Genomic DNA, 144,179 nt, shown 5'->3' with positions numbered 1-144,179 from the left:
TTATAATATCGAATGTAGGGCTTTAGCACAACTCATACTTACTTTTTTGGCAAGCAGAGAGCTGCTGCTGTAGTTGCACCACCAGACGGGTATTCAAGAGATGTAGGGTTAGCCACACGTTTCCTGTGTGACTTCGTATAAATTGCTTAATCTCTGTTTCTCAACTCCTCATCCATGAAACAGAATTATTTCCTTGTGCCACAGGAATGTGTATTAAAACACATGTATTAATGAGCAGGTACAATGGTGACACAAACTATATAAAATGGCACTTAGGAAAATGTCAGTATTGATTGAAACTAACAGTGAAAGCTCTCTGTATTCATACCTGTAATTTATTCCTAACTTCAGCCCACTCTACAATTTCTGCAGACCTATGCTAATACCCCACTGGTAAACTTTTTCATTTTCTGCTTAATTCCCTAGAGAACATTGCAAAAGTACAGTGTTTATCTAGATAGTATTCTATCAGAATAATGTTTTTACTATTTATTTCAACATGTTGTGGCTAAAATACATGAAAAAAATTCTAAGTAGAGGATCATCAAAGACTGTTTACTTGAGAAATGAAGTATCATATGAGGAAATAATCCCACAAAATTTTGTCTCCTTCAACAGTCTTTGCCAGTGATAAAAATACTGTTGAAAATTTGTCCAATGTGAATTCAGATATGTTAGAGATGAAACTGTAGGTAATTTGATAGGTAGAAAGCATGTAAATAGATTATAGCACTGCCTACTTTAGGACCTTTGATTAAAAAATGCTCTGGTTACGTCTTGAATATATTGGAGCAATTCTTTTCATGGCGGGTAAGGGAAATGGGGAGGCGAAGAGTGAGGGATGATGTAAGATTGCACAATTGCTCCACGTGGAGTGAATCTGCTCTAGCACTGAGGAACTGTTTGAGGAAGCTGGGAAAAGGAGAAGGGTGTGTCTGGTGAAACCGTGTCTCTCAGAGCCATAACCACATGTTTAAAATAGCATTGAAAAAATACACTCTGGACCATCTTTGTTGTTTTTGAGTGCAGTAAGCTTTCTACACAACTCCTTTAAAACAAGCATGCATACAGAGGGAAAAATAGGAGCCATCAGTGGCATAAAGCATGTCCTTAATTTCCAGACTCCTCTCAGTTCTAGGCACAAAGGAGCTCTCAAAGCCAAGAGTCTATGTAGTTATTGTCTAACTGAAGTATCCTCTCTAGTGATGTACAGTGACAGAAAATGTTTATTATTGATTCCATAGAAAATGAAAGAACAGACAAACAGGGAAAATACTCATTCTCATTCATAATAAAAAGAAATGTGTAGGCTTATGCATCATGAGTATAGATAGGTCACAGTCAGGAGGAACATAGTATTCTGGTAAAATAAGTTTCCACTTTATTTTTATTGAAGAAAAATATTTCATTTAGGCAGGGCAAGAGATTTTTCAGTGCTAAAGAAAAAACAAAGAAAGCCATACAACTAAAAGCAGTAACTTTGCTAAAGGTTTCTTTCTAAACAGTTATTTAAAGGGAGGGGAAGTAGACATGGAACTACCACAATCACAGCTACCATTTGAATTTGACAAAATGCTTCAGGAAACAGTAAAATGACAGAATGAAAACAAAAGATCCATCTCAAAACAGGTCAAAAGGCCCTTATGTCACTTCATGCTAGCCCCTATTTCAAAATGGTTCCGAAGGCCCTTTCCAGAGGGCAGCAGGCTGAGTTAGTTCTGAGTAGCCATGCAAGAAACTTCTTTTCTACTTGCATAGCTGCTTCTTTTTTTGTTTTGATTTAAACTGAGAGGTGATACCAAGGCACGTACCCTGACATGACACCAGGATTTGAGGTTTTCATTGCATGGAGTCAGTGCAGTTGTTTGATCAGTTACTAAGATAAATGGAGTCCTGAATAAACAGGTACAAGACAGCACATCAAACAACCGAAAAATATTTTCATGCTTTGTCTCAATGTTGTAGATCTTTCTGTATTGGATATGGTATTCGCATCCTTAAAATGGCTAGGAGAGGGCCTGTCTGAGTCCTCTTACTGAGATCTCACAGACTATCAGTCATTTACATTCTCGACTGGACTCATCAGCCTTATTGCAGATATTTGCTCTCTCCTGAACGCTGGCTCAGGGTCATATGAGCAAGTCATTCCCTGAAAAGCTGCTCTTTTGTCAAGGTCTGTAAAGCAAAATTTACAGAATCACATAATCACAGAATGGTTGAGGTTGGAAGGGATCTCCAGAGGTCAGCTGGTCCAACCCCTCTGCTCAAGCAGGGCTACGTAGGGCCAGTTGCCCAGGACCATGCCCAGATGGCTGTTGAATATCTCCAAGGATAGAGACTCCACAACCTCCCTGGGCAACCTGTGCTGGTGCTTAGTCACCCTCACAGTGAAACAGTGTTTCCTGACATTCAGAGGGTTTGTGATTGATTGTGCCTGTTGCCTCTAGTCCTGTCAGTGGGCAGCACTGAAAAGAGCCTGGCTTCATCCTCTTTGCACGCTCCCTTCAGATATTTATATACATTGATGAGATCCCCCTGAGCCTTCTCTTCTCCATGCTGAACAGTCCCAGCTCTCTCAGCCTTTCCTCGTAGGAGAGATGCTCCAGTCCCTTCATCAAATTCATGGTCCTTCACTAGACTCTCTCCAGTAGAGGTTTTACAATAAACCTCCTCATAATTGGCCAAGCTGAGGAAGGACTGTATTTATTTCTTGCTTTCCAAGAAAGAAGCATTGGCCAACACCAGCCTTGTCTAAGAAAGTGTCATAACTTTGTTTGTATAATGTATGGCGCTCTCTCAATCTCCTGCCTTCCAGCTTTGCACACTCGGGGATCTTTTGTAGAAGAAAAATGATCTAATTTCAGAGCTGAATGGACTTCATTGTGATCAAATAATCTTTTCTGAACTTTCAAATATTTTGGCAAACTTAATTTGGCTAATTGACCTTGCTTTCATCTGAGGCACTGGCATCCCGCATAGCAGCAGGGGTAGGCCCCAGTTTTGTCCTCCCGTGCCGGGGTGGCTCGTGATGTGTGCCTGCTGTGCAGTGCCGGGGCACACGCAGGGAGAGGCACCTTCCCACCCTGCCCTTCCCACCCGCGGCACAAACACCTGTGGCTCTGCCACTCGCTGCCCGGGGTTCGCGGGCACCATACGCGTGCAGCTGTTTGAGAACTGCTCTGTTGTCTGATACCCACTCCCTTTCACCCCTGGGGAAAAGGCAGCAGGTCAGGTGCAGCCTCTTCCTCTGACTGTCCTGGGCCACATCTCTACAACACCATGGGGAACAGTGCAGCACGCTCCAGGTGAGAGTCAAGCAAGTGGGCAGGACCAGGTCTGGGCGGTTACTGCTTCGGATCCCCAGAGCAGTTCTGCTGCATTTGTGCACTGTTGGGTCAAAGCTATTAAGCACAGGTTTCAGTTGGAGATGTGAAAGACTGCGATAAGCTCCTGGAAAAAATGTAAAATCTCCTTCACATGAGGTTTATAATGACAAGTTAAAAATGACCTGTCAGGAAAGTGTATGGATACCTGATCCTGCACCAGTGCTGGGCAGTTTCAGGTCCAAGTTTTTTCCACCCTGCTGTTTCTACAATACTTAGCTAAGAGCTTCCTTTCTCCACTGGGAATCAGTTCTTAGGTTGAAATTCTCCAGCCACAGCTTCCTTATTGCACAGCCATGCATAGGCCAGTTGAACCTGAATAAAATCACGTCCAGCACTAGTGCTTCTAGTTACTTCCGACTTGTCTCATATGGGCAGCACATCAGGATGGCATCATGCCCCCAGGCTCATGCAGCAGTCCCAGCCCACCAACACCACCTCGGCGATGTTGCTTGAGCCTACACTCTCCTTCTCATACAGAGAATCACCTTAAAGAGACCATTTCACCCCTCTTGCACCTGTTTCACATTTGCCTTGATTTATTGATCACACATCAAAGTGCAGGAAGGAAATATTTTCATACTACTTTGTAATCTTTTCATGTCACCTTGTAAGTTTCTATGTGTATTGATGTGTTATTCCAGAAAACATAGGTCTTGTTGGGGAGCTCACAACTATTTCTGGCCTGGTAAACAGATAAGAATATTGCAGGAGGGAGAGTCTACCAGATGCTCCAGAACACTTCAAAGATTGATTGCAAATATTTTTTTTGTTTAGATTGAGCTGACTTTAGATTAATTAGAACTGCTGTTAATAAACAGTGAATGACTTTATGCTGAATGTTGCTGCCAATTACTTCATTTAACTGCGCTCACAGTGAGAGTATTAAAAAGAGATCTTATGGGAATCATTACATTCCCTCACTGTGAAAGGATTTCTTCTTGTTTATCTTATATACTCTTACTGCCAGTTCAGGCATTCAGCTTCTAAAAAGTTCCCCATCACTTTCTTGGCCTGACACTGCCAATTCTCAACCACTGTCACCACCTTATTACCCAAAATGTGTACAAAGGCTGCCATTCAGATCTCTAGAACGCTGCCTTTTTATTAATTAACTGTAATATTACAGTTACTACTACAATACTATTGCAGTAGTCCCAGTGTGTATCATGACAGTAACATTTCTGATATGCAAATATAAATAAATTAATATCACAGCCTAAAGTGGTTACAGCGTTTCCTTATGACCCCCTGGTTAGGACCCAAACCCTGGGGCAATGATACCTGTATTCTCACACTCATGCCGGCTCTGCTGTCTTGGGCCTGTCTTCAAACATCTGGGTCCTTCAGTTTCATCATTTGTGAAACAGAGACAATGATACCTTTGTGGACCTTCTTTATAATGTTTGTGAAAAGCTTTGAAATACTGGGTTTAAAAGATGCTAGCAAAAGGCAAAGTAAAGTTAGGAGCTTTGTTTGTTTGATTGTGTCTTACCTAGAATCTATGTCATCAGCAGGTTCAACTCTAAATGGCCTGGTGTCAGGGGAAGAAAAAACCCAGACTGTAGGCATGATAAAAGATTAGAAACAGAAGATGTCTAAAACAGGCTTGCCATCCGGCATTCACCAGGCTTTTGTTTAGCTGTCCCAGAGATCTGCTAGACTCATCCCCAGGGTAGCTGGACTCAGGGAAACCCGAGCCCTTCCTGCCCATACTCCAACCTGGCCAGCTGTGAGCCAGCTGTGGTCTGCAAGCCAGGTAACTGTGTCCAAGCTGAGATACCCTGTGTTAGCACAGGTCAGGGCTTTCAGGTCAGAGCTTGGCCATATTCAGTTAGCTCAAAGGACTCTTGGACTCCTACACCAGCACAAATATACCTGGCAATATTCAGTATATTCCCCATCTCCAGACAGGTATGGTTATTGTTAAACCTCTCACTGTAATAATTTTGCGTCTCACAAATACTAGGTCCCTATTCACCTCTGTTCACAAACTCGCTTCCCCACAGTCCTTGTTCTTTAGGAAAGGGAGTTACAGGTTGCTGCATCAGAAGGGACTCACAGGTTGCTGCATCAGAAGGGACTCATGGATTCTCAACAGAGCAGACAAAAATGTATTTTGCCTCCCTGTGGATGAGAGGTCAGACTCTTTCTGTGATTGGAGAGGAGGGCAAAAGGCAGAGGTAAGACAAAGACTGAGGGGAGAGCCCTCATTGCTCATCCTGCTGTTGGAAGAGGCCCTAAGCTCAACAACTCCTGCCCTCCTGCTCATCCCTGCCAAAGACCATGGTGACAAGCCAAGGAGCAGGACCTCCAACAGACCAAGCAAGCTGCAGAGCCTTTTTGCTGCCACTAGACATCTGCCACCCTTGATAATGCTCTGCTTTGCCTATGCCGGCAGCTGGCCCCAACTGAAGCCTACCTCTACAAACGGCACTAACCGTCTCCAGTGCCCCCCCAGCTCTCGTCGTGAGTGTGGGCCCTGGGGCACTGGCAGCCGTGGCTGTGGGAGTACAGGAGCTGCTGTTGTCCTTGTGGTCTAAACCTTTGTCTCTGACAGGACTTAATGCCAACTTCATCTGAGAAGGGCTTTAGAAAATCTGTGCAAGCAATTAGGGGATGAACCGCCTCCAAGGAAACTTTCTCTCTAACCCTTATTAGTAGTTAGAGGTTGGCCACAAAGCAAGTAGCTTTACATTCTCAGACTTGCAGACACCATTATGATGGATGCCCCGACAGGAGCCAATTCAAAACAGATACACGGCACTTTGTTCGGTAACGTGGGTGCACTGGTTCGCGTGAGGTACTAGCGCTGCAACTCTGTACTGGATTGACGTGGCTTTATCTTTTCTAAACAGTGGTCTTTAAGAGATTAAAAAAAGAATTTTTTTTTTAATCTAAAGCCAAAATAACTTGATTTTGACAAGACTTCAAATTGCCCTGAAACCAAAACCAGACAATCTATGAACATTTAAAAATGAAATCTGTTGTGAAAACTCATTTATTTTTAGGGGGTTTAAAAATATTATTATTGACATCTCATGCAGTAGTGTAGCAATGCTGTCTCACAGGACACGTAATGTTGTACAATACCTTCAATATTCTATGAGCTGATTCTCATGTTTTATTTTATATATGGACAGCTGCATCTTAGTCAAGGCAGAAACTCTAATTATTTTATGGATTGGGAGGTCTTCCGTTTGTACTGTGACACATTTTTTACAGAATATTTCAACAGAATTTCCATTCCACAGGAAGTTTCAGACTGTTTTCATTCCGAAGGAGAGCAATTTGCAAAGTGACAATATTTTCCATGACATGGAAATGCCAGCTTTTAACTCATTCCTGTCCCAAAGCAAGGAACTGTGTGGGTAACTCCTTCCATCTCACTGCCAGCTCTACTGCCAATCCTGTCACTTCCTGCATTACTTACTGTTGCTTTTCAGCTCAGGATTTATGTCTCCAAGGTTAGCAGGTGATTCTGAGTACACAGCTAGGAAGAAGATTTCATGAAATGAGCGTGCCATTTTTTTAGAGGTGTCTCTCTTCAGATCAGAATCACACTCTAAAGCCAAAGTCACAGCCCCAGATTAAATATATATTGTGCGTGACCAAGCCCTGCATCTTCCAGATTATAAGAGTTATTATGACCTGGTCTTGAAGGGAATTGGGTCCTGAGTTGTGCAACTATTTTGCAGATCCTTTTATTTGCATGAATAGCTTCATCTGTAATCATACATGCACCATATGCAAAGTCCTGTTTGCAATTCACATAAATTATTAATTCACAGCTTAAGCTGCACATTTCCTCTATTAGTCACATTTCTTAGAGGCTTCTCATTACTGCAGCATATGGAAGTCCTCTTTCCCTATGGTGCTGTGCAGTGATTAATTGTGGGAATCAAAAGGTATGTAAAAGACATAATTTAGGACCAAACTCAACATAGAAATTTCCCTAGCACAAACCTCAAGCAAGCAGTACAGTTACTAAAAGTTTATATTACTGCAAGCTTTTTCAATGTTTGAAGACAATGTGTTCTCAGCTTGTCCAATACCAAATGGACAACAGGAGTTTGAGAACTGTTTGTAGGGATTAATGACTAGCTGGGAGGAGCTGATGGCTCAAACACAGTTGAGGGCCATTAATCGTGGACAGTCATTAATTCTCAGGCAACACCCAGTGTCAGAGTTGTTACTGTTATGAATTGTTGTTTAAAATCATGTGTATGAATGTTTTTAGGGTTAGGTAGTTATAGTCAGCACGTATGGGGTATTTCTAGAAAATTAACGCTTTGTATGTATGTTAGGCAGATTGCTTATGTCAGCTCTCCCCATGGCTCTCATTTGCTAATCTAATTTATTTTGGATGATGGATTGTGGTTTATGTTCTTATACACTCCCAGTACAGGACATTTAAGTCACATCTATTGATTTTTCAACAGCTTCCCTGTCCGTTTGTGTGTGTCCCCGCCTTTTAAGACAGTGTATTGCAGAAGACAAACTCCATGTTGACATGACTTGTAAAAACCAAAGGAAAGAATTTTAGGTAAATCACAAATGAAAGGGAAAACCTCCCAGGATGTTGCAGGTTATGTGAATAGGCAAGAAAAGGACAAAGGAAGGTAGAGGAAACTGCTGACAACAGCCATACTTGCAAGGTATTTTTAAGTCAATTGCAAACATGCAGACACATGCCTGTTGGACATGCTGCAAACTTTTCCAAGATGGGTACAGGACTGGTAAAAATGTGCAAGTTCAAAGAACTATGAGAAGCTCAGGAAAATGATGCTGGCATACGAACTAGTTTTCTTATCAGGCCTCCAGTTAAAACCTTGCCAATGATAACCTATATCTGTTTTTATGGGTTGTATGAAATGAAGATGTAGTTTCAGTCCCATTCTCGAAAAGGCCTATTTGCATCACATAAGTCATCATCAGAGAAGATGTTAATATGACTTCCTTGTTGGGGAAGCCAAGACCTAAAGGACTATGGAAAGTGAAGCTTCCTTTTCCTATTAAAGTTGTTTTCTCCAAGTTGACTTGGAAAGATATTGGTAGCGAAACACAAAAAATATTCCTATCCTATGTATGTCTCCCAGGTGTCTCAGCATGCCTAGTTAACACCAAGTGCAATATCCATTTTTAACGGTCATTTTAAGGAAAGAAAAATCTATTGTTTTTTTGAATATGACTACTAAAGCCAGCAAGCAGACATATAAAACAGAGAGCACATGAGCAGCTGCAGATGTAATCCAGGCAGCCAAAAGACTAGTGCAAGCATATTATTCTAGACCTCAAAGCCTGCCAGAGGACATCCATCCTCTCCGCTCCTCCCTTTCAAAACCCCCTTTGCCATCTTGCGGATCTGTTTATTTTCCCTACAAATCCCTGGGTTCTGATGGGATTTCCTGAAATAAGAAAATAAAACCCAAGGTACTGGTGGGAGGACTTAGAAGCCCTATTGAGACCAAGGTTCTGCAAGAACATACCAGTCTCCAATATGAGCTTGTTACTAATCTTGCTTCACATTGTGCTGTCTCTGAGGACAGAACATTTTAGAAGCATTAGATTGCTCTGCAGGGAGAACTTTTATCTTATGCACATGGAAAACAGAAGGGGTCAGGGAAAGAAGTAAGGAAAGTTTAATTCTCAGATAAAACTGGGTACTCAAGTCACCCTTATAAAGCATAGAGACATCCATGCAAATTTGAGAGTTGTGTATTTCCATGATAAGGAACCTGCCTCATCTGCAGATGCAGCAGTGTGTTTTATGCACACCTGTTTGACTGCACAACAGCTTAGATTCTTGATCTTGCAATGAACTCTTCATAAGCAGGTCCCTGTGCGTAGGTGCTTATTTTTTGATAATGTAGCCTCTAAGTCTCTCTTCAGAATAGTTTTAAGGTTTCCATGAACTTTGCTCAAAAATGTGCCAAAAGACTTCCAAGTAACAAACATGCTTTTGCAATTTACTGAAACTTTCCCCTTGTGTTCCAGAGAAGCAACCTCCCCATTACTCACCAGAGAGAGACATGAGCCAAGGAGGAAGGAAAGGGAATCAGCTAGTAAAAACAGGCAATTCCCTTCTTTAGTGTCTACACTTAGTCATTAAATAAAAAATAGAAGTGAAATCCAAACTTTTTTTTCCAAATAGGTCATTGCCTCAGTGAAGACTGAATAGATGAAGACTATTTGTATCTTGGTTTTGATCAGAACTTTTTGTAATCAGTTGCTTTTTCAAAACAATACTGCTGCACTTCATACTGTAGCAGGGGCTGTTGTGCATCTGAGGTACTCTGCATCCTTCCAAAGGAATGCAGTCTCCCAAGTATATCTTTTTACACTTCTTTAAATGACTAGTGAACTATATTACCCAATAAGCAAGAGGGTTGGGGTATTTTTGCCAGATACTAATTTTACTTGGAAAAAATTGAGTCAAGGCCAAGGCACAAAGTTCAGATCTAAATCAAATTCACTTTCCACTAAAGTTAGAGTGTGTTGCAGCCTGAGATTTCCAACTGACTCTTCTTAAAAATGGACTTTTACAAACTTGCAGTCTTGAGCTTGCTTGGGTTCTAGGCTTGGTTCAATTGGGAATTGTAAAATTAGTTTTTGCAAGCTATGATGTCACGTGGAAGGACAAGCACAGGAGATCATAATGTCCCTTCTAGCCTTAAGAATGTGGCAATCAAGTAGAAGTTGAATTTTCAAAGGAAAATGTCAGTTGACACACAATGAAATGGTAATTCCTGTTCATTTCATGCTACAATGTATTCAACGCCTGAGAGTGATATTCAAACCTTACTTCCTGCAAGACAGTACTGTACTTAGTAACATACTGTGTAGTATGAGTTGTACACTTGTAAATCATGAATCCCCCCTGCAATTTTTCAAGAGTAGTCAGTGGTAGGTAGCAAAAACCAAGCACATGACTCCTTTTTCTTGAGTGTCCTGGTTTCAGCTGGGATAGAGTTAATTTTCTTCCTAGTAGCTGGTATAGTGTTATGTTTTGGATTTAGTATGAGAAGAATGTTGATAACACACTGATGTTTTCAGTTGTTGCTAAGTCGTATTTATCCTAAGTCAAGGACTTTTCAGCTTCTCATGCCCAGCCAGCAAGAAGGCTGGAGGGACACAACAAGCTGGGAGGGGACACAGCCAGGACAGCTGACCCAAACCGGCCAAAGGAATATTCCATACCATATGACATCATGCCCAGTATATAAACTGGGGGGAGTTGGCCGGGAGGGGCGGATCGCTGCTTGGGCACTAACTGGGCATCAGTCGGCGAGTGGTGAGCAATTGCATTGTGCATCACTTGTTTTGTACATTCTGATTTTTTATTATTATTATTATTATTGTCATTTTTATTATTATTATTACCATTATTATTATTTTCTTCCTTTCTGTCCTACTAAACTGTCTTTATCTCAACCCACAAGATTTATTTTTTTTTTATTCTCTCCCCCATCCCACTGGGTGGGGGGAGTGAGTGAGCAGCTGCGTGGTGCTTAGTTGCCGGCTGGGGTTAAACCACAACATTGAGTTATTCTCTGAAACCTTTCTCCACAAGATCACTGGAAGGATTTTTGGGGGGTACCTCCTATATACTTGCTACATCTAAGTGTAGAAATCCATAAAATAATCAGTGTTACATTGTCAGGGAAGCGTTCTTTCCATGCATCCTGGCCAGAGCAAATTCTGAAAGGCTTTCTGGTGCCAAAGCAGTTGAGTTAAATTAAAAAATGGCTATATTTAGCTGTCCCTCCAGATTTCAGTTTCTGAGTATCATTTGGCTACAGATGAAGGTGCAGAAGGACTCACAATCATGGGTCAAGTTATCATAAATCAGCTGAGCCCCAGGAAATACCTGGCTGTACACTTTTAATTTGGCCAAACACAGGATAGTATGGCTTAGTTTAGCCATCTTTCCCTGTAGGCAAAGCTACATCAAATTGCCTTACATTTTCCATGGGCTAAAAGCATTCACACTGAATTTACCGTGTCTCAGTTGACAGATGGTAACTTATTAAACATCAGTATGCTGATGAAGATTTTGAGCCCACAAGATTTCTGAGGCTTTGAAAAGAAAAATTTCTAAAGTATGCTACACAACTTCCACCTACACTGCTAGCTATACATTTGCAAATGCTTTGTGGGTCTAAGGTGCCATATTTGCAAAGCCAGGCAGACGTGGCACTTCAGCCCCTCTCTCTCCTCCCTCCTGCTCTCACAAATTATCATCCTATTGAAACAAGCAGGCTATTTGGCACAGTTGTAAGTGTGGTTACGTAACAAAGCCAAAAAAAGCAGCCCTCACAAATCCAAACCACAGACAAAGTCCAGTTTTAGAAGATAATATGTACAGTAGTGACAATGAGAATTATGCCATAAGAAGGAACAACTCTCTGACTCCATTGCTCACAATAATTACGTTTAAAGGTTTATATGTAAATATTCCAAAATACAATAAAAATCGAGTATAATAGTCAGGATGGCATCTTCCATTCATTTTTTTTTTCCCGCACCTACAAGCCGACATTGGAGTTAAGCAAACTAGTTTGTACTAGGCATTCCTTCACTAATGTAAGAGCTGTCTCTGGAAGCAGTACTAACAGCATTCCCTGTTTAAATATACAAAAAGGTGATGGAAGAAGGAAAAGGAAGAAAGGATGTAGGCTTTAGAACTAGTGTGTCTTGAACTTCTTCTGGAAGAGTCAAAAAAGTGCACCTATAGAGTCTTAAGTCTTTGCTGGCCCAGAATACCATTTGACTCCTTTCTGAGGCACACATATTTTAGAGGCAGATGCACAGCCACATTCCTCTGCTTGCGGGTACTGAGTAACAAGTGTTTGCAGATTTTTGGTAGGTGAAACATTATTTTTCTCACATCATTTGGGAAATGCTTCTCATTAGTGTCTTTTCCAGCAGTTTGAAATGAGTCATAAAAGAACTGGTTGTCAGATAAGCTTCCTACACGAGGCTCCCGAAGTATGTATCCTCCAGTGGAACTTGACAATCAGCTAGAGGTTCTTCACTGTTTATATTTGTTTTGTAACTTTGCATTATCATCATTAATGAGGCCAAGAATGAAAATGAAAAGCTATGATGTGCTTTGTTAATGGGAAGTAGAACAAGAACGACATGGCTTTGGCTAAGCTTGAATAGAACAGTAGTTGAGAATACAATCGGTGAAAAGAACAAGAACTTTCAGATGCTGTAAATTGTGATATTCACAGGCTTAACAAAGTGCCACACGTGTCTTGAGGCTCTGGCCCTATTATGTGTATTTATTTTTTAGTCCCAATGATTAATGTAGGAAAAAATGCGCAGCTACCATTTTATAAAATACTTGATGGAACTGGAATTGATTATGAATGACGAGAAACAGAAATGAATTTCAGACATTCCAGAAATAGAGTCACAGCTCTCATTTAAAAAAACAAAACAAAACAAAACAACTAAGAAAAAAAACCCCAACAAATAAAGCAACCCACTCCCCCAAACCTAAAGCTAAGTTGTAGTATATGAAGCACAAGAACTAATTCCTTATTATTACACTAACAGTTGTCTTAGATATGTTGGCAGGTTGAGTGTTGGGTAAGGACTAGCCAGCCTTGTCCAGGACACAATTTCTGATGTTTCTTGAGTCTACAGAACTCTTTGTGTGTGAGAACAATTCACAGAATGAACAAATAGAAAATAGAGGGTGGCTGCATAGCCATTTTAGACCAGAGTCTTCTACTGGACAGGAGATCAATAGGAAAGTAATATATGCAAGGTTTTCACTGAAAGTGGTCAAACAGAGAAAGCACACTAACTGAACAAGGTACATGCCCTACAGATCTTATGCATAGGATTGAACACTTAGGAATGGCTGATGGAGTGAAATCAACATACCACTTTTCTGGTTTGATCAGGACATTATGAAGCCCAAGTTCCTCCTTTCACCACTGCTCTCTCAGTGCTTTGGAGCTTTCTCACCAAACAGGTCTGCTTCTAAAAAGAACCTCCTCTCTGGAAAGTTCAGTCACCTTAGGAGAACAGAAATACTCATTCATTAATGCCTTAACGAGCAGCCCAACTGCCTGATGTTAATTGTCATCAACATGTAAATTCCAAACTGCCCACACTGATAGGAAGTTCATCATGGTTCAGAGATGGCTCAAGACCAATGAATCAGACAGACAGAAATCACTCTTTAAAAAGTGTAGCACAATTACAACCAGAATAGTTAGTTCACTACGCAAAACAGCTCATCAAGCCAGGCAGTTTAATTAAGGTGTTAGACTGAAGCCCTGGAATCTGTGAAGAATCATCAATATACAGGATGGGTAAGATCAAGTAAACCCCCATAGGAAAAAATGCTCCATCTTTCAACAGATACCATTACCTGTTTCATCACTTCTGGATGAGCCCATCCCATATCCATATGGCAAAGCTCAAGAAAAGTGGTAAAACATTAGAGCCATAAACAATGAAACAGTTCTGTGGCTTTCTGTATTGGTGCAGAAGAAGTTTGCCTGCCAAAGATGGAAATAGCCAGTGCCTCAGTTGAAGAGATTCACCTATCAAGCTCCTTGAAAAATAAGTAGTTTTTCCACTCCTCAGGAAGGAAACACTATCCCCTGAAGATCTCTGCAATTGCCATCTCATTTCTGGGCAAAACTATTAAAAACGCAGTAACCAGAAAGTGCCAACAGCATACAACTGCCAGCTTTCTGGAGGCCTCGCAGTCAGGGTTCACATCAGGACACAGAATAGAGACTGTCTTTATTGCCACTCAGGCTACCACTAACATAGAGAAAAACCTGATACTCCCATATAGAGCCATATGCAGAGGTGCAATGAGCCACGAAGGTGCAGTGACCCTGCCTCTGGTACCTGCAATGTCTTGTTTGAAGCAGAGCTCAGAATGATATGTAATTGTATCTTCTGTCCAGGCCTTCACCTGCAGGTTCACACATGTTATCCTTTTTCTTTAATAGCTACACAAGATAGCTGGTGGATACTCCAAGGTGGCAGAGGCATAGCTGGTAACACTGCAAGGACACTTACTCTCAACAACTGTATCTATTACTATTATTGAAAAGACAGAACACCTACATGAATTCAGCTCTTTGATAAAGCATGGCTGGCTGGCTCAACCTGAACTTAGGCGAGACTGAGTCGGTGTTGGTCAGACTGGGGAAAATGCTTTGAACTGCCTGAAAATACTCCCGAAACCTTCGGAGTTGAACTATCACAGTCATGTGGTGAACCAGGGCATTGACTGACGCCCTGCTAGGTGTGGATGACCGGAGAGCATCTCTTCCCTCCTTTGTTCTGCTGGAAAACTTGTTCCTTACTCCTTAGTGAAGATCAACCCATGCCTTGGTCAGATCCACATTTAGGCAGCTCCATTTGCTGTAGCTAAACAACTTTTAAGCATTAACAGACTTCCTCTGTCCTCTTTCTCATGGACTCAGACCACCATGTCATGATGCCCTTCCAGAAGTTTTGGAAGCTGGTTTGAAAACTTGTTCCTAATCTTTAAAGCAGTTGATGGACTAAACCCCAGAAACTAAAATGAATTCTGATCAACAAGCCTCTGCAGCTGCTTTATCCTCTGGGACAACACAATCACAATGCAGCAAAGCCTTCCACCACATCATGGCCCTTGTCTCAAATAAAACCCAAACAACTTTCCTGCCCTGCAAAGAACTTTACCTAAGCACTTTTTTAAAAATGAATATGGGCAATGTACCAGAAACAACATGAAATCTACTAGGCATTTAGCTAATTTTTAGAGATAGCATTTACACATTGTGGTGATAGACAGTGATACTGATCCCATAAATAGATAAGTTCAATATTGAGGAGGAATAAAAACAGGAACATAGGCAGTCAGATGAAAGAGTGATCATCACTAGAATAGGAAGATAAACAAGGGAGAAATTGAAGGAAAAGGAAGGCTTTTTTTACTCTTGTGGAAAGAAGGTGGTTAAGAACAGAAAGGAAGAAGCACAAGCTTATGAAGATGGGTTTCTCAGCTGAGTACCCTAAATACTGCTCAATTTCGTGGTGGATATAATGAAATTTAACGTTTCCTAGTTTTGGATAGTACCCTATCGCTTTTAACATGGACCATCCTAAGAATAAAAATACAAGAGTAACAGCCTGTGTATATGGGCCAGAGTGAATGGGACATTTTTGTGCCGTTTTGGTGATACAGAATAGCTGGAATGGACCTTGAATGTGTCTCCATGATTTGACAACCTGGAATCTAAACTGGCTTTTCCCCTTTTCCTTCTATTTTCTTTTAAACAGTCCCCTAACAGTTCTGAAGAGGTACTCCTCTTGCATTCTGTATACTAATCACCATTTGTGTGCTCCTCAGAATTAAGCATTGACTTCATTGCGTGGAAAGTCTTTAAAAAAATGTGGAGGTGTGTGTGTGGGAAGTCATTTCCAAGTGACATTCCAAGCCCCTCCTTCTCCCTGGCTCTGAGGAGTAATTACTCAGCTGGAAAATGAAACAACGCTGCTATTTTAGTGTGGCTTAGGACCTTGGGCCTGGTTTCATGTTTCAGATTAATGCTTTCTGTGCCTTTTGGAAATTCAGAATAGCAGAAAAGCCACCCTTCAGAGAGAGCTGCATCCTATAGATGCAAGGCATTCTGGAGACATATATGACTTGCTGCCCCTTTCCTATTTTGCTCTGTCCCATTGAGACACATAGCTATTTTCCCTCCCACTTGAATGAACTTCTAACCTGCATCTACAAAGCCACATCTGTTCTTCCTGACCCTCTGTCCCAGGTCTCTGGTTGCTCTGTGATGAACACTTAGTATACTTTATTGCAACATACTAATAAAGCAAAACAGTCTAATACTAATAAAGCAAAACAAATGAAACCAAACTGTTTAAAAATGAAATACCAACATGAGCCACTTCAAGTCAACTGAAAAATCTAGTCTTATGATATCTTATCATCCTACCTAATTCTAGTCCTAGTAGGACATGGCTGGCTAGAATCCCAGATCTTTAAAAAAGGAGCTGAAATGCTTTCTTCAGCATATTCTTTAGTATTTCAGTGAGCAATGCGTAAGTGTTTCAGTTATGGTTCTACCATTTCTTATATTCCAGTGTGGTGGTCAGTCCAAGAACATGGACACACCAGGGCAGTGGTGAGATGCCACGCGAGGAGAACTTTGACGTAACCTATCGGTCCGAGGAACAAATCGAAGCAAGGTACCCCTTTACAGAAACAAGACGGTCTGAGACCAAAGTTTGGAAACTAAGAACGATTTCCAGATTGTGAGAATAAAGTAAAGAATAAAAGCTTCCAAAAGCAATATGATCAAGGAATTATCAACAGCTAAGGAAAAAATTATTAGAACACTGACTCAGTAACTTGTCTTTCCAATATAATAACAAATCAGAATGAAATAAACTATGAACTCTGTGAATATCTGTGTCCTCATTTCCACACCTTTAAAGGATTACGGAAAGAAATAGATATCATTTTAATAGTGTTCTATAGTCTATCTGCTCCTTTATTTGTATATTCTAGAAATGGTTTAACATTTAACACAGGAATTGCCAGATCCACTCAGACACAAGGTCCATTTAGAGCAGAACACTTCCATTTAAGTGTCCAGCAGGAAATGTTTCAGCAAAGGGCACAAGAAGCCATACACACACACACAAAAAAAAAGCAGCCAGATGTAATATATTTTGTAGCCTTACTTTCCACCTCAGCTCTCCATACACTCTCTTCTTCATCACTTAATATAAGACAAGGGTCCTTTTCAAAAGTCTGCATGCTCTTCAATGTACCAACAGTAACAATCCATACTGCTATAAATTCTTTCAGCAAAAGTAAGACAGTTTATTAATAAAGCATGAGAAGAATGAATTCCCAAAGCTGTGGGTAGGACATTCACCTATAAATCCCACATACATGGTTGCCAGCAGTAACAGTTCATAGTAACTAGACTGTGCAGCATCAGATCCCACCGTCTGCCCTCTGCTGAGAATATTATTGACCAGGTGATTGTCTCTGTTTGTGAAGTCTGGGAATGTTTTCAATAGTGCAAAAGCAGACACACAGACACACCTCAGGTCTACCATATGTGTAGAACAAATACCTGGTTGATGCTGTAAAGTTCAGAGCTCTTAAAAATTCTGGCAACATGCATTTCACTTCTGCTTTACTAAGGTAAGCATACATTTTATAGGGAAAGTACAAAAGTGAAATCTCACTGCTTCAAATAATTCCTTCATACTTCAAGAATTCTAATAATTCAAAATGATTAATTGATCTCTAAAAGGCTGCCTAGAGATGATCACAGAGACTCCTACAAAGCTTTGCATATTGTCACATTCTTCCTCCTGGTGATAAGATATCCAGAGGTGGAAACTGCCATCCCTTAGCTCCTTAACAGTGAACAGAAATCAGTCTCCAAAAAACAAATTATCACTCTCTTTTCCTTATGAAAATCCATGATAACTAACTCACAGCGATAATAGGACTAGTTCGCCATGCAAAGTACCTAAACACCTCCCCATTCTTTTTGATGTCTCGCATCCAAGTTGCTCTTTCAAATGCTCCAAACAATTCAGCCCTATCTGAGAGCAATCATAAGAGAAAGTGAAAAGCTGTGCTTCCTCAGGTGAACTTTAATTTTTCCTCCCACAGGTGCCACAAGGGTCTTCTTGTTCTTTGAATGACGTAGGACACCAATGCCACCCAAGTGGTGCCATCACTTCCTCCTATGTGTTGCTCAGTCTCCACAGGTACTGCATAAAAACTTGCTTCAACCACAGCTATCTTGCAAGAACTTCAGCAGGAACTTCTTCTCTCAACACTGAACTTGAGGTTTAGCCTTTGTTTAGTGAAAAAACTCCGGAAATATTATTACTTTCTGTCTACCTCCAGAAAATGGTGGGACTTGGAACTTTATTATATTTCCTGAAGTCTTCTGGGACCTACCATAAATTGCTGCTTCAGGGAGCTGTTCCAAGAACTACAAACTAGGTTTCTAGAGAATAATGCAATATAGTGGCAAAGTGACCGGCGCAGGGACATAAAGTACAGGGACAGCTGAATAAAGATGGCTGTTGTTCACTATTGTTCCTTATACTAATAGTATGAGTTCAAATCTCTAGCCAAAGCCACTACAGTTAATAGGTTTCTTTTTCAACACAAATAAGTTCACTTAGGGAGAGAATATATAAATAGTTTCTATCAAGCACGGAACTTTCCTCCAGAAAAAAATCACTTCCTTCCTTGAAGCCATGAGAGATTTCATGAGATTTTCCAATCCCAAGCCCTAGCCTAGCAAGCTAAGAAACACACAAATCCTTAGAAAAAATATAACAGGAGGCATCAAGTTACATAATTATTTAAGAAAACACTTAAATAAAAGTTGAGAGTATTAGGGACAATTTCGTAATAACTTGGTCACTTAACTATAGCTTTTGACTCAACACCTTTCATTTCATATTTTCTTTGTTTTCCACATTGTGCCAGCAAAATGATTTTTATTCAAGATCACTGAAATTGGAGACAATTTCTGCTGCAGCATGTGAAAAAGAAGGAAATAAATCCTGATCTTCAGTTTCTGAATGATGGGGCAACATTTTAAACACTTCCTGTTTGGGCCCTGCATGCCCAAATTGTTTCTCTGGCATTTTGGCTAACACAGGTGAATGAAACAGCCTGAGGAATCCAAGCCTGAAGTTTTCTAACCCCAACCAAATGTTACAGCCAGTAGAAGGTCTGGATCCTAAAAACTGAGCTTCATCCAAAACAAGTTTAGGGATTGAAAAAAAAAATCTATTGAAACTTTTCACAGAAAGTTTTAAAACAAAATCCAACAAAAGATTTCCAATTGAGTTTTGTTTGTTTTTTTGCTCGCTTCACCCTGCTATGGAATGTAGCAAGTTCAGTAGAGTTATGGGGATGTTCCTTCCTTTACTATTTTCATGTCTATTGTTTCACTTACTTAACAAACTTCCTTCCAATTGGGAAACTTAGGGAGAAACAAAGCATCATGATTGTGGTGCCCTTAAGAGTCATGAATTGGTAGAGCAGGAAATAAGCTCTTTGTATGTGAAGATAGCTGGACATAAAATTTTGTGGTACTCTTTCTTAAAAGGAGGAAAAAATGAAGAATATAAAAACAACTGTTTGCCCCTTATTTTTAAATGAAAATTCATTTCATGTCAAGCCCCATGATGGAATTGCAACAGCATTCTAATATTTAGTTTTAATTAGCTTTCTATTTTTTCACCTGCTGTATTCACTGCTCTGTCAGAGCTGGTGTGTGTGAGTTTTTCTTGCACAGCACTTGCAAGAACTTGGACATCGTGGCTGAAGACATTTGAGGATCAGGACAGATTTTACCTTTTAAAAGTGAAGTGGTAGAAGCTAGGACAGTGCTATCTACCAGAGCAGGGCCCATTCACCTGTGGAACTGACAGATTTCCAGTGTGTTGGGGTAATTCCCTGATTAATTTCCTAACAATTGCTTTGTCTGCATTTCTCCCATATTTGTGTCACTTCCTTCTTCTGTCACCTGTATGTCCTTCCCCTCTTTGCTGCCTTTTCTTTGTCTTTCTTTACCATCCCTTTGGTTTCAGATGGGTATTCCTCACTCTTTATCAGTGCACTTCCTTCAATACAAGGAACTTTACTGGTGCCAGCATTAGTTATTTGTGTTTAAAACACCTACAGAAAAAAAGTATTTAATAGAGTTTCTCCCTTTGTGCTGATTGTGAAATGCAAAATATTCCTCCTGAGCAACACAGCCCAAGGTCTCAGTACTACCGCTTTTTCATATCCATCTCAATTCCTTGCTGCAGGAATTCTACCTAAAAATTTATTAATCCCTTGCTTGTGTCTTCTTATTTCTCTCCAAAAAAGGAAATAACCTATTTCAAGAGACCAAAGATTCCTCACCGCCCAGGAGTCATGACAAATTCAGCCCTGGGGAGGAGCAGTAGCTCCACGTTAGCCAAAGTATACACTGAAATGCTGTTCTGGTGCTTATGGTTTCCAAAGAAGTGTCATGTGGCAAAGATGTCACTTGGTACTTGATAGTTTAATCAAACCCTCAGGGGTAGCAGACATTAATTATCTTGTAGTCCAAAAACATTATTCCCTTTCCAAAGTGACATCATTTCAATATGACAAATGCATCTCCTTTCACTTTTCTGACTGGAAAGCTAACACCAAATAATTCATCAACAGTATCATTTTTTCTTTAACAGCATTGTTGCTCGGGTGGAAAACATTGCACAAACGAAGAATATTGCCATGAGCATGGTGGCAAAAGTCAGGCCTCTGAAATAGATTGAAGCCTCTTCCATCGTGCCATCTTTTCCTTAGTGGCTGTTAAGCAGCAGGTTATTCTCAGTTCCTGTTTACCTGTTGGAAACTAACCTTGGTGTTGGGATCCTTTTACCCATTTACAGATGTTTACTTCTCTGTGAGGTGACTTTTCAGGTGCCAAGTGCTTGACGTTCTCCTTGGGTTTCCATTTAGAAGCGCTCTGCTGAGGCATAAACTTACTCCAGTTCGCAGGGAGACTTTAATTCAAATGGGCATAAACATTTTGATTATAGTCAGAAGGCCAGGCTGGTGCTGAGGTTTTGCACTCACCTTTAACAAACGGTTTTGTTTACTGCCTGGCCAGATGATAATTTTGTCTGGCTACACCCAAGAGACATCAGCATTTCTAAAGCATCTCTAGCTATCCAGGAAAAAAGCCAGACTCTAGCAGTCACCCTCTTCTGGCAGAAGCATTAAAAACTGGTATTTGATTAAGTTTCAGGTTTATGACTTGGAGAAGGCACTCGGGGGAGGTTTCGGCATGGAGCAGGGAGGTGCGTTCATCCACAGGCCCATGGCCTGCACATGCTGCTGCCGGCAGGGCTCCTGCGCAGGGTGGTGCTGGCGACAGAAAGCCAAAGTGGCCCTCAGGGCCCTGCCAGCCCCCGCCAGGGCTCCCCCACCCTGCCTAGGGCCCAGGACCCCATTTCATTATCGCCTGGGGCCATCAGTCACTGCCCACAGCAGTGCCAGTCTCCAGTTCCCCACAGCCATGCCCTGCCCGGCCATGGGCCCCACATCCTGGCCCGGCCTCAGCCTGTCCCTAGGAAGGTGCCTGATGCCCGGAGCTGGGGCTGCCCCAGTGCCCCCCAGCTGCCTGCTCCTGGCTGGGGCGGTGGGACGGACCCTGGCTGCCAGGCCCAGCAGCAGTAAGCAGTACCACAATCAGCGGTATCCAAAAGGGAGGCTCTTGCCAGCAGCCCGTCAGGCAACAAAAGCATCCTGGCACCATTTTAGCTGAGGAAAACAGAAGGAGCTCTTGGAGCTGCTGTAAAGCGGCAACAGCTACCAGCATGGCTTTCATTTATTTCTGTAAATGTCCTTACACGCAGCAATTCCTATGCAAGTGGTACATTTCATTGCAGACAGTTCCGTTTTTGCTTTTAGCTGGAAATTTGTTGGATGGTAAGAGTGATTTCAGAGTGGCTGGTGAACTATGGTTTGCTGGAAATGGCCGTTCCAGTGGTCATGGTCCACCACGCCTGGGCCAGCACCCCTGCACGAGATCAGCAGGTGTCATCCCAGTGGAGACCCTGCAATAAAGGGTCCATTTGGGAATAATGCCTCTTGGGATGACTGTCCCCTTGACATGTAGTGAGACTGTGAGAGAACGTCTGACTCCCAAGAGCAACGCAAAGCTGTTACACACACTCCTCTGGAAAGCTGGGCCCTTAGCAAGCACACAGGCGTTTAAAGCAGGTGCAAGAGTGGGCTTAGATGATATTTACAGATGGCTGTGCATAGAGCAGGGAGGCAAGCAAGGCACAGCACCCGCTCCCAAGGAGTACTGCAGCTTCTGGCAGGGGTGTGCAGACTCCGCACGGTTCCTCAGTGGGATGCTTGGGAAGAAGAAACAAAGCGTGAGACAGAGGAAGCAGGAGACACAACAGAGAGAGTGACTCTTAGTCATAAAGCTAGCAAGGAGTGAATGAAAGCAGGGTGGAAATGACGGATTTTTGTCCTGACGTACGAACATAGGGATTTCCCCCTTTCAGGTGGAAGTGAGAGCTCGGCCACGCACAGTCAGATATTGGCATACAGTTTCATATCCCCCAGGTTCACCCCCTCATACGAGCATGCTTTGTACCACAGACCTGTGTGGCTCTCTGGCACATTCGCTTTTCTCCACATGGCTGGCAGATAATGTAATACCATGGGTGCCACTTACTTTCACAGTGTCTTAGTCCCCTGCCTTTCTGAGTGATGGTAGAGAGTCATGGTGAGAAGAAAGGGCAAATACCATGAATCGGAGCCTTCTCCAGCAATTCTGCTTTGCATGTCAGCTCAGAAGGGTTGGAAGAGGATTTCCTCTCCTGCACGGTGCCATTTTCTCCTCATCCATATCTGAAGGTTTGTCTTAAGTTGCAATCCTATGATCTCATGACATGCAGTTTTACTTTCACTTGTGCCTTATTGTTCAATACTGCAAACACGATCTTGTTCACCTGACCTGCATACATGACATCATTTAGCTCTACTGGACTTCTAACTCAAGCCTGTGCCATCTGTGGCATAAACAGGCTACTTCCATGTGCTACTTAATTGCCCACTAAAATTCCTGTCTAGGAAGCCACTACACTGACTCACACAGGGTTTATTTACAAGGTACATTGCAGGCAGATGTTTCGGCACTCAGGGCCGACTGGAAGCTGTGTAGCCATGTTAGAGAAGCGTTAAGCCACAGCTGCAAGTTTATGAGTTGGGCTCCGCACCCTGCTAGCTACAGTCACAGCTCAGAGTACAAGCAGAGGGAGCTCATATCTGCTGGTGAGTGACCGCATAGCTATAGATATAGGTATAAGGAAGTGAATAATAATAAGAAAAGCCACATACAAAAATTTGCTGGAATGAAGACGCCTGTTATGTTTTACTTTGTTGAAGAGTATAAAGTTCAAAGATGGCAACTTTAACTTTATGAAATCCAGCAATGAGGAAGTAAACATGTATCACCATAATAAGGTTATTAATCATAGCTGGATCGAAGGTTCTGTTTAAAATGAACAGGATTAGGTAATAAAGACTATCTGTGGAAAGTGAAACATCACAAAGAAGCAATCAAATGGGTTATCAAAATAATTGATTTTTGGATGACAGATTGATCTGCATTAGTGGGGTAGAAAAGTGTTTTTTGACAGTAGCACCTGTAGGTCAAAACAGTCAGAAGTTTATCCTCTGTTTTATGAGACTGAGTCAAATTATGCACAACAAGCCTCAGATATGGAGAAAAATCCAGTGTCAGAGGATACCAGGGCAAAATATCCTCTGAGCCCTCAGAGCCTTCCTGGCTATTGCCATGCTCAGTCCTCAGAGCATCACTGGTGGTTCATCTTCCTCCACCCTTCTTCCCCCTCATGCTTCCCAGCATTTGGTGCTGTCATTACTGATTAGGGTACGTTTAATGTTCAAGTGACCTAAGTTACTCCTTCATGGCTGGTAGCCACCTCCTCCCCACCCTCAGCTAAGATGTAATACTTTACAACAGATGAAAAGCGTGTATGTATCGTCTGGACTATGAGATTTACTTATACCCTTCCAGAGATGTTTCAAGGTGAGCTATTTTACTTTACCCTGAAGTCGAACAGGAGCATGCATTTAGATACAGGCTTATCTCATCCTGTCTTAGGGAAAAGAACAGAGGGATAGCAGAACAGAAGACTAATGTGTGCACCATCTTACCTGTGCTTGGCACTGCCATAAGATTTAACTAGTCCTAAACTTTTCAAATCCCTCATCACCTGGAAGAGGAAGTGCAGTCTGCCTTCCTTCCATGTCCTGACTCTGCCTTGTAGCTTCAAGGCTGATGCTTTTAAATCTTAAAGTGCTTTTCTCTTAATTTTCTTCCCCAGGGTCTCCCTCCCCTTGCAGGCTTACCTGTAATGCACATCAGGAAGTGGTGGTAAGCCCACAAGTCTCAATACTTGAATTACTAGCCAAGCATCAGCGAATATCTGCCTACACACAACTACACATCTGCAGGAAGGAAGGGGTAAAACCATCTTAGACTGAAATCACAACCTGCCCAGCTGTAGCTCACAGTGTGGAGTAAGTAAAAAGGCAAAAGGTACATATAACTTGCCAAAAAAAGTCTCTGTCTTACCACTTAGTTGTACATGGCAACTAAGGGAGCCCATACATGGTAAAAATCATTTTAATGTGACAAGGGAGCTTTAATATAGTGTACTGTCTTTATATTTACCTATGTACTTGAAGCATATGCATCTGGAATGGTTCCACATTTTCAGTGTATAAAATCTAATTTTATGTTTACTAGTCAACAGAAGTCAAATTAATTCAGTGTCCTGCATCAACATCATACTTTGATAATCAAATTACATATTTAACACTAGCCCATAGAATATGAGCTCTGACAGGTCCTGATCCAGCCTGCTCTCTCAGCCCCCAGTGAAGTCCACAGTCTCATTCAGTCTTGGATTAGACTTGAAGAACTGCACGTAGCAAAATGGTGCGTGCAGAGAGAGGGCAGGAGAGCTGCAGCCTGCACACTGGACTGTGTTGTGAGAGTAGCTAAGGACTTCCCAGGCACAATGTCGAAATGCCCTGAAGGTGTTATAAAGTGATACCATGTTAAGTAAGGCCACTAAACGGGTTTCATCCATTTTGACAGTCTCAGTTCTCCACAGCTAGAGGGAAGGAAACAAAGCATCGTAGGCATAGAACAGATCTCTAGGCACCATCCAATCTATTTGCCCACCTTATCACTTCTTCTAGTTTTTAACACAGGCTTAGAAATTTATATTATTTCTTTCTTCTTTATTGTATTTGAAGATTTACATCCCTTTTCAATTTGGTCATTTGTCATAGGTACATTTTGGGTTCCTATCCTCTTAAAAGCAAAATAAAACAACAAATCACATATCCTAAGCGTTGTTCAATCCCTCCTGGGGTCAAGCAGTCTCGCAGAGCAAGCTATTGCACAGGGAGGACTATGTGATGTGCAGACTCCATCTGCCCCTGAAGTGTGTGTGCAGCACCGGGCCAGCAGCGTGCTGAGCCGCGGCTCCGTTCCATGGAGACACTTTCCACGTTTATTGCTCTTGATTAGAAAAACATTCCAAATTTTAGAATTGACATTTAAGACTGAATGAAGTTCCAGTTTGGTTTTATCAGGGCAAACTTTAAAATAGATTGTCTATTAGCCTTTGTTACTATATTTCTTTTATGAGTGTGAGTGGGAAGAGCATTAAGGAAGGCCATAAATCAGATGCATACTTCTGGTGAGTGCAGGAAATCCTTTAACCTTTATGTTTCATAGAAATAGGAATAAATGTGGATTTATTCATATTGTCTACATTTTCCGAAACATCACCCGAGGAGGCATTTCCAGAAGCAAAATGATCAGAAGAAGAAAACAAAGACAACAAAAAAAACCCCCCGAAAACACAGTGGTGCCTAAAGCACCAATTAAAAGCCATTGCCTCCTACTCATATAAGACAGAAGAAGAGACCAAAAAACCCCAGCATTTTTATTTTCTTTTGTTTTGGGGGGTTGGGATGGGGGATAAAGAAACACCATGGTACTGAGACTTGAGACAATTCTCTTAACACCGATAGCGTGCAAGCATGTCCATCGGAAAATAATCTGCCCTTAGTGCCTAACTCCCAGCAGAAAACTTGGCTGCTTGCCAAAATGTAAATATCCCTTTATGTACACAGAAAATCATTTTCAGCAAACCCAGAGCTGGTCTAGCAGGATGGGAGATTCTGAGCAGTGCACCATCCATATATTCTTATTGGAATGGGTTAAAAGGCACTCACAGCAGCACGTTATGGATGACACCAGTGAGAATTTAAGGATGCAGCATAATGGTAAAGCAATTAATAAGAGCAGTTGCTAACAGTTGCACAACAGAGGAGTGTTTTAGAATTCCTGTGCTCTTTAACAATAATGTGGAGAGATGCTGTGAAAGGGGGGAAAAAAAAGCCTGGCATGAAAGGGACATTCCTTCAGTTCCTCTCAAAAGTTTGAAAAACCTCTGGATAGGAAAATACTATTGAGCAGCCAATTCTTTCCACATTTGGCTAAGTCCAATGCCCAAAATACACAGAACACTACTTCACTTTGAAAGGATTGCAATACTCCTATCTGAGTCATCTGAAAGCAAATAAAATGAGACCTAAACAAATAAACCTAATTGTGCATGGAAACAAATCCAGCTCTCCAGCTTGGCCATGGCTTTGTTTTTGTTAGTTTAAAGCCTGCATATGCAGTTTTAGTGGCATCAGGAGTTATACAAATATTGACAACAAATTGCCAAATGTTGTTTTTTTCCCCTCAGTGCACAGTGTGAAGAAGCTGGGGCAATGCTTCTAGGAACCTTCTCTAGTGCACTGAACCAAATCACAGCTTGATGGGATCCGCTCCAGCCTCTTCTCTGAAGGGTAGACACTAATGAGATTGAGCTTGTTGATTGTTATTGTCAAAGACTTATTTTTCACTCGTGAACTCTGCTGAACACAAACCCAGGCTTTCGAAACGTAGCTCAAATGTTTGCACCATAGCCAGGGCATTGTCACATGCTCTGTCCTCCACCCTGTGATTTGTTGCTAGTTTATGTCATCCTTAACCTGCTTCTGGTGGTTCGGCCAGGAGAGAAACAAATAACGATGACAAGTGAGAAAACCAAGCTGCTCTCTGACATCCTTCCTTTTAGATGCTATTGCCACTTGCTGGTTGTGGAGAAGGGGCAGTTGCTTTGAGATAGAAATCGCTCATGAAATCCTGCTGTCATCTGTCAAAGGTAGATTTCGATCAAGTTGGTCTGAATTCTTAGCAGCTCACAAGGAGAAATGAGAATATGTCAAATCTTGATCTGTTGCAAGCCAAAGTTAGCAAAAATATATTTACATTTGACTTTTAAATGAAGCCCAGACTTTCCTCTCACACAGAGCCAATGAAACAACACATTTTCTTCTTCTTTGCCTCACATTCACAAGACACCTACAACTTTTATTATTCTAGCTGGCTGGATAACAATGTTTCCATTTTGCAAAAAAATAATCTTTTAATCCCAGGTTAAAAAAAAAAAAAAATAAAAAGAAAGAAAAATTTTAGAATTGAACGAAGACCCTGAGAGTTTTCACACAAAGAAACCACAGAAATCAGACTCATGCACCCTCCTCAAAAGCCCAATGGTTAAAACACTTATCTACGATACTGGAGAGATGAATCCATATTCCTATTTTTTCTAATTCATCCTGAGAACTTAAAACTTGGTCCTGTACATCTCACAGATCACCCAAGGACCAGGTTATTGACACCCTGCAATGAACTTCTCTCTCTTATCAAAAATTGCATGCGAAAGTGTTTCATCACAAATACTGAATTTCCATGAAACTTTTTAGGTTTTAGTTTTAATATCTCCAGCAAAAAAAGTTCTTGACTAATTGTACATCTCTTAGCTTTCACTATTATAACATCCACTCTTCAGTTTTTATAGCATTCTATGCTCAGTATATTCAGGAATACCTCAGTATATTCAGTAAGACATATGCAGAAGCATCTACATAGGCTTTCTGTATTGCATTTCTTATCATGGTGCAAGTGTCCCTAAGCACTTGCATAGTAAAGGGTGAATCATTAAATCGGTGGAGGAAGGCACAGTGGAAAGGCATGAGAACTTGTGGGTTTGTGAGAAAGTGGAGGAAAAGAGATCCTCTCTATTTCACTAACTCTGGACCTTCATAAAAAAAACCAACACAATGCTTGGGACTGTTCGTGCTGTGAGCAAACACTGAAATATGACAAGGCATCAAGGCATGTTGCGTTACATGATATTCAGGCAGCTGCTGTGATGGCAGTTTCAATCCACCAACTGGTGCAACGAAACAAATCTGAAATGTAAAAGCTAGATTTCCACCAAAATATTTCATTAATATTACATGCATGTAAGTCAGGGAACTCAGACTACTAATCCCCACAGCTACACTAAGTCAGCCCTGGAGGACAAAGCAACAACGCAGCTGCACAGACAGGGTCTCAGAAGGTATTCTAGGTTTCAGTTTGCTGACTGGAGCGTGCAAAATTTCTCTAACAATGTTTTGTTAGTGTATTTTCTTTGAAATTTGTTAGAGGGGAAAATACCTGTTGCTTTTCTGTGGAATGCAAGTATGAAATGACTGCACACCAACATAAAAAGATAGCCAGATATAGCCAAATTTGTATGAACACCTACTAGTGGAAAGTCCCACCCTGTGCAACAGACCTCAGCAACATGCTTTAGGTCAGAGGAGGAGAAGAGAGCTGAATCTTCTTCCATCCTTGATTGCAAAGTGGGCACCAACGAGCTTCCATAGCATATGCCACCCTTGAAACCTGGCCTGCACTAAAAACAGTGCCATCCCTCTCTGAAGCCCCACCAGCCAGTCTGTCAGCACAGGGGTGGGTTGCCATAAGCCCTCGCAAGAGGTGCAGACCCATTGCGCACAGCACCAGAGCCTTGCTTGCCCCGTCTCAGCTGAAATACCCTGCAGGTCCCACAGCATGGGGGAAGGAGAATGACCTGTCACCAAAAGTCACCACCAAGGCAGGAGAACGACATACTTCCTAGTGAAATAAGAGAGCAAGCAGGAGGGTAGGTTTTGTCTGATTTAGCAAAGCACCTTCTCTTCATGGAGAGATCCGTTCAAGCCACTTTCAAATTTCCAGAGATAAAAGCAACAGGGAATGAGGAGAAGTAGAAAGGAAAGCGGCATCTGAAGCTGTCCATAAAACAGGGCAATGTATGTCTGGATAACAGATTACCGGACGTAAAGGGCACCTCACCAGCCTACTCTCTCCCCACCTCTTCTGTCTGTCTCTCTTTTTCTCACACACTCACCCACTCTTCCTTGGGCTGGGCGCCTTCTTGAGCCCTGAAGCAAGTCAATTAAAAGCAAAATAAAAACTATAAATATCACACATAGGAAGGAGACTGCCCTCCCAACGCTGACAGCTGCTGCTGCCAACCTGAACTGCGCAGGAGCACCGAGTGTCATCCCTCCTGACCCTCCCTCCCACCGGCTCCCTCACCCGACAGCTCCCAAGATGTGGAGATGTCGGTCTCCCACCGCAGCATACAAACTCCCCCTGAGCATGACAAGGCAAACTGTCATTTTCCACCCTGGCAGCCGTTGTGGGTGGTCATGTTGGTGTCTGCTCGCATTTGCGCGGTATTGGACGCTGTGGAGCGTACAAACTGTTCCATATGGCACGTGGAGGGAAACATCCCGTGCAGAGAGCGCCATGCTAGCAATACGTTCCAAAGCTGCATTTAGCAGTCCTGTTACTGTATAGAGCCCCTGGTCTGTATTCGACTTGGCACGTCTGAATTATAAGGATAAATGAGAAAAATCATACTTCTCAGTTCATGAAAACACAGGAAGAGTGGCTACTAGCAAGTCTGTGCACTTTACCTCGGGGTTTCTGCCTGTCACCCTTCTGCTTGGTATTTGCCATATGTTTAACTGTTTCTTACAGTCTTCATTGTTCTGTTTAAATAGCTTTTACTCCTTCCTCTTAACTTTCTAGGCCACCTACCTGTTTAATATCTGATCTTCCCATGCTAATTATTTGACTGCTATTTCTGAGACACTTTGTCAAGTTATTTACCTTGCTGAAGTGACATAAGTTCTTCCCCCCCCATCCGCCCCCTGTCTGTCTGGTTTCCCCCCTCTAGTCTGGCTGAAGTGACAAACTCTCTCCCCTAGCCAAACATTTGTTTTTACAAGGTATTTTTATACCATCACCTCTTCCCTGCATCTCCCCCGCCTACCCACCACAAACATATGCTGTGGTGGGAGGACATTCTGGTTTCACATCATTTGCAATGTTAAGGTGACAAATTTCCCCTCCTTCAAGTCTTTTTTTTTTTTTTCAAGATCTGGTTTCTAAAATGCAAATGGCAAAGGGCTAGTTTCTCTTTGCCTTTTTTACCCTGTGCATGGAGACGTCCTTCTTTGCTTAGAAGAAATCAGTGGAAGAGAAAGCAAAACCCACTTGATTTATGTTATTTGAAACCTATTTATGCTATAAAAAGATTCAAAAATATACAGAAAGAATATTGTCTAGGTTGATGGATTCCTTTTATTCATGCCAAGGAAGACAGGAATGATGAGGATTTCCAAGAAAGTAGGCAAATGTAACCACCCTACTGACTTCATTAGTCTATCACAGTCTGTTTTTCCCTGTATTAAAATGCACATGCAGTCACATTCACACAGTAAAAACAACCTCAAGTGCTCTAAGCATCAGGCTTGGAACCATGAAAAACATGACTGTGGCCTTCATCATACCCAATTAGGGGTACATGTACTCAGCAGTGATTCTGGTGTGGTGGAGAAATGCCTAAGCCACCTTTAAATGAGGCAGGAACAATCTAGTTAAAACAGCACAAAGCCTAAATTGGGCTCGGCCACTCTAAATATTTACCCTACTCTGAGCTAGACGTTGCAGGGGCATGCATACTACCACGGCTGGAGAACTTCCAGTACCTACATTCACCACTGCAAAGCTAGGTCTGATGTGCTAAACATCCTGGTCATTCTAGCAGCATACACGCACGGAATGGGCCAAATTAAGACTGTTTATAAAAAGACTGAGTTTACATGGCAGGATGACTGAAAAATGCTTTTTATACGGAGACTGTATCTATTCAGCACACACCATTAGATTTTTTGAAGCAGGATAAATTCTAACGCCCTGTCCCTCGACCAAACTGAATATTGTTCCAGGATGTCAGCTGCATTTTAATTCCCATTTTATGCAGAAATTTTAGTGCAACACAAGACAACCAAAAAAAGTATGCACCAATAATGCATCTTTGTTAATTTAATCTTGTGATTTTGTCTCATATAAGAAGGGCAAAGAAAGATAAATTTGAAAAACAGGGTGGGTCAACTCACTGCCAGCAGCGGGGGAACAAAAAGGGAAAGTACTAAACAGTGAAGTTTATTTACACTGTGCGGCAACAGGCTCCAGAGAAAAAATTATTAGCAGAATGAGCCACTCACAGCACATGCAAGGCTTCCCTCATATCAAACAGATACGGCTGTCACTGTGGGCAGCGAAGGAGCAGAGAGAACGAAAGAGAGAGGAAAAAACCCTCTCCACAGACTGGAAACATTTCGTAGTTAAGGGACTCAGAGCAGAACGTGGGTAGTGCCTTTTGTTTCACTTTGGTTCTAGCAAGGTCATTTGGGGGAAATATCCACAGAAAACCACCAGGAGCGAGCTGAGCAAAGGAGGAGAAGGGAACAATGTGAGTTTCTCAGTAAAAAAGTACACAAGTTGGAAGGACATGAGCTGTTTGTCCATTCCAAGAATTTTCAGATTGCCCCCTTTTGCATGTTGTGGAAAAGTGAGTAGAGGACAACCAGACCATCGCAGAGGAGCCATCCACCACAATTATCTGGGGATACATCGGAGAGGAAGAGCCATCCCCCAATCATTCTGGAGCTATCAGTCTCCAGGGCTCTGTTGGAAACCGTTCAGGGCAGTGCAGTTCTGCTGGCTCCTAACTCATCACCTAACCCCTGGCACATACCCAGAACGAGGTGATATTTATGTGGCAGCACATTCTTTACTAGAAAAACAATATGAAATCCCTGCATTAACACCCTGCTGTTGGCTAAAGATACAGTCCTCTTCCGTATGCCACTGAAGACTAACAAGTGACCTCTGGATCTCAAAATAAGCACCCAAAGAAGTATCTGTTGGTCCATGAGGAAAATATGCACGCACATGAAGAGACTGCTTCTCTCCCTTCTAGCTCACTGGACATTTCCCTGTATTAGACATTAGCTGAACATTCACTCAGCAGGTAGACATGGCACAACCTAGCCTGAACCTATTTTCACTAGTGATAATCTACTCAGTATTTCACTTTTTACATTTCCGTCCCCTCAGATGAAGCAGTAGAAAAGAGATGTATCTTGGTGACTTGCCTTTTGTCTTCAGTCCAGGTCTTAGATTTTTTTGCTCCTAAAAATAGGACAAATGTATCTTCACACTAAAGTGACTGCAGCTCACGTGCACCTACCTGAGTTAGCCATGCGGTGGCCTGCTTAGGTCCTGTTCCCAATGTAGCTGCGTCAGCATGAGCTCAGCACCAGCTGCAGAAACCATCTATGCAGGTAAGGAAACACTCGGCCAAGTAGCCATAGTAGTACCAAACTCAGTGTAGGCTATCTGGATGGCAGTATCCAAAACAGGCAGTAAAAAGCCGGCTCAAATATGTCTGCAAACACTGGCATTAGCCTACCTTTGTTAACGCTTTCAAAATGTTCAGAGATTTTGGGTGAAAGATGCTGCATCAGCACAAAAGCATTCCCGCAGCAGTAAACACACTTGGCTGGACCACTGCCTTTTCTTGAGCTCTGATTTGCTTCAAGTAAATACAGTCATTTATTGCATGTTTCACCTTCTTGTGGAACATCTGCTGTCTGTGAGGAGCCAAATAGCAGACAGACTCTCAGTCCTCCTGAGATACCTCTGGCTAACAGCACGCATAGCTTTCCTCAGAGGCCAGCATGTCACTGAACAGTTGGCTTACTATAAACCACCGCATGCTGTAGGTGTTTCCAGCTGCCTCATGCTGCATTTGTGTCACAACCCATGTTCCTGAGGAGCCTGTGCAGTCTGAGCCATGCTTTATACCTACCCCAGGGGCAGTATGTTTCTTATAAAGCAGTTCTTTCCATCCACAAAGCAGAAAATTAAGAGAAAAATCACTGGCTCTTGAGGGAAGGTCAGGAGTAGAGTGTGAAAGTAGGGGGGCTGAGAGCTAGTAACACTGCTCAGCTTATTAGAATGTCTCTCCGGGAACAGGGAAGGATATGAAGAAAATAAGTAGAGGAAGACCATGAGGATAGAGGTGAAGTCAGAGGATGCCGGATGGTCAAGACACACACAATGAACAAAATGCAAACGCTGGCTGAAAATGCACTGAGGAATTTAAATTTCATTCAAAACATAGTGAGCCAATGAAAACATTCAAAGGCAAAGGTAGGTATGGCAGGAGCCAAAGGAATTTTTGCTGTAGAACTGGCAGTAGACTGAATGGAAAGTAAAGAAAGCAGGACTGCGGCAGGCTGTAGGGATCTGGCTGCGAGAAGCCCAATCTGAGTCAGGCTGCTGACCGTGGAGGAGGCAGTGTTAGAGATGAAGTCTGAGGGCATCACAAGTCTGCAAAAGAGGGAGAGGCTGGGGCAACCTTTGAGTGACATGAGGAAAAGGTAACACAAATTGCTCCTCCAAAATATGGAATAGGTTAAGGTAATGCTTAGATTCTGTATAATGTACTTTAGGAGAAGGTGAGCCAGACTCTTACCAGTTTAGACGTCTGTAGAGTCTGGTTACTTTCACTGTCTGCAAAGGAGCTGCTCTCAGTTTACACCAGCTTAAACCTTGTCCCCCTCTGTACTCAGTATTACCCATCTTAGTTTTAACCACCTAATGGCTTCAAGCAAGAGCACAAAGTCATGCTAATCCAGCCAGGAATTCCTCCATGCTCCCTCCCACCTAGAGAAGTTTTGGATATCACAAACAGATAATGGCAGATGGTGGCACATAGACCCCTGTGCTAAACTAGTTAAAGCACAGCAGCTGAGGCTCTCCCTACATATCTGAGAAGGTAGGCTCACATCTGTTCCTCCGTTTCAGTTTTTGAACATTTGAGGAGAAAGAGGTGGTTTTTGTTGGGTTTGGGTTTTTTTTTTAAATCTTTAGCCAAGCTGTTTTCTTTTATATTAACATGTTGTATTTGCCTGGCCTATTCAGTTTAATACAGATACAGGTTTCTTCACCACTCCACCCAACTTGGAAGCTTGCCCCACTCTAAAATAAAACAGGATAGATATATCATTACCTTTTATTCAAGGCTGAACAGTGGGAGCTGCTTCCACAAGGGCAAGATACACCCAACTAGCCAAACAATGATATCTTGTCTATGGGACAAGCAGAAGCTCCCCACCGTCACTGGGCTCTACACCTGCGGAGGCTCCTGTCTCACGCAAGGCCAACTTCACTGGAGTTGTTTGCCTCAGCATGAGGCAGCAAATGGTTCTTGCACCTGCACCACATTGCCTGCAAGAACACAACCAGCTCCAGGACTCACACTACCAAGCTGAGCTCCAAGGAGTAGGGACAAAGCAGAGCACACTTAGGGAGCTAATGTGTAGAAGAACATGCAGAAGTGTGAGTGTGGCTAAAGGGAAACTGAGGACTCTACGTTCCTATGTGTTAAAGAAAAAGCTGTTACTACTTATAACAGGCAGTATTCAGGGACTGACTGACTTTGAGAGTCAGCCTCCCTTTGGATAAGTACATCACATGAAGTGTGAACAGGAAGCCAGAAGCGTGGGCAGAAAGCAACTATGGCCGGCAACTATGGTCACTCATGTAGCCTGTACAAGTCTGGTGCATCGATAAATGTATAAAAGTGACAACAGCTTTTGGAGGAGAGAATTGGAGAAGATGACCCAAAGGCAGATAAGGTGATCTTGTCATTGGTACACTCTACAGGCACATGGAAGACTACGAGGGACTAAAATTTGGATCCTTTGCCTTCCCATGAGTGTTGTAAACACCAAACTATTGGCTAGTTTTGGGGAGTGAACACTCATTCCCATATCTTCGCACAACAAAACCTTCAAAAAATTTGTTTGCATCCCTGTGTAAAGAAAGGAATATCATTTTAAATCTCAGAATTTCAAGGAACAGAACAATTGTTTACGACACATGTTTGTAAAGAAAATAGTCCAGTTGCGTCAAAGTACGTAATTTACCCTTACAGTACAAAGGTAAAGAGCCTTCAAACTAGACTGTTGAACTAAGAGCCAACAAGGGCTACATTTTAACCTTGCATTCAGAAAGATCTTGACCATAAGGAGGCTCACTTGCCCCATCTACTGGTCAACGGGAAGACTGGAGTTACACTACAATTAAAAGCATTACCACCCAGGCCCCGATTCAGTCGAATTCTCAAGTTCTCATTTCTAACTTTAAACAGAGGTGACGTGCCATTGACAGTAGCATTTCAGTAAGCACATAAGTGCTTTGCCGAACTGGAGCCTGAGGCTGATTGTTTAGCATGGCAGGAATAGCGTAATGACTTCTTTAGGACCAAAGAGAAAAATGCATTATTTTCAAAGAAAATACTAGGACAGCCTGTTCAGTAACACTGGCTTGTTAACCATGAAAAATTAAATAAATATGCATTCTTTTGTTCTGAAGTGGGCTAAGGTCATTTAATACTATAAAATAGCAGCCTGCAGAACCCTTGGCACAAAGCAGCCATATGCATTGCAGCTCAGTAGGGTCATCACAAGGTTACCATGGCTTCTTAGGGATTTTTTTTTTTTATAAGTATTTGTTTACTAAATAGCAAGTCAGATTCCCTAAAGGCCTGTTGAACTTATATTTTCCATCACTGCATGCAGTGCATCCATCCTTCCGAAGTAGGTCTGTTCCTTCAGGGAACAGGCTGGAGTCTAGAGTGAAAATGTGAAGTCTGGGTTGACTTGAAGAGACCTTTTACCCTACCCCAGGTAGAGACTTCTTGGATTTCTCGCTTGGAGCACAAGCCTCACTCTCGTCCATGTTCTTTGAGGGCAGCACCTGCTCTCATACTGTAACATCCCTTGGCTCCACGACCTCCCACGCTGGTTGCAGGTCCAATCAGATGTGCCTAGAGAGAAGCTGCAGCCAACAGAAAGGCCACCACAAAGCCTGGCAGCAAGATGCCCACCGGGTAACCGAATATACCTGCAAGCTGATTCACCATGAGATCTTACATCCAGTCATGCTCTCTCCACGTGGCCCCAGCAAGCCTATGACAGTTTGCTTAGGCAGATACTCAGTATGCAAGTAACTACATTTCCTGCAGGACACACAAGTCTCCTGCTGGCTCTTGAAAAGTCTAAGCAGAGACAGGACTAAACTATCAGCATGTCTGTCTAGGCCCAGGCATGAAAGTTCAGAGAGGAGTTATTGTCACACCACAACAGAGAATGATGAACCATCATTGATGAACCATCATTCTCAGCAAGCAGAGCCCAACATTGTCTTCAGGAAGCACAGGTGGCAAAGCCCAAGTGCGACCATCTGTCTTAAGGAGCTATGACTCTAGTTACCCAGCAAACTCTGTGAGAATAAACCGGCCACAGCAGGGAAGAGACTGTAAAGGAGGAGGAGGAGGAGGAACAGCATCCCCACTGAGGCTCATTCATCTCAGGTGATAAACCTGAGAAGCAATTCTGACTACTTTAAAATGTATCATTTCTATAGCAGGCAAGGAAAGAAATCATTGGCAGTAGATCTAGACTTCCTGGTAAACCAAGTGATGTGTTGTACATGAGAGTTCATACAGCACATGCACTACTCTGAAGATCATGACGAAAGGTTTGCTTAGCCTCCGCCCAGAAGTATATTTTGGGCTGAGTTACTTGTCTTAAGGGTATAGTCAAATGTTTCTGAAATCATTAAGAGTCCAAGACTTTATAATGGAAAAAACAATGGACAATAATGTCTCGGAACAAATGCTTGCACAACCTCACAACTGCAGTGTAAGCTGGGATCCAGCATTTCTAGCTGACATTCCTAGAGAGGTCACAAAAATGGCCAAGAGATTTCTCAGATGAAGTATGTAATAGCTACCTCAGTTACCCAGAGACTGGGGTAGAAGAAACACTGTCAGTGTCCAGAAGTGTCTGCAAGGAAAGTCCACTGAAGACAGGCCCTGAGGGCTACCTCCAAGCATCACAAACCTGCTGGGAGATTGCCCACAGGCACGCAACCACCTGGCATACTTGCACTAGACAGCAGGGGAAGCAAACAGCGGACAGCTAAGGTGTCACCCAGGACGGTGCACAGAAATGTGAACTATGTATGGGCAGTGCCCAGAACCGCTTGCAGTGTAAGCTGAATTCCTTGAGGGCAGGTGCTTTGGGAGTCCTGTAGCTAAGCACACCTGGCTTCCTCAGTAATTCCTCAGCTGCGTGGGACCAGGAGCACAACTTAAGGGTATTTCAATTCTTCAACCTATAAAATACTGAGTGGTGGAAGAGGGGCCAGAACTTACAGGTGAAAACAGCCAGAAAACAGGTGCCAGCTGTGCCTGGGCTTGTGAATTCATGCACAACTCCCCACACGTGAAGACCCACCCAGAGAAATGTACCTCCCAACAGCTCAGGCTTCCTCCCTCCTGTGAGGATGCACGGCGCTTAGCTCCCCAAGCAGCCACTCCCAGAGCAAAAGCTTCAACCCTGTTGTGCTGGGGGGACCCACTGAGAGCAGCTGGTCGGGTGGAAGCTGCTGGAAAAGGAGCTGTAACAGGCAGTTGTGAAAGAGGCGACCCTGCTGAAGAAAGATGCAGAAAGGATGCCAGCCCAGTTTTACTAGCCACGGAGTAGTATCGCTCTCAAAAGCAGCCTCCACAGACAAGAGTCAGACTTTATTAATTCTCTAGTCCCTCACAGCAGACACCTTTGCCAGGCCAAGTTCTGGCTTGTTAGGCTGGGAAAACCCACTCTGTTCCCTATACAAGGCCAGATTTAGACATCCAACTTACATCACAGGCCCAAAGCTTATTATGTCAATCCGAGCTGATAAATAATCCAGAAACGCAAAAGCAAATGTTTGGCGAGAGTTTTGAATACAAACCAGACTTCAGCTGAAAGCTACAACCACGACTGCAGATAAACCATTCAGTCTTTCTTTTACTGTTGCCATCAATGTACATGAGACAATGCTCCACATCCCATAACTCCCCAGTCTCTGCCCCATTATCAGTGTTCAGAAACAATCTTCAATTGTTATTTGCACGGCACTCGACAGATTGAGGACCCTTTTTTTTTGTAAAACAAGGTGAATCAAACATCCTTGTTCCTGGTTGTGAATAATTCTATAATTAATTACGTTAGTTACATATAATACCTTTGAGGGGGAAAATCTAGCACTATTCTTCTCTGAAAGAATTTATTTTCTTGGTTACATAACAGAATTGAATGCAATTTTTCTTCCTTTTACCTTTTTCCTGGGAACAAAGTCTGCATACTTCAGCTGTGATCACTCAGGCTACTGGTTGGTTGTTGTTTTTTTTTTTTTAAATAATAATGCACAAGAAGACTACAAAGACAGGGTTCCCTAGAGACTAAACCATGTATTTTATATCAAAAGGCAATTTGCTTTCACTGGAAAATAAGCAGCACAGAAAATACTAAACCAGAAGTTTCATTCTACATTCAGACACTTAGGGGTGGGCAATAATCCAGTTGATTAGTCTCTGCTTTGGGGGTTCTTCTGGGGTGCAGGGGTAACTATATCTTTAGTCACAGATATTCTAAAATTCAAACCAAAAGAAATAGGCAAAGCAACTCGTACATCACTTCTTGCTACCACCACAAGCATTAAGAATATTCTTAAACATGCTACTCACTCACCAGGAAATAAACATCAGAAGGAGCTGGAAATCACTGCTTTGCCACCACTCAGCTTTGACACTGTCACTTTCCGCCTCCCTGCAGAAGTCCGGCAGCACCTTTCCAAGCACCACCTGCATCAGGGCACACTGTAACGTCCCACAGGATCAGCCAGCTCACTCTGACATAAAACTAGGCTCAGGTGCTGGAATCAGCCCAGGGGCTGAGTCCCAGCTGGCAAATCTAAAATGACTGCCAGCCCAAGGGAAATGAGAGAGGAGTGTTTGGAAAGAGCTTGCGTAGAGGGCTTCCAAATGGTAGGAGCCCTCCTTCAGAGAAATAGGAATACTGCCTAGGCTGAAGATCAATAGACGGTTTGGGCTGTTTGAGGTGTGTTGGAGGGATGGGTCTCTTCTTGTCCTGGACTGGGCTGAGCTGCCCCATTCTTTTGCTGGTGAGTAAAAGGAGTTTGCAGAAATGTGACTGTGGCTCTTGCTTTGCTGGGTGGAGAGAGGTATGATTATCACTCGTACCCCACTGCATGGCTGCCTTCCAGCTGCCAAAGTCCTCCCGCCAGTGAGGCTTCAAAAGGAAGCATGGCTGGCCAGTTCACCCAGAAATAGCTCCTCACCTCTCCCGGCAGTGCGAACATGTCTTTGAAAGCCCGTTCCATCCATACTCGCACTAGGCAGTAACTGCTGGTTACCACTCCCTCATCTGTGGTGGGAAAAGCAAATACAGCTCTCTAGCTTTTCTTTGCACTACGGACACATAATGAGAGTGTTTGTTGGACAGGCCCCTACTCAGGTAAAGACTGACACTTCACCATGACCCTCCACTTCCCTAAAAATACTGCAGGCTGAATGGAGCCTCCTGGCAAGACAGATAAATCCAGGCAATGGGATGTAGATCCCAGTGTTGGTCCCCTCAAGAGAGCACAGAAGCTTATTCTGGCATTCATTGATTATGCCATCTAACGAACACACAGCAAAGGGACAAAGGTGAACTCTTTAATCACTGTAAGGATGTTTTTTCTCCAGGACAGGGGTGTTAAGTCTGGAGATGATCAACACCATAGTCCCTGGTACAGTCTAATGAGCTTTGCACCAATAGGCACAATGATACTTCCACATAGATTTCAGACAAGTAGGTACCGATTCTGCAGTGCTCCCAGAGGTGAGGACGTTTTGTACTGACTTATCCAAGCTTGAGCGACTAGCTACAAGACAGCATGTAAGTCTGAGACAGAAGTCCTTAGCAACTTGATCTGACTCTGGAGTTAGCCCTGCTTTGAGCAGGGGATTGGACCAGATAACCTCCAATAGTTATTTCCAGTATACAGTCTGATTTTGTGATACCACTGCTTTTGAGACAGCACATCTGTGAAGCAACAATGGAAAGACTGCTTCTACCTCAGATCTGGGATTGGCGGTTCAGCTAGAGTTAACATCATCCTGGCAAAGATTCTTAATGACCCTCACGATCGATGAAATGCAAACACAGCGGAAACACACTGGACAGATCCCTAACATTCACAGCAGACTTGTGGCCTTACACTTTCACTTTATTTGGGGCAGTGGCGTTCCTGCCCAAGGAATGTCTTGGGTCCTTTCCTACGCACAATTCCTCTTCTAAAACTCCCTGTCACTTCCTACAACAGCAAATATATGGAGCAACACTGTACTACATATAGTACTTCCTCAGGTGCCCAGCCTCTGCAAATTTAAGTGGATGTGGTCCTTCCTTCATTACTTTATAAAAAGTATCACTGTGATGTTTTATGCGATGATACAAGATGGTAAATCCATTAGAATTATGAGGAAGACTTTCAACATAACAGCTGGCATTCAACTCAGAAATACTCGTGAAGTGAGTGACCATAAAGTGACATATGAAGCTGACCATAAAGAATGCACACTTAGAATATGCAGATAGTTTTACGGACTCTCCCCTGCTGTGTTTCTGAGAGAGAAGTTTAACGGTAACAAGATAGTCAACACATTAACTAACACAAGAGAAGAGAGGGTACAACTTCTGTTCCCATCCAGGTAATATCAGCAAAGCAGACATAAATATTACCATACTGCTTGTATGCAGTAGAGGTAACATTTCATAAGCGGTTTCATACACAAAGAAGGCTCTTCACCCAGAACTCAGTCTTGAAAATGTCAGAAGATATTTTCAGATAGTTGTGCTCTGAAAATCCCGCTCGGGATCTATTTCAGGACAGACAGACCATGAGTGAAGAAGGTCCCTATACCATAAGTAGGAATTACAGTATTTCCCTTGATTTATCTCAAAACCTGCAGAGGAGACAAAATTGCTGAATCCTGAAAGAATTAAGTGGTAAGGAGCCTCATATTTGTTGTAGATATTTGCCCCAAGAGCACGTTCCTAAGCAAGGTAATCCTAAATGCTTCTTCAGAATGAAACTGTGTTTGTGATTGAGCATTTCTGTACTACCAGCAGAACACCTAACATGGACAATTCTAGTATTGGAGCTGTCTGCCTGCAAATGTAGATAGGAAAAATAATCTAGAAGATGAGAAATCTTCCATAGATTTAGGGCTAGAATTAGAATCTCGTCTTGAAGATTCATGATAGTCTCAACAGAGAGTAGCATGCAAATTTATTTTATCTTGAAAGACAGAAAATAACAAGAACAAAATATCTTTTGCTCTTCCGAGACTTAGAGATGATCAGAACTTTAGCTAGACCATGCCATCATGGGAAGATTCCTGGAAAACGGTGGGGTAAAGTGATTGGCTGTAAATACCACATGACATTGGATCAAGACATCTTGAGAATTTCTAGGATCCAACAGAGTGTACAGATCGTATTCCAGGTAGTTCCCAAAGGATGCAACAGTTCACAAATGAATCACAAAGTGCCATCAGTATCATTCCACTAAAACCCTTGGCACAATTGAAATACTGTACTTTTACCTTTATCTGTACCTCTTCCATGATTCCAAAGGATTGAAGCAAAGGGAAACTTCCTATCTTCTTCAAAGCAGTCATTATCTGGATGTCACGCCTGCCTTGTCAGGAGCCCTTCTAAGTGATAGGCACCCAATGAAATGTGGAAACCAGAACCAGGTGTAAATTCTTTTGCACCCCCCTGAATAATTTTGCTAATGAATGCAGATATGACAATTCACTTAATCACATTTTGTCAATAAGGCTTGGTAACTGCCCCTCCTCTTCTGCGAGTTTGATGAGTGATGGTTTTTCTGACTAAATAAAACCAGCCTTGTGTTCTTGTATTATGTGTACAGCAATTTTCTATTAGCCGGGCCTGGTTCTTATGAGTCAATAATCAATGACACAGAGATAGGATGAATATAAACTTCAGAGCTTTTGAAAGGAACCAGTAGCAGCAAACATCTCTCCTTTCTGCCTGTGCTCGAGAGGCAGGTCACTCTCATGATGTTTAGCTACTTCTAACAGACCCAGTCTTTCACTTTATACACATTACGATGCATGCAGACAGAAGGAGTATGAGGATGTCCAGGTACTTCTAGGACTTCTTTTGGAAAACGTCTGACTAGCTGTTATTCTTTCCAGAAGAGCACACAAGAATCATGGCAAACTCTGAAGTAATGAAAAGTGGGGACACAAATTAAAATTCCCAAAGTAGAACATGTCAGAGTATTAATCCTGCTACCTAATCGAGTAACCAGCTTGTCAACATGACAAAAATTCAGGGGATATATTCCATCTGGACTTTAGCAAAGCATTTGGAATGATGTCACGTGGGAAACAATTAGTAGCTGCAAGAATTGTAAGCCAAGTATGGAAGTAGCTAAAGCGGAAATGACAAACGGGAAGTCATTGGCCTGGAGGGATTTTACTGGTGGCGTTCCTCAAAGAACTGTCCTGGGACAAATTTAACGTAATTGTTTGGCACAAAAATAGCAGTATACTAATGAAATGTTCTGATTAAACAACTTGGGAAGCAATGTCAGTGCAAAAGAATAGCTGGAATGGTAGCTATGGGACAAAATTTAACTGTGCTAAGTGCAATAAGGAATAATAAGAGTTTTTGCTTGTCAGCTGAAAACAACTAGGAGGAATTATGAGACATATTAGAAGGATTGCCAGACTTCATGTATGGGAATGCCTCCCTTAGATCCTCACAGGTCCTTACAGGTTCCTTCATCTAGTGGTGCTGCTGGCATTGTTGCTTTGATCCAGGAGAGAGAGGTAGGCAGGAGCAGGCAGCAGAGGCCACAAAATCACATAACCCATACTAAAAACACACAGAAAACGCAGGGGGAAGTAATACCCCACAAGTTCTTAATGTGGGACATTGGATTTTGGACTGAACTATGAGAAATTCTTTGTTTCCAGCATCCAAGACATCCAGCAAGCCTGTGTTAGTCATCCGGTGAGTGGCTATAAGAAGGACCAGGGGAATGGAGCTTATTTCAGAGGAAGCTACAAGCAGACAGTGAAGATTCTGTTACTAAGATTACCTGCTTTCCAGGCTTCAGAGGACTCCTAATGGTGCTGTTCAGCCAGTAATGGCACAAGTTAGAGTTCTTGTATGAACCTTCCTTGTATCTGTAGATGGAAGGAGATCTGGATCTAGAGACGGCCTGCTACAACCACTGGCACCCCAAAAGTCACAGGGAGCAAATGCTTCTGGTTAATATCCACAGTGGTTTCTCTTCATCCAGGGTGGAAGAATACATACATTCCTAAACTGTGCGTGAGCCATCCAGTTCTGGGAGTGAATGGGTGGCTGAGGAGGACTCCTCCTACAGGAATTTCTGCTGAAGCAATGGGAGTACCATCCTCCTCTACCCTGATTGGTATTGCTGATATTCACTGTACTGAACTACAGGAAGAAGTTGATACCAAAGGCGGCACCTTTCCCTGTGACCTGTGGCCTGAAAGATATTTTTCAGCATGAGGTCCCTTCCAACCCAAGTTATTCTACGATTTCTGACCTCTCAAGGTAGGCTAGAGTGAAGGATAGTTATGTAATTTCTCCTTAGATGCTCTCTTCTCATGATAACCTCCTTGTCTTGACTAGGGACTTTCTTTAGAAATGTTTACCTCTGATCTGCTGGGGAGGAAACAGAAAAGAGGGAAAGAGGTATCCCAAGTTGCTCTGTGAGCAGCAGAGCCTATGAAAGCTGTATTCCAGTGGATTTATGTCCTATGTCCCTCATGCTCCTGCCCATTCAACTGACCAGTATGCCCTGTCTCCTCTTCATATCCACCACCCTACCTCCAAGATGTTCCTCCAGGGCTACAGGAGGAACACTTTTCCCTGCAGTATCTCCAGTTCTTCCTCACCTCCTTTAACTGCCACCCAGCTTCCCCTGCTCAGTACATGTAGCTCTCTTAGAAGACTTTTAGCTACTTTTTTGGCATGCAAAGTTCAGAAGGGAGGACCCATTGTTACAGAAGACAAGGGAAGTGGCAAGTCAAAATATTGAAAATTGCTGAGTCTCAGAAAATTGCTGAGGCACCTGGGCCAGTAACAAAAGCTGACCAATGTTCTGCTTTTTTGTGCAACTGTAGTAACATTCATATTGGGTTGCATTTCAACTTACATGTAGAAGTTTATACTCAAATTTGGCAATCTTCTAAAAAACCATTAGTATTGTGAAAAGCAGGTGAGTTTTCTGTTTGACTCCCAAAATGTAAAATTTCCAAACTCAGAGCATAATATTTCAGCAGTATAAAGTCCTGGGAAATTTCAGAAGTTGTTTCCTTTTGGAAGAGACTCTTCAAAACATTTTAAGTTCTTGGAACCAAAATATCTGATTCCCACACAAATCCAGACCTCTTTTTCCTAAGCATGAAGAAAACTTCTCAGACAAGAACCAAAAATGTTTTCTAGAGCATCAAAAAACCCCTACCCCTGTATTTACCTTTATCATGCCTTGCAAGGAAGGGGAGTGCTATCATTGCTATTTTACAGACGGAACTGAAGCTCAAAGGCTAAATTACTTACCTGCTGCCAGACAAAAGCGTGGCGGAACAGGGAACTGACCACAACAATCCTAATTTCCCAGACAGTGTCTTAAACACTGCACCATTTTTCTTGCAAGGCCCACACAGTCTGCACTATGCACAAATACACCTTGGATCATAGGGTAATATATGAAAATGAGAGCTTTAATATGCTTTTACCTGCACTTTGGTTTTTTGCTCTCTCCTGTTATACATTGTCCACATGGAAACAGTGTATATTCTGCAGCACTTTCTCAGAAGCTGGAAAATAATTTCCTTCCACTAGCAAACATACTATTTGGGCTGCGTGGCACCACAGAAAAAGCCAATGCAGCTTTTCATTTACTGCTGTGTCTGCACGTTAACATGAAGAAGGTCAGTAGGAGTGTACACAGTACTGAGAAAATGAGTAGTTAATTATTGCTAGACTGCAAGAAGGGAAAATACATGATTTATTTTGGTTTAGAAAACTGCAAATCACAAGAACTTTTTCTGGACTGTTTTTTGTGGAAGGGCATATATACAGTAAAATTTGCGACAATCATTGGAGGCTATTCAATGTGCTTTGAGTATTACAGAAAAAAAAATCCCCTCTCATCAGGGGGAACAATCTCAATAAACGAAGTATAGTATTCAGCAAGAAAAATCCCATTTTTCTTGCTCATGTGTATAATCTGGCAACTTGCCAATATCTTTTGCCATATTCACTCCTCCTGAAGTGTTCGTGCTTGAGGGTTTCATTGCATCATCAACACTCTATAATGCTTCAAAACTAAGCTGCGTTTAGACCAAAATGCCAGATTTGCTCTTCGTGGCACAAGTTTTAATAATTTCAAAACTTATCAGCATACAATAGCAGGCCTAAACTTAGTACAACCAGATGTTTCTGTTGGGATGTCAAAGCACTGTTTAAAACTTTTCTCCAGTCCTCCAAAGGCTGAAGTTATATTTACTGTTCATATTCCAGCTGGAATAAATAAGCAGAATGCATTCATATTACAGAATAGATAACTGTTTAAAAAACATTCTAACAAGGCATTTTTATCAAATGTTTTGTCCCAACCTTTCTATCAGAACAATGAGAACAGGTGGACCAAAACTACCTAATCGGTTACTCTGCAAAAGGCAGACTAGTCCCTCCCAAGTACTAATAATTATATAAAATTATGCATAATCATAAACACATCTGACATCTTTGTGTGATTGTGTTGAAAAATAATAGTTGTTGCAGGCTACAAAAGCAGCAAAAACTCTTACTTCCAGAGCAAGATAAGGAAAGAGTCCTGGGAAGCACAATTTGCTATATTCAACTTCACCTGTTACTGGGTAGCTAGGAGGAGAGGCTTACGTCCAGTGTCCAGGAGCAGAACAAAGCATTGTCACAAAGCCCAGAAAGCCAGCTGCAGGATTAGGACTTCCCACGTGAGTCTTGGCAAGTCTCCAGGCAACTGGCAATTGCCAGAGTAATCACAGAAAATTTCAGCGTAAATTCTGGAGCATTATTGCAGTATATTCCTTGTTGACTTAACAGTTTTATCCAGACAGAATACCAAAGATTTGAAAAAGACACTCACTATCCTAACACTTTGAAGACACAGCCAATCAGCCCACTTTATTAGGTGGAACACAGCAAGTGAGACGTGATGATCATTAAAACCAATGTACACCATTTTCAGAGTTCAGATTCACTTCAGTAGTATTCAACAGATACGCACTGCTGCAAATTCTGTACAGGCAATTACAACACTGACCAAGCTTTTTTGCACTGGAATGAACTAGAGATCATGACCAACAGACATGTACAGTTCTATAAATGCTAAATAATTGAGTTAATGTACTCAAATGTTTTGCAACGTTTAAGTAATATGAAGGCAAGAGGCTCAGCACCTGCCAGCAACAGCCACTGTTCTGAAACCATCTAACATTTTTCTAGGCAAGATTCAGACTCAGCAAATTGCTCAACTTCACAAAGTAAACGAGTAGCAGAGATTGTTTTATCTCCTAACTCCAAACTAAGTAATTTAATATCCTCTGTCACATCATTTATCCTGAAAGAGTGGTTTAATAATTGTTTCACACTACCATGATGTTTTTTAAGCATTTGTGTCACCAAGTAACAGAAGCAGCATTATTGAACAATTCCCAGTTTCTCCTAAAACTCTTTGTTTTGCAGCTAGTGAGTTATAGATGGAGTATTTGCATTTAAGCAATGCTATGTTTCCACTGGAAAGTTATTTTAGACAAAACAACTTTGCTGAAACTGTCTGATGCATCAGTATGTTTTGTTCAAGAAAACAAAAACCAAGGCTCCCTCATTTCTGCAGTCTCATTGAAGAAAGGTTTAAGTGATAAAAACATCTTTGTTCTTCAGTTTAATTGATTCTTCTTTTCCTAGCAAACACTGAATTACCTTTGTGACAGTGTTGCTCTGTGCTACGTACTGAAATTTCTGTCAACATCCCTACAGTGAATACATACACTCACTCTGGCTTCAGCCATCATGTGAAATTACCTGAGAACTCAAAGGAATCAAATATGGTCATATTTTCCCAGCAAGCAAACCAAAAAAATTGTAATGCTTACAGTGATAATAGGAGACTAAAACAAAACAAAAAAAAACTCAGAAGAGGAACCATGTGTCTGAGTGGGAGGGGAGTGACAATGACAGGTAGAAAAGGAATAGCAAGTAACAGAATGGCGGTTTGGAAAAGAACACTGTGAACATCAAGTCTTTCATCTGTCTTCTTAATAAAACTGTGTGATGTCTGAAAAAAACAACAAACTAACATCTGCGAACTTTATAAATAACACTCACTGCACATACATTCTTCATAACATGTATGATCCTGCAATGGTCTTTAAAATGTTGTGTACCATAATGAAGTGCTAAAAATAAATCAAGAACAGAAGATAGTATATTCAAGTTAAATGTACATGCTACACCTGTACTCAAGAACAATATTGGTTAGGTTATGGACTGTAACTATAGGTTATAGACTGTTTCTTTCTTTTGAAATCTGAAAACACATATTTTATTCAGAACCTATTATTGAGACAGACATCCAGTTTGGGTAAAGATTTTCAGTAGGGGCAATCCTTTACTCGCCTGTTCTAATGATCATTATGCTCACCATGAAAAAGTGCTTTTTAAAAAAGATTCTTTAAAGTATCTGCTTTTCTACCCCAACATTTGGTGTTAACCTCCTGTATCAGGTGTACCAGTCAAGGTTTTGGCAGCAAGGAAGGCAGGCTGCAGTCGGCGCCCCATGCCAGCCGCAGACAGTTCCAGCTGGCTCTGCAAAGGACCCACTGCCAAGACACAGCTCAGCCCAGCAGCCAAGTGGGTGGCACCTTTGTGAAAACACCAGACAAGCAGAGGAATGAGGGGGGAAAAAAGTGAGGAACAGCAGTATGAACACAAAAGTCAGAAAAGAAGGCGCAGGAGGAGGTGCTCTAGGCACCAGAGCAGAGATTCCCCTGCAGTCCGTGGAGAAGACCACATTGGAGCAGATATCCACACCGCAGCCTGGGGAGGAGCCCACACCGGAGCAGCTGGCTATTTCCTGAAGGAATTGCAGCTCATGAAGAGCCCACACAGGAGCAGGGGAAGAGTGTGAGGAGGAAGGAGCAGAAGAAGAAGAACTGTTACAAACTGACTGTAACACCCCATCCACCACTCAGGGGACGAGGGGGGAGGAAACAGAGGAGTCAGGAGTGAAGTTGATCCTGGAAAAAGGGAGGCAGTGGGAAGGTGTTATTTTCATTTCTGTTTCTCACTATCCAAATCTATTTTAATTGGCAATACACTACATTAATTTTCCCCAAGTTGAGTCTGTTTTGCCTGCAACAGTAACTGGTAAGCAATCTCCCTGTGTTTATCTGGTCCCACAAGCTTTGTCATCCTATTTTCTCCCCCTGTCCTGTTGGGAGCAGGAGTGAGAGAGTGGCTGGGTAGGCACCTGGCAGCTGCCAAGGTCAACTCGCCACACCTACTTGCAAAACAAATGAAAAAAGTACGCATTGATTTAGAAGGAAGAAATTTTAATGTACAAATTTACACTCACCATGTTATATTTTCTGCACTGATCTCTCTCAGTATATACTTCTATCATGTTTTCATAATAAAACCACCAAAAGTAATTCTCAAACTAGGGAGGAAAATGCAGCAGTCTGCATGATTTATTCTATTCATAGTTTATTCTACAAGTGTTTACAGATCAACAAAAAAAAAAATTCCTCTTCCTTTTTCTCAAGGAAATAAATATTTCACTTCTAAACTCAAGAATCATTCAGCTCTCTAACAGTCTGTGCACTAAGCCCCAGCATCCTCTGTCAAAACTAGCATGTTTTTATCTCTTGGAATTCCAACCAGTAGCCTTTGTTGCTCCTCACGGGCCCACACAGCATATTCAGAATTCTTCTCCAGCGACACCCAAAGACACCCTTCAGTGAAAGAAGAAACAGCTGAAGATGTCCATCTTCAGTTTTGCCTTGCAATACACCCAGCCGCCAACATTACTTTCTTCCAAATGGATCAGACCACACTTTTAACCCTACAAATCAAATATGAGAATACCAGCAGTTCATAACTAGACTGTTGGAGAAAAAAAAAAGTAATTGGTCTGCTACTCCAGCCTTGTGTACAAAACAATGAAAGAACCTAACAATTTCTGCACCAAACTCATAACTCTGCTTAAGCTTGCAAAAACATTTAGAAAGACAACCTCATCTTGATCTTAAGCTTCAGATAATCGAAAAATCTATCACATCCATAGGTAAGGTGTTCTAATATTGTTGGAACAGCCATCTAGAATTGCACCTTGCATTTGAATTTGTCTAGATTTCACTTTCAACTAGTGGATCTCGTCATTTCTCATCAGCAGCTAAATTTAGATGAAAAAGTTATACTGAGGAAAACTGGTCATCAAGTACCTGCATCTTGGATAAATGAGCCACTCCAGTCCTCTTTAATGTTTAATAAAAAAGGCAGGTTTACCAGACTTCTATTTCACAATACCCTTCCTACTCCTCTTCAGCATTTCACCACTTTCCTGGAAAGTAAGTCCTGCACTGATGATTTAGCTGATATGAGTAGTAAGGACACAGCATTAATCCTATTTGGTTTTCCCCTGCTGCTGATGTTAGGCTTTTCTAAAAATAGGAATACATTACCCTTTAACATACTCAGATATGAACTGTTTCATCAAGACAAGCACCCTCATGTCTTTAAACGAGAAGTGCCAGCCTTGCGTAATGAACAGCCAGTTCATTACCTGTGAAACAAGGAACTACCAAGGTAGTCTGCCATACTTTAATTTTATTCCCCTCATATGCTTTTCTACGCCTTCTACTGGCAACAGCAGGGATCAAAAAGCTATTAGCACTGCATTCCAAATTTTCCTTTATGCGTAGTGGATTTCTGCCTTACCCCTCTACCCATGAGGCTGGAAGGTACTGACAAAGTGCTCATAAATTGTCTTTCAGCTGAGCTGTAAAGCAGTATTCCACAAACCCAGGGTGCAATGGTGTATTCTTTACAGCTACAGCTCAGCCCACCCATTGTTCTTGTTTGCTCTGAGCTGGTTCAGAAGTTAATTTCTGGTGTGGAAACTGGCATCTATTAAGAAAGTGTGAAGACAACAGAATCTCTGCAACTTATTTGGCCAGTTAAGTCAATTGAAAACAAGTTTAATTAAATCCATAATTTTCAAGTGAAGAGTTAGCCTGAAAAAAATTTTTTTCATGGTGAGTTTATTATATATGCATTCTTTGAATGCATTCTTCACTGTGTTATTTAAATCCATATAAATATTCAGGTCTTACTTCAAGAAGGTCTTTAAAACAATCAATGCAAACACGTGAATCAAGTATACCTGCAGGCTGAATATCCTCTTGAACAATACCAGCTCGGTTTATTGACTGTTCTTTCTCTGGAAAACAGAACAGAAAGGACACTACTAAAAAAAAGATAATACCAGACATCTTGACTGCACCCAATAAAATAATATTGAAAATTTTATTCATTCTGGATGCTACACAGTAATATTCTGGTGAGTATCCACCCACACGATGCGAACGTAGTATTCACACTTCACTGAGAAACTAACAGCTAGTCTGTTTTGAGAGATTACAAACAATAAGATAATCATATTAAAGTAATGACTACTGTTTGATAAAAGATGCCAAAATACCCACCATGATCCCATCACTTAAGGAATGCCTAGTACTTTTAGGAGCTATCACTCATGCTCAACATACAACTCTTCAAAAGACTTATTCTTTCCAGAATCAGTGATGCCCATTTTCAGGCCCTGAACAATCTTGCGTCTTATCACAAGTAGATTTCATGACAGCATCTACAAAAATCACTGCATGTAAACTTTGTGAAACTAAGTATCGGAGGGATATTTTTCCATACAATGGGCCTGTCTCAGGCTCTTCTTTTTTGTTTAAAAGATTCAACCACTTCCAAGAAGAGAAATGGACAAAACTATATTATTTCCCCTTATTAAATGCCCCTCCTTTTTTTCCCTTTGAGTTAAGCACTTCACCACTGTGGTACTTTAAGGCAGGAAGTCAAAGCTCAGCTGGATTAGCCTTTTGCCCATACCACTGAACTTTTTTTAAGCCGTTAAAAAATTGTACGGTGCACATTCTCAGGGGAAACTCAGAACTAAGCTCACCTTAAAGCTGAAACTTTTCACCATCCTATCCCACTGAGAATGCACAGGCACTACATGTTATTACACTGTCTAGGTACAAGCCTAATGCTACTGGAAACTAGCAGGCACAGCACAATAATTGATTCTACTTGCAAGGGGACAGGCACAGATCCAGCTTCTCCAGTTCTGTTCACTGAGCATGGTAATTGCCATTCCATCCTTTTTAGCAGACAAAATCTCAGGGAACTGTCTAATTTCAAAGGAAAAGGTACAAAACCCAGACACAGAAAACAGAATAAATTAGGGCAAGGAATCAGACTTATTGTAGGACATGGAGGAGAAAGATATTTAGTCTTATGTGGAGACTAAGATCAGAAGAGAGGCAGAGACCAAAATGGAAATCAATCTGAGAGGTCTGGGAACACACTCAGGGTGAACAGAAAGAGCTGTTAACCGGTCAGGCAAAGAAACCAGTGCAGAGAAGTAACAGATGAGAAATATGGAGCTAGGACACGGAACAGTCAATAGGGAGACTGGTGTGGGGCCTGGAAACAACTTAGAAAACAGGTAAGCCAAAAAAAGGAAAATGAGGAAGAGCCAGTCTTGATGAGAAGACAGCCACCTCACAGGATGGGGAAGGAGCTGAGTCTCACAGTTCAGCAAAATCACGAAATCTACTGTGAAAATGCCCCAATATCAATCCAAATAGCAGCTGTCAACTCACTGTTTTAATTAATCCAAGCGGAAGAGGTCTGTGCTGAAGACCTCAAAGTTTCAACACTGCCACTAAACTATGTGTTTCATATGAGGAAACAGTCTTTGTTAAAGCTAGTTACAGACAGGAAAATATTAGAAACATCAAGGCCACAAACTGAGGTATAAAAACCTACAAAATGATAGCATTTCTGTATGAAATTAAGTCAAACCCCTGCGTGCACAATTTAAGGTTCATATTAACAACTTGATTACGTACAGTTTTTCCAAGTATCTTCCATTTTATTTGTTAAACTGCTAGGAACTCCTCTGAAGATGTGTGAGAATTGTGCAGAAAAGTCTTCTTCCTGAATGTAATGTGCCTCATTTGTGTAGAATTTGGGAGATACACAAGAAAAACAAGATTGAAGAAAGAAAAGATAGCATTTCATGTTTACATAGTCACTCCAGAGAACTAAAATCCATTCTTGCCTTTTGCGGGATTACTATGTGATGCTAATCCAAATGTCCAAATTCAGACCCAGTGTCCCAAAACATGGAAATGCTGAGTATTCATCCACAGCTCAAGCCAATGGGGGGTGTGAGCTTCTATAGAAGTTGTCATACAGCTTACTAGACTGTACTCTGAAAAATCAAATCCTTTGTACCCCAAAGGTTAAAATACTTCCGCTCAAGTACCATAGCTGAAATTCCACATTCTTGTCTAAAGTATTATGACAACGAATGCTTGTGCTTCTCTCATACTGCAGCGATGAGCATCAAGAAAAGCACAGAGGAAATTAATAAAGGCGAGATCAAAGGAGAGTTTGAGCAGCATGCAATAAGTAAAGTTTAGAATCGGGTATTAAATAGCAAGTTTAAGCACTTGCTAACTGTGCATCACTCATTTTATGTGCCAAATAGAGATTAAAAAAATCCCAAACCTGCTAGGGAACATTTGCTCATGTAATTCACAAGTACAAAAGAGGACATTGTCTGCTAGTTCTGGCCTTTCCTTAATGCTGAGTCACACTGCTAATACTATATTTTTTGAAAGTGCACCATAAGCAAAAATGTATTAAGAATAAGGTTTTTAAATGGAACACAGAGCAGAAAACCTATCTTTGTCGGCAGTTTCCAATGTCACAAACATAGCTTCCTTAAATAAAAACTGGCTTGCAAGTTAAATTTTACTCAGCTTTGATGCAAGGCTAAAGTCCCTCCAAGAAGATCAATAAGTTTGTTACCCTTTTCCTTTTTTTTTTTTTTCTTCCTAGAAATCTCTTCAGTTGTCTCAGCAGATTAACCACATTCAGGTTATCGCCAACAGCTTGCTTAGTTTTACAAAAGTTAAAGTGAGGGGATGAGGCTGGTTACACCAGAACTTTTCCCTGCTCCCTTCGGCGGTAGTTAACAGAAGTTCAGGAGTAACGGGTGCTCCCCCTACCGCTCCCGCGGCACGGGGCGCCCGCCTGGAGCCTCCGAGGCTTCGCACCCGAAGCTTCAGGCGCCTGCGAGGGCTCGAGAGCTCCCCGGTTACAGAGCCATTCGTGGGCTTTGGCGGGTTTTCTCTGTTTCTGGCAGGACAGTGGGCTTTTCCTCAGCAGTGCATTGGGTTTGCGTGGCAAGGTTTTGGTAGCAGGGGGGCTACAGGGGTGGCTTCTGTGAGAAGCTGCTAGAAGCTTCCCCCATGTCTGATAAAGTCAATGCCAGCGGGTTCCAAGACGGACCCGCCGCTGGCCAAGGCCAAGCCCATCAGCAACAGTGGTAGCGCCTCTGGGATAACATATTTAAGAAAGGGAAAAGAAGTTACAGGGGAGTTGCAGTTGCAGCCAGAGAGAGCGGAGTGAGAAGATGTGAGATATCTGCAGACACCAAGGTCAGCGAAGGAGGAGGGAGAAGAGGTGCTCCAGGCGCCGGAGCAGAGATTCCCCTGCAGCCCATGGTGAAGACCATGGTGAGGCAGGCTGTCCCCCTGCAGCCCATGGAGGTCCACAGTGGAGCAGATATCCACCTGCAGCCCATGGAGGACCCCATGCCAGAGCAGATGGATGTCCGAAGGACGCTGTGACCCCGTGGGAAGCCCACGCTGGAGCAGGCTTCTGGCAGGACCTGTGGACTCGTGGAGAGAGGAGCCCACGCTGGAGCAGGTTTGCTGGCAGGACTTGTGACCCCATGGGGGACCCACGCTGGAGCAGTCTGTTCCTGAAGGACTGCACCCCGTGGATGGGACCCATGCTGGAGCAGTTCATGAAGAACTGCAGCCCGTGGGAAGGACTCACATTGGAGAAGTTCGTGGAGGACTGTCTCCCGTGGGAGGGACCCCACGCTGGAGCAGGGGAAGAGTGTGAGGAGTCCTCCCCCTGAGGAAGAAGGAGCGGCAGAAACAATGTGGGATGAACTGACCCAAACCCCCATTCCCCATCCCCCTGCGTCGCTCAGGGGGAAGGAGGTAGAGAAAATCGGGAGTAAAGTTAAGCCTGGGAAGAAGGGAGGGGTGGGGGGAAGGTGTTTTAAGATTTAGTTTTATTTCTCATTATCCTGCTCTAATTTGACTAGTAATAAATTAAACTAATTTTTCCCCAAGTCAAGTCTCTTTTGCTCGTGATGGTAATTGGTGAGTGATCTCCCTGTCCTTATCTTGACCCACGAGCCTTTCGTTTTATTTTCTCTCCCCTGTCCAGCTGAGGAGGGGGAGTGATAGAGCAGCTTTGGTGGGCACCTGGCATCCAGCCAGGGTCAACCCACCACAAGCAGTCAGTTTCAGAGAAAACTCTGCAGACTGAGACCAGCTCTAGCAAATCATCACAATCGGTAAAGAATCTGTTACCATGTTTTAAGCTAAACCTTTCAATTGCAGCTGGAAAACATAACTTGAACAACTTAGAGAATCATAGAATGGTTTGGGTTGGAAGGGACCTTTAAAGGTCATCTAGTCTGACCTCCTCTGCAACGAGCAGGGACATCTTCAACTAGATCAGGTTGCTCAGAGCCCCGTCCAGCCTGACCTTGAATGTTTCCAGGGATGGGGCATCTACCACCTCTCTGGGCAACCCCTTCCAGTGTTTCACCACCCTCATCGTAAAAAATTTCTTCCTTATATCTAGTCTGAATCTACCTTCTTTCAGTTTAAAACGATTACGCCTTGTCCTATCGCAACAAGCCCCGCTAAAAAGTTTGTCTCCATCTTTCTTATAAGCCCCCTTTAAGTATTGTAAGTCTGCAATAAGGTCTCCCCGGAGCGTTCTCTTCTCCAGGCTGAACAACCCCAACTCTCTCAGCCTTTCCTCATAGGAGAGGTGTTCCAGCCCTCTGATCACAACTTCTCTAACTGCATCTCAACCCTCTTAATCACTTCAGAGAACAGCTAAAGGGTGTTCTTAATCACATGCTGGCCAATAACTTGAAACAAGAGTACCACAAGTTTGGTTATTTTTTAAGTATCTCTTCGGCGAGCAGAAAGCCTCTCGGGAGTTCTCACCCAGCGGCAGCCCCCAGCACACCCGCAGCCCGGGCACGCCTGCGCTCCCGTCCCCCCCACCCCGCAGCCCGGCCGGGGCACAGCCCCGCTCACAGCCCCACAGCCGGGCCCCGGCCCGCTCCCCGCCTCGCCCCCCCCCGCGCAGGGACTCACTGTACTCCTCCGGCAGCAGCAGCGGCCGGAAGTAGATGGGATAAAAGGCCGCCCCCACCACGGCCACGAAGCCGCCGAAAATACCGAGCGTGCGGGACAGCCCCGCCATCGCCGCCGGTGGCGGCCACAACCCGGAAGCTATGCGGCTCCCGCTTCCGGGACACACCGGAAGCGGAGCGGCGACGCACCTGCGGACTCCGTCCCCTCCGGCCTGGCCCGGCAGGAGCGGCGCGGCGGCGGGCAGCGCCTCCGCGCGGGCTGGCGGGGCACAGCCCGGTGCCGGCGCCCCGCCGGTGAGGCGCGGACGGTGCCGTTACGCACCCGCCGCGCTTCGTTGTGTCACGCCCGACCCGGCGAACGGCGGCACCTCCCGGGCAGCCCCGGCGCCCGCCGCGCCGCACACGGTGGCTGCGAGGAGACCCTGCCCCGCCTCACCGCCCTAAAGCCACCCCACGGCCGCGCGTCGCCCGCCAGCGGGACCGGGAAGCTGCCCCCAGGCGGGGGCCGCGCCGGCAGCGCAGAGCCGAGGCGTGAGGGTGGGGACGAGGGCGGGGGGAGCCACCGCGGAGCCTCGCTCCCTGCCGCCAGGAGGGAGAACGCGGCGCCGCTCCCGGGACGCCGCCCGGTGCCTGTGGTACTGGGGTGCGCGGGGGGCTTTGAGGTGCCTCACAGCGCGGCCGGGGGGCTCGGCCCCCCCAGGGGTCTCCGCCCCTGGGTGTCGCCCGGCCCGGCCCCTCCGCGCCCTCCGCTCCCCTCCGCACCTGCGGCGGCGGCGGCGCGGGGCCAGGCGCGGCCCTGCCCTGCCCGGGGGGCGGCCCCTCCTCCAGGAAGCCGGATCTGCCGCATCCTTGTCGGCGGGGCCGGCCGGGCACTCCCGGCCGCGCTGGGCAGCGCCGCCGCCGCCTCCGCGGCAGCATGCGGTCACCGGCTGAGCCCCCCGCCGTACCCCGCCGCCGCCCCTCTCCGCTCCTCCTCCTCCTCCTCCTCCTCACGGTGAGTGGCGGCCGGTCCCGCACCTGCCCCCGGGCCCCGCTCCTACTCGCCGTCGCGGCGGAAGACGGTGGCCGCGGCGAGGGCCCGGCCCGGGCCGGGCGGCGGCCCCCGGGTGAGCGCCGCGCCCCGCGGGCGGGGGCTGCCCGGCACCCCGCGGCCTCACGGCGGTGCTCCGCGCTCGGCCGGGCCGGTGCGGGGCTGCAGGTTGTAAGCGTGGGGCGGAGAGGGAGGCGCAGCCCCCTGTCGGGTGCCGGAGCGGGTGTCCGGGGGGTGCGCGGGGGGCCGCGGCCGCCCGGCCTGGGCTCGGGCCTGGGCCCGCTCCGGCCGCCTGTGCGAGCCCGGGGCCGCCTTTAGGAGCCAGCCCGGCCGTTGTCTGGCCTGGCCTGGCTCCCCACTCTCCGGTCCCCCAGGGTTACACAGTCTTATCGAGCTGGGGAACGTCAGGTCGTTAAATCAGTGTGTTAAAAAGCTTTCTGTCCTAGGTGACGTTAAATTTCTGGGTTTGAAAGAAGGGGGGTGCCTTTGACATCTACTTACAGATGCGCGTGTGAGTATGGTGCTGCACTGGCTTATGGAAACAAGTGCATTTTAGGGGCATCTACTAAACTACTTTTTCCTCTTTGATGCTGCTAAACACGAACTCCAGTTAAAGTCTTTGTATGCCTGTACAATATTGGTGCTGATTGGGAGCAGATCAACATCCTTTTTGGCATGTCTCCTTTTCACACATCTTAAAATCTAGCATGACGTGGCGGGTGTTCACAGGTAAAGTACTATGGTTATCTTCAGACTTTGTGCAAACAGGTGCAGTTTCATAGGGTTATGTGGCATTTCTGCAGGGGTGAACTCAGGGAGGGTTCTGCTGAGATCTTATTCCAGCGAGTGGAAGAACCATTGCTCATCATTTCTGTAATATTACACCACTGAAAATTTTTACTTTCCTACCAATTGTTGTGATTGCCTCCCACAGTGATTTTTATCCCAACGTCTGATGGGATAACTTGGGATAACTCCTTCAGATTCAGCAGGTTTTAAGAAAAAGATCAAGAAAAAAACTTTTACGGCTTTGTGGCTACGTTGCCCCACACAACAAAGCCTCTATGTCTTTCTTGTTGAACTCTGCCTAGTTTATGGTGACATTTTGAATCCAGCATAGCTGGCCTCTTTACTGTGCTGGGAAACTTTTATATTGAAATCTCATAATCACGCTCATTGTGTAATCCTTTCATCCTCGCTCTCTGTAGTCGGAGATGATGCACAATTAACTCTGCCTTCTCTGAGATAGTGGGGAGGGAAGAACTAGAGTTCCTCAACAAGGAGAAACATGTAGATAATACGCATGCTATGCAGTGCGCTGGGGAGCACTGTGTAGAGGCAACCAAGTGGTAACAGAGACTCAGCCATGGTCTGGAAGAGTTTACAGTCTGCAGTCTCTGCTGCGGCTGCATTGGTGTGGCGTCGCTCAGGGGTCTTTGCACCGTGCTCCTTACTGGATGAGCCTCCTGAAGGGTTTGTTAGTGTGGTGTAACAGCAGACCCAAACATGCTTCATGCATTTTTGCAGCATGTGTCTCAACTAATACCTAGGCACCAAAGAATACAAAGAAAAGTTTCTTCAGTAACTCTGTGGGAGCCATTTAGCAGAAGAGGCACTGAGGGAAAGGCAGTAAGACCAGCACAGCAGAAGCTAACCTTATGCATCAGCAGTCACGGTACATCGTGCTCAAGTGCTCTAGGAACATCATGGAGTTTTTCTACAAGGAACTGGCTTTGGATTGCAGAGCTTACTGTCTTGGGATCCCCACCACAAAATTTCTGCCATTCACTGGAAGTCAGATGGCCACATTCATACACTGCTGCATCTTTGGTAATGAACTGTGCCAGACCCAAGCTGTCTTTGCTGGAGGCCAGCTCCCATATCTCTGTATTGGATAAATCCCTGAGAAAATTGAGAGCTGGCTGTGTGTATTTTGACAGTAAATGTGTATAGGTGGTAAGCACACAGTGGTACCACAATGCTTTGTAGTGTCTACCTGGTATAGACTTCTACATTTTGTGATAACCAGATGGCATGTCTTTCATAATGTATTACCATCTTCCTCATGACACTGCCCCCATATCACAAGGATTAAGCTGTTTGCAAGTACTTTTTATTGTAAGATAAAAAAATATGTAAGAAATATGAATTATAACCATCAAGTAGAAGAGGTTTAGAATAATTTGTGGTTGCTGCTGTGTGCTTTTAAGGCTTTTAAAGGTATGTATAACCAAAGAAGAATTATGTAGGAAATGTAAAAGAATAGTATCTTTGTCAAGTCAAGCTCTGAAAGAGATTCAAATTAGTATTAAAATTAGGGTTCTCTCATCAACTTTTATATCAGTATTTGTGCATGTGTGTTATTACATGATATGGTGGTAACTTTTCCAATGGACACCAGCCTCCTATTGCTGTTCCTTTTTTAGCCCCTTAAGTATACATCATTTTTACAATATCCATTTTATAGAATGGGAAATGAGGCAGAGAGGAAGGCTGTCACTCTGAAGAGACTACCTATTGTAGAAAGCCTAGATACTGACATTGTGGAGTGTTTTGCATTTTTAAAGCATTTTATTTGTTCCAAGTGTATATCTTGGTGCGTACACACGTGTTCATGAGTGTTCAGCATCACTGCACATCTGGCTTCCAGTGTCTCTTGTCAGACACAAGAAGATAAAGAGTACTCGGTTGTTCTTGTGGAAAGTGGTTTAAGTGACAAGTTCAGAAAGACCTAGGAACACTAAATAAATCTGGTTATCTAGAGTTACCCAGCTGCTAGCAATGATATCCAGCTTTCTCATCCAAAAGTTCCCTCATTCAGTTATGTCTTCCAGCTTCTGCCTTAAATGAAGTCAAGGTCCTGGGGTAAATATTCTCCTCTATGCACAGTTGTGTTCCACTTGCAACCCTAGAGCTCTTTTGTGCCTTTAAGGAGGCAGGGATCGGGGGGAAAAATAGCATTTGATCACATAGTTAAATCAAAAATCCTCATCTATAGGAACAAGGAAGTAGTATAGGTAAACTTAGTTCTGACTTTTCCTAATATTTACACTTTCACAGGTTTTGCTGGATTGATGTTTTTTCAGTGTAGCTCTCAAGGAGTGTCAACATATTCTTAAGAAATATAAAGCAAAATAGTTTATCATTAGGGACTTTTACTGATCCCCATATCGGATCATGGGCAAAGTCTTGTTCTCCCAGTGCACAGCACATAATTCCGATAATTAGAAATGCACTAGCGACTTGGCCGAAGCTTTTAAATATTTTGAGAATCACAGTGAAAAAGCCATCAGTCCAAGGTAGATATCCAAGATAAATTTCAGTTTGATCTGTTTAAGCCTAGCAAAGTTAAAAGTCACCCAAGACAGATCTTCTCATTTTAAGCAATCTTAACAACCAGCTTCCCTGGTAATCCTAAGTGACAATTCTGAATATTTTAGACAGATCAGGGGACCTGGCAGAAGTGCCGTGCTGGTGGCTGGCGCTCTGAGCTGAGTAATCCTCAGTATCCTTGGCAGTGCATCAAGCCGGACACTGACTGCGGAGCAGAAAGAAAAGAAGCTGTTTGAAGCCTTAGAGACAAGAACTTCAGCATGGAGGATAATCCTGGTGTATGTCCAAGCACTCACTCTCAAAGTATATTATAATGTACGTAGCTGTGGAGAGCAACAGCTGAGCAAATGCTGCCTGCTGGTCTTGCTTAGATTTGTAAGTCCATCTTCAGGATAGGAACATTTCAATAATAAGCTCCAAAACATTCCATGAGCATTAATTCATTCTCAGGAAACCATTGTGAGCTGCCTTAGTTGTTATTCTACCCTTCAGGTACCTGCATGAGAGGTAAGAAAATTAGCTAACTTTTTAAAAAGATATAGAAACATCAGGCTGCGGCAGTACTAGTGAACAATAATACAATGAATAAATGCTGGTACATTTTAGTATATACTCTTTAGGCCTGCTCCTAGGAGCATGCGTAAGTAGCATGATGTGTAAGTCAGTATCTTAGACCGGATTCCACTTGCGGAAAGGGCGAAGGATACACCCTGTAAATACAGTTTGTTTGTAGAAGCATGTGTAACTTTGAGAACTTGGTGTAGGGGAGTTGTTACCATTAAAACCTTGATGGTAGCTCTCCAGTAATCCACATCTACTTGCTGTGTGAAAGAATCCTGGTATTTTGGAATTCGAGTATGGTATATAAACCTTCTGCTTGAGCAGTGTTCTGTTATTGCTGCGAGTATATTAGTAATCACGTAAACAGATTCTCTGGTTAACATGTTTTGTGTTTTGGGTTTTTTTCCAGAATTTTGTGCCCTCCTTTGGAAAGGAGACATTACGGACAACGGCAGTTACTCCACAGTTTGAACAAAACATGGATTACATTGACTTTATTCATTTAAACATTTTAGAAAAGAAAGTTCTTAACAATTCTGAGGTTTCAGTTCAGTATTTATGTTCTAAGCCTTGTATCGTCAACTTGGAAGCAGTAGCTTCCTCCGAGTTCAGAACTGGTGTACCAGTGTATAGAAGGAGATGGAAGGATGAGAAGAACCTTTATGTTAGCAGAACTCGACAAGTACATTTGAAGTTTCCAAGCATCATGGTTTACAGAGATGATTATATCATCAGAAACTCAATAATAGTGCACAGTGTGATATTATATGCATGGATTAGTCACAAATCAGTTAGCAGCTATGATGTTGAGCAGAATGAAGACTACCAGGATGCAGTTGCCAAGAATTATACTTTTTTAGAAACAGTTCCACCTTTTGAACGCCCATATAAGGACCACAAAGTTTGTCTTCAGTGGGGTGCTGACTATTTGTGGATGCTCCAGGCGAACAGGATACCTCAGTGCCCTCATGAAAGTGGTAGGTGTAGTGTCACTTTTTTCCCCAAGGAAACTAATGGGACCCAAATAAAATCTTTGGTAAGCTGTTAAAAAGTGCATACCTGTAGTAAATAGTAAATGTTAGGTAGAATGATTTACTTGGCAAACGTTGTTGAATATGTAAGCTTCGTAACTGTGGGGTTAGAGTTGCAAATGACTGAAGCCATCATGTCCTTCAGAGCTGGCTTGTTTCATCACAGCCAGCCTGGAGATTTGTAGCAGCATGGCCTTCTATTTTCTAAGTGTATTCAAACAACTTTATTTAAAACTCACTGATGTCAGTGGACATCATTCCTTTGTCTTCAGAGAGAGTTGTTCAGTCCCTTACTGCATTATTTCAGGGTCAGTCCTGCAGTTCTTACATACATAATTCTCACACAGGTAGTCTACTTCTGCTTAAGATGATGGCCACACGCTCAGAAGCGTATTTTTAAGTCTTTATAGTGCAATAAACTTTATAGTACTTCATTTTTTTTTGCCCAAAACCATTATGGACAAGCACTTTTGTTTTAAAAATTAATAGTTTTAAATAAAAGTGTCTTGCCAACTGTATAAATTACTGAAACTCACAACTCTGCCTTCCAGATTTTCTCCAAGTTCTGATTTTTTTTTCCTGTCTGCCTATCTCTAGCTTTACACCTGCTGACAATTCTTTTTGTCCTCAATCTATGTTCAGAGCAGAACCTAAAAGAAAAAAGGTTATTTGCATCTAAACGGTTCTCTCCTAGAAAATCCCATAATGGTATTTGTGTCATTTATTTTCACTACATTGGCATGTAAATGCTCTGAAGATGAACAGGGAAGCAATGATGTTGCTTCCTTCACGGGCTCTCTAAAGTAGTTGTTGGAGACAGCATGTGATCTCTGACAACAGTGTGAAACATCTTATGTATTATCTAATTATATTATAGATGAAAACAGTGAAAAAAGAAATAGGAGAAAATAACATTTTATTCAAATTTAGTTTTTAAAATAAGCATGTAACAAATTGCTTGGGGTTTGGGTTTTTTGGTTGGTTTTTTGTTTTGTTTTGTTTTGGGGGTTTTTCTAGGAAAGCTGATGATATGTCATGGCCTTGAAGATCTCTTTCCTGTTTATTAGCTGGGTGAGCTTTATCAGATTTATTACAGGATTATGCATATCAGTTAAGAACAGAATTGGTATCTACCCGTACATACAGTATAAACTGGAGAGCTGAAAATGGAGAGCAAGTCCAAGAGCTGTGGAGTAGTGTCACGTAGGCATAACCAAAGATAGGATGAGATTTAAGCGAATAACATAAATGAAGATTTTTCCTTACTAACTGGTTCTTTAAGTATCTTAGATTTAAATGAGTCTGTTCTTTCCCTGCTTCTAATACCAGCTGAAAATGGACTCCATTTCACTTTCCATGGGTTATTTGGTCCAAAGTATTTAGTAACAGTGAGTGAACTTGTGTTTAAGGACTTATTGAAGGTTTGTGTTAATTTTTAATCTGTTGTGTGATTCAAATATTTGATTGTACGAGTGTGAGCTAATTAATTAGTTATCAGTGCTTGTTGTCTGGCAGATTAAGAAAGATTGTATTTTGCAGATGGTGTCCAGATCCTCAACTTTATATACGCTTCCAGTGGGGAGAAAACAGGAATCGTGAAGAAATTTGAACAATTTGAAAACAGAGAACTTGAGACAGTCAGACAACATCGGATTGATTATCCCATGTAAGTATAGGCAGATAGTTGAAGCAGGCTGTAATTGATTATTGAAGGCTATAGAATGTACTTAAACTCTTAGGCTATACCACAAATTAAAGGAATACTGCCTTCTAATTTGAGAAGAGGCTTAGAAGGAAACTAGTTAGCAATTTCTTCTGTTCTCTGATTTCAGTTTTGGAGAGGATTAAGCTGAACCTCAGAAGGATACTTACAGTACGTGTTAGTGCAGTGCTGTGTAAGAGATACCAATAGTAGGTGTAACTGAGCTGGTTAGGTACAGTTAGGAGGGTAAGTTGGCTGTTATGTGCTGTCATGATCAGACTGCTGTCTCATGACTAGCTAGCCTGTGGTTTTCTACGTTACAAAGAGATCTGCATTTCAAACATCGTTTGCAGACCAAGTGCAGAGTAGGGTTTCTTGCAAGGGCAAACAGTGTGGAGCAGCTTTTTCCCTATAAATTCACACTCTAGTTTATTTTGCGGCTGACAAGCCCTTAGTGATAGGGTCCCATGCCTAGATAAGTCTTCCAGCTTAAGCTTATGCTATTTCCTTCCACCATTGATGTGTAAACTCTCCTGGTTGGACAGGGGTAAAACCCCTTAGCCCCTGCACACTATTCAGTTACAGAGGAATCACTCTGGGAAGATCATCTTTCTCTACTCCTCTCCCCCTTCCCAAAACTGTCACAACTCTTCAGTCATATTTTGCAGCTGTAGAGGAAAAAGTATATAGAGAGATATATAAATATATCTCCCTTCCACCAGATGCTGTTACCCAGCAACATTATTACAGAAATAGGAAATGATAGCAGGAACTGGAACTCGCCTGCTGGTTTATGTTTGGCCTGTGACCACAAGAAGAGTGCCAAAGAAGACTTGCCAGATAGTGCAGGTTGCATACAAATTACTAGCCCTCAAACGATAGCTCTGAAGTCACAAGTGCAGAGCAATTTTTAGCTCCTGGCCTCTTCAGGATGGGTGACAGCCTGGTTTGCACAGCGTGCTGCCCTTTGCTCACCAGCATGGTTGCATTCTGCTTCTGGCACTGAGGCACTCAAGCTCTGGTTGGGAATATATAGCATGAGTTTATGCAGCTCTTTACCTGCTCCACACAGTTCCAACCTCTCTTGCTTTCAGGTGGTGTCTCCAGTGTTAACATAAAGCATTGCCTGTGTGTTGTGGTTGCGTGACAGCCTAGGTTAGCTCTGTTAAGAAGAGGAAGAGAGTTTTCCTTCAGAGCTCTGTGTGTGAGCGGGGGTTCCCTGCTGCACCAAAAGGCCAACAGAAGCAGGTGGATCTAACTGAAGTTACTCGTTTGACTTCAGTCAGGGATTTGTAAAGAAAGAGGACTGGAGATAGACAACTGTCATTTGAGGTAGCTACCAGTGGACAGCCTGCAGCAAGGATGGGCTGGGACTGTACGGGACTACTCACACTGTACGGCGTTCTGCAGCAATGGGGAACGTGAAATGAGTCAGCGTTGTCCCAAACTCTGTCCCAAGAAATTTGTCCAGAACAGTTATGTGCTCAGGGTGGCAATTAAGGATTAAATGAAGACTGCAGCATTTAAGTTTGCTCTGTTGCCAGAGATGAAAGATGGAAAGAGTGATATATAAGCATAAGCAGTATTTCTGGAAGCACAGTGTTTGCCTGTAGGTCATAACAATCAATATACAAGTGATTGTGATTTACAAACCCTTCTATCTCACCCATGTACCATCTCTGGAGGATGTGGTGGTATTAGCTATTAAAGGTGTAGACTCTATTGGAGAAAACTTCGCCACCCTTGCATTTTTTTTTTTAAGCAGGAGAGCAGGTGTTAGTCTTTCAGACCCATATTGGTTTAGTTTAGGAATAGATACAAGGTACTCTATGTTCAGCAACTTCTTGAGAGAGAAATAAGGCAAGCTGACCCAATTCTAAAGTATTATAAACAAATACTGACATTTTTTTTCTTAATTATAGAAATACAAAAACCAAGTAATATGTCCTTCTAAAAGTCACTAAGAAAAGAGAACTTCTTTATCAGAGGTGATAATAATCATAATGCTTTGCTGGGTTGTACATTGGAGGTACGGTTTTCAAAGGCATTCAGCATTGGCCTAACTGCTGTGGAAATGTTATGGAAATAAGTGGTCAAGTTTCTTTCAAAAGCACTGAAGCAGATTTAGTCTGGCACAGAGGAACTCCTTAAAATTAGATACTGTGTTATAAATTCTGCTTTTAGTGCCTCAGCCAGCTTTGTACAGAAATTTCTAAGTAGATAGCGTTGTCGGCTCTTCGTTTTTTTATTTTGCACTGCTCCATAGTTTGCACAGGCTCCACCTTTATTTATCCTGTGATAGCTCTGTGACAGCTATTCATACCTGTCTGTACTACCCAGAGGCTGGATTCATTTTTAACTGCTTCTCCCAAGCATGTTTTCACAGTTGGCATTTAGTATAGAAGACACAGCTTAGTTTTTACTGGCTTCCACAATCAAGATGACAAGATCGTGCATTTGGGGATTTTGTGCTGTAGCCTGCATGCGGGAGGTTGGCTCCAAGTTGTCTCGGTCGTGTTTTCAGTTCCCTATTGATGTGGGATCTGGCAGTAGCCCTGACCCAGCATTCTGGAATTGATTCAGATAACACTCCGTTACTCTCCTCTCATGTTGTTACCACAAAAGTGCGCTGTTAAAAGGAGATCACAGATCCAAGAGTCTTCAGTACTGTTGCTCTGAAGGTTTTCACTGCAGAGGATGTGTTCTGCTCTGAAGATTACATGTGTGAAACAGGTTTGCTAAATTAAAGTGAAATGCATGCTTTTCAAATTATATAGGGAGATTTCTCATCAGGAGTGGATTTTTTGTTTATTTTTGCTCATGCAGGTTCACCGTTTCAATCTGGCTATATTTACTCCATCACTGTGAAAAGGATCTGTGTGGTATACTCTATTTTATTGATCCGAAAGAAATGTATAGTACTCCTGCTGTATTTCTAAATGAGGAAGGTAAGGGATATTATTAATGGCCTTCAGAAGGGGTCTAATACAGTCTTTATAGATCTGTGCCTAGGAGTAACATTTATAAATATGTTATCAGACCTATTTTGTGAAACTGATCCCTTGCAAAATGCTTCTTTTTTACTATAGTGTCTCAGTAGGAAAATCACTACTAAATTAATAGGGTAAAACTAAGAAATAGTTGCATAGCATCTAGTCTTGGCTAACTTCAGAAAATGTCTGCTTTGTCAGGAGAATAGACTGAATCTTACAGGTCAGGAACATACACTGGGATTAAACAGTCTTATCTCAATGAACAACCTTTGTTATTATTATTGAAGTATTATTTTAATATTGTTCTCAATTCTTATATACATACTACATGAAAATTTTTGAAAATTTGAAATAGCCTCAGAAAAAGTCCAAATGATTCAAGATCTCGCCTATATTGCAATGTTCAAGAAGCACAGTCTATTTCCCTGGTCCAAAAAGAAGTTAAGAGGTAGCACCGTCTTAGTCTAGCAACACTTGCAGTAGAGGAACATTCGTGCCAGAAGGTGTCTCTTCAGCCTCTGATAGAGAATGAAATTCAGCAGCTGGGGGCTGGCTGGCAGGCTCACAGAGGAAATAAGTGTGCAGAGTTTTAAAAGTGCACACCTGGCTTTCTCATAAGACATTATGTTTTTTCCTCTTCTTTGCAAGTTTCACAGCTAATCTTTTCCTCTCTGTTATTTTTGTTATTTTCATTTTCTCTGTCTTGTAACCAATCTAGATAATTTATCCATTATAAACTGGATGCTTTTCTTTGAGGAACAAACAAAAATGGCAGCTCAACTGGAAGTTATCAGCTTGATATGAGATTTGCTTGGAGAGGTTTTAGGGCCAGTTTTATTTTCAGTGTTAGACTAGGTTATTGTAATAGCCTGTTCTGGTCTTAAGAGCTCAGACCATGAGTCTAGCTTCTGCAGGTCCAAGTAGTGGAGGGTAGAGTCATCTTGTACTTGATCATTGCACTCTCATGTGCTAGCAGTTAAGAGTTGAGTAGATACAATTGTCTGCTGTTCCCCTCTGCTGTTTGCTGCAAGTCATATCTGCTTTCTGGTGTTTGAGATCAGCTGTGGCACCCTCCCTGTTTGCCTTATGTTTAGTGTGTTTATCCCTCCGACAGTTGGTTTTGAGTCTGTGGTTTCATGTGGGAGCCTGGGCATTAGCATCCGACGTGTAACTGAAATGTGGAGCACATTTCCCTGGGATTCTGCGAGAGCTGATGTATAGCTTGACGAGTGCCCAGATCTCTGTTCGTGATGAAGAGGATGAAGAAGACAGAACCACTGTGAATAATACATTAGGAAGCCCATTCTTAATGTTGATATTTCTGTGGTGTTTATTTCCTTTTTCTTCCTTTGTTGCTCTGTCAGGTTATGTGCATATTCAGATGCACCTCATGAGAGGAGATGACCTTGCAGTGAAAACTAGCTTCAGCCTTCCTCTGAAGCAGTGGTTTCGACTGGATCTCTCTTTTAAGGGTGGACAGGTACGCGTGCTACTGAATTACAGGATCAAAGCTGAGATATGTCTAATTTGATTATGCCTCTGACAAACCCCTTAATAGCTGAGGCTGAGAGAAAAGAAATACTGTAATTTGTATGTGCTCACATAGCAAAAGAATGAAAAATTTAAAACTAGAAATTGTCTGGGGTTGTTCAGACCATCCGACTTTGGGAAATCAACTTAGATGCTTAAGATAAGAGCCTAGAATTACTATGTATTCAGTGGTTATCTTGGCGCACAGTTGCTTTCCAGAGACTTTATTGACTGTACAGGCAACCAGGACTCCTGGCTTAGATACCTTATCTAGATACTTTGTTACATGGTGTGAATAGCTCTGAGGGACTTTGCACTTGGAGGCTTAAGCGTTTTTACCATTCTGATATGAAAATTTAAGTGTCTGGGCTTCTGTACAGTTGTATGCCTCTTGCCTAGATGTGTTAGCTAACAGGAGGCATGTGCAGTTTCCAAGTTTTGCATATTTGACAAAGTAGCACAGGATTAAGTACCATTAAAAGACCAAAAAATATTGCAGTATCCCTCTGTGGTAGATAAAATACATAATTTACATTTTAACAGATCGCAATTGTTTTTTCACAAAACCTTCCAAAAGCAGCGCTGAAAACACAAGCTCCCTGCCCAAGTTCTTCTCTGAACCTCCAGCTATTAAGATACTAGGGTGTGAAAATAATCAAAAACCTTAGTCTTCTATTTCTCAACTTCTTTCTCCTTGAAAATGGTTGAATAGATTACATTCTGAATTATAAAAATAATTGCTAATTAATGGCAAGAACAACTAAGCATATTTAAAGCATGAGGTAAATGACTGATAAAGCTGAAACAATGCTGTACTGAGAGAGCAATGTACAGGCTAAACTACTGCTGTTCCTTTTGCACCCCACCTTTTTTTAAGTATGTAAGTGGTGAGCAGATTGATTGTCTTGCAAGAAAATCAGGTAGAAACATGTATTTACTTTTAATATAATATGCTTTTAAACGTATTGTTAAAAGGAAAAGTGAAAAAAGTGTTTTATAGAATCGGAACTGTCTTTTTCTACTTGTTTAAATTGTAGTTATAATTTAAGTCCATGGGAAAGGATGATGGATTTTGAAGCTCGGCTTCAGGTGCAAATGTGAAAGTTACTGTCAATATTGATACAGGGTATATTAGTCTTGACGTGTTGGAAATTTGAGGATTGCTTGTACGATTAGATTAAGAAAAAACTTTCTTCCATCAGAGAGCAGAGTGAATTTATTCAGGTGTGAGATAAAACCTGTGGTCTTTTAATTTCGACTTCTGGACAAAGTAAGGGAGCCACGAAGAGTTTAATGAGCACTCGTGTGGAAAAAAGAGGCAGTAGGACCAAACTTAAAAACATTTCAGTACTTAGAGCCATTCTCTGGAACAGATAAAGCTGTGGTTCAGTTCCATCTTACTGACATGTCTTCCTGTAGTAAGTTTTTAAATGCTACGATCCTCAAAAGGTACAGAAGAATGTCCTTATTTAGGCATTTCGTGTCCAAAGAAGAGCAACAAAGCTGGTGAAGGGTCTAGAGAACAAGTCTTACGAGGAGTGGCTGAGGGAAGTGGGGTTGGTTGTTCTGGAGAAAAGGAGGCTCAGGGGAGACCTTATTGCTCTCTACAACTACCTGAAAGGAGGTTGTAGTGAAGTGGGTGTTGGTCTCTTCTCCCAGATAATAACTGATAGAACGAGAGGAAACGGCCTCAAGTTGCACCAGGGGAGGTTTAGATTGGATATTAGGAAAAATTTCTTCACTGAAAGGGTTATCAGGCATTGGAACAAGCTGCCCAGGGACATGGTTGAGTCACCATCCCTGGAGGTATTTAAAAGATGTGTAGATGTGGCTTTTAGGGACATAGTTTTGTGGTGGACTTGGCAGTGTTAGGTTTGTGGTTGGACTCGATAATCTTAAAGGTCTTTTCCAGCCTAAATGATTCTATGATTATTTCACTTCCATTGATTTAAATACATTTAGTCCAGCATGATCTGAGACAAAATATATAAATTAGGGAAGGTTGGGAAACTAAGGCATCGAGAAATTCAGAGCCAGATTTTAAGAGCATCTGAAGATGCAGATGAATCCCTAAAAATACCTAGGCACTTGAGAAAATTTTGCAGGGTTGTTTTGTGAGTCCTTAGGCAACTTTTTACAATACCAACATGTGTGAAAATCTTATCTTGTCTTCCTTCTTGGGCATCTGAATTCCTTTAACCATTCTGGCACCGAAAGTCTACTGAAAGTACATCTCCTGTAGAGGTAGGAATTGAACCCAGATTTTTTTAAATCGTGGCCTATTACATTAGCTTTATGGCAATTCTTCACTTGTAAGCTATAGTTTCTTGAGGAGATCAATATTCTCTTCATTTAGCATCTCTGCTATATAAAAGCAAAACAGCTTTTCACACTTCGGAAGAATAAAAGCTTCAGCAAAGTACAGACGTCTTGTAACTGAACACAGGAATGAAATAGCTGAAGTAGGCAACTTCTGTGCTATTTTTGCTATTTTTCGTTGCTCATGGTTGGCCAGGACAGAGCAGTGCCAATGCTTCCCATTAAACTCTCCTGACATATATCAGATACGTGACACTATCCTCTTAGTGCAGAGGAGATGCAACAAGCTGCAGCTGTAATCTTCTGAACTATGAGTTGAAATGGCTTAATAAATGTACCTTGTAATATTTCGTTTATTATAATTAATATTTTGTGTTCTTTTAGATAGAAGTAAGCAGTGTTGGGAAGAATTTGAAAAGACATCATCATCAGTCTTTTACGTAAGCAGCATTTTTCCCTTTGTTGAGTAATATGTGTGTATGTGTTCAGATATGGAAAATGGGAGAAGGAGAGCACAAGTTTGTAACTGAGATTCCTAATTATTTTCAAAATGTCTGTGGTCTTTTTGCACTCTGTGCTTTCAAAAACAGTTTGCATTACTGTGCTTACATTGAGCATGAGCTGAATAATTTTGTTAATGCCATGAGCTTGCTGAGTTAATGTGCTGCATGATTTAGTACTGGAGTCTGATAACCCTCGCTAAAAACTGATTGGAAGGTCAGTGGCATTAGGATCAGTCTTCAAATGATGTCTTGGCCTTACTGAAGTCAAAGGAAGTTTTGCTGTTGCTGTGAGAGAGCTAGGATTTCACCAGTGCAATTGTTATCTGCTTTGCTTAGGTAGAGAGCAAAATTTCTATCAAAAATGTTCTTGCTCTATCCTTTATTCTAAGCAACTGAACAATTCTTTAAAATAGATCTTTAATTGTTCTCTTTCACTGTAATTTAAAATTTACCCTTGTGCAAATAATTTAAAAAAAAAAAAACTTTTAATATGGAAACTATCTAACAGTAAATTGCATGGCAGACTTCAGTGTTGTTCCTTTTCTGATATGGTTTACAAACCAGAAACTGTAAATTTGTAGATAGTAACTCTAGGAGACAGATAGCTTGAATTTTCGTATGACAATTTTAGAAAAGTGCAAGGGAGAGGTGAAACTGAAATCTTTGAGGTTGTGTAATGATGCATAAAACACCAGAAGATACCTACAGGTCAGAAAAATAAAATACCCTGCTGGTTTAATGTGTTTGTAGACAAGGGATTTGTTAAATTTAGTCCAGAATTTATCACACTAAATTGCAGAGTAGATTTCAAGAGTAAACAGATGAGAAAAGAAAAAGATACTGACAAGGAGTTTAAGGCTGTCAGCTATGGAAATTCTGAGATACAAATTTCTTTTTTTCTTTCGTAGTACCTCTTGATAGCCAGCTTACTTCTTTTTCATGTTCTCAAGTTTTAGGGAAGATTTCTATTACGATGACACTGCTGGATACTTTGTTCTTGGAGGCAGTGTATATGTAAATGGTATTGAAGCATTCTTTGGACCTGTGAAATACTATCGTCTCAATGTGTTGGAAACAGAACAGGTAAACAAAAGCAGTATGTGGAAATGTTTAAATGTTAGCAGCCAGCTATGGCTATATTTTGTCTTTTTTTAACTGAAGCTCTTACCAAATGATAAACTTGCATAATAGTACATGGGAATATATAACCAAAATATGATAATTTTCTGTTGAAATCTAGGAATGTTAGTTACTACTTCAAATGCTAAAAGGTAAGACTTCTAGAAGTGAGTATGTAAAGCAATGTTCCTAAATCTATGTTTAAGTAAGGACTTATTTTCAGTATTTCTTTGTTTCCCAGAGTTCTTGATGATACAGTATTGTAAGCATTTGATTAATTTATGGTTTTGTTGAAATTGGTGGTAAAAGTCACCTAGGATTGATCAATTTTGGAAGTTCATCCATGGTTTCTTGGATTATGCTGACTGTTTAAAGTCATAGTCTATTGTGGCCAGCATCGGGTTGTCTGGCACATTAACATGATGTGCCAGATAAGCTGATTGTAGTAAATCTGTTTCCTTTTGTTATTTGCCTACAACACTTCTTTCTAGCCAAGCATAGACAGCAACAGATACTGTTGATGCCATTTTTCCATCATTTGCCTTTTTATAGATTTCTAACCCTCTTCATGACAAAGAAACAGTGGAACAAATCGAACTCTACTACGAGAGATGTATGGACATTCAAGAAATAGCTTATGAGTACAGATATATTGTCAGGCAAGGCGAAAAAGCGCAAAGAAATTGTAAGTGTTGATCTATGAGATATGAATTTTTAACTGTCATCTTTTTGATGGAAAAAGAAACAGGAGACCTGTTTTCTTTCCTTTTACCAGAATCTGGATAACGATCATCAAAAGTAAACTTAAATTCAGCCATAGCAAGAAAAAAGGCAATTTGAAGAGTTTAGCCTTGTTACTGGTAGCTAAAACTGTGGTTTTGTCCCTGCAAAGACTTTTGTGCCATGGAATACAAACTTAAATCATGTTCTTGATATTTCTTCTCTAATAAGACAGGTGCATAAAGGGACAAAGAAACTCTTTCAAGCTTACATGTAAGCTATTCAATTGCCTTTCTTCCATTTCATTCCCAAATGACCCTAAAGGCACATGTATTTTAAGCCCTTTCCCAAAAATGGGTGGTTTTTGGTAGAATGTCTCTGCCACAGTTGCCTAATGTGCAGTAATTGACAGGTTTATACCAAAACAACCACTTTAGTGAAAGAAGAGTAACATAGCTTAAATGCGTGCTGAAAACTAGCTTATGTTTCCAATTAGAATTTGATCACATGCATTGTGACCAGAGTATGGAAAAGAGTAAAAGTAAGTGGCCTGTGCTAGCTGTATGAGTTTTTAGTGCTACTTTGTGTTAAGGGTGTGCTCATCTTGTCCATGAATTTTTAGTTTACCCTAGAAACATCTTTTTTTCTACCAGAAGCTTGTTTTAAAGACCAGACAAGTCAGCTTTCATGTTTTAAATACGTTTTCTCTAGGTTACTATGAAAACTATTATTTGGAGCTGATTCATGAATATGGAGAAAAATCCAAATGTGATGCCTTCATGTGGGGAAAAGAGCTCAGGGAAAAGTACCACACTTTGTTCAAACTGTTACAAGAGATGGATTTCAGTGCTCCAGATGGTAATCATATTTTATTTTATTGTTCTTCAATAACTTCAATAATGGTATATGTCATGTAAGTTAGTATGCTTTGACTTCAGTTCATGTTTTATACATTCTTTTTCATATCAGCTAACTTAGTAAAGGAGTGTCATGTGGCTTATATTTTGTGCTGCAAGTGAAGGATGGCTTATTATGTAGAAGGAAATAGAGATATCCTTATGTTTTTAGTGGTTAGTTACTTTGAGACGGTCTGTTGGATTTTTATTCGCCCTTCCTATTCAATAGTACCTTGTATCTCTAGGAATTCTGGTTGTCTGCATTCAGAATACCATTCAGCATGAGAAATAACAAAATCTGTCTCAGTCCCATTAAATTAAGGAGGGGAAATCAGTTCCTGATTTTAACTCTTGCAATAACTGTGTGTCCTATGTTTTATTTTTAGTGTTAGAAGATGGAAGTAATACAGTTCTAGAAGTTGGCCGGAGGATATTTGAGAAGGTTGCAAAGGGTCTGTCCAGCGCCGATGGCCTCAGCAATATTGGCTCCTCTGTCCCTCTCTTGATGGATTCCAGTTGTTGTGGATACCATAAGGCTTCCTATTTCCTTGCAGTTATATTTGAAACAGGACTTGGTGTGTCTGTGGATCGTACCAAGGTAGTATATTTAATACGTTTGGTTAAGTCCGTGAAATTAAGTACCTTTAAAGGCAATTTAGAAATGGGATGAATTTATGATCAATTGAATTAAAAAATGTGAAATGGCCTCCAGATCCAGGCTGTGGTTGAAGGGATTCCCCAATACAGCTAGTCCTAAATAGCCCGATGGCAGTGAAGTCTTTATGAAGGCCTGATAGTGGGAGTCTTTATCCTGCTCATCCAGAACAAGGAAATCAATGATTTAGTAAGACCTAAAAATGGTGGTAAAGTGAACAGCATGTAACATACTGCTTTTCCCAGTCACTGAGGAGGTAGGATGAGGTAATAACCCTTGAGTCACCCACAGTCATTTGTAGATGAGTATGAAAAAAGTCCCACGTCAGGCAAATCTCCTAAAGCGGAAAGGTTGCGTAGTGCAGTCAGAAAAGAAGTCCCATTTTAGAGTGTGCAAAAATGTAGCACTGAGTATGTTATGGTCAAATGATTAAAGGTAACCAAAGTAGAACAGTTTTCTTTTGGAAAAAAACTGACCATGCTTCAGCTGAGCAACTGCAGAGCATGTGAACTCCTGACCTTTTAGGCAGGTTGCAGATAACTGAAATGTTTCCGTGTGATTCCATTGCAAGGTCGAATAAAGGGGAGGTATTTATATATCACTGGAAGAGGGCTATACTGAAATTGCCAAGAGATACTGAATTGTGATATAATAGTATAATATAAAATGCTCATGGAGAATAGCAGATCTGCCTAATGTGGTTACAGGATACTAAATCAGAAGAACCCCGAGAGGCCAACCTGAGACCAAGCTCACTCCAGTTTCTCAAACACAAGAAACCTTAGACAGGAGCCTTTTTTATACCCTAATTATGGAGTATACCTAGTGCTAATTATGGAGGCTAAGTAGTTTCATTGTTGGATCTGCTTCAGATAGTATAGGAAATAATTTAATATCCAGCGCAGATGGGACACCACTGTTTTTATTACTGTGCAGGTGAAAAATAATAGTAGTGCTGAAAATGGTTTTGGCAAATGTGCAGTACCTAGACTATTTCTAGCACAAATTAATGTGTATCTCGAGGGAGCTTTGTGCTGAAACCTTGTCAGCCACAAGTCCCATCCTTCTAGTCCTGTCAGATCCTTAGGGTAAGATTTTCAAGTGCTGCTTGTTAACTTCCGTATGTTTCTGCTGAATTCAGTGTGAAAACTCCGGCTGACATCAGTGAGACTAGTGAAGTCACTGCTGAGTATAAAAAGTGTCAGAGTATAATTAACACTATAATAAAGTAGCATTAAAAAATTGCTGCACATTTAGTGGTGGCAGAGTAAGTGCAATACTTGAAAAGTATTTACAGAGTCTAGTTTTTCTTTCAAATCTTTCTATACATATAGAAGACATTTTAACTACTTTAGGGCTGTGCTTGATTCTGTAACTGTGTTTACATGGTATAGCTAGTACATCAGCTACCAGTATGAACACTCTGTTCCCTGTAAATCTCCACCGAAGTGCTAAACTTGTGAGATGTGCAGTGAATTCACTCTTGTTTATGTCTGTTGATTTTTGCCAGGGACTGCTGTATAGTTTGGTGGGTGCTCAGGGGAATGAGAGACTTGCTGTGATGAATCTTGGCTATAAACATTACCAAGGCATTAATAACTATCCACTTGATTTGGAGCTGTCGTATGCTTATTACAGTAATATTGCAATAAAGACATCGTTGGATCAACACACTATAAAAGGGGAACAGGTAAAAGAGTTGTAAGTGTATCTGAATTTGTTTTCTGTGCAAATGACTTTTCGTATATTAATATTAATTATGTGACCAGAACATTTTTGTCTTGATTTACAAATATTAGCTCATCTGATTGATGTCCCTGCCCATGGCAGGAGTGTTGGACTAAATGATCTTTAAAGGTCCCTTCCAACCCAGACCTTTCTGTGATTCAATGATTGTTACAAAATCCCCCAAATTATATGTAGGTATCATTACTACGTTTCTTAGCAGGAGTAAAACCAAATCAAAGTTAGGCTCGAATCCTCAGAATTGTCCACATGCCTATCTTTCAGCAAAGTCTAAATCTTATTCTTGGGCCCTAATTCCTCACTCAGATTTTTAATTATTAATATAATTGGATGTGTTTATTAAGCAACTGATCTGCTGTTTCAATAGCCAAACATCATGAAGTTCATGGAAAAGATGAATAGTCCTCTCCATATTTACACCTTTTCTATAATCAAATGTTAAGATTTGTCTGTGAAATAGCTATCTGATGAGGTAAAGTTACAGTGAAATGATTTTAGAATGAGCTGCTAAACAGGAGGTAACACAACTTTATCTGTAAAGAATACTCAAGGTAGGCCAGTACTAGGATCCTGGCATATCAGAAAGAATGATTATTGTGCAAAAAACAGAGAGGTATTGATTGCTGAAGAACTAAAAATCAGCAGGCAGCCACCTAGCTAAGAGTGCTATAGGGCAGGTCTTCATCAAGTTTTCTGCCAGCCTTTTTTTTAATCTTTTAAGAGAGATTTCTATGGAAACTAAAGAGCCTTAAAAGGCTTAAAATCACTTCTTTGCCGTTATTAAGTGCATTTAAAACTACAAAAGTGGGAGGTTTTTTTCAGTTGTTGACGTTTTGGCATATCTTTCCAGTGTAGAGTGGACTTACAGTTTTGTACTGTAACGAAGCAGTAGATGGTTTTTACACTGGATGTAAGGATGATTCTTAATGCACTGGCCGGCAGAGGGGTGGTGAGAATTTTAAAACCCAGAATTGATGACGAATTTTTAGGGATAAACAGGAAATGGGCAACATTTTAATTTTGGTGGCAGATGTATGAATTCATTGTGTAATAGTTTTTTTCTGTTCACTTACTCTTCAGGCATTTGTTGAAACTGTAAGGCTGATGGATGATGAACTGCTAAAATCTCAAACAAAAGAAAATGGTGATGTCTTTATGTGGTTAAAACATGAAGCAACAAGAGGAAATGCAGCTGCACAGGTATAAAGTAATACATTTCCCCTTTCTTGATTTTATACACACATCATGTATGTACATCTGTAGACTATGTAGGAAAGTTATGGAGGAGAGTGAAGCGGACAGACGTTTTCTCTTTCCACCCAGAATTGCTTCTTTTTTATGAGCTTGAACTATTTCCCATGTTTCTGTCTGATAATATCCAGTGACCATGCAAAAAGCTATAACAATGATGCAAGGCAAAAGGGAGGAGTTGTCAAGACTTAGCAACCTCCTTCTTTGATCATTTTCCCTGGGTTTGTATTTGACACGGTGCAGTTATTGCTGCTGATCTGAGAGCAGCAGCAATATGTTGTAATACTGAGCCATTTGCATGCATCAAATCTGCCTTTATCACTTACCTCTGCACTTAAATCAAGCCAGACTTTCGTGGTACTGACAGCTGTGAAAAATAACCGTGCTGTAGATTTAATATCAGTACATTTTACCACTAGGAAGCCCTCTGAATATTCCTGATAACCAATTGTTTTCCAACTGTTGAGGACGTATAACTAGTTTCTTCACATGTTTAAAATCATAGAATCATAGAATGGTTTGGGTTGGAAGGGACCTTAAAGATCATCTAGTTCCAACCCCCCTGCTATGGGCAGGGACACCTTCCGCTAGATCAGGTTGCTCAAAGCCCCATCCAGCCTGTCCTTGAACACTTCCAGGGAGGGGGCATCCACCACCTATCTGGGCAACCTGTTCCAGTGCCTCACCACCCTCACAGTAAAGAATTTCTTCCTTACATCTAATCTAAATATACCTTCTTTCAGTTTAAAGCCATTACCCCTTGTCCTGTCACTGTAAAAAGTCCCTCTCCAGCTTTCTTGTAAGCCCGCTTTAGGTGCTGGAAGGCTGCTGGAAGGTGTCCCTGGAGCCTTCTCTTCTCCAGGCTGAACTACCCCAACTCTCTCAGCCTGTCTTCATAGGAGAGGTGCTTCAGCCCTCTGGTCATCTTCGTGGCCCTCCTCTGGACTCACTCCAACAGGTCCATGTCCTTCTTATGTTGGGGGCCCCAGAGCTGAACACAGTACTCCAGGTGGGGTCTCACAAGAGCAGAGTAAAGGGGCAGAATCACCTCCCTCGACCTGCTGGTCATGATTCTTTTGATGCAGCCCAGAATACAGTTGGCTTTCTGGGCTGCAAACACACATTGCTGGGTCACGTGGAGCTTCTCGTCAGCCAGCACCCCCAAGTTGTTCTCCTCAGGGCTGCTCTCAATTTGCAGCCTGTATTTGTGCTTGGGATTGCCCTGACCCATGTGCAGGACCTTGCACTTGGCCTTGTTGAACTTCATGAGGTTCGCACGGGCCCACCTCTCAAGCCTGTCAAGGTCCCTTTGGATGGCACCCCTTCCCTCCAGCATGTCAACCGCACCACACAGCTTGGTGTCGTTGGCAAACTTGCTGAGAGTGCACTCAATCCCACTGTCCATGTCGCCAACAAAGGTGTTAAACAGTGCCGGTCCCAATACCGATCCCTGAGGAATGCTACTCATCACTGCTCTCCACTTGGACATCGAGCTGTTGACCACAGCTCTTTGAGTGCGACCATCTAGCTAATTCCTTATCCACCAAGTGGTCCATCTGTCAAATCCATGTCTCTCCAATTTAGAGACAAGGATGTTGTGGGGGACAGTGTCAAATGCTTTGCACAAGTCCAGGTAGACGGCATCAATTGCTCTTCCCTTATCCACCAGTGCTGTAACCCCGTTGTAGAAGGCCACCTAATTTGTCAGGCACGATTTGCCCTTAGTGAAGCCATGCTGGCTGTCACCAATGACCTCCTTATTGTCCATGTGCTTTAGCACAGTTTCCAGGAGGATCTGCTCCATGATCTTGCCAGGCCCAGAGGTGAGACCAACTGGCCTGTAGTTCCCCGGGTCTTCTTTTTTTCCCTTTTTAAAAATGGGGGTTGTGTTTCCCCTTTTCCAGTCAGTGGGAACTTCCCCGGACTGTCACGACTTCTCAAATATGATGGATAGTGGCTTAGCCACTTCACTTGCCAGTTCCCTCAGGACCTGCGGATGCATCTCATCAGGTCCCATGGACTTGTGCATCTTCAGGTTCCTTAGATGGTCTCGAACATGATCTTTTCCTGCAGTGGGCAGTTCTTCATTCTCCCAGTCCCTGCCTTTGCCTTCTGTGACTTGGGCGGTGCGGCTGGAGCACATGCCAGTGAAGACCGAAGCAAAAAAGTCCTTGAGTACCTCAGCCTTCTCCGTGTCCCGGGTAACCAGGTCTCCCGTTTCCTTTCGGAGAGGGCCCACATTTTCCCTAGTCTTCCTTTTATCACCGGTGTACCTCCATTTAAGCCTGCAAAAGTCTGCTCCTGCAATTCCAGTTTCGATACTGGCATTTACAACATTAGTGCTTATGTTGTTTTCTTTTAGCAACGATTGGCTCAGATGCTGTTTTGGGGCCAACAAGGAGTGGCAAAAAATCCTGAAGCTGCAATAGAATGGTATGCAAAGGGTGCAATAGAAACAGAAGATCCAGTGTTAATATATGATTATGCCATTGTGTTATTTAAGGTAAGTCATATTTCATATTTTCACTTCAAAAAAATCATTCCTATGAGATGGATGTTTGTAAGTTATCTGCAGTGACACACTGTGAGAGTGTATACAAGTGCTTTTAGATTTACTCTGAAAATCAATCAATAGTTATGAAGCTAATGTTGATTTTTACCAGATATACACAAAGATTTTAAAAAGAGCAGGTTAAAAGCGGTTTAGTCACTTTGTTCCTAGCCAGATTCAGGATCAAAATACCATGTAAATTGTGGATCCTAATTTTTCCTAATGGCTTGTCACCTCAAAAATCTAACCAGCTAGTAGGCACAGGCCTTGGTGTAGAGATGTAGGTGAAAGTTCAATCCTTTCTTAGAATGCCCTTTATTAGATCTCTGGGAAATTTTTTTTTTTAGTAGGAATTAAATAGTCTCTGCATGCAGTTAGTTTTTCCCTGCTAGAAGCAGTAGACAGCAGAGGTTAAACTCAGGCATAACCCCACCTGAGTCGAATAAGTTGTATTAGCTAAGCAGTGTTACCCATAAGGCATTGAACAGTACTAAAGGTTAGAGATATTAGTGAAGAACCGTTAGGTCTTCATCTCATTCCTGTGACAGTGGAGGACTGTTCTCTACAAAATGCTTGCTTAAGTTTTGCTTGTGTTAATTTTGGGCACCCATAGTCTGTTTGACCTGTGTCTGGAATTAATTTATATGGACGTCATCAGCATGACATCTGTGTGTTTCCTCTGGAGACACTCTGACATCCTTTTTCAAGAAAGCTGAGAGCTCTTACTCATTGCCAAATTGTGAACAATCTGTGCACCTTTGAATGCTATTCATTCTTCCTTAGTTGCTGAAAATTGAAGATCTGTGATATTATTTACTTATAAAAATCACTTGGATCAGCTGGTGAAATAGTTTTTCCTAGACTGAATCATTGAGATTTTGTAAAGCTGTGAATGAAGGATGAGCACAAAGCTGCTTTTTTTGTTGTAGCTGTTTAAAGCCGAATAACACCTAGTAAATAATAGTATCAATGTTAAAATGCATTTTGAATGTGCATATGTGAATACAAATTCTGTATTTGTAAACAATGATTGTTTCACACATCCATTTCCTAGGGCCAAGGTGTGAAAAAGAATACAAAACTTGCTTTGGAATTGATGAAGAAAGCAGCAGCCAAGGTAAAATGTAATACATATTTTACCGTAAAAGTCCTATACCGGGTGCTAATAATAACGAACTCTGATTTATATAAAATGCCTGTTACCATAATTGTGTGTGAATACTGGTTTCTTCTCCCAGTGTCTTCACCATGAGTGGTGAAAGCCTTATTTCCCCAAATTGGGAGACTAGACCACTCAAAATCAGCCAAAATTTCTATGGAAGAAAAAGAATTCTCTCTACTTACATCTTTTGGAACTTGATGATAGTTAAGTGACATACCGAGTGTATAGTTGATCCAGGAGTACGTTTTTGCCTCATGTTCCTCAGTATTTTCTTCTAGGCCAAACTACGTGTGTTTTTTCATAGGAGTGCCTACCAGGCTTGAGCTTTTGACATGGTGATCTCTCCAGAGTCAGGTAGAGATAACTGCTATCTTTGAAAATCCATGCCAGCAGGCTTTGCTATAATAACAGAGTGTCTTTAAGTTGGTAATGTGAACGAAAGAGAGTAAAGACCAAGGTCTGGATTGTACTTCCACAGTCTGCACTGAGTGATGGTGCATTCCTGCAGCACAAGAGCTGAATGCAGAAGAATGGTAGCTTCCTGTCCTACCACCCCTGAGCTGTGGTGGTTTATGGCTAGTTCTCTCTGCTTAGAGTTAGAACTCCTCCAGGGGATGCTGATGACTGGAAAAAGACTGTATGTGTTCTCTCTGGCCAGCTTTCCTCTACTTCAGGGAGAAGACCTGGATGTCCCAAAGCCACCTGTTTTTTCCATAGCAGGGGGAAACATTGACAGGCACCACAGAGAAGAGGAGCCTCGCTCCATTTAATGATCTAGTACAGTCAGATTACACAGGCCATGATCTAGTCCTTAGTATAAAAATGTAAGAGTATGTACACCTTGAATACCTTCCTAGCTCTAAAACCAGAACTAGTGAAATTACTGACAATGACAATAGGACTTCACTGCTGACCACCTTCAGAAAAGAATTGTGCCGGTTCTATCATTCATTTGAAACAGGAGAGACTACCTGTTCTATTGCCTGTTTGGGAAAGGCTTGAATAAACTGAGTGGCTTTCACAGTGTGATCAAAATTGCCTTGACTCAGGATCTGAGGAACAGATTCCAGGAAGCATCCTAGAGACAGCAATTTCCTTACCCTCCTTCAACCCAGATACTTAGGTTTTTATGCTCCGGCACACATTTTCTATACAAAAATAACACCATAATTATTGAAAAGTTTAACTGCTTTTGCATTTTAATGGGTTAGTAACATTGTTTTAAATCTGAAAGGAAAAGGAATCCTTTTCCAGAGGGCCTTTGTAAGTGTCAGTAGTATGCAGTTCTTTCTGCAGAGATTACAGAAGGAGACTGTGCAGTGTAGAAGCCAACACTAGCAAGCAAATAACTTGCATTTGTGCACTGAGATTTTTTAGGTAGTTTTTACCTTATGTCATTGTTCTGGCATGGTTGCTATTAAACATACATTATAAAATAGGAGTAAATAGCGTGTTCACGTTTATTGGTACAGGGTAATTTGAACTGCTGGCGTACTTACAGCCACCATATGATCCACCAGTTTATGCAAGGAGATGGTGACTTATTGCAACCAAAAGAAAAACTGTCCCAGGAAGATTTTCTCCTCTTGATCCATAATGATTGATGCAAAGATGCAACTTAGTAATAGTATGTAGCACTATCTTAAGCAGATCTATATGATGTTGGTCAAATATGTTTTGACAACAGCATCGCAAAGTTCTGTGTTCATTGCTTCCTATTTATTCTTAGGGAAATGTTCTAGCTTAAAAGAAGTGGGTTTTTTGATTGCTAATCCTGTCAACCAGGTTCTGGGAGTTCACAAGAATAGGTGTCCTGTTTTGGCTTTGCAGAGGAAACAGGTGAAAAACAGTCGCAGTTTGTTCTTGTCGACAGGTACAAATCTGAATGCAGACATGGCTGAGCCTCTATAGAATAAGATGACACTGGAGTCTTATTCGTTGCTTTCAATATGAGGCCACAAGGAAGAATAGTGTGAAAAACAGCCAGCAAACCTTTATATCCCTTAGTCCCAGATCAGTGTAATTTTAGCTGGATCCTTGTGCTAGAATCTAAGCAAGGTCATGAGAGCATCCAAAGTCGAGCAGCAGGTTGGAATTGCGAAGTGACCCAAAGCAGAATCAAACATGTGACCTGAGACTGCTCTTCTCCTTCCCTAAGGGCTTGCCCCAGGCAGTGAATGGATTGGGGTGGTATTACCACAATTTTAAAAGAGACTACAGAAAAGCAGCCAAACACTGGTTAATTGCTGAAGAACTGGGAAATCCAGATGCATCGTACAACCTTGGTGTCCTTTATTTAGATGGGATTTACCCTGGAGTACCTGGTAGAAATCAAGTGAGTAAATATTTAATAGTACTATTTCTTACATTAGGGCCCAGTTTAGAAGTTTTTGCTTCGTTCTTGAGACTGCTGTGTTCACTCTGAGTCGGATTTTGATACCTTTTATCACAAAGAAGGGTGTTACTGGGGAATTCAGTCAGATTGCTTAGAGAGAGAGATGTTACTCTAATATCTCAGTCATACTTAGGTGCGTGTGCTTGTGTTCCTTTAATTTAGAAACAAAGCAGGTGCAGGTTTAGCTCCAGGGACTGCCTCTGCTTTCCTCCTTCCAATGACAGCAGCCAGGATAGTGTGTGCTCTCACACCATGTGATCCTTTCGGTTTCTCTCAGTTTTAGATTGGAAAGGATATAGGAAAAGGACGCTTTCCACAATAGATGAAAGCAGCAGAGCCTTGTCCCTGAACTTGTGAACAGCTATGCTACATTCACATAGCTTCTGTGAACCTCAGAACTGCAGTGAAAGACTTTCAAGCCAGACTTGCAAATGTAACTACTTAATACAGTCGCGGTAGACCGCAGTATTTTGGTTTGTCTTTCTGTGACACAGCCCGTTTATTAACTTTTCTCATTGACATGTGCAAAATTAATTTTCCCCTAATAGGAAGGATCTACTTTGGTTATATTTCTTTTAATTAACTAGGTAGTTTACGACCAACAGCACAAACGTAGAGAGGTAGGCTGTAATAAATGCAAGCAGACCTTGTGCTTGGAGCTAAAAGATGTTTCCAGCGTGGCTTGTGAGTTCTGAGATCTGGATATACTCCAGACAGTGAGCATTTCTGCTGCCAACAGCAGCAGTGCTCGCCAACATGTGCGTTTGGCAAACACATTTTCCTTCCCCGGGGATCAAAATACACATTTCAGAATGGACTGATTATAAGAGTACACTTAAAAGTACCCAGGTTTCTTTATTCACCAAAGCCATGGGCAAGGAGAAGTACTTTGTTATGGCTGTGATGGATACTCTGAAGTCCATGCTCACTCACAGAAAACATATATCAATGGTTAAAAATTTCCTGAAATAAATTATTTCAGGCTGTATGCTGCTTTGGTTTACATTACAGATTATTGTTTCTGAGGGTAGAACATGGAGAGTCACACAGCCCTCCCACTTCCGCGGTTCTGGCCCTGCCTACTCAGCCTGTGTTATTTTTTATAAACCAGTTTCAGATGCTTGAGCAGTGTGGTTGTGCACTGCTGGACATACTGAGCATTGCTGCTGCTCCCCAGCCTCCACTTAGGCATTGCCAGTGCAAAAGTCCCATTCTGTGTCTCTTCTCCAGGATCCCTTATTAATCTCCCTACTAGCGAATACCTAATTTTACTTTTGTTAGTGCACACAAGACTTACGTGCTACCAGGTGTTAGTTACACATTTAGACACTTTTCTATTTGACATTCCATATATTACCAGAATTTAAGTTTTTAAAAACCTTTTTCCAGCCTAAACTATTAAAAAGTTAGAAGAAAGGAATTCATTTCACCTAAGTACATTAAAAGTAGTTAAACTGGCTTGCCCTCATTAGCCAATTGCCTCTTTTAATTCATTTAATGAAATGAGCCTGGGGAAACGAAGCTCAATAAACAGTAATAATGCAGAGTTGCTAATTGGGTCTTGTTTCTTCACAGACAGTTGCTGCACGCTATTTCTATAAAGCTGCCCAAGGAGGACATATAGAAGGGACTTTACGATGCTCTCTGTACTACATCACAGGAGATATGGAAGACTTCCCTAGAGATCCAGAAAAAGCTGTAATGTAAGGAATGAAACCATTTGTTAAAGGAGAATATATTTCTGGTGGGATCATTTTGATTATTGGTGATTTTTAAGTCCATAGTCTAAATATCTTGTACTTCATGGTGCTTACCTCCTCAACAAAAGGTTCTTCTGCAGTAAAGTTTGATCCATGTGAATATGCATATTATTTAAATGGCCGGTAGATTTTGAGAGATACTGAGTACTTTTTGTACTTTTTTTTTCCCGGAACAACTCAGAGAGATTGTATTGAACAACTCTGAGAGGTTGTATCTAACAAAGCCATGCTTATTTGATTTTCAAGAAATATCAAGCTCCTGATGTGGTATTTTGCATCAAGAAAAAGGCAGATAATCAGTTATAGCACATATTAACTTATGTTTGTTTTCTTGAAAAAAAAAAAGAAAGTAATTTTGCCAAGAAGAAACATAGGATGTCTCTGATATTGTCATGGAGATGAATGGGCAAAATGTTCTCATTCAGTCAACAGTTGCGAGACTGATGCAGCAATTACTGCGAAATCCCATAGTTTGTCTTATGGAAGAAGTCAGAAGGTGATCCCATATCCATTTGTGTCCTTTGAGTCAGTGTGAGTTGGGATAACATTAATGGAGTACAGCTGTTCATTTTTTATTGTTTGTTCTTTTCTACAGCTGGGCAAAACACATTGCAGAGAAGAACGGCTACTTAGGTCATGTCATCAGAAAAGCTCTCAATGCTTATCTGGAACTTTCATGGTATGTTTGTTCTGTTCTCTTCAAGTTCATTTTCTGTTTTTCACTTACTTTATAGCATGATAAAATAATTAATATTGGGCCATCACCTCAAAAAACCACAAATAGCAGCACCACTGAAATCAGTAGCAAAACACTCATTGACATAAAGGGAAGGAGGAGTTGACCCAAAGCATAATTCAACCATTCCGACAGAATCAAGTGAAAAAGAGGGAGTTTGTAGAGTGAAATTGTGTTGTATCTGCTGTCTGTGATTTTCATCCCGTAGCACTGTAGCGTATACTGTGCACTGGATTAGTAAGAGGAACGCCTTTCACTTTTAATATTCCCTGTGTTCCAAAACCCATACTTTACTTCCCCTCTTCTGTGTAATTCCATGTCATGAAAAATCAGGCCGCTGGATTAGGTTTGTTCTTTTTTTGTATATGGTTAATATTATCTTTTCTGTAAAGTATAATAGGCGGCTACAATATCCAATGAGCCAACCAAGAGGTTTCAAAATAGCCTCCAGGTTAATGCTCCATTTTTGCAGCAACCTGTAGGCATGAGCATCAGATACTGTACGTGCAGGCATCAGACTGTCATACGTGATAAAGACAATGGTTCGCGTAGTCCTGCAGCCTCCCCCTGCTAGTACTTAGTTAGTGCTTGAGGCTTAAGAGATCTACAAGAAAGTGTCAGTGGACTGTTCTGGAGTAACCCATTCCTAGAAGTTTCTTTTTATTCGGTCTGTCACAGACATTTCTCCTGAGACTTGACCTCACTTTTCAACACTGAAAAACTCTCGGTCAATATTTTTGTAGCATGTTCTGCTGTACAAGCCTGTGGCTCTACCCAGCTCACTCTGCATACAGTCACAGGAAAGTCCCGTGCACATGACAGGTAGAGCATTAAGATCCCAGAAGGTCTGATCTCTACAGCTAGGAGGAAAAATCTGCTGGAGTCCCACTTGAGATGCCAGTGACTGGAAGTGTATGGGTAGTTACTTATAAATACTGGTCCTAGTCATCTCTGGTTTTAGGAGTATGTTCATGTTGAAATCTTTGCTTCTGAATATTTCTTCATGTATCTTGCACAGGTGTAATTGTTACATTGCCAAGCAGACCAAGTAATATGTGTACCTCAGTTGTTGGTGTTAGCAGCCATGTGTTCTACACACCTGTTAGTCATGGTACTTTGATCTTCAGAGACTGATTTAAAGGCCTTAAATGTAGTTTCTTTTCTGAATTGCCCTTTGAGACTTAAGGATCAAAAGAACTGACTTCCCAGCTTAGATATCCTGAATTCCTTCTGTGGTGCCAGGTCTCCATTGGCGCAGATGTTTTTACAGGGCAAGTACAAGGAATAATTTGCAGAAGCAGCTGGGAAACAGGAGGTTACACCTGCTAATTCTGTAAGGGCAACTGCTTTCACAATTTCATTTAAAGTTTCTTTGCTTAAGCACCTACTCTTGAAGTCAAATGCGTATTTAGCCATATTTACTTCCAGTTAAAAAAACCATTGAACCCTGAAACTTGCCATGATTTTAGCTTTGTGTTATGGAGAAAATCACTGGAAGCATGACCATTTAATAGGAAGCTTTAGTAGGAAAAAGGTACACCAAGTGGGTTTTTTTTATCTTGTAATTTTAATACCAATACCAAACACATGATTTTAAAGACTTCCTCTTAATTTTGAATGCTTAGTCTTCATAATATTGAGTAGATGAGTGACAGAGAACATGAAAGAGATGCTCTCCTCTGGAATCATGAGCAGTGCTGTACCACTGTACTGCAATACTGAATCGCTATACTGCAAATGCAAAATGAGCTTTTATTACTTGTTTTACAGTCAGTGAAGTGCCTAGAGTCCGTAGAGGGACTGAGACTGTTATTTTAATCACACATTCAAATACAATCAGAGACAATTCCTGTTCCAAAGAGCCCATAGTCTAAAAAGACAAGACAAACAAGTCATAGAAATACAAGGGTAAAGCATACTGAAGAAGTACTTGGATGAATGTTTGACAGATACATACAGAGCTAAGTTAATTATGGATTTTTTTTAAGTGGAGGAGGTAAGAGTGTTTTAAGAATGTTTTATCTGAAACGTTGAAATAGATAATTGGGCTTAATATCAATTCAACTTTATCATCAGTCTTGCACTTAGGGTAAATGCGTGCTGGACCCAGTCTAGCTTCACTGCAAGTTCTTGAGATCCAGCATGGCTTGTTACACCAAGCATTGCCAGTAGATGTAGCTGTTGCATGGGTTTGCCAGCCTCTTGCTTTTAAACCTTGTACCAAAGTTTTGCTCTTAGGTGATTTTATCAATTTATTGAGTGGTTTTTTTAACTATAACTAAAATGCATGTTATTTTTGTTAGGTTTTTCACTAATTTATTTTATCTAACATTAGGCATGAAGCTCTGCTGCATTACATTTTAGCAGCTGAAACTGGGATTGAAGTGTCACAGTCAAATTTAGCACACATCTGTGAAGAAAGACCAGTAAGTAAATGTATTCACAACTCATTATCCTAAAAGGAACACTTGTTAATAATAATGTGATCCTAATCTCTTATCTATGATATGAATGGATCAATTATTTTCTTTCCAGGACCTAGCAAGGAAATACCTAGCAACTGATTGTGTTTGGAGATACTACAATTTCTCTGTTTCTCAAGTCAATGCACCGTCATTTGGTATGTATAAGGAATTCTTTCTGAATTTTAATTTTACCCTTTCTTTTAATTTCAAAAACTACGTTTGTTACAACTTCTATGTGAGTGAGCAAGTTAAGGGAAGAGTAATCCCTGCTTATCATACATTTCCTTTTTAGTGTTTTGATAGGAATATCAGGGGGAAAAAAGGTATTTTAAGTGTTGTGTTTCAGCACAGCTTTTCTGAGAATTTCCTTTTTATGGCATAAAATGGATAAAATTTGAATAAAGTAAAATAAAAAAGCTAAGCCCAGAGAAAGGGCTAGATATTTAGGTGCCTGAGCAATTGACTCAAGGTTTAAGAAAAAAAAAAAGCAGTAGACTTCAGGAGCTCATGCTGATTAGTTTATCAAAGAGAAAATCCAAAAGCAAATATATTTCCGTATCATAAGTGAGTCATGAGAAACTAATGAAGGCTAAAGGATTCCTTATCTAATTTATTATGAGTTTTTCTGTTAGGGTACAGAGTTTATCAACATTGGCACAGCTTACCTTGGGGAACTAAAGGATTGTCTGTTAAAAAAAAAAAAGGTTTATTTACATTCCTCTGGCCTTAAATTTAACTACATCTGTGACTTTAGTGACTAAGTAATTTTGGTGCCTTTGAAAGAGTTATTCAGTATTTGAAAACATTGATCTGATTGTCTCACAAGAAGGTTTAAGTGCTTTGTAATAAGCGCGTGGAAAAGTGGAGTGTAAAAATAGTTAAAGCTATTCATTTAAATACAGAGCAGCGCAGAAACTGAATGCCGCGTTGATACAGCCTGGAGCCACAAGAGCTGACAAACCCTGTTAGCTTTCGTGAGGAGTTTGTAGACGCCTTAGCAAAGTGCAGTTTGGTTGACCCTTTGGCAGATCCACTGGTACAATCTTACATTAGAGAAGCTTCTGAAGGTCAGACTCATGGGGTGAGACTGTGATTCCATTCAAGTAAAGGAGAGAAGACTTGCTGGATTCAAGAGGGGAAGGATTTTATTACTTTATCTCTTCCTCACATGAGTAACATAAGGGGAGTTTTATCTCAGAGTTGTCTCTGCAGTAGTGGAGGATCAAATCCCCAGTGTAGGGCCTGGGATGGAGAGTGTAACCCTGGCTGCAGAGATTTCCAGGGCTACGTTATCAGTGCAACGCAGGGTGACCTCAAGGGCACTGCCTGTTGCGGGAGTGCTCTCCGGGCCAGGGCTGGAATGACAGAGTTGGTATGGTTGAGGGGAACTCTCTTCTTGATGATTCACTACAGCGTTCATGGCCTTCCACTCTGCATCTGTGCCAGCCCATCCATGTAGTCTTTCTGCCTTTGCTGTTGGTCAGTGACCAGCTTGTTTCCTGGAAGAACTCTGCTACAGTCCGTTGTAAAAACGGGTCAGATTTCTAGGTAGCTGCTGCAGATGCACAAGGCAAAGTGTAGAAGTGTTTCAAACCATTTCGGGGAAGCTTAGGTCAGATAAGCGTAGACATGGTCATGGGAGTTTTTAAACTCTTTAGCGTAGATTACTGTAATCTCATGCTTGCTCCTGCCTGGGTCAATGCCCACTCTGTTGGCGCATTTCATTACTGTGCAGTATCACAGAAAGATGTTTGTAAAATATTTGCTGGGCATTGCTTCATTCTAGACCAGGAAAATTCTATACCTACCGTTGTCCTGGGTCGGGTTGGATTTGAAACTAATGAAATTATCGTCAGCAAAGTTCTGTAACTTTTGGGATGGGTTCAGCCACAATAGTGACAGGTACAGAACAAACACTTAGACAGCGTGTTTTTAAGTCTCATCAGGTTAGTAGGGCTAACCTGAATAATAAGGCTACAGGTTGCCCAAAGGCAGATTCAGCAAGTGAAGAAGGAATGCAGTATAAAGTCTCTTAAGTCTCAGTTTTTGTAAAAGTAGCAATATCATTCACTAAATTCATTAAAGAGAAACATGAGAAATTTCATACAGGGTAAATATTTTCAGTAGGCAGGCTGATGTAAAGTAGCCACAGAGACAACCAGAGAGAGAGAGTACCTTTTTTTTTTTAATATGATGCTTTAAATAGAATTACTATTAACTTCTCCATCACATTAATAGTTGGTTAATTCTATTTCTACAAATACTCTAAGTGATCTGCTACTGGTTTCTTCCACAGCTTATTTGAAGATGGGTGATTTCTACTACTATGGTTACCAGAACCAGTCTAAAGACCTTGAGCTCTCAGTGCGGATGTACGCACAAGCTGCATTAGAGGGAGATTCACAGGTGGGTCTGCCATTGTAATGTGTTTATAAAACATCAGAGTTTAGAACAATCTGAGGATTTATCTGAGACTGCTTATTCTGCTTGGCTACATCTGCACTGAAGAAACCTGCTAGAATAAGTTATAATTATTTCAAAATACCTTGTGAGTCAGTAGTTGCTGTTTCATGACAATAGAAGGTAAACCTAGCATAGATGGACAGTCCTAGAATTAGGCTGTTTTGAAAGCTAAAGGTGAATGGCCTAATTCAGTGCTACATTACCTTGGCACAGGTGATTCTGTTGTGACTTTGGTATTTTTACTACTGCAAGGGGAAGAATTAGTAGACTGCTGAGTTGTATTCCAGTCCTATCCTCTGCTATTTTAGGATATAAACAAGAAGACTGTCCCATTTCCCTTGGTATATTGAGTGAATCCTAGGGTGAATTTTGTTCAGTCCACCAACAAAAGCTTCATCTTAAAATGCTTTATAGTTAAAAGATACACCATATCACATTACCAAAGCCAAGCAGTGTTTCAACACTGAGTCTCCTGCCCTCAGACCCTCCTGAAGCTTCCTGGGTGCAATAGTCTGTTCTCCCTGTCCCTATGACAATGTCCCTGACAGTATCTTGTGTGTGAACTTATTAGAGGTAGCATAGTTGGGTTCTGCTTTGAGGATATTGGGACAAAACATTACTGCTTAACTAGCAAAGGAAAGAAGAGATGCATGAACAGTTACTCTAAAGTATGGAAGCCAAACTGATGGGGAATCTTCTAATACGTCTCATGTGTGTTCATCTTCATGGCTCTGAAGAGACATAGGGATGCCTAAGACTTGTCCAAGTAGTCAAAACTGTAAGATTAAGGACTTAAATTGTCTGGAGGAAATTTCTGCTCTCCATTTCACTATTCAGATTGCTGTTGATCTGTAGAGCTAGGTGGAGGGGAGTTAAACAGTAACAGAACAGGAATCCATTTCTGCTTTCAGTCTGTGTTTCCCGAGTAGATAAAAGATTACAGTTTGATGTTGTGGCTGTGTTTAAAGAGCAACTACAAATGAGAAAGCTCAGATCTTTTCCCAGATGATTTCTAAGAAGACAGTGTCACAACAAATGAATGCTAATTCTTTTGCATTTTCAGTATTTACCTGGGTATATGGTTAGGAGAGAAGGCTCTCATAACTATTCAGTGAAGATCACATTATACTAAATTAATTTATAGAAGACAGTTATAATTACTTAGATACTTGATACTAGAGTAGACCTTAAATGTACATATGAAAATTTAATGGTTAACAAGCATGTATGCTTTTTTATTATTAGGGTTTCTTTAATTTGGCCCTTGTCATAGAAGAGGGCAACTCCATACCTTCCTACATTCTGGATCACTTGGAAATTGATCAGGCATTGCGTTCTAGTAATATGTCACTTCTTCAGGAACTTTATTACAGGTGGGTCTTTTTTCACCTTAATCAGCATCTTCTGTTTTTCCATGTGAGTAGCATTTACTCTGGAGAACAGCAACTCCTGTAATTATTAACTTTGTTCACTTGTATGCTTTAAGGCAGGTTAAGGTCAACATGCTTGAAATCCGTAAATTACCTAAATATATTTCAGTTTATGCCTGTTAAAGAGACCTGATTATATGTGGTTACCTGAAATAGCAGGGACTGATTTTAATGATCCAGGAGGTCCTTTCCAATTCGATATATTTAAGTTCCTAAGTTAGGCACTGACAATTTGTATCCAGTCCAAAACAATTTTTTAAATGATAAATATAGCATAATTTAATACAGAACTTACACGTATGTAACCGGGATAATAGCAGTCCTTCCTATTTATTCTGCAAAGACATTTCAGCCTGGCACAGATCTTGTGGCACAGAGTATTAGATATGTGAGAAGGTTACAGGTTTGCTGCCTGAACTGCCTGTGCCAGCACTGTTCATGCACAAACCACCTAAAGACCTCTGGTTCCAGTACAGAACTTAGGTTTCCTTTACCTAGGTAAAGCAACACATGTTGTAAAGCACAGTGGGAATGGGAAGCTTACACGATATTTGGTGGATTTGTGGAATTGCCTTTCAGATATTTAAAGAAGGGGGAGCTAACGGTTAATACATGAGGCTGTGAACCAAGAATGAGTGGTTTATCTTCTGTGTTGCTACTGAGTGTTGTGTGACCCAAAAAAAGTGGAGATGATATCAACATTAAAACCTCATTTGTTGATTCACCAACAATCCGCTGAAATTGTTCTTCGCTGCAGTTAGCCTGAACTTGTACCCTAAATTACCCCCACTCCACACAAAATTAAGTCAGATAAACAGGGCTTCTGGACCAGCTGGTCCATCTGGGATTGTAAGCTTGAGCCCAAATGCTGCCTTCACTTGGGCTGAATCCATCTGCTTTGCAGTGAGAGTAACTCCGGAGTTGACAGCGCTGCAGTTTTCCCATCATCATACACTTTTTTCCAGAAGGGCATGTACTTTTTTTAAAAAATATATATAAAATATATAAATCATGTATAATTTCATATATAAATTACATATATTTTATATATAAATTTTTATATCTTAAATAAAAAATAACCTAACTAATCAGTTGATTTAATCTTCTTGTTGTAGGTGCTGGAATAATAGTAACCAAGAATCAATTAGTCCATGCTCATTAGCATTGCTTTATTTTTACATGAGAGTGTTCTGGAACAATATTTTACAATCTGCTCTGGTATGTATTGCTCCTTTGGTACATGCACAGTTCATTTGGAGCGCTACCTTGGCTTTGCACTGCTCTAATTATGTTTTTAAACTTACTGTCACAGATCTACTTCATGGGAACCTTTCTTTTATCGATTGTGGTTGCATTTGCAGTGCAGTATTTTCAGTCTTTATCTGGTAAGTATTTGTCATAGTAAAACCAAAGAAAGAAGAGTGATCTTTTTATTTCAGTAAAAACTTCAAAAATAAAAGCAGGAATTCTAGATTTGGTAGACGTACCTCTGAACAGCAACTTCTTTGACATGCAGGTCATTTTTTGATCATTGAAAAGGGGTGGATGAAGTGAGGCATAGGTTTAAACCTGTTGGTTTCTGGAGAATTTCCTTTAATAAAGGAGATTCTTAATAAAAACATTAACTGCAGGAGATTATGACTGGAAATAAGAGATTATTTCCCATCTCGCAACATGCAGTATTGTTAGAGTAATTACATGACTTTGATTTTATACGTTGTCTCTGCAATATGCAATGAGACTGCGTTCCCTGTTTCATATGACTGGATCCATTCAGGGGGAGAATCAAGGTGGGAGAAAAAGTGAGGTTCAGAGAGCTAGTACGTTGTAGTAACTTAGGAGGAGGCAGTTCAGCCTCTTCAGACCAGTAACAGAATCAGCAAATACATTCAATCAGCACTTGCAGACTCCTCCTGTCCTAAACTAGAAAGGTTTGCTCTGTGTTCTCTTTTCTGATGGGACAGAGAATATTAAGGGACAGAAAACCGAATGCCAGACTTCAATCTGTTAAAATTCCCATTATTTTTTTACCATATTGAAAGAGATATCCAAGACAAAACTATATTGCTCAGGAAAGGGGGGATAAAACCCTACCATCACATGCAAAAATAATGAGTCATCATTTAAAAAGCATTGCCAGCTTCAACCAAGTGTTTCACTGCAAATCACAAGACAGGATCTTGATCAGGAAATTGTGAAATTAATATTACCAGTTATGAAAAGAATTTCTTCCACTAAATACATTTTCTTATGTTGTGGTTTAACCCCAATATGCAGCTTAAGCCTATGTAAGAAAATATTATTTGCTGACATGTTTCTGTAATAAAATAGAGAAAAAATTACTTTCCACATTCACAACCTACGCCTATAGGGAATAGTATTTAAAAAAACTACCGCCACCACTAAATATAAAAAGATTATTTGAATTTTATAATTCCTAGACAGCATTTAAGACATGTAGCTGTGAATAATATGCTGACTATGGAAATAATTCTGAAACCCTGCTTTCTTTTCTTACTAGCTATAATTTATGTAACTTGGGAATCATACTACATATATACAAAGTATATAAGTAAAGTTACAGATATTCTTCTTTCAGTATTCCCTAACCTTTGAGCATTATCTTTATATGTGATTTTAAATCCACATAATATTTAAATATTGATGAATAGACCTCCTAGATGCAGTGGGATCTTTTTTAATAATTTCTTTTGATGTTTTTCCAAAGCCCGTAATTCTCCTGGAACAAGATCAGAACCATCGTCAGATGAACCTTCTTCCTCAGGGAATAGCAACGAGGATGCTACCAGACTAGTACAGCAAGATGAATCTACTTTTTCAAATGATTTAGCACAGCAGGAGTCAAACCCTCAGCATCCTCTTGTTACGAGCTGAAGTGTAGTTTTAAGGTTGGTGTCCCATTGGGAAGATGGGATATAAACAACTACAAATTGAAGAACTGGCAACCAACTCTATTAGTAGCATTAATAATGCAGTCCAACAGCCAAAATTGTAGGGAAAATCACTGATCTGATTTCTCCACTATAGAGGAAAACCATCCCTATAATTTATTTAACACTCCAAACAGATAATGCAGATTATCTCACTGTACCCAACACATGATCATGCTGTATTTCATTGAAGGACTGGAAGAAAACATGCAAAGTCATTGCCTAATTGAAGAATGAGCAAACCTCCCACCGGTTTTGATGAAGAAGTTTTACTCACATATCTAAATATCTTACTAAATTACCGTTACTGCGTTTGAGCTTATTTTACTGGTGAAGTTACAAGAGTTTTCCAAGTTGGAAGCATGGAAATTAAATAAAAGTGAAACCCAGCCACCAACACTTTCCAAGTTCCATGGCACACAAGCCACAACTTCAGTACATGCAGTGATAACAATTAGTTTTTTGGCATTTTATATTCCATCCTAACTCCTTGATGCAAAAAGTGTTTTGTTTTGAAAGAAAAACACCAGGAAGATTGCAATATTATCATAACATAGTAGTTCTGCTGGCTAACCTTTAGTCAAAGTTTCACAAGTGTCAGCAGTTCCCTGGTGGACACAACAAAATGTTTCCCGCCCTGCCAAGAGCCACTGATTAGAGAAAGTAGCTTCCCTAATGAATAAATAAAAGAATATTTAAGTGTGAACAGGTGACACAAAGTGAATGAACAATTTATTTTTTGATTCTTCCATAGATAACATTGGCAAGGATTTATTTCATGTTCTACAGTAACTCTTAAAGACATCTATTTAAGTGAAGTTTATTTAATAAATGTTAGATGGGATATATGGATAACAAGTATAGAGTGCAAATGCCTTCTGTCTGATTTAAAGCTGTCTGGTAAGTGGCTGTAGGAAGCGTCTGACCTTTAAAGCAGGTGTGCATGCACCTCTGCAAAATTATGTAGGTCACAGACTATAAATTGCATCAATCTATGCATTATTGAGGGTTAAATCCACTCTCCTTGCACTACATTATTTACTCTTGTAAATAAAAATATTTTTCTAATTCAGCCTGTATGTGGAGGATTTTTTTTTTTTAAAGCGTCTGTCAGATAAAACAGTATCTTGCTGTTGCAAATTCTCAAGAACGTTATTTAGGTGTTTGTTTTCTTAGCTTCACATGGGACAATCAACCCTTGCTTGCTTTGAGGAATACAGCATTCTCACAGAGCAGACCTGGAAGAGTTTTTGTTTTGTTTTTCAATCAAGACATGGGAGTTTTCAGTAAGAAAGGAATGAATTAAAAGGAAAAAAACCTCCAACCTTCAAGAGAGATTAATGTATATAAAAAAATGTATATATACACTTACCAGGGTAGGTTTCACTTGCAGAAAACTGAAAATGCAAAAGTGTTCAGAGAAGAGTTGATGCTTCGAGGCAGCAGTTCCATTGAGTAAGCAAGGGGAAAAATCCCAGATGTTGAAGCTTTCGCCCTCCAGCCATATAATCAGTGAATTGTGTGCCACATTAGTGAGTTTTTCATTTATTTGAGCAAGAACAGTGCAAAGAGTACTTTTTGTTCTTAGTACACTTGTGGATACATATTTTGTTCTTTTTATGTATAGCTAAGTATTTTGAAGTGTTACAAAGGAGCTTCACTTTTACATCCTAAACTGTTGTTGACTTGCAGAGGTTATATGCTGTGCTTTTGGTATCCATTGCAAATGGATCACCAGCATTTTTGAGGTTGTTTTGAGTTGCAAAAACTTGTGCAGCTAAATTTGATTATATCAAACTCCTTAACACAAATGTATGGATATTTCAAGAATTCTCTCAACTTTACTTTTATCACCTAATGAAAGAAAACAGTGTGAATTTGTATTAAAACTGGGGCAGGTTTAGATGGTAAACCCAGAAGTATTGCAGAAAGTCAAGTGTAGCCTTTGAAGACAAGTAGACAACTGTCACAACATAGGCATGATGTTAGGTACCAAATGGCCTGTTAGATGGTCACAAAAAACCAAATGGCCTTTTTGTTAGATGGTCACAAAACACTATTTGGGCATGCATATGGCAGATCTTGCTTGTGGTAAGCTACACGTGCATGATGTATTTTACAACATATGTCATATGTAGCAAAATTGAAGCCCCTAGTGAAATATTAATGCCATGGGAGTTTGTCAGTGGTGGCATGATTGCAACCCATGTGTTGAAATCATGGGGTTCTTAGAGCAGCAGTGGTTTAGGTTGTGGACATATGGGTCAGCGTTAAGTGTTAGCAGTCGGGCTGGCTGCATTTTCCTCTCCAAAGTAAGCCCATGTTCTCAACTTTAGTAATTAACTAATTTGAGGAGGTTTGCCAGAAACATGATTTCACATCTGTATTTCAGAAGACAATTGCTGAAGCTGCAATATATTTCTTGACGCCAGCAGTTAATAGTTAGGTCTTTGTTTATTGTTATTTATTACATCAGATGTTCTACCAAAGTATACTTAAAGTGTGTTAAGATAAGCAACACTTCACAATAAACTGGCAATACTTAAGGCTGAAATAATAATAGTTACATTATTATCCTTCACTTCTTATAAGATCTAGGGGGCTATTATTTGACAACCTAGAGAATCAAACAATTCCTGGAGAGAAAGAGAGGATGGTTAGTTAAGCAAAGCAGCTACATAGTTCTACTACATCCACAAGGAAAAAAAAGGGGGGGGGGGAAAGAGTGGCTGTATCAAGAATTATTTTTCATAAATTGAAACAAGACCACTGAAGTTTATAGTTTCTGCAGCCCCTGCTGACTGGTCAGGATGGGAGTGAGGAAACAATAAATCACTACTATAGAGCTAAAATGCTGCTTATTTATACACATTTCGTAGAAGCCCAGCCATCTGAACAACACAGGTAGTGCTTAAGGCAGTATAAATGATGGCCATTTTTCTCTTTCTCCCTTGGTTCAGCCCAGAATCATCTTTAGCAAATTAATTAGAGACAACAAAGAATTTCAGAGTGGTTATTTACAAAATAGGTGCCCAATTATCTAAAATTAATGCCATTTACACCAACTAAGTAAACGGATGTGTGTTACAGCAAGTGACAAGGGAGAGAAGTTATTACGTACAAGGTATCAAAGTGGTATCTCACTTTTTTTCATAGCAGCTACAGATTGGGAAAGGGACATAGGTGAAGATGAGCTTAAAAAAAAAAGTCAATGTTGAGTAGTTCTGAGCGGTTAATGACTTTAAGGTTTTGTAGTAGGCGATTCAAACCGGTTATGCAAAATTTGCAACTATGCTGAAAAGTTTGTTCAGCTTTGAATTACATAGCAAGGTGGTAGCAGGACAGACCTGCATGTGGGCATCCTTACGTGGGTGACGTTGTGACCACTGCATGGTGCTGCTTCCCAGTCCATACAGTGATGAACATTACATCTCAATATACAGGCATGAGTGCGTGCTTAAAGTTATATATTAATACGTGTTGAAAAGTCATACCTTGCAATAGAAATTTTATTCAGTGATAAAGGGGCCAACACATGGGAATTAGTCCTGGCATATTGATTGTAAGTATACCCTCTGTTGGGACTTCTGTATTCCCCTCTGAGCTGCTGGGAGAGCATAGATGGTCTTTAAAAGCATGTGGGAAACATGGAGTATCTGTGAAGAGATTTGTTTTATAGCAGATTCTTGTCTGTGTAAGCTGTCCCCATTGACTAATGGACTATGACATTTAACACTGGCTGACTGTTGACCCTTATCCTGAATGAAATGCAGCACAAAGGTACGAAACAGGTTGAATAAGCTTTGGCTGAGGAATTCCACCCACACACCCTCTCCTCCCGCCCGTGAACGCATGAACTGTATTAAAAGACTGAGATGTAGAAAGAGAACAGAAGTGAAAGAAAAAGCTGGAATTTTTGAAAAACAAGCCCAAGTGTAAGGAAGCTAAAGCATGACAAGAGGAGTCCGAGCATAGAGCAATTTCCTATGCTGTCTTCTAAGATCTAGGTGACAGGAGCAATTCCTGAATAATCAACAGAACATTGTAAATGAAAAAAAAGCAGCTACTGGGATATAGGTGTGCTGGAAATGCACCACAGCTTGGATGTTTATGAATAGAACTAATTCCTATGCCAGAAGGCCAAATTATTATTTACAGTAAAAAAAAAAGTAACAGTGAGTCTATGCCTAAATACAAGGTATCTATGTTAAAAGCAGCAGCATACACATAAGTGAGCATCAAAACCAGAAAAGATCAGGAGTAATGAGTAACCAAAATGGAAAGGAAAAGATCACTTGCATTAATTGTAGTACATGCTTATGTTACAGTAAGCATTAGATGTGTTTGCAAAAAAAAAAAAAAAAAAACAAACAACAAACCCAAAGGAAAACCAAAACTGAACAAAAAAACTCAACCCCTTGCAATAGATTAGATATTCTGAAGAACTGAGGTTCCAAACTTAAATTGCACCAGTGCTATGTGCCCATTGACTTAAGGGACTTGGGTCGTTTGGTAAGTGCTATCAGATACCCATCCACCTTTGGGCGTCTTAATAACCCCTTAGAAGAAAACTGGCTGCAATGGGTTCATTTATAACTCAGTAGAGAGGAAAGATTACTGAACACAAACATATTCCTTGACCTTGCTTCCCTTCTCGGTTCGCATTTTCCGATTCCTGTTGTTCTTCATTTGTCCACATTGACCTCTCCTTTATCACTCATCAACCTTCTAGATAGCTCCTAATACTCAGCATTGCTATTCGCTCTTATCAGTTCTGCCAGGTGAACAGGAGAAAGCACAAGTCCATTAGCAGAGCCTAGCACCATTTTATGACAGTCTGCCAAAGTAGGAACCGAGTTACCTGCATGGCATTTTCTATCTGTTCATTATGGCATGGCCCGAGTCATGGGTTTACACAGCAAATATCTTTAATTGTGCAAGTTAGAAGCAAATCTCCCTGGCTAGATTTGTATTAATAAACTAATGAAGGCCAGGCTCCGTTATCTGGCTGGGAGTAGTTAAACTCTTCCTTGAAATCCGGTTGCCTCGTGTACTGCTTGTTGGGACCAGTTCTGGTCCCTAAACCCCCGAAATGGTGCCCAGCCATTGTCTAGGAGGATTTTACTTAAATGGGCTCAAGTTAGGCCAGGAAGCACACCACCAAACAGCTGAGATGATCATGAGCCGGTGCCCAAGCATATCCTTCAGGCCTTGTTTAGATTAACTGTGCAGACGAACTGAGACTGCTGGCCTCCATCACAGGCTGTGAGACTCCATTCCAGCCCCAAGCAACTACTGTAAGATTAGTCCCTCTGATTTCACCAGCCTGTTTATCAATGTGTGCCTTCCAGCAGTCCAAACATGTTCAGAGCTGTTTTGAAGGCTTGCTTTCTTGAGAGCAGTGTGCTCAGCAGGTGTTTGTAGACCACAGGACAGCCTTTCCGAAACACACCACTACTGACTGACTGGAATGATAAATCAAAGTCTCCACTCATGCTTTACCTTGTTCCAGGAAGAGCACGGTGTAGTTTTTCCCCTTCTGCTCTGCGGAGTTGTTCAGTGGCAATAACGCTGTCCCTGCTTCCTTGTCCCCTACCAGCGCTGCCTGCTGTCCTACCCAGCTGACAAGGTTTAGAGGCTCACATCTGCTCATCGATGTTGCATTGGTCTTCCAGGCCAGCTCCAGTTGCACGTGGACAGCTCTTCTGATTTCATTTTCGAGTCGACCACAGCATGCTAGTCCCGGAAAACAAGTTAACCATTTCAGTTCAGTTGGTTACAATACCAATAGGGGGAACCCAGATACATCTACATTGATGAAAATAGCCTAGAGTTTTCTACACTAAACAAATATGAGAAGTTGTGGAGGATCAGAAATCTTTCCTCTAGATATTTTTAGATCTTCACTGCTCAGATGTGTCTGATCCCAAGCAATAAGTTATCTATTAAAATCACCAGCAGCCTTCAGAAGCACCAATAGGCCAATATTTAGGCGGTAATTTACTGCCCTGAAAAGCTGCCATAAAATAGAGACATGAATCCAAATATTCCATAGCCTAGAGTAATTCTGGCCACATTCTTCAGATACCCAGCTCAGACTAACAGAATTACAAGTGGTCATCTACACTCATTAAAAGCATGTAGATGTCCTTAGAGAGGCTGAAATCCACAAGAGACAGCCACGGAGAGAGAGCCGTGGCAAATGCAGATGCAGCCTCAGAGGCTCTGGGGGCCAGGGGCCAGAGGCAGTCTGGCAGCAGTGTTGCTGCACAGCCTGTTTCTCGGGCTCTCCTAGGGCAAACTCTTCTATCCTGTGTGGCACTGCATTAACGTGGTCTGTAAACATACCCTCTGTGCCTTTTCAGTGTTAAAAGGAGAAAAAAAGCTTCACTTTCATACCTTGCGTATCCAGTGAGAATACACAGATCCTTGGCGCCTGGATACTATCAGGCCCACATGGGTTTGTGCAGAGGAAAAGCATATGACAGAGTCGGTTACACTGATGTTGATATCAGGGATAGGAAACACCTTGTTCAGCATTTTGAGTAATAAAATACCTATGCACCTTTCCAAGAAAGCTTTATTACCCCATGTGCTAATTCAGTTAGCATGGCGGGGGGGGGGGAGGGATCAGACTACCCTCCAACCCCCTACCTCGTGCCTATTTGTACCTTGTGCCCCAATACCATTATCCTGGGAATATTTAGATTCTCTTGTGATGCATTAAATGCTTGTTAAGGGTATGTGCATAAAAGAAAATCTCCCTTTCAGTTGGAATAATTTTTATGGTCATAAGTCTGCCTATAAAAGCCATAACAGGTAAATTCCCCAGGCACGCACCTGCCCCACCACCACTTGCAGATGAAAGCAGAAATTTAGATATCTACCCACCACTTTGTGTACCTGCCTCATATAATTCCAGAACTATTTGAAGCACTGAAGATGGGAGGCTGGGTTTAATAAAGGCCCCTTCTGCAAATACATAAACATACCTACAGTCGATTCTTTCACTGAATCAAATAAAAGGATTTTCTTTGAAACATTTAAAAGATTGTGCTAGTGTTAACAACTACACACCTAGGACAAAAAGAAGTTCACCTTATAAGATGCAACTTCTGAAGATGCACAATATCAGTGCTACTTAACTGAAGAATAATTAGTCTAAAAACTCTTAGATCTTTGTCTCACCTTTGATCTTCTCCACACATCATGGTTTAACCCCAGCTGGCAACTAAGCCCCACACAGCCACTCACTCACTCCCCCCACCCTGGTGGGATGAGGGAGAGAATCAGAAGAGTAAAAGTGAGAAAACTCATGGGTTGAGATAAAGACAGTTTAATAGGTAAAGCAAAAGCCGCACACGCAAGCAAAGCAAAACAAGGAATTCATTCACCACTTCCCATCGGCAGGCAGGTGTTCAGCCATCTCCAGGAAAGCAGGGCTCCATCATGTGTAGCGGTTACTTGGGAAGACAAAGGCCATCACTCTGAACATCCCTCTCTTCCTTCTTCTTCCCCCAGCTTTATATGCTGAGCATGACGTCATATGGTATGGAATATCCCTTTGGTCAGTTGGGGTCAGCTGTCCCAGCTGTGTCCCCTCCCAGCTTCTTGTGCACCCCCAGCCTCCTCGCTGGTGGGGTGGGGTGAGAAGCAGAAAAGGCCTTGACCCTGTGTAAGCACTGCTCAGCGATAATGAAAACATCCCTGTATTATCAACACTGAAATTATTGATACATCAGAGAGAAATGTGAAAGTCCTGTCAGCATCACCTGTATTTGTGCCACGGGAGATATGAATGGCAGCTTGGCTTCATAACGTGTCTAGTCCACAAGCATTCTCAGGAGTTGTTTTACACGCCAGTGCTATTCTAACCCAGAGCCAGCATTTTGGGTACTGCTGGTATTCATGAGTGTTTTCTTGGTTGGTACCTAGTCCTGTGGAAACCACTACATACAGAACCATCAGCTTGCTGAAGGTGCCAAGGGGATGCGCAAGGCTGCCCAGCCTAGCAGTCACCTCGCACATAGCCCCAGCAGGATGACTCCCCATCTTTTGGGGTTTGGTTTTGGGGGTTTTTTTTTGGTTGGTTGGGGGTTTTTTGTTTTTGGGGCTCTTCTTTACTGGTGGTGCCTGATCTGGGACACATGCACCTAATGCTCTTCCCAAAAGACTAACAGGAAAAAAAGGGGCCATCATCTGCCTGTTACACCAATAGCTCCTAAATTCAGCAATCGAAATTCATATCTCTTTTCTGCTTAGAGCTTTTGGGCCAGCCCTAGGATGGAGACACCCAGGCTAGCTCACAGTAAGATCAAGTCCCTGAAGCACCTCACATCATCATGGAAGTGACAATGCACGCACACAGTATTGCCATGCAGTATATAGACTATGCCACTTGTAGGTAGTACCTGAGCTGCCTGTCACTAGGCTGGAGGATCTCGGCATCACATAGCACTAACCCTCATGTCGTCGTCCTCCCCAATGGATGGCTTCTCATGCCATGTGGTTGTTCCTCTCTCAGCTGCCTAACTTTCCTTCCTTCGCCCAGAGGTGTTCAAATGCCTGAAGCTGGGCAGTGTAATGTCAAGAACCGTGGTGCTTCAGCTTTCCTTCTAGGACAGGAATTCTGCCACTCAAGGCAAAGCAAAACAGGTGGGATTTTTGCTATATTAAACACTGTATTGCCTCACAAACTTGAGTTAACCATAATGTAGTGTTTGTCAACTCCATTTTGTTTCTGTAGTCCAGTATACTGCATACATTTTTAATGAAAAGACTTTCAAGTAATAAACAACAGGTTATGATCCTCCAGCATGTCAAGACCTTTGCTACAGTAATATTTTCTGCACTTTTATCTTGGTGTGTAATTTGTTTAGAACAGTAACATCAGTAAGTGACTGTCTGGTTCTCAAATGGTTTGGTCAGAACCTGGCCTAATCTCCTGTCAACAAAGTACTTCTGGCCATTTGCTCATATCACTGTTATCCGGCAGTTTTCCTAGTCTGCTTGTGGGCTGTCCTGCCAGCTATCAGCCCCGCGTGGCACAACCACAACCCAATCCATCCAGAGCTCCACCCAAGCAGAGAGTGTCTAAACTAGGCTTTGAAGACTGCTTTGCAACCTGAGTTAAGGCCATTTCAATCCATTGCAGAAAGCAACACTCTCTTTTAACCGCTTCATGGCTGAGAAAGCCACATCCTTTTTAAGCATTTTATCACATGATAAAACTGCAAGGCTAGTTCAGTTTCCATTGTTTTTTATGGACTTACAGAGCCCTAGGTGACACTGGTTTGGTTCAGATCCCCTCTTCTGGCACAGCATGAGCTGGATCTGCTGGGAATAGGCTGGGCCAGTTTTAGTTGATGGTCCTGAGCAAAGACAACAGGCAGCTAAGGAATAGACATTGGCCTGCACCAGGGTGATTTTGGGTGGAATTTCCTCATGGCTTTCCTCATTCAGGTCCCTCTCTCCCATGTTTCCCTCTTCTACAGGGCAAGTGCTGTTGAGGGGTGGATGCTGATGGAAGAAGTGCAAACACACAAGGCCAAGTGCAGGACCCAGCACTTGGCCTTGTTGAATCTCATACAATTGGCCTTGGCCCATTGATCCCTCTGGAGAGCCTTTCTACCCTCAAGCAGATCAACATTTCCACCCAACTTGGTGTCATCTGCAAACTTACTGAGGGTGCACTCGATCCCCTCCCTGGAGGTATTTAAGAGACATGTAGACATGGCGCTTAGGGACATAGTTTAGTGGTGGACCTGGCAGTGTTAGGTTTACGGTTGGACTCGATGATCTTAAAGGTCTTTTCCAACCTAAATTATTCTATGATTCTCTATCCATCCCCAGCTAAAACTCTCAGCACCTCAGTTCCTCCAACATTGTTTTAGATAAGTTGTCCATATTGTGTAGTGATGGTTAGCCACATTTTATGCCTTTTTTTCCCCACAACAAAAAGTGCAAGCTTTCTTCAGAAAGACAAGCATTCTGCTCTGTATTTAGTAGCACCCAAAGCACAAAAACCTGATCCATCCCCCCTAAAGCATTATAGCAATAATGAGCAATAAGTACATGTAGATATCTATTGCCCTACTTCTTTTTTTTCTTTTCTCTCCTACAGACAGGATAAAGTCTTAATTAATGTTTATCCATGATGTCCACTACACAGCTAGCAGAGCAAATTTTGATTGTACATAAAACCTTCACAGAAGTTAGCTCATGACTAGGGGAGAGAGAGAAAAGAACAACACTCCTGCAATAAAAATCAACAAAAAGATCCTCAATGAGTACATCTTTCAGAACATCACCCATGTGCCCAAGAAAAAATATCCTTCCCTTCCTCCAAATCTCCTCTGGTTCAGGAAAATACTCACTCTGAATAAAAACCTCATTCCCTTCTGCTATAGTACTATGAATTCAGACCAACTAACTGGTGCCAAATGATAAAAAAATTAAACACTTACCTCCTCATTAAACAGCCACAGTCTTAGACTATATGTCTCCAAGACCATCCTTGCCTACCATGAGCTAATCTTCAGACACTTAAATACATAGCAGTTTCTGGCTCATACCCTTAAACCAGAAGCTGACTGCCCATAGCAAAGTTTCTTTTCTTCAGTCACTTTTCAGCTGCTTTCAATCACTTCATTTTGCTTTAAAGCATCACCAACTGTGCCCCAGGAGCCCTGATTTAGCTATTTGAGTTACTTTATCTCTGTAGGGCAGTTTTTCTCATCCTTTCTAAGCTGAAAAGCTGCACAAAGCTTTTAGGGGAAAAAAAAATTCCCCAGCCCATCTTGAATGGTGTTCATTGGTAACCCAACAGATAATAGGTAACATTTTGAGTGTTTATTTATTATTTTTCATTTCTACTTCATTTGCTTGTTTGCATGTGTGGAAATACATGTTGTTATTTAAAAAAAAAACAATTATGGCTGCTTGTGATATCTTACACAACACCAGTTATCCTAGTAGTCATTTTGCAGACCTAAAACTAAGAAATGCCTACCGTACAATGTGCACATTCAGGCATAGGCATGCTTTGAAAATTGTGCCCTGCAGAGGCCAATGTGAATGCCTGTTCCTGAGGTGAGCGAGGCACCTGGCCCAGATGAAGTAATTTTAAATTCCTCTGGGATTTGCATCTAGGAGAATTGCCAGGACATGTCAACAGATGGTGCTGAAATGGCCCTTCCTACTGGTCAGATGGGAAATCCATTCTCAGCACTGTAATATTTTCCATTAACCATAGTCTGCTTTGTTGAAGATATTGTGTGTATGCTGAAGGAATTCTGCCATCCAGTCTCCCTTGTCATCTTTTAAAAGGTTGCTAAACCTTTTAAATGCTAAATTTGATGTGAAAGCGCTAAGCGTTCACTCTCTAGTGAGGAACAGGGCATTTTGCAAAATTGATCTATCTGACACTTTGGCTTAAATCTACTCCTGAGCAAAAGAGGGGGGAGCCCCCACTGAGCTCCCTCTACTTGCTGCCCATGCCTGAGCCAGCCCCAAGCCCCGAGTCCTGGTGGCTGAACCCCCAGGAACTGAGGTGTCCTTGGGACCTGACAGCTCCACCATGCTGGTGAAGCGAATATGGGGACCACTCCAGGAGAACATACCTGGCTATAGCATCCTGCCTATCTCCCGAGTCTTCACTGCCCTACAAATGCCCTAACACACAACAGGGGTCATGTTTTGCCTTAATGGATGCTCCAGCTGAGTGATCCTTCCAACTCTTACCAGCTCAGGTTTTTGACCCAGAACAGCTTCTGCAATGTTATCTATAGTGTCCCGTAGTAAGACTTTTCATTGACTGAACCTCTCATTAATTACTCTTATTTAAAAATTACCCTGTGGTGTGTCCTGAAACAGATTATTAATTAAGAGTGACAATGGCTGAGTAAACGTAGCTTTAAACATTCCTCCCAGTACAGCGCGACAGGTCTTCCCCTGCAAGGCACTGCTGCACGACAAGCTGATATGATGCAAGAAAGGCCCAAAGCTTTACACTAAACTGCAGTATGCTGTAATTCATCCCTGCCACCTGTTACACATGGCTGAGACATCTTAACAGCTTTAAAAGTTGCCTCTCAGGGCTTATACCTCTCTGATTCACATCCAAGAGGGGCGGCTGAATACGGCTTGGGCACAAGTTAGTTTTACTAACAGAAGAGGAGTGTTCATGCTGCTCTCAGGCAATATCCATATCCATCACAGGACAACTAGTCGCAACAGTAGAAGACCACTTAACAAGCAGAATCTCCAAATTCACCGAGGACCAGACCTCTCATTCTCTGGAGGGGCTAATGATGACCTTTAATGACCCACACGATTCATCTGTCCAACTATTTTTCAGTTACTGATTTCAACTGTGCTGTTTTCCTAGCTGTATATATCTCAGCTTTACAGTCACTGGTGCCTGGTTACTTTTTCACATGGGTCATTCTTCCATCTGCAGATATATGTCCTAAATGTACCATCATGCAGTGCTTGCACCCAAAACATCAGCACCCCTCCGTGTGTGTGTATACCCGAGGAGAGATGGCCTGGCTGCCGTTCTGCAGAGAGAGAGATCTCTCCTCCATCCCTCCTCAAGCAGTTCCCAAGATGAAGCCCTGCGATGGGGTGCCCCTGAACACTGGCTTGCTTTCTCTCCTCAGCAACCTCAGCGAATGCTTTGAGTCCACTTTATTGAGGGCTTTGTTGAGATTGTGAATGCATGGCTGGTGGTCTCCTACCTGACTAGGAGGTGTGGACAGGAGGTGCTCTATCGCATCCATGACCATGAGGTATCTAGACAAGGACTGCCAGCTCCATGAGCCTGGGCTTAGGATGCCTTGCTGGGCTCACCAGGCGTTTTGTTTTACTCCAAAGGAAGTAAAACGGATTCCTTTCCCTGCATCTCCAGCTAGTGTTGAAATTGCTGATGATGAATCCAAAGTGATCTCTGCCTGCTGTGATGTACATGCAGTCATTTAACCACCAGGTCCAACCTGTCACCCAGCCCCAGTGTCATTTTCACCTCATCTGACCCCCAGAAGTCCTGCCCTATTTTGGAGCTCTGTTCCTCCAGTCCCACTCCTGCTCTGTCTGTGATTCCTCAACCCCCAGCATCCCAGGCTTGCAATGTGGGGGACAAGGGGACAAAACAGAGTAACATTCCCTGCCCCTATTTTTCCCAAGCTGGGTGAACATCAGCTTGGGGGTTCCTTGGTTCAGCATTATTGGCATGCTTGAGGAGAGGGGAGAAGAGCTGTCCCAAGCACACAGGACTGAAGGCAGAGATGGGATCCCACCTGAGCCATAATGAGCTGCTTGGGATTTTTCCTGCTACTTTCCTCTTTCCCCTTTCCGTGAGAGAGGTGTCAGCTCTGAGGGCAGTGAGGACATGCCCAGCCTGGCCAAAGGCAGCAACCAGGCTAAGCAGATTTCCCCAGGACACACTTAGACCTCCTAAGTTTCTTTCAACTTCCAGCATACGAGCCCATGACCTGAGCCATTGTGCTGCCATTTCCATCAGAAATGCTCCTTGTGTCACACCTGTCCTCCAGCACGGGCCAAAGGATGCTCTACACCTAGCAGGTAGGAGTAGCCATATGCTTCCCACTCTGCTGGGGAGAGTTTGAGACTTTGTTCTAGCACAGTCTTTGAGGAAGACCAAGAAATTACACTGATAGGTACCTTTAAGAATATCTTTTCAGGCAATATAACAGCTGGAAGCAACAAGCAAGAGTCAATACCATATGTTTGTACTGTACAGCAACACCAGAGCTAGCCTTCTGTTGGCAACCATTTGAGATCCAGTGCCTGAGGCCATTGCATTAGTCAGTTAAAATAGGGCTTAATGCTATCCTAGTTCACACGTGCACCGATTTTCCTAATGTCAATTATGGTTGCATGTTGCCTAACCAAGGGCAGCATTTGGTCCATAAATTGTTTGCATGTCCTGTAATTTATGCTTTTAGCATTGTGTAAAAAACCCCGATCTATCAACTGTGGTGTTGGTTGCAAAATATTTTCTCCTGTAATTACCCTGATTGTTTATGCCATGGTAATGTGTCCTTAGACGTTGAGCCGTGTAAAAAGATTGATACACCCCAAAAGTGTAAATGGCAATTAGAGAATTTCATCAGATGCTGAGTAAGACGGAATGTTTGTGACACTTTAATGCTAGCCTTCGCTCTGTTTCTCCCTCTTGTTGAAACACTCAGATCTCAGTTGTTAGGGGAAACCTGCTTAGGGACAGCTCAGTGAAAATCAGTATAATTACTATCCAATATGCAAAGTAAACACTCAGCTCTCTCGTATGAATCACGTGTTTCCTTTGTAATAGAATTGTAATAAAGGGACTAAGATCTACAGAGTATTCACTGTAAAAATATCATGAGTGGGTTTACACATACAGTGTCATGCCTTTGGCATGTGGCAACACCAGGATTGGCCATTAGCTAGAGAAAAAAACATCCGAATGCAGATAAAGTGCTTGCATGGAAGCACAGCCTATTGAAATTATGCAATTGAAGTGTGGCCTGGCATTCCCTGGTATGTGTTATAGCGTGTATCTTCCCTTACGCAGCTCTTGGAATAGTGGATGTTTGCTCAGTCCTACTCACTATTTATTTTTAACTGACCGGATCAGATCCTTTGCTATTGTGTGTTGGTTAACCTACTGCCAATGGTACCACACCAGTCTGCACCCCGAAATAATTTGCTGTAAATCAGAGAACAGCCTTTCTTAATGGCACGGCCAGCGGCTGTCTTGGGGACCTGACTGGGCGCCTGCCACTACATGGTAAGCTGAAGAAAGAGATGATGAAGCATTTAACCTGCCTTTCTGACTAATGAAAACCCTTCATAGTGGTAGGCCTGGTGCAGTTAAATGCAGTATTATCAAGAATTTGAAATTGGGTGAAGTGAACGTGAAACTTCAGCAGAGGGTAAAAAGGCACAGGAGCACCAGAAGGAGCTGTGGATGACACGGTTAAGTCACAAGCAGAGAGGAAGAGGACTGAGACCAGTCACAGGAGCAACTAGGCAATTAGCTGAAGCATTATTTTGAATGTTTTGAAGGCTTCTGATCAGTGCAGCACTTCATGACATGCCTGCTGTTAAATACCTATAGGCATTGCTGAACTTTGCCCTAGGTAGCTCTGCAAAGGGTTTGGAAACGGAGAGATGGATGGCACAATCTGTGCGTGTTTCCTGGATGCACTTTGATTCCTGACGGACAGTGAGTCACGGGGGGTGATGGCATGTAGAATTACAGTATTTCTGCATGGGTGTAAGAAGCTATAAGTTTTAAATCATGGGCCTAGGGTGCTTACTGCATTTTTAGAAGAACATCATTTACACTGTAGTGCATAAATATTTGTGTTATAAGAAATACTTCTGCTATCTTCATTTCACTAAAATACGGTATAGTTGGGAATGACAGTTGCTTTTGGGGCTGGTTCCTCAGCTACTGTTGAACTCATAGTTAGGAAGTCTCATGACCTTTTTTAATAATCTTTAAGGCATTTAAGGAGTACTTTTTTTTCTCTCTGTTTAATTTTTAGCTCCATAGGTCATGTGTGATTAAAAAAAGAGTAAGATGGATATTTTCACTCAATCATAAGCCAGACATCACTCAGGTCATGGGGTATAAGGAGCATTTTGGAAGCACTCTGTTTGCCATCTTTCATGTAGAAGGGAGAATCTGAGCCTAGCACAGTGATACAGATCATTTGTTGTAACTCATCCTGTTATTACAACAGCCCTGGCTTTGCTCTCCCATGCTTACCTTCACTGAGGACAGCCTGCAGAACCCTGCCAGAGAACCTCTTGACCCACACAATTGCACTGAACGATTCTTTTTATTTTTCTCCATATGAGAATCTCTCATTCATATGAAAATGTTGGACACACAGGCCTCTGGTGGTTTTCTTTAGTGCTTGATGCTAACCTCATTTCTTGTACATTGCATCAGCTCAGACTAGAACTTGTCTGCGTACTTATTTTTCTGCAAGCTTCCATGATATATATATATAAACAGATATTATCAAAAGATCTTATTTTTTTAAAACTTCTCTTTATTTTTACATTCAGTGCACGAGGACAGACAAGATGAATATTCATGACAAAGTATAAAGCCATATACTGTCCTCAAAACAGTTAAAAGATATAGTGTTTAAGAGTTTACAAAAGTATTTTAGAAACCTTGTATTTCCAAAATTCCTCATTACAGAAATTTCAAATCTTTTAGAAAAGTAGAGTTCAATATCCTTGTGCATTAAGCCATATTATGAAAGTATGTAGGTGTTTTTCATCTTTACTTTAAGAAATCTGTCTCTGCATGGCTAAAAATCTTTACGTAACCTATTGAAGGAGCCAACAGCCTCCATAATATGCAGTATACACAGTTACAAACAATTTGAAAAGTTATATTACAAAATATACAGTAGTTCCTTTTTACATTTTTATAGATAAACATTGCATAGTTTTCAAATATGTAATATATAACACAATCACGAGCCTTTTTCTGTATAACTTACGAAAAATTCTGTACACTCAAATAATTATAAATAAAGTGTAAATATTTTTTGGTAAGAGTAGGGGGGGAAATATGCCAGGACATGTTGTGCTGTCAAGTGTTAAACAGAAATCTTTGTCAGAATCTGCCTAAAACAATGGCACAATATGGCCTGGAGCAAGGAGAGAGGAGAGTAAGAACTGAGTAGATCATAGGGGAAATGTTACAATGAGGAACTGTAAAGTACTGATATGTCTGACTATTAATTATTACCCTGATTCTTTAGTAAGAACTGCTTTCCCACAGTTATTATCACTGTGCTTGACGGCTTTACTTCAAGATGCAAAATAAGGTGCACGTTGTTTAAGAAATAAGTAAAAGTAGATTAAAATGTTTCCTGTTTCAATAGGTGGTCAATGGAAACTTGAGATAACTTGGAAAGAATTCTGGATATTTTTCTCATATTTTTCCCAAAGAAACAGAGCATGGGAATTGTACACAGGGATTTAAAGAAACAGATTCTGAAAGCATTCAGAATTATGACAATAAAATGAAGAAGAGTAATTGAAGATACCAAGATTCCACTTTAAAAATGAGGTGCTGACAAAATTCTGTTTCAACTATATGAAGGACAAGGAAAATAATTTTTAAAAGAGTAGTTTGGCATAACTCTGCTCTCTGCTACTAAACCCCAAAAGAGCAGAACTATACCAAAACTAGATACTTTTAGAAATCCACTCTGATTCTAAGCATTTTGTCACTGGCTCACAATTACAGAAACAGTTGGAATCTCAGTATGAATGCAATTTGCAAACACATTTTCGGCAACATAGTTTGCCAGTTTAAATATCAGTTTGAAAAAGTAAATGAAAACAATTTTCACTTCTAAAATGTACATATTTACCTGATGATAGCTTAATTCAACCTACTGAATTCCGGAGCTCTGCTGAAAACAAACAACTATTCAGAAGTAAATGTGTTCTAGCAGCACTGAGTGGCTATGTTAAACTAAGGGTCTTCTCAGCATTTCCATTACAAACTTAATCTACAACTCAGCCATGTAAACTGGCTCTAAATGACACTTGGCCTACACTCAGCCACCTGATTTTTTTTTAGTGTTAGTGGTTGGACTTCAGGTATTATCCCATAGTCACTGATATCTAGCTATTGAAGGCCAGCAGAAGTACTCAGTGCATCTTTGAAATGCTCTTTTTCTGACATTGAAATTATGCCTTTTGTCAGCGCATGATTCAGAGCAGCCTCACAAGCATTTACAAAAACATCAGTAAGATTTGAGCACAAGCAGCTTCCCACCAAGTGCTACACTACCTATGGATTGACTACACATGGTAGTGACTACACTACTTCTGGATTTTATTTGGGATTTGGATTGCTACATACAATTGCCAGTAAAATTCACATTATTTCCAAGGAGGGTGGTTCAGAGCACAAAGTGATGGTGCAGAGTGAACACTCCTTTCTCTCCAGTAAACGTTACCATACATCCTGTGCTAGCCATAATCTGCTCTCCAGGTTCCCTTTTTTGTAGCTCTAAAGCCAGTCTCCACCGCTACTCTGAAAAGTCGTTTTGTGGCTCAGCCAAACAGAGCCACAGTCGCACACAGATCTCCTGGTGTCAGCCCAGGCTTGGGTGGCTGTCTCCTCCCCTACACTGGCCTCTTGTCCTCACTCCTGCACCATTCCTCTGATTGGGGGCTTACATGGTGAACAGGATTGGAGAGGACCATCTAGAGAGAGGAATGGCCACACAACCACATCCTGAGTCCATCAAGCCCTTTGGTAGCCACCCAGTGTCTCCAAACCCAGCAGGCAGAGGCATCAGCAATTACTTCTATGGCCTTTAGCTTGAGATAATAAAAGATTATAACTCCTGTCCCCGGTGTTAAAGGAGACAGAGAGGGCTCAAAATGGGCCTATGCACACCCTTATGCCAGAGTAGGACTCCCAGAGCTTCTGAAGGATGTCCCAGCATTTCGTTTTCCTTCACACACATAGAATAGATTTTGTCCGTACTGGGAAAACTATTTTCCATTTTGACCACTGCAAACAGACCAATGAAAACATTAGGATTCTCTTTTTTTTCTTTTTTTTTTTCCTCCATTTCCAGAGCTTTTTAGGTATTATAAAGCAACTTCCGCTGAATAAGCCAGTAAGTCAGAAAGGCTGTTCTACAGGTGCATTGTTTGTTTTTTTGTTTTTCAGTTAAGTTTGAATTGATCACCACTCCTTTCATCCCTCTCTTCATGGGACTACATCAGGTTTTCTTTTGTTTGCTACTGATAGCATTGGATGAAGGTACCGCAGTAGATCCTCTGTAAGCGAACATTAGCTTGTCATTAGCTTTTCAACTGATCATAGATTTTTTAGGGACTCTGTCAAGCTTGTTTGACTCCATTCCTTGATAAGTGATATATCACTGGCTGCAGGAACCTAACAAAATGTTCACTTTGTCCTCAGTGCATTGTCCAAGGTGGTTTTCAAGAGCCTGACTGTCCTGTGCTGTATCTCTGCTAATATGGGTTGATCCGCTACTATAAGGCCGTGTTGTTTGTGCCTGTTTTTTCAACACAAGCTGCAGCCGGTGCCCTTCTTCCACCTCTTTCTTCATCAGCCATCGCAATGGCGTTTTCATAAACTTCCATAGTTTTTAGTTGCTTGTCTTTGGCACCCTCCTGTTCTGCATTGACTTTGCAGCACTTGCAGAAGCCGCAGCAGTGTTTCCCACAAAAGGAGACCGAAGACATAATTATATTGTCCCAGGGCTCTAGGGAGTGCATCCAGATGGGTAGGAAATCCCAATTTTGGAGCTTCTCAGGCAGTGAATGTGGTCGTTTCGACTGCATAACATTAATTACAACCACAGCAATAAAAAGAGCAAACAGGGGAAGGCAAACACCCAAAAGGACTGGCCAGCCTGCCAGTGACAGACCAAATACAAACAAAGGCAAAAGAAAGAAGCAGACGAGAAGATAAAATATAGCAAACCATCTGTACTTGGCTGTTATATTTCCCAAGGCCTTGCACAAGCGGATTGGCAGCCGGGTAAAAGGTAGTGGGTAAAACAGAATAATCCCAGAGATATTGAAGAAAAAGTGGCACAAGGCAATCTGAAAGCAAAAACATTTGAGAAGTTCATTAGCTAAAATGCCTTTAAATGTTCCTACCCACATGATGATAACTTCCAGTGGCACTAAGACTCCATAGTTTCCCTTCCCTTGCTCCCCATTTTTTTTTCTTGTCTTTCGTGCTATTTCACTGCAGGGCCTTTCCTAGCACAAAGCAAGGACTCAGTAATACCTCACACATTGTAAAGATCACTGCCTACAAACAGGAGACAGCATTTGGACACAAGGCAAGCCTAGAGGGGATGACGTATCTCTCCACAGATGGAGAAGTCTCAAAACGTGGCTTTCAACTGCAAGAAATGGAGTCCATCAGAAATAAAGCTGACAAACGAAACAGCTATCAGGAAACAGTCCCGTTGTTAGTAAGGCATGAGAATCACATGAGAACTGTTCATTATTGGGTTCTGCACCCATAAGTTTTCAGTGAAAAGATGGGAACTGTAAATTAGATGTTGCATACAGGCTATTGAGAAATTGTTAATGATACAAACCTGGATTTTACAAAAATTAGCTAAAAGTTTACAGGGCACTGAGGAGATTCCTGGAATGTGACTTTGTCTGGGTCTTTCATAATCATTTGATTCACATACTTCAAAATTGTTTTTTAAAAATTAAGTGTGGAGACACCTGCTTGCTAAAGCTTTGAGAAGTCGCTTAGACAGAATAAGCATATACTGAACAAAACAGTACATTCCCTGCTTACCTTATCTTATTTTCATTCTATAACTGTTATCAGACTAAAGTAAATATGAAAGTACAGGGGTTTATTTTTAAAGTACGTTATAAAAACAGCAAGTTATCATGAAATCTGAGCTTGGTCAAGATAATATCTTCTCATGATTACATCTGTTCTATCATGCCTGAGGACAATAAAATGGCTTCTGTAATTTTCTTGATTTATTGTGGCTAGTAAAAAACATTCATCCTATTCACAAAGGACACTTCATTATCTTTTCACTCTTTGATGTAGAGGGTTCATTCAAATGTTATCTGCTGCCTGGAATGTTCTTTACTGGGCGGTAAATGGGAGCCCAAAGCCAGGCTGCCCACTTTTCAAATAGTCTGAGGCAACAAGGAATTCAATAAAACCCACTCAGATTACATTTACAATGTGAAAATAGATGCCATGATGCTCACTGCAACCTCAAGCAGGTAGACAGCTTGCCATCTTAAGGGTTGTACAGCCGTCACTCAGGTTACAGGAGTCCCTGTACACTGCATGAACAGACTTAGGGTCCTGAGGAGGGAACTTGCAGAAATTAGTAACCCTCATAGGGGACTACCTAAGAGAGTTGTCAGGGATGTGGGCAGTGAATTCCAAGCTGCAGAGACCCCACGCTCAGGGGTCAAGTGGCCCACCCTGTCTCAGTTCTGAATTAATTCAATCAGATCAAGCCCAACTTATGAAAGCAAGATTTTACTAGATATCGACATTCTGGGAATGCTTACTACAAGCTTTTTGCTCTAGCAGTTGAAATGAATGAGCTGTCATTAACAGCACACACAAAATCAGGCTCAACATCCGTGACATATTTGCATCAGAGCCAATTTTGTCAGGTTTTTCTTCAGAAAAGTTGCAACTTCTAAATGAAGTCAAAGAAGCATTGGTTTATACTGACCTGTAATGAATATTTTAATGTACTCCCTGGACTTGCTAAAGCTGCAAGTATAGCTGTTGTGGTTGTGCCAATGTTAGCTCCTAAGGTAAGGGGATAAGAGCGCTCAATGCTTATAACGCCAATGCCTAGGAGAAAAGAAACAGGACTGAGTGGTTTCAGAATGATGGAGAAGATAAAACATGGGGATAAAGAATACAGTATTGACAACTTACCAACAAGGGGTGTAATAGCAGATGTGAAAACAGAACTACTTTGGACAATGAAGGTCATACCAGCCCCTGCAAGCATAGCCAGGTATCCAGCCAGCCAAGTAAAAGGAAATGGGAAATCTGAAAAAATAGGGGGAGAACATTGTCTTTAGGACAAAAGAGTGCTCTATGTAACAGTAACACAGCAGTGAAAAGACTATTAAGCATGTAGATATATTGTTTGCATATTGTCTCTTAAATGACAATTATGGGTCAGAGTCAGTTCTACTGCTCTAAGTTACTCTGTTCGCTGTCTCCCTCTCCAGCCTTCCACCACTGGATACACTTTGAGATGGATACTAGACTAGGTAGACATTTGTGCTGACCCAGGGTAGCATCTCTGTTGTAATACAATTAGGTACCAGAAATGTTTCCACAGAGGTCAACCCAAAACCTTCTAGGTGTGTTGAGTGCCTTGGTTTCAGCGAGCAGGCACCCACTGCATGGACTGGACCTTCAGAAAGCTCTGAAGACCATCCTGAGAAAATCAGGTGGTTTGTTCTAACTAGTTTCAAGCAGATCACCTCCTAAGAATTCACTGGTTAATTCTTGCAAAGAAAAGCTAATCACACTGGTTAGAGAAACTAGGCACAATGGTCCCCTGTAGTCTGCAGATTTATGAGTGAGCCAAGTGAGGACTTAATCAATTGGGAAGACACAGAGGAACACAGAGTAGATCACAAATGAACAGTAACCAGCAGCTGATTACTTTCTACCTCTCGTTTTTAATTCGGGCAGTGTTCTTTGCCCAGGAGAAGAGAAGACATCATGGGGACCACTTTGTTGCCTTCCCCACTTCTGTGAACCCTCTCTCCAACCACAACCAGAGATGTGCCAGGACTGCTTTGCTCTGCTACAGGTTCTAACTTCTCCATTCAAGGGAGGATGAAGAAAAAGCAGCCAAGTGAAAAAAAACCCACATTTGCACTCAACAGATCCAGGCTGAAAAAACACCTGGAGAACACAGGGAAAGACAGAAAGTACCACTATTCAGGGCGGCCTTGTCCTACTGAAGAGACGGTTAAGCAGTGGAACAGGGCGAGCAAAGGGAATTAGATCATTAATCACTACAAACTTTTTTTCAACTTACTTTAGAAGAAACATGCGGGCTCTGTGCCAGAGCAGGCAATCACGATCTCAGCACTTCAGCACTATCTTTTGAGGATGGGAACATTACATTTCTAACAGCTAATGATTATACATCAAGAAACAGAGCCTGGACTTTGGTCTCTGTTGCTGTTAATCTGCTGCAATTCTCAAGCAAGCTGTTCGCTAATAGACTTTTAAAAGAAAGAAAATAATATTCTTGGGAGAAAAAATGTCGGGGGGGGAGGGGGCGGGGATTTTGGTTTAATACTGTTTTCTTTAAACTATTCTATAATATCTGCCAGAACAGGAGATATCAATAAACGTGCTCAGTGTCCTCGGCATTCCTGAAAACAATCTTCAGGAAAAGCAGATAATTACCAGTGTTGATTGTCTTCTTGATAACGCTTGCCACTTGTCCCTTAAGCACAGAGTTTAACAGCTTAACGATCATCACCAAACAGGAGCACAGAACAAGCAGGGACAAAGCCAGAAGGATGAGACCGATGGCAAGATCAGGCAGGTCTGCTTCTGCAAAGAGATGCCGGCCTGAAAAAGAAAAGGAAAATGAATTGGCCTAGCCACATTTTTGCTTCTGATCCCAAGCCGAGCTCTGGTTTTCATACATGCCTCTAAGAAAATGGGACCAAAGCACACACAGCCTGAGGGGGTGATGCAAAGAGTGAAAACGCCACCTCCCTTGCTCCACCAAAGCTATGTCTGAGGGGGCAAGAGGGGCTCTTGTATGGACGCGCTGATAAAATACACAGCAGACACCCCTGTGTGGCAGGCAGGAGCTGGGTGACCATGTGCAAGGGAGAGGAATACAACGGCGTGAAATTTTGGCGTGCTCTGAGCCGGATGGTGGGTTGGCTCTTCCCAAAGGTGGCTGCGTGCCTGAGAAGGGCTGTTGAAAGTCCTGAAGGGCATGCATAGGGATGGAAATATCCAAGCAACCATTACAGCAAGGTAACTGCAGCTCCAAGTCACCTGAACAGCAAGGGTGACATGATACTGAAGACCTCAATTACTGATATCAGGGAGCATGAAAGAGATCCATCTGCAGCCAGATAAAAGTGCACGGGCTGCTCTGACTGCACCTGCAGCAGTAGCTTGTGTCCATATAGAGGCAAGTGCCTCTCGATATAACTCTGAAGTTGTTAACGCCATTAGAAAGCTATATACATTTGTAAAGATATTACCAAAGGAGAAATAGTTCTACTACTTACATTTACTGATATATTCTGTTTCAGTTACGTTCTTGATGGTCCATGTCACATTTCCTTCGGTCCAGCAAAGGTCAGGAGATGTGCAGTTTTCTGAAGGTGGAATTGTGACATTCTGTAGTGTCTAAAGATTGCCAGACAAAGCAGATGATAGTTCGGTCACCTACAACCCCTCATTAAGAGCTCATGCAAAGTTCTAGATTTTTACTACAACCAAGCATTCATCGGCTAAAGGCAGATTTGTAAGTTGGAGTGTAAGCTGGCACCACATTAATGACAAGGCAAAATTTTTTGCATTCTTAAGATAAATGGTTGTGCTGTTACCCAAGTCAATCAATACAACATTTAAAGATTAAAATATCCACCAAACCTGCTACATTGTAATAACCATAGCACCAAGTCATCAGTAGCTAAGAACCTTAACTACTGATGTCAGGGTTCGTGGAATGAGGTTCCTGTCTGGCTGCAGCTGGGGGACAGTGGCATTTCTTTTCCAGCCAGTGTCACAGCTTTCTTGGGTCAAAGAAAGACCTCTTTACTGTCATCTTAACTGCAATTACTGGTCTGGTGAGTACTGCACAGGACTGTGATTCAGAATACTACAATACTGGTGCAGCCTCTGTTGCTGGATGATCACAAGCTGCTCATGCTGCCTTTCTGTGCCTCAGTTTTCCTGTCTGTAGAAACAGAAGTGTTGCTACTACTTTCCTTTTTAAAGCTCAAATGCTATCTAAGAGCTAGTTACTAGCACTATGATTAGCATTAGTATTACTGAGCTGAACCTGAGTTTCTATTTATACTGCAATGAAACCTTCCTTATAAGAGCTCCTAGCCCGGATGTATTGCATTCTGACACTAGGTTCGTAAGTCCTTACGCAGATTAAGGAAGAGTTTGCTGACCGAACTATACTTCCCCACAAGAGCAGCTAACAGCCAAATGGACTCTGACCCACACTGCTGAACAGGAGGTATATTTAAGACATGTTTGAGCAATTCTCTTTTGCAGAAACGGGGAAAGAGAAATCACATTTTCTTGCTGGGCACTGCCTGCAGACACCTGCATTCGCATTCCCCCTCCAGCTGATGCAGATGGGCAAAGCCGGGGTGGATCCAGTGCCCCCATATCTTCAGGGAGTGCCTGGTCTCCAGCCTCCCCAACACGTCAGCCTTTACAAACACAACACGATGTTGTTTCTTGCCTTCCTGAAATTTTTTCAAACATCTGAGTTTCAAAGCAGCTGCATTAGATCAAAATGTTTATCCTTATGTTTTGCTTTAAACATATGGGGTCTGCATGTATTTATCCCTGCCAGAAGTCTCTTTAATCATTTTTGCCAGAAATGAGTTTAACCCACTAGGAATGTAAATAATTTAAATGACCTTCCTCTTCCCTCACCAAGTTCAAGTCAAGCTTGTAGGGGTTTCATGTGTTTTTGTAATTTGACTATATGCTTCGGCAGTAGTTACACAGCCAAAATACAGACAAACACAGGAAAAAATGTGTATATGGAAATGTAACCCTCAGCCTACACCTTCTGTGCAGTTGCTTGTCTTCTAAGAGTGGGGGGACTGTACGACTCAGGGGCTCAGACCTCACTGAGAGTTAGGCTGTGCCTGCCCGGGCAGTGTGGCGAAGGGGTAGCCAAGTGTGGGCTGAGGGCCTGAAAGCAGTACAGCTGCCCAAGCATCATGCCTCCCCTGAGATGAAATACTCAGCTCCTCAGCAGTGTAACCTGAGCAGAGTTTCACATTAGCACAGCTCTGCTCCTGGCACTATCTCCCTAGCTAGCATTTCGCTGGCCATCCAGACCGTCATTCAACGGGAGCTGGGCTCCTCTAAAAACCCAAGTACTTAATTTTAACCTCCGCTGTGTGTCCTTACGTATTTTCTACCTCAGGACTTCAGGAATTACTTTTCTATACATACCAACAAGTAGAATAGTCTAATTAGAGATCCAAGGGATATTTAATGCTCTAATTGTTAGTTAGCTGAACAACGCAAACCAAACACTCAGCTCCACAGTTTACCAAAATACTCATTGGTGTCGACCTGGGCAACAGATTCCTTCAAGCTGCAGTGTTGCTTGGGTGAAGAACTACAGGACATAGCCCCACAGAGGCTTTCTCCAAGGGCAGTTTTCCAAGAAAGCTGCAAATAACCAGCTGCCACCAGATCACCCTAACACACATAAAACTAAACCTGGTTAGATCAATAGATAAATGGCGGGCAAAAAGATATTTTCGTTGGCCTATATTGCAGATTTTTTCCACTTTCAGGGAGTCAGTAGGAGTATCAGAGTTTAAAGGCATTTGGATGTGAAAGGAGTAAAAGGCTTGGCTCCAAACCACCAGTTCTGATAAGCAAGGGCTTGCATGGTACCGAAAGCAACCAAGTCAAGCTCACCACTGGTATGACATCCTTGGTTTAAGTGGAGCAAAAATGATACTGAATTATTTTCATTCTTTTTCTGCTGCAAAAAAAAATACTCATTTAAAAATCTAATTTCACAATCCTATGATAAGGAGTGTCAGCTACAGATCAGTAATATATTTCCTGAAGAACCTGACAATGAATTTAGCATGATACTCACCACATTGGTTTCAGTTACACACCAAACCTTTACCAGGCTTTTGTTTTTTGCCGATTCATCATTTGTAGCAATTGCATTTATTACTGATTTATCAAGCTTTATAAAGAAAAAGAAGAAAAAAAAGCATTATTCCAACTCGCATCACAGACCTCCATTCAGCTCTACTCAAAAAACTGCCTTTGGAAGCTCAACTGCATAAAGCCTGCATGACCATCTCTAATGCTAGAGCTGCTCCCCAACAGGTAAGAGGGGGTTTACTCCCAGAAACAGGTACAACTCTACGCACACAAACACTGTGTCTTGTTCTCCCCAAATCACCCACCACCTCATCTCACCCTTTCTGTTTAAACAACTACACTGACACAACTGCATAAATGCATTTATTGTCACTTTAGCAGCTGTGCGCATCCCCCCGGCCTCCAGCTGGACCTCCAGATGTCTGCGAGTTTCCCATAATTTCAGTGTCATCTCTTCAGGTCCTATGCAGATCTTCTGGATGTGCTAGGTTGTCTTAGCTAGTACTATCTGCCAATGTCCAGGCGACAGGCTGCCATCCCATCCATCCCAGGTGGCTGTATTTGTCCTCACCTGCCTTCCCAGACCTCCTAGCTAGTCTATCATCATTAAGGTGAAATGTGGGGGAAATAGAAACAGGAAATATAGAGCTGGGGCTTTATGATATAAAAAGAATAGATAATAAAAAGAAGAATCCATCTGCTAATGAGATGGGACCAAAGCACACACAGCTTGAGGGGGTGATGCAGAGAAGTGGGAGCCCCCTCCCTCCATATTCAGAGCATTTTGATTAGCTGTGACTGAACCAAGTAAGCAGCTTCCTTGAAGAAAGAGCTTACCTCAATGATGAGCTTTGTAAAGGGGTCTGTGATAACTTTTAGTAGCTCAGGGGCATCCTCACCACTTTCAAGATGAAAGGACTCAACTATAGCACTTGTGAGATGGTAAAGATAGCCAGAAATAACTTCAATGGGCAACAGCACAAACACAGCAAGCCAGTTAAAGAAATCATGGATTGTTGCCCCAGCAAAGGCCCTGTGAGAAAAAATTAAAAAACAGAGCTGCTTGTAATTAAACAACATGTGCACAACATCAGTTAAATATGAAATTACAGAAGTGGGGACAAAGCCCATTTCAAGATGGGAATCATTTCATTTCTGGGGTCACAGGAGATGGTTACTTTGCTGTAGAGCGGTAAGTTGTCTCCACACCGTTGACCGAGTGAAAGAGCCAGCCAGGTGAATGAAACAAGGCAAACTAGAAACAGCAGAAGTGATCCTTAACACGAGGCTGCCAAGAGTACTTGTTAGAAGAAAGTAGTGGCTGTACAGCCTACATCTGTTTTGCCTCTCACCCATTTTTGGTACATTTTTAATCCTCAGCCAGGTGTTGCCTCTGGGACCTGTTCTCCCTGACTCATGGGGGAAGATGGCTCTTTGCAGCGCTCTCACATGTTCCTGCAAACCGTTGGTGTACAGCTCCCTTCCAGCTTCTCCTCCACAGCCTGAGGAGTCACAGGTCTTCCCTCAGAGGCTTTGGCTAAGTGTATTTCATACGTCTGGTATGCCATAAATGACAAGGTACCAAAGTCTCATATCCCTCCCAAGTTTACTGCCCATCTCCAGTAAGCCATGAGCTCTCTCAGTGATAATGTCAAGTGGCAGTCTAAAAGTTTTCACTGTATATATTTGACAGCCAGAACACTTCACTTCTCTACAGTTACCAGCTCTTGCTTACTGTAGACTTAAAAAACCTTCAATGTTGAAGTCTCTTTTAAGGAGAGTAGACCAAAATACCATAATACTAACTTCTTATACAGCCCTCCCATAATTAAGAGATAATCAAAGGTGGGTGGTATAGTGGGAGCAGTTGAAAATTTATCCTTGTGCAAGATCCAGTTAAAAATGGTGGATTCTCACAAAAACACAAAACTTTTAAAGGAACCCAATATGCTTTTCTTCAAGTATATGAAGCCATATATCTAGACAGCATTATACCTTGGCCATGGCCGTGCTTGTGACTTTTCTAACTAGACATTCAAATTTTGGTCAATAGAAAGGTTGAATGGCTGTAGTAGTGATAGGGAATATAGAAGAAAACCTACAAAGAAGGAAGAAAAGCAACTTTTCAGATCTAGTATTTAAGTACAATACCTTCTAAATTCATTCCTGTCCCCGGCTTGCATGAGTGCCACAATCGTGTTTGTAACTGAGGTGCCAATGTTTGCCCCCATTATGATAGGAATAGCTGATTGAACAGTCAGCACTAGAAAGCAGAAAAGGAAGCACTGAATGAAAAAATCAGATCATCAGCAAGCTCTTTGCTCCAATGAAAATTAACATCTATTAATGTCACTGGAACCCTGACTTCCCTTGACGTCACTGGGATTAGGCACTCCACTCCAGGTATGTTTGCTTTAATCAAGCCCCCTGGGAATGTGGTACTCCCATAGTCCCGTGATCTCCACTGAAACTGCAGCCCATGGTTATCCCTTTTCACCACATGTTAGAGGGCCAGAGTAAGATAAAGTCTCTTCTTACCCAGGCATTTTCCTACTTACTGCAGAATTTTGAAACGATGCCACAGAAAGAAATGAAGTTCAGTAACTGGCTAACATGAGAAATGTATGCAGATACTTCCAAAATTAATGCATTGAATGCCAAGGCTTCCAATGATTTTCATTGCACTTGTGGACTTACTATTATTACTGCTGCTGCTGCTGCTGCTGCTGCTACTACTACTACTACTATTATGATTAGTAGTAGTAGTAGTAGTAGTAGTAGTACTTTTTAAATTTTTATTTTATATCAGGGCAACGGCTGCGAAAATCTTTTCCTGCAGTCACTACTCTTACACCCAAAGCTTCTACAACTTGAACACAGGTGGGAATGTTTGCACACCGGACCAAGATTTATGAGTGATCTCTAAGAAGATACTGTAAGCAGACTTACATGTGGAGGACACCATGCTGACCACAATGGATGAAGAAGTGCTGGAGCTCTGGACCATCACGGTCACCAGAACTCCAATCACCAATCCCGCAACAGGATTAGACAGCACTGAATCATCTTGAAAAATGTCCCCTGCTGCTTTACCTACAAAAAACATATTCTCAGAGTGAGGGAAGTGCAAGGTAAAGTCCACAGGAATTGTCAGAGCGTTTAATTAAAGATCATTCAACCATTTAATTGATACGTATATAGCCATGCTTGCCAGCCAAAAAATGTACAGGATGATGTAGCCCAGGGATCCAAATTCAGGTCCTGAACTCTCAGCTTCTCAGTTATCAGAGAATACTTTATATTCTCTCATTTCAGTGACTGAACAAGCTCTACCGAACTCTGCAGAGAACCATATAAAACCACAGCCATCAGAGGAAAGACTGTAGGACAAAATACCACACACGCCTAGATTTAAATGCTATTACTGCCTTGATATTTTTGGTTACTGCATCAAGGACAACTATATTAATAATCCTGAGTAATTCTGTTCCTGTAGCTTTCTGTGTTGCCAAAAATCCAAAATACCTCCACAGAAGCTCACATATTTCTCTGATAACCTCTTCTGAATCCATCAGCAGAATTCAATCCTTGGAGATAAGTAAATGTAAAAAATACATTTCAACAGTTTTCATCTTTGGAGGATTTGGGGGACATTTCAGTGCTGGATGCTTTGATCAAGAGTGCAATTTTCATATTTCACTTTGTTGAAATGTCTTTCACATGGGACAGATTTATGCACAGATGTATTCGTGGTAACTGTCACTAAAGTAACAGGAACCTACTAAGAAATTGGGGCCAATAATCTCTACATCAACAGCTATTTGGAATTTGAGAAACAAAGGCCCTTTCAAACAAATGAAGGTCAGTCTTCAATCAGAGCTACTTCCTTCTGAATCTATATCTCAACACATAAATCTATGGAGAATGTTCTTGAGGAATGATACTTGTAATTTAGTCACTCAGATGAAATTTACTATGAAATTCATAGTTTATTCTTGATATTTTAGACATTTTCATACCTCCTACCAGTTGAAAAGCAGAGCTCAGCACATCAAGAGAACACACGAAAAAGTAGAGTAGTCCAAGTAGCATAATAAACTTCCCTATCCCGTAGAGTACACGAATGATTTTTCCTTTTCTATCCAGTTCTGCAAAACAAATACATTATGCATAAAAGACTTGCTTGATGTGTCTGGTGTTCTCTCTGGAACAGTCTAGCGCACAAGCAGAGACTATGGAGTCAAAGACAGTGTTGTGACCCCAGTGTGTGATTAAACCCGAAAGAATGTTCTTCTTAATCAAATTTTAACTGCAGAAGTAGGTAGTTTGTTCACCTCGTTTTACCATGTAAAAGCTTTTGGTATATGACAGTCTGAGATTGACCCTCAGTTTTACACAGTCATCCTACTGAGTAAAGAAAGACCAATAGGAGCCTGGATATAAAACCATATTAGTTTTGGATTGTTTTCCATATATCTCCTTGTGTTTTAAGGAGGGTAAGCAACATGATTTCTAGATTCTTCTTAACTGACTAAATGTAATATCCCCATTCACTGTTGGGGAAGGTGAGGCAAAGTGTAAAGCCTGCATCTGAAAACTCCTCAAATCTTAAATTCAATTCTGCAGCAAATATTTCAGAAAAATAACCGAGAAAAGAGAGCAGAAGTGATGGAAAAAATATATGCAGGTAACTTATTTACTGAGAAACGGCTACCTGACCACTTGACTCCAGTGTCCTGCAGTTCTGGCAGAGCCCATGGGTCGCCTTCTTCTGGCCTTGTCTCATCTATCAAGGCTATTGTGGAAAATGCAGGTTGAATTTCCCCTTTATTTCCAAGTGAAGCCACGTTGCCTGATGAAATAGAACATTAAAAAAATGGTTTAATTACTTTCCATCTTCTCCAAGGAGCCCCCAAACTTATATATCTCTGTCACTCACAGGTGAGCACACATTACCTTTGTGATTTTCTCCTTCTTTCCCAGCCATATTCTGGTTTTGTATGGAAGAGTCCCCAATATAGTTATTGGTTTCAGGCTTTTCCACCTCAGGCCAGGGAGCCATGATCTGTGACTAACAAAGCAGTGCTGATTAAAATGCATGTGCAGTCAAAATATTCAACTTACAACAGGGTATGTGAGAAATATGAGTAAGTTTAAGAGCAAAAGAGATGAAATGGAATGGAAGCAATTTGTCCTTGAACACAGCTTTTTACTAACCTTTGTGAATTATTCCTTTATTTGTGAAATTGATTTCTCAATTATTTTTTAAATCACACAATTGATTTTATTTGTGCAATTTAGACAATTTAAAAAAATTATTTCCATCTCATGCCTGTATTTTTGTTCACTTTTGACTGTTATGAAAGCAAAGATTCCTCTGCTTTCCAAACCTTAGGCATTTCTTTTCTTTAATTCATTTTATCTCCTTTCAGCAAAAAGTCAGAGGACTGTTTTACTTTCTTCCAATTTCTGGATTTAACTAACTGCCTTTACCAAACTGGTAATTCAGACCTTAGCAAAGAAAGTTCTTCCCTAAAATATTGCCTAGTTTGGCTCACGTATGCTAAACACATCTTCTTGTTGCCTTTACTGGTTCATTCCCATGGAAGCATGGAGGGGAACATGATCCTGGACAAGGTGGAGGAAGATGCCAGAGTTTCAAGCTCCAGAATGATGTTTACTGAACAACTGGACAAGAGCATAACTAGACAGCAGTGGCCATTTGCAGGTCTATATTTGCCTGTAACTCACAGCTGTTGGTGCAAGTGAAGCTGAGTTAGTGGCAACAAGGTCAGGCTCACCCATCTCACATAGGCTCTCTGTCTGAACCTCTTCCTTCCTGACCCCTTTTGAGCACATTTGATATGCATTATAACAAATATTAACAAATAATAACCTAAAAAATAAGACTTCACACGGCCAAATCCTTCTGGCACAGGTACAAGCACATGTGACAGACCTAGCCCAGCCACAAGAGGAGTAGGCGGCTGTTCCTTGAACCAAAACCTGGAAGAGTCCTACTTATGTACTTCACCAATATCAGAAGCCAGAGGGAGTGACATGAAAGAGAGGGAAGGTGACCATGGGGAGCTGAGGCAATATATGATAATACTTCTACCTTTCCAGGCTCATAAGGCTGTTTGTTGGTTAGCTCAGCCAGCGTGACTGAAAACTCAGTGGAAACAATGGGAGAAGTGAACCCTACCCAGAAAATCCTCACCTTCGGGTCTGTCTCTTTCACCCTCTCTGCCACACGAGTCGGTCAGTGCTGCAGGCAAAGCTGCCCTGCGGCCAACTCGTCTGGCACCCGCGCAGCTGAAACGTTGGTGAGCGAATTTGCCTGCAATGCTCCTCATAAACAGGCCACCCGTGCCCAGCCTCCAAAAGTCAGTGTCAGAGTTGGTATCATGCTCCTGTAAACAAGGTTCACCTGCATTTAGCAGCCACTCTAAGGGAGTATAATTAATCATTCATTTAATCGTAATGCTTTATGTAGCTGATGGTGAAAATGTTTTGTCCCTGCCCACGTCAATAAGCCACACATCCTCCTCCTTTAGCTGGGAAGGAAATGTCACAGACAAAATCACTCACGTCTTACTGTAACAGAGGAGGGTATTGTTTTCTGGCACTCCACATAGAAAAGAGTATCTCCCCTTCCACATTAGCAGGAAAAATTATTCTACCATCCCACTAGCAAAAACTATGCTTTTAAACATTCTTTATCTGGGTCATAAGATCCAGAGCAGCTCCCAAGATACACAAAGAAAGATCTCAGAACAGATGGAAGAAAATCACTCTTGCTTGTTTCAACAAGAGTTTCCATTTGCTTGGAGCAAATTCTCATATTTTCACCCATGCCAGAACAACCTCTGAGCCCCACCCATGCCAGAACACCTCCATCTTGTTAAGCGAGTTTCATTTATACACGTTCAGCATTTAAAGAGCTCTAAAGAACATAACTGCTCAGCACAAGTGCTTCTTCAGTGAAATGCAATCGTGAAAATGCATTGGAAATTCAGACGTGAAGTTGCATTGACAACATATTCCTGCCATGGACAGACACAGAATACGCTGGACACCACCAGCCCTAGAGATGCCATCAGTACTTCTACAGCTCTTCTGTTATGCTCAGTATGGGAATGAAGGATTCAGCCTGCATGTTACTGTATGAAAACTGAGCTGATGCATTCACTGGAGAAACTGGAGCTTGAAAACTTCAGCAGACAAACAGCCTCTATGTCTCCTGAATAAACTCTCCCCATTCAAGAATTCAGCAGGGCATTTTTTCATAATAAGCATCTCCCATGTTTCTGAGGTGCTCAGGATCCCACAGGTACGTCATGTATTATTATTGTTTTTGCTTTATATGATTAAATACCATAGAATGAGAGTTGACCACCTCTGTGGAGGAAGTTTTTTTATAGGTACATATAAAAAATTATTCATATGAGCCCTAGTCAACCTATGATTTGGGAAGGTAGATTTGAATACTGGAGGTCTTTACAGTATATGCCTTGTGCATTTGGGTTTGCAGAAGTATTACTAGAACAGCCCATTCTGTGTGTTTGGTATCAAGCACTGATGAAAGCAGAACCATCTAGGTCCTTGAAGTGCTACCAAAGCTGTCAGCTTTCTCCAGATCCCGACTTTTGTTAAGAGGAACAGCTGAGAAGATAGTTTACAGCCACCTGATACTCTGGTTGCTAGAGTCCTGGCCACAGCTACTCACTGTTAATTAATCACTCTGCTACAAGGATAATCTACATTCTACAGTTTTCCCTTCAGAGAATTCTTCCTTGGCCCAAATACAGACATTAACATCTTGAGAAAATACTCAGAAGAAAATCTGGGTGCTGGGGAGCAGCAGAGCAGTGGGGTGACAAAGCTAACTGCATCATTCCCTGGCAGCTCATATGCGCCTTTGGAAAGGCTGACGTCAGGCGCGGTATAAAAGACCAACATCATTGACGCAAGATATAAATGACAATGAAAACCCTAATAGTGGTTTACTTTTGAACACCGAAGACATAACTACACTGCGAAGGAACATGTTAAGAGAACGGGCAGAGGATGGGCTGGTGACGACGCACACCGCAACAAGGAGCTACGTTCAGCTGGACGCACCGGTCCAGGTCCAAAGGCAGGATAGCCACAATTGCTGGATGAGGTGCCTGGAGTGATGAGCTCTGCCCATCCCCGTGCCAGCCTGGGTGTCTCAGCACCGCGCGTCCAGTTCCTGCTTTAGCTGGCAGGACGCCGGCCAGGATGCCTGCACCCAGGGCGTAGTCGTGGAGCTCGCATCTGGATAAGCATTGGCGCTTTGGGTATCCACCTGTTCGGAGCTGTGCTGAAATGGGAGCTAATTTCCTCCTGAAAGTGGCAGGTCAAAATACGCTATGCATATTGCAAAGGTCTGAAAACTAATGCCTGTGCAAACTGTAATCCAGTCCGTTTCGGTGAACCTGGCGGCAAATCCTCTCACACCATCGTGTGTGCTCCTTTCGTTGTAAGTATAGTCTTTCCTCGCCTTCGGAAAATGCTAACTAGATGTGACATCCTTTCTAACTCTAAAAGAAACTGAAACCTCCCACTCCTAAGAGGGAGATAGATGGAAATCAATGGCATTCAAATTCTGAAATAAAATGTGAGAGAAAGTTGAAGCCAAAGTGGGCTCCCGTGGTTTTTATATCCATACTGACTCTCTCACTGCAGCATTTCAAAGAGTTAAAGTCTCTGGGGAATTATCTGAGCAACACTAGGTGTCATGCAGTTGCCCTATATTGCGTTCCTCAGTGACTCATTGGACTGTAACAGCATTGCCTCTGTTGCAGGGCTAGACTCTCGGTGCTTTTCAGTTTTAAATCAGAAACAGTTGTAAATGTATTTATTTTGCTGGACTTAACATGGAGAATATGAACTACCACTTGCATGTGCCTGGACGGTATTGTTTGTACCTCTCCACCCGTGACAGCTCACTGAAAGGCCACATTGTGCCTGAAATAAGAACTACGAAGCAGTAAGCCTTAAAGAAATCTCACCTCCAGGGGAACAGACCCAGTCAAACCAAGATGAAATAAAAGTACTGCAGAAAATAGCAGTATTTTCAAAACCAACTGGTAATCACTGCAACAACCACCAACATGACCATACATGCGCCTACAGGTTGCTTAAGCAGCTCCAAATCAAGTTTTGGGTGCAGCCCGGCTTTCCCCTCTCTCACTCGCTCTCCTTCTCTCTCAGCTTTTCTGCAAAAACACGTCACTTTCTTGTCATTCACCACTGTGCTATGGTTTTTATGTTAAAAAGGGATTTATCAGCTAATCTGATATCTGACTATATGACTTAGTAAACATGAATATTTACCATACATACTTCATAGGAGTAAAGACCAAGCTGCATAGCAATCCTTCTTATACACAGTCTGAAGAAATACTGTCTTTTTCCCCTCAAAATGTATCATTTCCATTATAGAAGCACATTATGTAGAGACAGGAAAGGAAAGATCCTCAGCCAGCACAAATTCATTCAGTAGCTTTACATGAGCTGATAGTTTTGCCCCAGAACCTGTTCCATGGCGGCCACAAAGCCCCAGGTGCAACAGAACAGGCAATGACTTAAACAAACACCAGCAATGATTCAGCCTTGCTAGGGAAGTCTTGTCTTCGCTCTGGCACCAGCCGCTTCCTTGGGGCTTTTTCTCTCAATAAGTTAGCAGGCTTAGCCAGGATATAAACTTTCAGCTAATGTAGTAGTAAAGGAAAAAATAGATACATGAAAGCCAAAAAAAAATGAGCATTGTGCTCACTGTTCATTCCTATGGATCCCTGAGACTTATTGCTCACAAGCTTGAACCTAACGCATAGCAAAACTAAAACACCATATAAAACAAACTAGTAAAGAGAACTAATTTCTAAGCAAGTGCAGAGAGAAAATGAATCCCAAACATTAATTTTTGTGTTCACAACCAAGCAAAGCACCGGACACTGCCACTGAGGAGCCAGAGCCAGGAAACATCAGTGAACTACTTGAAATGCCTACTAGGTATTTAAGCAAAACAATTACTTTTTTAGAAAAAAAAACAAACCAAACCTAAACTTTTTAAATAAAAAAACAGCAAAAAAAATAATCCCACCAACAAGGAAATATAATAGATCTACCCCGTCCCAAACACAAAACACATAGCAAAGAATCAAGAGAGGAAAAAGTAATGACATTAAAAAGACTTACTGATCTAATGGAAGAGCTGCTAATAAAAGTTACTGAGAAACCAGTTGATTTCTGCCTACCGCCACGTTAGTGGAGCTAACGACATTGGACTAATGTATTCCTTTTACCTCTGTGTATCAAACCGAATTAGCATAAGGAAATGTTTCCATCAAGAATAGCCTGACATGGCCATAGTGCAGCACACAGACTTTACACACTATCTATGCTAACACACGAACTGACAGTATTTCCTTCCAATGTTTCATTAATCATATCCTAGACATTTTCCAGTATCCAATACCACTGATTACTATGACTTAAAAATCTCACTTCTTTTCAGTCCAAATAATAGTTAAAACAATACTTTCTTATGCTATAGGCAGTTGTTTCTGGGGGTTTTTAACAGCTGCTAATAAAATGCTTTTTTCCTTTACCATATTCCATAAAAATATATCTAGTTATTTGCAGACAAAAAATAGCACAGTTTGGTTTTAGAACTATGATTTTTTATCACTTCCTTAAAATATAAATGCAGTTGAAAGAACACAAGGTGAAAATGCTAACAAGTGGATGACATTTCACATGCCACTCCAGTTCCCCACGTTAGCTCTCTGTTGCCATTCCTTGAGCTGCAAAAGCAGAGCTTTGGATTTATAAGCTAAACAAGTTCAAAAAAGAAGAAAAGAAAACTTGGTCTTAGTTGTTCTTACTTACCACTTCTTTATTCCCAGACAACAGAGCGAACAGATCAACTGGGCAGCCACTGAAACCTGCAATATATATAGACAGGTGTTGAGCAAAGTTTGCTTTCATCACTGCGCACTGACATTCCTATTTTACAGTCCAGAGGCACTGCCTACCTGCAACTTAATGATCACAATCAACCTTTTTTTAGCAGGAGTGGGCAGCAACCAAGACTGATAAAACTACGGGCTATTTCACACTTATCACATTCTAAAAAATGTCCCATCAGCATTTAAGTACAAGTTACTAACGTGTTCATGAGAATGCTGGGGAACGGTTTGTTCCAGCCTGAAAAATTGCCATCCGCCTGATTATTCAGTAATCTTTTTTCCAATAATAATTTTCCAAAAATATTTTGCAATCTCAAAAGTCTGTCAAAAGGGTGTGAAGAAGATGTAGTACTGTTATTTGTCTGTTCAGGTACCTATTAATCTGCCTAAGAACAGAAGTGAAGGAGAATCAGATAAAAAGCGGTGTAAGTAGGAAACACGTAAGAACTTCTTTGAGAACAGAGGATGGAGTTTCATTCTTATCAGTGCTCAATGTTTACAATTAAGGCGAGCTCATTAGCATTTTGGCTGTGGCTTTCCTTCTAAACGAGATTTAAAGATGTAAGGACACCTTTGATAATCGCATTCAGAATGCTAGCGAGGAAGAAGACTATATGATAAATCGGTAAGTTATTCAATAAATACAGTATGGCATTACAGATTAGACAAAGCAGTCACTAGCATTGCTGTCTGTTCTACTGATGAGCTTAATGGGGAGCTGGAGGAGAGGACTGCATTAGGCACTCTAGCTTTATTATCTTTGAATTTTTTCTGTTTCAACAGGCAACTTATACTAAGAAAATAAGCTGTAAACCAGCAGCCTAATCAGCAGATTTGCTTTGTCTGCGTGTATGCAGTCATATCTCCCAGCAGCTTAGTGACTTAGTAACTTAGAAAAATAAAACTCTTGCTTTTTGCACCTTTCAGTCCTGCAGAGACGCCCAGCCTTTGGAGCTGTGAGTCAGAACTCACTCTTCTCCTGCATTGGCATCAGAAACATTTAATAAGCGGTGATCGTAAAAGCCTCTGCAGCCCCGTATGCAGCATCACGTCGTGGCAGCGGAACCACCGAGCACCGCCTCTGGCTGCAGTGGCTCTACTGGTGTAGACCCCACCGCCCCCTATTACCCTGGTCATGGCTGATGTTGGAGCCCAGGGACGAAAGCACCAGCCCTGCCTCGCCCTTCCCAGCTGCAGTTTGCACAGAGACAGCTATGGAAAGGAAACCGATTTTTGTTCTATATGTGAAGTGGAGGACAGTCCAAAGTGGAAAGAAGTGATGGAAAATGGACCCAAGGTCCGCCTTGGTGGTTCACAGGCTCAGTTTTCTTAACAGAAGCATACTTTAACATTGCATCTAAAAATAGTAGTTTTTCATTAATGCCCTACATGTAGGAAATCAGATGAAGCTTTTAACTGGGAATCCTTGTGTTTCTCTGAGCTGTGGCTTATTCTCTTCTGAGTCACTGTTTGTGAAAGCCAGCTCTGACAGCGAGAAGGTACGAGATGGGCACGTTCCAAGTACCCAGTAAGGGCTCAGCCAGCGCGTGGTGACGTCTTCCACAGCATTTTTATTCCAATGCTGCTCATTCCATTTGCTAAGCACAATCCTATGCTCTGACCATGTTGATGTTTTAGGAAGGCAACAATCCTAGATCAGAGCCATCATATTCCCCAAAAAAAACCTTTAGGAAAGAAAAACTAGTCACTCACACAAAGGCAGGCAATCTACAGTTTGTCTTTGGAAGTCCAGGGTGGACCTTCTGCAGAGTCAGTCTGGAAGAGTCTCCATAAGGAGCTAGCCACAAGGGATGAAGGTGGGTGTTATTTGTCCCAGAAGCCTTTCCCTCATTCAGGATTGGAGGAGCAGAGGCTGAAATTCTTCCCGGGACACCAGGGCAGCCAGAGCGATAGTCCAGAGCGCTTTTCATGCATCCGGCACAGATTCAAAAGATGCTGCTTCTAAGGAAGAATAACCCAATGCTCCTTCTTCCCCCTTTAGGGTTTACTTTGAAGCAACTGACCTAATTTCAAAAAATATTCTTGGATAGGGAACATTTAATAAAACAAAGCAAGCAAGAAAATTTCAAGGGTCCTGATTTCCTATCACAAAGGTGCTGGATTACTCTGCAGCTACTTGGAATAGTAGCTGTGGTAGTCTAGCATTTAGCTGGAGGTGCAACCACAGAAAATGTCTCAAACACGGTATGAGAAAAAATTCCTGGCATGTGCAAATTCTGTGAGAGGTGAACTCTGTCCAGTCAGTGTTATATGTTGCAAGAAGTTATAACACAGGCAAGAAACATGTCTACATAACAGAGATCTGTGCTACAAGCTCCCTTACAGATCTCCCACACAAAAGGGATAATTGCTGTGCAAGTTGTCAACCCTGTCCGTCTTTAAGACCCAGGCCCTAGTACAGTAAACCAAGTGCACCTAAGTCACAACTAAAATAAAAATAATTAAAGGGAAGTAAAAGAAATGGTCATCCATCCTGCAAAGGTATCAGAGCAGCCCAAGATGTATATTCACTAACAATAATACTCATATGATGAGGTTTGCTCTTTTAGTAGACACAGCTTCAAAAGACAGCATGCACGAGCAAGACTCTCAGCTAACATCACGAGAGAAACTGTCTCTCTTACAGTTTAATTTAATTTTCAATGTTCCACAAATCCAAAGAACGCACAGCTAAACACTTACTGTGCATTCGAGATGTTGGGACTCTAGAAAGCAGCTACATGGCTCTACTGAAGAGAACTGGTATTGTTTCCATCCTTTGGAAACAACATTGTCTATCTTAACTTGTTCAGAAACCTTGAACAAATCTAGTTGTCTACATTTGGGAACAACATTAGTGTAAATTAGCCTTCCCTCTTCTGGAAATGTAAAACACAAAGCCCTCATCATTAAAGAGAGAGACTGGTGCTGATTTCAATATGAATTACAGCCAAGACAGTTATTTGGTTAAGGACTTATCCCTACTCAGCTGAAGAACACCTTCCTTCTTTGTGCAATTACGTGGAAAAAATTAAGCCCTGGCTTTCTCTATTGTCTGAAAAGTATTCTGCATGTAAACATTTTAGCAATGAAGTTTATTAATGAAAATGCCCAGTCAGATATGTTTTGTGAATATTAAATTCCATATTGATATACATCTGAGTATTTACTAGGGATCAATATTTGTAGCAGACTCTGACCGTGGCATTATATAGGATGCTTTGATTTTGGAACAGAATGTAAATGCTACAACTTTCTTGTTGTTTAATTATTTTATTTTCCCTTAAGAAGTGTAAACTTGTCTTTGAAGCTTCAATGCCTACCAGGAAACTGTCTGCTTTTAGCTATGCTGTACTCTTCTGCTTTAGGTGGGTATGGCTGCCATGCATCCTCAGAACAATTTTTTGCCCAATATTTCTTCTATAGTTGGGAATAATAAAGAAGAACTCCTAAGACTACTTTGACAGCAATAAGAAAACACTTAATTTAATGTATAAAGAACCTGGATCCTATCCCAAGGTTTTGTATTACAATACTGTGCATTTCATCTCACATGAATGATACGCAAAAAAATTAATGGAGTTACGGTAGTTAACATACTTCCAGAGCTGAGTAATGAATAAAGTCATAAAGAGGCAGCATTCAACAGAGCCAATGCCAGGAACGGGAAGGGGAATTAAAACGTGGAGTTAAGGAGTCACACAGAGAAAAACTACAGGAAGGGCTTTCAGACATAAAAAGGAAAAGAAATATTTCAATACAGGAAAGATAGGTTTTATGAAGGAATACTATGGCCAACAATTAGACAGATAGATGTCTTCGAAAGGAAAAAGTGACTCTGTTTCGGTCTTCTAATAATTGAGCATCCCCTTCACTATAGAACCAGTTTATTCTCATTACAACCATGCCTCAAATGTTTTTGTCAGTACAAATGCATCCTTGGGATACAAGTTAGTGCGGTTACTTTGTTCACATCCTCTGTGATAGCTATGTTTTCCATTAAAGTCACATATTACAATTGTTTTTATTCTTCCTGGAGTATTTTATTTTAACTTCCTATTTAGTTGACGTTTTGCTACTAACATATGCCAGTACCCATTCTCAACATTTACCAAAACGTAAGGGCCTGCTCATCCAGAGCCTGCAGTACAGGCACAGGGGGACGCTGCGTTCGGAGCGGTGGGAGCTCTGCACAGCCCTGCAGCGAGACGGCAAGCGCTTCCTACCCTCGCCCTGGGGAGGCACGACGACAGGAAAAAGGCACAGACTAAAACACGGCACGTGAAAAAACAGCACCAGCAGTAGCCTGAATTTGATTTCAGCCAGAATGCTAAAAATATGAGTCATATCACATGCTTTGACAACTAAAGCCCAGATAAATTTTTAAAACTTTTCTTATCATAGCTGCTCTAAACTTTTATTGTTTGCCGTGAAAGTTTAAATAAAAGGTTTAAGAAATGTCCATTTAAAAACCCCAAGCCCAAAACAAAGATCTGCTGATGCTTTGGGGTAAGAAATTTTTAATCACAAAAGAAACCCAATATTATTCCCCTCTTGCTAACCTTTCCTTACTCTTTTTATAGTCTCTCCCTTTACCTCACCCCCACCCCACACCCTCTCTCCTCCCTGCTCCTTTTCACTCTCTCAACCAATCTTATATTTCACATCCTCCTGTTGCCTCCCACTTCGGACACATATTCATGAATGCAAATAGCATCTTCCCAACAAACAAGTAACGGGGAAGAGGAAGAGAAGAAGTAAAGGGAAACATGAGAGCTCTTAAATAAATAATAATATTTACGATCTTACATAAACCTTAATTTACAGATCTCAAAGTGCTTCGGGCAAGTAGGCATCATTGACTCCTTTATTATTCACCGACAGTTCAAAGATTTTTTTTTTTTTAAGAAATCCATTGTTTTCTTCCTACACAATTTGTTAACCCTTGGCTGACACCAGACATGGTATTGCCAGTACCAGGATGAGCAAGTATAATTACCGGCAGCCAGCTGAGTGTGTTTAGATTGAAGAGGAGACTCATCTCACATTTCCAACCTGTCCACTTCTTCTGCACCTGCGTTGTACAGCCTGCTGGCCTCCACGTGCTGCCTACGGGGCAGCTGCTCAGGTACAACAGCCGTGCTTATTTGTCTTCTACCCAAATGACTTCTGCCTAAAAGACAGATTGGAGAGTGACTTAAAATGAGGATTTTTGCCAAAATAAACAAACTCGCACAAACACACTACTCTTTCAAAGGCCATATATGCACTAATTCTGTATAGAATTGTACATTCCAAATAAAGCATTAAACACCTCAAACTCTAGTTTAAAAACTAGAAATTATTTCCTCAATAACACCATTTGTTGCTTATTGTTGCAAAATGCTTGGCACTATCTCCTTTCTGAGCCTTCATCCCTGAAACAGCTTTTGGACAACTCTAGGTGAGTTACCTAAAGGCGATCTGTTGCCATAAGGTGAGAGAATAAATCTCTTTTCTTTGAACTTACTTTCCATACAACTAATTATCCAACACACTAATTCTGTACAGATCTTTAAACTAGATCTGCAAAATTAAAATCAAAATCAAACCATCTGGTATTTAATAAATCTCAAGTACAGTAACTTTCCTTAATATATAGTTCATGAGCGATTACCCATGATTATCATCTAATATGAAGGTCCTTGGATACATCCAGAGGAGGGCAACAAAGCTGGTGAAGGGGCTGGAAGGCATGTCCTCTGAGGAGCGGCTAAGGACTCTGGGTTTGGCTAGTTTGGAGAAAAGGAGGCTGAGGGGCGACCTCCTTGCTCTCCACAGCTTCCTGAGGAGGGGAAGTGGAGAGGGAGGTGCTGAGCTCTTCTCCCTGGGATCCAGTGACAGGACACATGGGAATGGTTCAAAGCTGCACCAGAGGAGGTTTAGGCTGGACATTAGGAAGCATTTCTTTACCGAGAGGGTGGTCAAACACTGGAACAGGCTTCCTGGAGAGGTGGTCGATGCCCCAAGCCTGTCAGTGTTTAAGAGGCATTTGGACAATGCCCTTAATAACATGCTTTAACTTTTGCTCAGCCCTGAAGTGGTCAGGCAGTTGGACTAGATGATTGTTGTAGGTCCCTTCCAAATGAAATATTCTATTCTGTTCTATTCTATTCTATTCTATTCTGTTCTGTTCTATTTCTGCCAGAATAATCAGAAAAGGACCTCAAGTCAAGTCGAGCGTGAGGATGGCCCTCTCTGGAGTGAGCACTACAGTAATTTTCTTACTGCATTAGGCAAACTAGTTTTGCTGCATAGTTGTGAGATCTTGCAATTAGGAGACCTCTCTGTGCCACACATCAGAAAAATTTTTTCCTTTTGTCACAGCAACTTCTCCCAGTGACGCCTGTGCCACATGAACTGTTTTGATGCAATCTTACTGCCACCTGTAAAAACTGTGGATGGTTTTTCAGGATTTTATTCTCGGAAACATGACACTGTACGTGGTGCAGGAACCATCCCCACTCTCCTTGCAGTATAAATTGGATGTTGGTCCTCAGCCTTAAGTTACACATGGAGAAATGTAATGCTTTTTTTGTTTAACATAATTCTATTCCCATGGACTTTCTATAGACTACAGGTGCCCGTCTTTAAGATGCACGTAATGGGTGACTTCACTAGAATAGGAAGACAGTCTCCATCTGTTAACAGCATAGCTTCCTGTAAACTACTGAAAATTAAAATCTACCACAGATACATAATTACAGTTCCTATTGACTTAGAAGAACTTACATGTACGTATGTAAGACATCATACAGACGAAGGCACACAGGCAGTAGCTGCTTTTTAATAGTTTACAGTTCATCCTGTTACACAAATATTTTTGGCTTTATAAGGGGTAATTAAGGGAATAATGAGACCAATATTTGCTTTTCCAAAGGAAGACTGTAATAGACACAACGTAAACCTGAAGAGGAATCCAAGACAGAAAACATTTCCTCACAGCCCTCAGCCTTAGCCAATATGCAGGGTTTTTCCCTGCCTGTTTCCCTTAAAAACCAGAAACTGATGTGAGTGATTTTACTGCATTTGTGTCTCTTTACAAGGAAAACATGTAACAGCCTTTCATATGGGGCACACAAAGCAGAACTCAGAGGTGTTGAACAAATCTCTGAACCTTTGGGCTCAGTGCTGGCAGAAAGATGCTTCAAGCAGTGAGGCAGGGAAAAGTAACCAAAAATCAAATCACGGCAAAATATCCTCTGTCCTGTTCTTAAGCTGAATTCATGGAACAAGAATTTGAACATTTCTCGGAAATACAGAGGGATACTTCAAGGATACCTGACTCCATCATTAACTTCTTTTCCTAAAGCAAACAGATGCAAACTTTGGCTGATCGCTCAAGTCCGAAGAGGTAATACTACAGCAGAGACCACCTTCTTGCTGTAAAAGGTGGATGTTGTTAACTATTAAAATGATTATGAACAATTCCTTTGCATAGGGAAATATTATTTTACCTCTCTAAACAAGACTGATTGATAAACCTCTGAATATATAGTTTGGCTGCGCTCTAAAGCCTCTTCAAACTTAAGCCCAAATATTATGCTTATTGATGAGCATAAATTTCCTGGCATAATATGACCTAATTAAGCTGTTACTTTTGAGTCTTGCTAAGTATCTCTATCACCTGTGGGAACATAGTCTTAATAATCAGTTAATGCACTTTCATTAAAATTGATGCAGTAGCAATAAAAAGGACAATATTGCAAACCTAAGACTTCCATTACTTTAAAATCAAGTGTTTCTTTGTTTAAGTAACAAGCATAAATTAGTGCAGCAAGAACACAAGAATTGCTTCTTAATTGTACTGGAAGGACTTTTTTTTAAAAACCTGAAGGTAACAAGTGTCATTTTGCATATATTAAGATTTAAAGAGTTGTCTCTGTTACAGTTGATGTGTAACTCAAGACTTACAGAGTTGTAAAACTGTAACTTTATGCTAATTTCAATAAATTATGTATAGCCCATTTACAAATATGTTATGTGCTGTCCTTGATCCCCACACCATGCTCGAATTGGTCTGCTATTTATTTATCATCGGCTTCGTCTCCACAGGCCTCATAAACTGTTACTGGTTACAGGAAATAAGATTTGACTTATCAGCCTTCTCCCCTGTTAGTCACAGCAAGGGTTTTCACATGCCATATACCACAGAGCACTTTTTGTTTCATTATTATGTGAGTTTGAAAAAAGTCCATAGAGCTTTCTTATTTGAAAAATATTATTGAATAAATTAAAGGATGAAATACAGAGCTTGTGATACTCAGAGATATTCAAAACAGACATTTCAGAATAATTATTATATATGACTTTTCCACAGAATTAAGCCCTTGATCAGATTTAATTGTCCCATGCTTGCAGTTATTCTTTTCACTGAAACTCAGCGTCAGAAATAATGACCAGGACTTTTTTCAGCCCGGGTGCATGAAGGACAACAGGGCAGACTGCGCCTGGGATGAAAGCCCGTCCGGGGCGCTTGCTGGGAACCGCTGCCTGCCGGGACAAACGGTGCTGGGGCTGCGGGTCGGAAGGAGCCGCCCGCCTGTGCTCGCTGCCCCAGTGCCCCTGCTCCCTCCAGGATGCTTAACGCACGCTCTGACAGCTACGCTGAGGCCTGGGGGCAATCGAGCATCAGTTTCTAGATGTGGTGCCTTGGGAAACTCATGGCTATTTCTCATGAACAAATAAGTGGTGTGAGGAAGTACAAGCCCTGGAAAATGGGAACACAGCGAACTGTCAAGGTTTCCAGTGGAGTTTACAGTGTGATTGCACACACCAAACAAGTGCCCAAGACTCGATCCAACTCCCTCCCCTTTTACTCATAGAAGTAGTCCACATAAATGTTGTTACCAGTTGCAGTTTGTCTTTCATGTCTGTGATACGTCATGCACTTGCCTGCAAAGATGAAGCACTCTTATGCAGCAGGATATTATAGAGATGAAGACAGCAAACCATCACAACAAAGGGTAGCATGAGGAAGGAGAAATAGCTCGTCCAACCCATTTATTTGTAGTATCAAACATATTACTGTGTCTCTTTTACTGACTTACTGATATTTTCTCTGGAAAGTCACTGCTTTGTGTTGTTCTTAGTCCCACCACTTTCTGAAAGGTGTAGTATTTACTATGTGGCAGATTCAACTACTGGTCTTGCACTTCGAAGATTAAAGCCGACCATAAATGGTATTAATGCAAAGCCAGCACGATCTGTTCAGGGGGCATATAGAACAGTTTCCAGCACCTTTGGTGCATTCTGTAAACAAAATACATAAGGCTAATTATGTCTGATAATAACATCTGATGCTTGCATTGTGCATTTCACATTAAAGGGAATTAATCTGCTACAGCATATTGACGATGTAAGATTAAGAGAGATATAAATGGTTAAGAGCAATTCCTGGTGAAGGACAAGTTAATGTTGCCTGGGATAGATACTATAGCATACATGAAATACCAACACGTCTCCGTTCTGCAATCTTTGTTTTAAACTTTCCGGATTTCAGGTGGTCCTGAGCTTAAAATTGTTCTTTGAAGGGGAGGACAGGGAGATGCTCATTTTGAACAACTGTTTCTGAGAACTTTCTCTACTTGAAAGTACTTTCTTAAAAGAAGTAGTTTGGTGGCAGTTTTATCCATGCCAGTAAGCACAGGAACATTGGGGTGGCCAGTTTGAGAAAGCTGAAAAACTTTCTGCTGAGTTGTTCAAAATGTGCCACCTTTCAGTCAGGTGACAGCATCATGTCGCCTCTGCCCATCGAGCAGTTCCCTCTGACTCCCTGTGGTCACCGGGTGTGCTGGTTTTTCTTCATAGTAGCTAGTATGGGGCTATGTTTTGGATTTGTGCTGGAAACAGTGCTGATAATACAGGGATGTTTTAGCTACTGCTGAGCAGTGCTTACACAGGGTCAAGGCCTTTTCTGCTTCTCACCCCACCCCACCAGCGAGGAGGCTGGGGGTGCACAAGAAGCTGGGAGGGGACACAGCTGGGACAGCTGACCCCAACTCACCAAAGGGATATTCCAGACCATAGGACATCATGCTCAGCAATAAAAAGCTGGGGGAAGAAGAAGGAAGGGGGGGATGTTCGGAGTGATGGGTTTGTCTTCCAAAGTAACCGCTGTGCGTGATGGAGCCCTGCTTTCCTGGAGATGGCTGAACACCTGCCTGCCGATGGGAAGTAGTAAATTAATTCCTTGTTTTGCTTTTCTTGTGTGTGTGGCTTTTGCTTTACCTATTAAACTGTCTTTATCTCAACCCACAAGTTTTCTCACTTTTACTCTTCTGATTCTCTCCCCCATCCCACCACCATCTAGTGCAGACCATCCCCCCACCAAACACCTTCCTCCTCCTCCGCCCAGGCAGGCAGCCATGCCGCACCAGGGCCCAGGGCAGCCTGACTGCAGCAGGCCGCAGCTCTCCGATGCTGGCAGAAGAGGTGAATTCATTGCAGGCAGGAGCAGTCACGGGGCTCTCACTGCTTCAGGTGCAGCGGGCGGCTGCTGCTCCATGGGATGGAGGAGCAACCCCACACATCGGGGCTGCTCACCCCATGCAGCTGTCCCGGCATGGCATACCAGTGCCTGCAAAGGTGGACCATCCTCTGGGAACAAAGCGGGAGTTCACAGCTTGGTGATGAGGAAGAGCTGGCAGGGCTGGGGAATGGCACAGCGGTGCCACTGAGCCCCATAAACTGTGCATCTAACAGCCTGGCTGTGGTTTGCAAGGACAGGTATGCACGGAGGGAGGGAAGGGGGACGACGGCTGAGGTGTTCTCTGCACAGCCGCGGTTGTTAATGTGTGAGCTGGTCCTCACTCTCGTCCACCAGCAAATCCAGCTGTGCTGTAATTTATTGCCACGCAGAAACATTCACCAGCTCTAATGAACAAGGTGAGACGTGCAGATCTCGTCCTCCCCAAAGAGTTTACAACCGGCCAGAAGGAAAGAAAGTTGACAGACCTGGAGGTTCAGGTGCAACTTGCTGATGCTTTTTCTAGTCCGTAGATCCCGGTGATACAGTAAAACTGTTCACGGATAAGAAAATGCATAGTTTTTTGTGGGCTTTGGATTGCAGGGATTGCAAGAAATGTTTGCAAGATACAGCTCCACCTTTTCTTTATTTTTTCAGTTCTGAATTAGGACAATCAGGATGCTAAGGCCATTTCTGCCACAGTGTTAACTCTGGCAGGTGGAACAAACCTCATTAAAGGAATTTTAGCCTTGGCTTGAGATTCAAGAAGTTAAAATGTGGCATTAGAGCTACAATGGAGTTTCTAGTGTTGGAAGATGACTCCTTGTTGTGGGTTGACCCTGGCTGGATGCCAGGCACCCACCAAAGCCGCTCTATCACTCCCCCTCCTCAACTGGACAGGGGAGAGAAAATAAAACGAAAGGCTCGTGGGTCGAGATAAGGACAGGGAGATCACTCACCAATTACCGTCACAGGCAAAACAGACTCGACTTGGGGAAAAATTAGTTTAATTTATTACCAGTCAAATCAGAGCAGGATAATGAGAAATAAAACCAAATCTTAAAACACCTTC

The 144,179-nt window shown here is 41.7% G+C and overlaps 3 protein-coding genes across 5 annotated transcripts; 1 reads left to right on the top strand and 2 right to left on the bottom strand.

Annotated features, from left to right (window-relative positions):
- Positions 1-48,891: 48,891 nt before the first annotated feature.
- On the bottom strand, positions 48,892-55,965 carry SMIM20 (small integral membrane protein 20). Of its 2 annotated transcripts, XM_050895660.1 has the most exons (3): positions 55,857-55,965; positions 50,741-50,797; positions 48,892-49,420 (listed from the first exon to the last, which is right to left on the bottom strand). In XM_050895660.1, the coding sequence occupies exons 1-3, from the start codon at positions 55,963-55,965 to the stop codon at positions 49,383-49,385; spliced, it is 204 nt and encodes a 67-aa protein (XP_050751617.1). In that variant the 3' UTR covers positions 48,892-49,382. The 2 variants fall into 2 exon arrangements, with proteins under 2 accessions (XP_050751617.1, XP_050751618.1); XM_050895661.1 differs by lacking the exon at positions 50,741-50,797.
- Positions 55,966-56,794: 829 nt separating this feature from the next.
- SEL1L3 (SEL1L family member 3) lies at positions 56,795-96,216 on the top strand. Of its 2 annotated transcripts, none has more exons than XM_050895657.1 (24): positions 56,795-56,849; positions 61,189-61,756; positions 63,350-63,476; positions 66,339-66,460; positions 67,870-67,985; positions 70,739-70,794; positions 71,808-71,940; positions 72,529-72,661; positions 73,408-73,554; positions 73,985-74,190; positions 75,758-75,937; positions 77,074-77,193; positions 79,607-79,747; positions 80,850-80,912; positions 83,116-83,292; positions 84,928-85,055; positions 85,708-85,791; positions 88,184-88,274; positions 88,384-88,468; positions 90,610-90,719; positions 92,022-92,149; positions 93,322-93,424; positions 93,519-93,591; positions 94,935-96,216. In XM_050895657.1, exons 2-24 carry the CDS (start codon positions 61,258-61,260, stop codon positions 95,099-95,101), a joined length of 3,189 nt encoding a protein of 1,062 aa, XP_050751614.1. In that variant the 5' UTR covers positions 56,795-56,849; positions 61,189-61,257; the 3' UTR covers positions 95,102-96,216. The 2 variants fall into 2 exon arrangements, with proteins under 2 accessions (XP_050751614.1, XP_050751616.1); XM_050895659.1 differs by having other exon boundaries at positions 56,818-56,849; positions 73,979-74,190.
- Positions 96,217-114,219: 18,003 nt separating this feature from the next.
- Positions 114,220-132,574, bottom strand: SLC34A2 (solute carrier family 34 member 2). The gene is made up of 13 exons (XM_050896334.1): positions 132,521-132,574; positions 126,557-126,671; positions 126,315-126,452; positions 125,620-125,748; positions 124,550-124,693; positions 123,752-123,863; positions 122,438-122,633; positions 121,584-121,679; positions 118,996-119,116; positions 118,148-118,315; positions 116,645-116,761; positions 116,433-116,557; positions 114,220-114,795 (listed from the first exon to the last, which is right to left on the bottom strand). The coding sequence occupies exons 2-13, from the start codon at positions 126,660-126,662 to the stop codon at positions 114,220-114,222; spliced, it is 2,028 nt and encodes a 675-aa protein (XP_050752291.1). The 5' UTR covers positions 126,663-126,671; positions 132,521-132,574.
- Between the last annotated feature and the right edge of the window lie 11,605 nt (positions 132,575-144,179).

This window comes from Gymnogyps californianus, chromosome 4, assembly GCF_018139145.2.
Source record: "Gymnogyps californianus isolate 813 chromosome 4, ASM1813914v2, whole genome shotgun sequence".
Classification (NCBI taxonomy): domain Eukaryota; kingdom Metazoa; phylum Chordata; class Aves; order Accipitriformes; family Cathartidae; genus Gymnogyps; species Gymnogyps californianus.
The sequence above is the reverse complement of the archived record's forward strand: the minus strand, read 5'-3'. Positions and strand labels throughout refer to the sequence as shown.

Coding starts and splice junctions, on each gene's coding strand:
- SMIM20 (XM_050895660.1), bottom strand. CDS start 55,965: ATGGCGGGGCTGTCCCGCACGCTCGGTATTTTCGGCGGCTTCGTGGCC. Junction 50,798..55,856: donor GCTGCTGCCGGAGGAGTACA/GTGAGTCCCTGC, acceptor TCTGTTTTCCAG/AGAAAGAACAGTCAATAAAC. Junction 49,421..50,740: donor AGAGGATATTCAGCCTGCAG/GTATACTTGATT, acceptor TTTGATTTGTAG/GGTTAAAAGTGTGGTCTGAT.
- SEL1L3 (XM_050895659.1), top strand. CDS start 61,258: ATGGATTACATTGACTTTATTCATTTAAACATTTTAGAAAAGAAAGTT. Junction 61,757..63,349: donor TCAGTGCCCTCATGAAAGTG/GTAGGTGTAGTG, acceptor TGTATTTTGCAG/ATGGTGTCCAGATCCTCAAC. Junction 72,662..73,407: donor CGAAAAAGCGCAAAGAAATT/GTAAGTGTTGAT, acceptor CGTTTTCTCTAG/GTTACTATGAAAACTATTAT.
- SLC34A2 (XM_050896334.1), bottom strand. CDS start 126,662: ATGGCTCCCTGGCCTGAGGTGGAAAAGCCTGAAACCAATAACTATATT. Junction 123,864..124,549: donor CAGCATGGTGTCCTCCACAT/GTAAGTCTGCTT, acceptor TCTGCTTTCTAG/TGCTGACTGTTCAATCAGCT. Junction 116,558..116,644: donor TGCTATTACACCCCTTGTTG/GTAAGTTGTCAA, acceptor CTTTTCTCCTAG/GCATTGGCGTTATAAGCATT.